This window comes from Xiphophorus hellerii, chromosome 11 (genome assembly GCF_003331165.1).
Source record: "Xiphophorus hellerii strain 12219 chromosome 11, Xiphophorus_hellerii-4.1, whole genome shotgun sequence".
Taxonomy (NCBI): domain Eukaryota; kingdom Metazoa; phylum Chordata; class Actinopteri; order Cyprinodontiformes; family Poeciliidae; genus Xiphophorus; species Xiphophorus hellerii.
The window spans coordinates 12,732,488-12,875,568 of NC_045682.1; the positions used below are offsets into that span (position 1 = coordinate 12,732,488).

Sequence of the window (143,081 nt, forward strand, 5' to 3'; positions counted from 1 at the left end):
AACGTATGGAAGCCCGTTTCCACCACTCTGTTAAAAAAATAAAATAAATTATCTCATTATTTTTGAGATTGACGCTTAAAATAATGAGATATGTCAAAATATCTCATTATTTTGAGATGGTATCTCAAAATAAGATACTATTTTGTATTTTATACAAAATAGTATTATATAGTATTATATCTACAAAATAGTAAAATATCTTATATTTTGTATCTTATTATACATTATTATTTAGTATCATTATTTTGAGATACTATCTCATTATAATGAGATAATTTATTTATTCATTCATTTTTTAACAGAGTGGCGGAAACGGGCTTCCATATTGTATTGACATTTTAATGCAATACAAAAAAGTTTTTAAAATAAAAAAAGGGTGCAGACCCTGAATTTGGACACAGCTAATATCAGTGTGGTTGTTGGAGGACTGAGCTACTTCCGCATTGGGACGTCATGTCAGTCCTGTGTGTTTCAGTTCAGTTAGAAAATAAAAAAAGCGACTTAAACAGCAACTCTGACAGATCATCAGTAGAGCGGTAGCTAATCTACCACATTGATCACTTATTAATAATCTTAAATAAACATCAAGCAATAAAAACATAAAACTGTAATGGACTGCATATTCTGTTTTTTTGTGTGGCGATATTAATATTACTCTTATTATTATTAAAAAACATCCATTTATTATCTAGTGTGAATAAAATCTTTTTGTACTGTGGGAGGAAGCCGGAGCACCCGGAGAGAACCCATTAATCAATCAATCAATCAATCAATCAAATTTTATTTGTATAGCACATTTCAGCAGCAAGGCATTTCAAAGTGCTTTACATCATATCAAACACAGAAACACAATGCAACATAGAATCAACAATCAAAATAGGACATTAAGTCTGGTTCCATCAATAAATTTGTAATTGATTACGTTTCAAATACAATCCTAAACAGGTGGGTTTTTAGTCGAGTTTGCATCCATAGGTTTACCTGTTACACTCCTACTGTGTTATATGGAACAAAATACCTATTGCTATTTTTATTCCCACTCACAATCACACAGTTTAAAACGATGTAGACAGCATTTTAATGGGCTTCTGGCCCAAGGCTCCGTACTCCTAGTTCACAGAATTTCGAGCAGGGACTCCGCCGTCCCTCACGGATTTTTGTGCAATTCTTTTTGTAATTATTTTTTTATTTAGAAAGAGAGATTTCCATCACATTCGTTAATTACAGCTTTACCCATCTAAGATTGTACATGAGTATACAACCGGAGAATCCAAGTGATTTTGTCCATACTGCCTTTCTGGTATTTTCTTTTACAGACTATTACTAAATTTTGTTGTGAATAATAACAAAAATGAACAGAATTGAACAATAACGGGGATTGCACCATCTCGAGCAATAAAAAAAACACAAGAACATACAAGGGCAGGGCACATAGTTCTCAAGAACAATCAAATGAAGTCAGATCTAATTGGTTTTACATACTCAGTCCAATTGGTCCAGATCTTATAAAACTGTCCTTTTTCAACTTGGAGGGAAAAAGAAATCTTTTCCATAACATAAATCTGATCAACAATTTCAATCCATTCGTCGATAGTGGGTGGGTCTGGTTTTAGCCATTTCCTTGTGATGGCTTTCTTACTGGCTGCCAGTAGTATAGCCAGAAGTTTTTTGTCTTGGTTGGTCCATGTGTCCAACTGTAAGTTGCCCAAGTACAACGTTTCACATTTGAATGAAATTTTTACATTGAATATATTTTCAATATGTTTGTGGAACTCTTCCCAATATGGTTTTATTACTTGGCAGTCTCAAAAAACATGGAAGTGGTTGGCTCCTTTAGACTGGCAAAGTCTCCAGCAGGCGTCCCCGTTGTTTTGATATCGTCTCTGAAAGGGTGTAACAAAAAATCGTGCAATGTTTTTCCAACAAAACTCCCGCCATGTGTTTGATCCAGTCGAGACCCACTGCAGTTGACATATTTTTTCCCATCATCTTGTGAGATTATTACCTTAATTTCCTTTCCCCATTTCCTCTTTATGTATTCTGTATTCTCATGTTTAGATAGCTGTATGGCATTGTATAACTTAGAGATAATTCTGCTGTCTGATCTGGGTTTAATTAGTGTTAGAAATACCTCCATGAAACTGGAATCATTTTTTCTCAACACCTCTTTAAAATTTCTATTAAAATAATGTCTCACCTGCAGGTACCTAAAAAAATCATCTTTTTCCAGTCCATGATCCTTCTGTAAGGTTTCAAAACTCTGAAATATCCCTTTGTGGACAAATGAATAATAGGTAGTTAAGCCTTTTGAGATCCATAACTTGAATCTGTTATCATTTCTATTTGGTGTAAAATCCGAATCATAGGCTCACCACCTCATAATTTTAGATGCGTCTCAGAGGCATTCAAAATGTGATGCAGCACTGTTTTTTTGTTTCACGTCCGAGCGAACGTTTCTTCCTTTCTTCACGACGTCTTCGTTCTTCGTTGCAGACGTCGCAGCCAGGTAGGATGGGTTCTCGTCTCATGGGAGCTTTGGGAAGTTTGGGGTATTTGTCCAATACGATAGATTTCTTTTCCTGGGTCTCTTTGTTTAATGTCGCTGACAGATCTGAGGTTGGGCCAGAGGTTGGGTCAGAGGTTGGGTCAGAGGTTGGGTCAGAGGTTGGGTCTACGGACTCAACTTCTAAGGGCAAGTGAGAAGTTGAGTCTTTGGTGTCTTTGGACTCAACCTCTGAAGTTATTTTTGCTTCACAGCAAACTTCCCCAGCCGGGGAAGTCTCTTCTTCAGTATCATCATCTGAAGACTCATCGTGCTGCGAGTCTTCTCTATCCAGTGACGTTTGCTTCCGAGTCCCAAAAGTGTTGAAAAGATAGTCGGCGTAATCCACGTTCTCGTCTTGAGAGCTGCTACAATCAACTGTGACACCAGGAAATAGTGTGGTCACAAGTTTTCTCACGCCAGTCGTTATTAAATACCCAGCACCAAAAGACACTGGAAAAAAGACGGCGGCTGTTAAAAGTTTCTCCATATTAAAATCTTTGCAAAAGAGAGCGAGGGGTTGAAATGCTATCTGTCAAAGTGCAATTTGTAAAATACCTGATGTTTTGAGATGGACGCATTCATAACCTCAGATATTCTTTGATCTATGACATAGATCTATGTCATAGATGTCGTCATAGCTACAATGAGCTCACTGTAGTTCTGGGGGAATGTCTTGCTTCTGAACGTTGCTCTGGAAACGGTCAGATCAGTTCTGCATGATTCAAACTATTAACCCTTTGCAAGTGTATATTTCAGGAGGCTGGGGATTAAAACAGGGATTTTAATAGTTAAATATTAAGTTTAGTTTGACAATAGTATATTAAAACCATTAATTGAAGTAGGTTTTTTTTTTATCATTCTATCAGATTTAAATTTTGAATCATACTTGACTTAAGAATATCTTGAAAGTAAAATTAAATGTAACTTACAGACATTTGCTAATGCTGTTGTTGTAAAATGTGACAAGAAATTTTGCCCGCTTGAAGAAGAGCTACAAAGAAATAATTTTGGTTTAATCATTTTACACGTTAGCATAAATATAGAATAAAGAACGATCCCAAAGAAATGATGCTGCCGCTCCATATTTGATGGGTTGTAAACAACCCACTCCAACACATTTGTTCTGTATGGTGCGGAAATGTAAGTAATAGACAGAATGTAATGTCTTCCAGCTTTTTCTGTGTAATTGAGAGCTTGACACCAACAGCAGCCCACATTGCTGATAGCCGGGAAGGAGATAAATGAGTCCATTTCTATGCTCTCCTGTAAACTGGTTATGAGTCTGTTGGTTTTTTGTGTATTTTAACTATTAAAACTGGTAAACAAATGTTTATATCTGTTTTTTAAAAGAATAGCAGCTTCTCTCTTATGTCTCCATCAGATGACCAGCATTAGCAGCTTTTGGTGACATTATTATTAATAATAATTAGATTGTTTTTGAATACGATGCAGGATTTAAAATGAACTGATGAAGATGGTCTATGTGTCAAGTCTGGCCTGGGAGGGACGTCTGTGGTTCCTTTCTGGACCTGTTACCCCTTCAACCCGATGTGATAGACTAGCTGTGCAAATGCCTTTCCATGCAATTCAGCTTGATTCTCATCTCCCCTCAGTACTCTGTCTGAGATTTCTCCCACTGACCTCGGTTTCTCCAGTAGGATTTCAACCAGGCCAATCGGCGAACAGAAGGAGAAGTTATGAACGATGATATCGCTTTTCTGGGCTCCTTTAGTGTTATAATCTGCTTGTAGTTTTGTTCACTGACTCCGCAGTAAACAAAATCTTTCAGTCTGTGTTGGCCACTTCTCCTAGCATTGAGAAATTAACGTCGGACCAAGAAGAATGTTCAAGACATTTTATTCCTGGTAAAGATGCCATTTGGCTTGGCATTTCTATTTTGGATGGTTTGCATTTACCATTAAGCTTCATGATTGAGCTGGCACATTTTATACGTCATGGCCAAAAGCTAGCAACTTGGTATTGTAATCTAATTCTTTGAAACTTGAAGTTCACACCTCTATTAGACAATCATTTCTCAGTAGCCCAGGGTCTAGACCCGGTGTATGAAGGAAAGCGTGAATCAAGGAGCTGGGTTTTTCCAGGCTAGTGGGACACAACAGATAGAAATTGATCTTAAGTATGTGTGCATAGATGCGTCTTTGTCAGTGACCCTCGGGACAACCTGTGAACAACAAAAACATTCAGCAACCATGGTAACTGCGGCCGTCAGACAGTAGAAACCGATGTCAGAGAACGCTGGTGTGGTTTGTTTTGAGTTTTAGCTGAAATTGTGATTTGTGGAATTTCTAACCGTATCAGAAAAACATTTGTTCTGCTTCTGGTGTGACGTATAAAAGAAAAAAAGACAAGCAACACAAAGCTTACTTCAAGATATTTATTGTTGTATCACTGTCATCACTGATTTATATAAAATGTAAATTAAATCATCACATTTGCAGAAAAATGTTAAATATTTTATGTGATTGATTTTGTCATTTAGATGATTCTGGATTCTAGTTCAATAAAATTATTGACATTACAATTTAACGTTCAACCAATAAATGTTAAATAGATTAAATATCCATCCATGTGTTTCTGTTTGCAGTTTATTTTGTCACCAAAATGATTTTTTATTAAAAATTTACAACCAAATGTTTGAATCGATTCTTTAAAGGAAATAAACTCATTAGGCATTTTATTTATTTCTACCTCAACTTTATTAAAAATACGATCAATGAAGCAGCAGAAAACACACACACACACACACCCACACACGCACACACACCGACAGCAGAGTCCATCCGTGTAACCATGGCAATCACAGACACGGTCGTTAAATGGCAACAAATGTAAATAAAGAAGCTCGGTTCTTTAACACAGAGTTCTGGTGTTTTCTGGTCGGTTCTGACAGCGGCGTATCGGATCAGAACCATGAGGGGAAACGTTTAGAGCTTCTACAGGAAAACCTAAAAAAAAAATAAAATAGAACCTCTGATCGGGTCAGGCGGCGCCGTTTCATAATTGATCCGTTTCATTCACACATCCGGATCCGACAGAACCAATAATCCATTCAGGGTTTAAACCTGACTTTAAATTCCAACTGGTTCTGATCCACTTGGGTCTCTTCTGATGTGTCAAGGTGTTGGATCAGCAGCCGGTGGCACTGGTTCCAGTGTCCGCCGGCCCGGTACAGGTGCAGGGCCTGGCGATCTCGGCATAACACCGGCCCTGGGGGACCGACTTTGGGCACCTCTGCCCTAAAGATATGACATGTGGAAGACACTTTTTAGACTAATAATAAATTCTTCCTTTGTTTACAACTTTTTATAGTTGTAAATAGCTATAAAGAGTTATTATATTATATTATATTATATCATAGTCCGTTTTATATATTATATTATATTATATTATATTATATTATATTATATTATATTATATTATATTATATTATATTATATTATATTATATTATATTATATCATAGTCCGTTTTATATATTATATTATATTATATTATATTATATTATATTATATTATATTATATTATATTATATTATATCATAGTCCGTTTTATATATTATATTATATTATATTATAGTCCGTTTTATATATATTATTATATATAATATATTATTATATTATATTATATTATAGTCCGTTTTATATATATTATTATATATATTATATTACATTATATTATTGTTTGTTTCTAAGTGCCTGCTTTTATTTTGAAGTTCTTCCCTTGCGTAGCTTGTTTTGGTTCATCCTTTCCTCCTCCACGGCGCCCCCTGGCGGTCACTGCTCTTCTCTGTCAGGTCGTCATAATACACTGGTATCAGCGGCAGGGCTGTACATTCAGCACAGGTTTTAAACCTCTCCCAGGCTGTAATGTCCTGACAGAGAGCAGAAGGTTTGCTTTGGGATCCGTAGAGGACAGCGGGGAGACCGCGGCGGACAGATCCCTGAAGGGACGGAGATGGGACTCATCTTAGCCGCTGGGTTCGCTCCGTGTCGCCGTGAAGAAAGCTTCATTCGCTTTCGCTTACCTGGAGGCTGCAGCTCGGAACCTTTAAATTGAACTTCAGGTTGGTGCGAAGCTGCTGTCGATTGATTGTCTTTTCTCCGTTGGTCTGCGCGGCGTAGACCTCTTGTTTAGTCTGCACGAGTCGTTTTTTTATTTGCAGTGGAAGATATACGCAGTTTTCATTACATCGGCTTCTGCAGTGCCTCGGAAACATGCTGGGTGACCCAAAAATAACCACATCAAAGTTGGGGAGGGTGCAGGGGGGGTTGCACGTTGAATCCCTCTGTTGTAACCTGTAAATACACAAATAACAACGTTGCGTTTGTGTGTTTTCATCTCCAGGCTAAAAGTGAGTCGACCTGCTCTCAGTTCTGATCTTTCCAGCTGGACCAGAGGATATGAGAGGCTGCAGGAGGCGCTGATGGAGCTCCAGGAGTTGAGCTGGCTCTGTCTGGTGACTCTCTTCCTCGCCTCCTTGCTCATAGTGCTGGGATGGCTGCTCCAGTACTCGCTGACTGTACTGCGGCTCTGGAAATCCAGGAAGGCAGCCAAGCAAGGTGGCCGAGAGACAGCATGGCTGCAGCGGCAGCAGCATGTCTTCTCCACTCAGCCCCAACAGATACAGGCTGGAGGCGTATGGGGCTTTCTGCTGATGAAGCTGCGCTCTGGCAAGGATGGAGCTGCTGCCTCTGAGGCTGGGGTCAAAGGCCTGCTGACCTCTCTGTTCTCCTTCAGGTCCTTCAGGGAGCACTGGCAAAGAACCTGGGTGAAGGCTCTGAACGAGCAAGCGTGCAGGCATGGGGTGAGTTAAGAGCTTAAGCAGGTAAAGGTGTTTCATACACTGATGCACCTGGGATTGGTCGATTAAATAGAGGCGTGAATAGTTAAGCTGGAGTTCATGAGCCCGTGGGAGGGAGGTGTAGGAGGTTTTTTGTTTGAGTGTTTCTAATCGGTGAGAGGATGGATGGTTAGAGGCTTGCGTAACCGCTCTCAATCAATGCACAAAAGAGTAAAGAGGCGAGACTAGTCAGCGTAGCCACAGCAACACCCACACATAGTAAAAATAGTGTGAGATGGATGTGTGCTGCACAGACAGAAAATCACATCTCACCTTTTTTCCAGATGCTTGTGTCAAAACAAGCTGCATAAGTGAAAGATTCGTGGTGGTCAGTGTTTCGGGCAGCTGCCAGACTGAAAACTGTTAGAGGCTTATCATGCGTTTCTAAAGGTCCTTTTCCTTAAATAGTTCCTTTGATCTGTGTGAATCAAAAGTCTGGACTTCACAGTCAGGTGTTTCCACTGGGGACTTGCAGGGGCAAAGAAAGGCTCCCCCTTGCCCTCCTGTCACTCGCCCCACTTATAAAAAAAATGCTACAAAGCGAACGTGTGTGGGAGTTTAAAGGGGGTCAGATCAATCCGCCCGGTGAACCTGCAGCCCAAATACTGCGACTCCATCCTCACCGCTGCCAAATATAACCGTCGGCCCTGGATGAGCAGGTAAACACCGGGCGACCTGTCAATCAGACATGATGAGTTTAGCACTCAAGTCTAATTTAGGCAGAGTTTGCCTTTTTCTTTCTTTCTTTTTTTAGTATTAGCACCTTTGTTCTTTTTAATGGGATTCCGAAGTACACCTTTCCCTAAAGTATTCGTCCCTGTGAACTTATCCACATTTTGTCACGTTACAACTGCAAACCTCACGTGATAGACCAACACAAAGTAGCACAAACTGTGAAGTGGAAAGAAAAAAACGTGTGAGATTCAAAATTATTTGCAAATGAAGAATCTAAGAAGTCTGGTATGTAGGCTTTTTAGAGCAACTTTTCCTCAAAATTTGGTGGCAAATCTTTTGGCTATTTTTCTACCGGTACAGACACTGAAACATCCAGCTTTTCGTCCTTTCAAAATAGCTGAAGCTTAGTTATAAAATCTGCCCAGCTTACCTGAAGCCGCTGAAGAAAGGTCTCCCCACAGCATGATGCTTCTACCACCATGTTTCACCACGGGGATTGTTTGTTTGGGATTATGCGCTGTTAGTTGTTTACCCACGAATAGCATTTTAATGACTGCTGTGTCTTCTCGCCACTCTTCCACTAATTCCAGATTTTTGATTGCGTGGGATTGTATGTACAGGGATCAGCGCAAAAGAGGCTGAATACAGATGCACAGGATACTTTTCTGATTTTTATTAGTAACATTTAGGAACACCATTTTCTATTTTAGTTTCACTCGCCAATTGCTTTGTGCCATCACCAAAAAAATTGCAATAAAAAAAACAATAGTTTGTGGTGGTAAGGTGACAAAAAGGGGAAACGGTGAAAGGGTGTGAACCCTTTTACAGAATAATTTTGCATAATTTGTCTGAGTAAAATGGTTTTTCCTAGAAAAAGTCTCATTTTCAGTCCACTGCAGAAAGTGATAGTCGTTCCAGTGCCAGCTCAGTTATCTTTCAAGGCCCTAATTAGTTGATCCGTTTTGCCCTTTGAAGCTGTTGGTCACGAGTAACTCAGCCAGCCTCCACTGAACCTTGGCTGCACTTTGGACACTTTAATGACTGTTTTCTCCTTCCAGATGCTAGCTGCACTTTACTGTACATTCATTCATAAGACGGCCATGCAGTCATAAAATAAACCACCACTCGGCCAACATGTGGTCACTGATAGCACAATCGCCTTTTAGCAAGGCAGTTATAGGGATTGTGCTCAGATTGAGCTGTTTTCACCTTTAACCTTTAGAAATGATTAAAAAGAGGGAGACATTTTTCATTTTTTTTGGATTTGGCCGACGTGGTGAGGTGGAGAAAAGCTGCCTGGGTCTTGTTTGTCTTTGTGAGAGCCAAAGTGTGCTGAGCTCAGTCATAGCAATAAAATATCTGCGCAATCTGTCTGTAAATGTGTCTGGGTTGCATGCAAATCAGCGGATTGTTGTCGAACCCTTAAGAGCCACAGATTTCACTTGGACCCTTTCTAGCCGAGATAATCCTTGCTTCCAGGTATAAAGGTCAGATGATGTACAGTTAAAACCAGATACATACATTGCAAAGCTATTTTTTCTGACTGTTGGTCAATAAATAAGACTAAACATTTCTAGTTTTAGATCAGTAGGATTACTTAAAAGTATTTCTAGTTCTTTTGCTGGAATTTAGGCCCGTTCCTCCTGACAGAATTGTGTAACATCTGTGTAGGCCGTCTTCCTCCCGCACACCTTTTTAGCTGTTCTCGCAGATTTTCTTTGAGACTGAGCTCAAGGCTTTGTGATGAATACTCCAAATCATTGCTCTTAAGCTACTTTGTAACCAATTTAGCATTATAATTAGGTTCAATGTCCATTTGGAAGTCCCATTTTTGGCAATTTTTAACTTCTTGGCTGATGTTTTAACGTCCTGCTTTGGAAGATCCACGTAAAGTTCTTTCCTTTCAATGCTTTCCAGTTTGCGAAGCGCACCAGTTCTTCACCTGACATGATGCTGCCACCACTGTATTGCTATTTTTAAGCTTTCAAGCATCCTTCTTTTCAGACCACAGGACAAGTATCCAAAAACACTTGTACTCGACTGTCGACTTTTTTGGTTGCTTTTGAAGAGATGACTTCTTTCTTGCTGAGTGACCTTTTAGCCCAGATATTATAGCATCCAGTTCATTGTGGATAATGTCACTCTCACTTCCAGTCAACATTTTTACAAGGTCATTTGCTCTTGCTATGGTGTGTTGATTCATAACAGAGTGTTGAGCTATGTGTTTCTCTTCTTTCCAACATTTGCTTGAACAGATTAAAGTGATTTTAACCTTCAGGGAGTTTGTTATCGTTTTCCATCGAGCTGCAGCAGCCGTCTGACTTCATCTCAGCTGTGATGCTCTCGTTTTTGACTTGGTGACCAAAAACCGGACAGGAAAAACCTGCTTTAGGATTTTGTCTGGTTGCAAGAAGCAGCCTTACTGCATTCTTTGCCTCTCTTAAACATCCAGCGTCCGCCTCTTGCCTGACAGGTTCCTCCAGCAGAGGCGAAAACAGACACGAGAGCGGCGATCTGCTCCAAGGTCCCTCAAGAGTCACATTCTGCTCTGAGTCGCGCTTCACCACTCTGTTTCTGCGTGAGACAAAACAATTGTCTAAGAAACCTAATCAGATGTGTGAGCAGGGTGTGGTGTAAATAACAAAGCTGAGTGTTTGTCTTACTGAAAATGAAAGTCAGGAAAGTTCAGAGGATAAAATACTGATTAAACAGTGGGCACCTTTTTCAGTTTTTCTTTTAAACGCACAACTCAAAGAGTGTCTCTTGATTATGGAAACAAAATCAGAATCATTTTTTTTTTTTCTGTTCTGAAATCACAGACTCTGTTACTCATAGAGCTGGAAAAGTACAATGCATGAACTTCATTTGAAGGACAAAAAAAGAAATATTCATTATGTTAATCACTCTGTTTTTGTAGTTTATTAAAATTTAATTTGAGACCAGGCTTTCGATCCAGAGAAGGGGAGAGTGGCTTCCTCGGGTGGAGGAGTTCAAGTATCTCAGGGTCGCGTTCACGAAAGTTTTGTGCATGTTTTGTTTGCAACAACTCTTTATGGAGCCTCCACTCATCTCCTGTGCCAGTTTCATTTATGAAAGATCACGTGTGTGTGTGTGTGTGCGCGTGCGAGGGGGTGTGTGCGTGCGCATGTTTAAAACATCACAGACAGTTTATGATTTCTGAACAATGAGAGGGAACTCAGAAAGGAGGTCGTCTTTGTCAATTTATGTTAAAACCGTTTTGCGAGAAAGGCTATTGTTAGAAGATGGTGAAACCATCACTGACTGCATGTTTATGTACACGTTTTCAATTAATCCTAATTTTTTTCTATTCAGCCATATTGATCCATTAGACTTATGAAAAATGAATGAATGCAAAAATCCACGGCCGGCAGCTACATCATTGTTTGAGCAATCGGGAACAAAATAGAGTATTATTATTTTTGAATGTTTGTGTAATGACTCTCGGAAATTGCTATACATTTACTTAAGCTTATAATTCTATAATAACATATAGCAACTCATCCCTGCAGTAGATGAGAAGAGGCAGACAATGAATCTGATGGACAAGAAAGAGAGAAAAAAAAATTATTTATTGTTTTTACCACAAGACAAACATGTCAGAAACTGTGTAATGTGACGAGGCTGACAAAATAACCTGACAGAGCAACACCGATTTCTGACAAAACAAAACAATTTATGACCCATAGATGTCAACAACACAATAGGCTTCAACACGACGTCTCATCTGGACCTGTTAAAAAGAGGACAAAGACGTTATGATTTACAATATATGAAAATGGAGAATAAAGTATTGCTTTTGACCCAGTGAGACAAATGTCACAGATATATTTTAATTGCTTTAATTGCTTAAGGTCAAAATGACATATTTTAGTTCTCAGACTGCTCATAAAACACAAGCTGCTGTATTTCCCTGAGTGAGTGTAGCTGCTCGTTGTAGAAAAAGATGGGCCTCCTGATTATATTTACAGAAATAAAACCTTTTTTTTTTTTTTTGCAAATAAACTTAATAACTTACTAAAAAATCAAGCTTGTTTTGGGTTTATTCATTAATATTTTCCTGACATCAACGAGGAATCCTCATTCTGTCTCTGTAATGTTGACTCAGAATTGTTTTCCTCAGGGAAGACCTGACCTTGACACCCAGAGGCCACAACAATGGGATGAGAGTAATAAAGGCTTCAGAGGGCCTGAGACTCACTTTCAGCAGAGCTTCCTGTGTGTCCTATCAATGCTGCATGGAAGGGGTTCAGACAAGCTTGCTGTTGTTTTTCTCTAGTCTTTGGCTTTGGCTCTTTTTGAATGATAGTTTTATCGTAGCATGTGTTGTTGGTTCTTTCAGTCCTTGTGGTCATAAACTCAGGGCTGGATGTTATTTGACCAGGGAGGGAAGTGGTGGTCCCTTGTGTAGAGGAAAACACATTTACGTCACCCTGGCCTGGCAGATGAGCAGATGGTCGAGTGCATAGACTGTGGACAAACGCCCAGTTTGTCCACATTACTTTTCCAAACAGCGTTGTAAAGTGACCACCTGTTAGTGCAGTTGCGTCATACATACTCCTTTGATATTCTTAAAGTAATAAGACAGATTCTAGATTCCTACCAAAGAGAATTGAATCAATTCAATGTGGTCAAAACGTTCTTCATCAAAGTTTCAGTTTCAGGGTGTTCACACTTGTGCAACTGAGTTACAAGAAAGTTTCTCTTTGTTTGAGTTTTACTGAGTTAATATCACACTAAATGTGAAAATGCTTTGAAGCGATGTATCATGGTCTCATTTTTTGCATCCTACTTGACATTTTAATAGGAGTGGTTATACTTTTGAGAGCCACTGTACAAATCAGCCAGGTATAATTTTACTGAGGTCACATCACTCCTGTCCTCCTGTTGTCCTCCTACACCTTCAAGACATCAGAATGTCTGGTTTTTGACTCGGTTCTTTATCCATCTGCATGCTGAAGTATTTCCTGTGCAAGCTGTTATATTTATGACTTTGGAGATGTGATTTGACTGGGTTACTTTGCACAGAAGGCTTGACAGACTGGCCACCCTCGATACGCAGAATATAAAGCAGCAGCATCCATGGCTGACACAGGATGTGGAGCAGTCATCACAGGGTGATGGAGAAGCACATAACGGGGTGCATCTGCTTGAAAGGAAGCTCCCCGTTCTCTCACAATCTGCAATTATAAAGAGGCTTGTGATTAGCTTGGTGATGCAGTTAATTTCAATGGCTGCCAGTTGCTGGAAGATTAATGCCCTGTGATTATGCTCAAGCACTGTAGATTCCTTCCTAACGACAGGGGGCATTAGGCACTCAGAGCTCATTTAATATGAAAGTGCAGGAAACAACCCGTTTTATCCTTCAGTCACAGCTGTGGGCGAGATTAATCTTCAGCAGCCGGATTTACTTTAATATCCAACTTTTACTAAAATTGTCAGTTCCCTGAGGTTGATTGAACAAAACTGGTTAGACTACAAAAAGATAATGCATGGTCTTAATTTGACTCGAACCTTTTGCGTGACACGTCAAAGCACCGTTGTAATCGTGATACCAACATGTGCAGATGCACAGTTTGGATGTAATGTTTACAAGGCTTATGTTACTCAAGTATCATACATTCACATTCTGTAAACCAGTATTGTTTGTAATAGGACTTAGTGACTGTATCAGTAAACCCTCATTCAGTGCTGATGGACATTGTGATGGTGGAAACAAAAGAGAACAATGATAAAAATGTGGTCAAACAACAGCTGATTGTCATCGCAGTTTAAAAATATCATAATTGTGTCATTTAATAATAATCATTTTGCCTAATTTAATAATAATGCCTAATAATTTGCCTAATAATTTTGATAATTTTGCCTGCCTTAATGTTATGTTTATTCAATTTCTTGTCATTTACAATTCATTACAGTTCAATTTACCAATTGTTACAAGAAGTTGCATTGAAGGGTAATGACTTAATTTGAAGAATTAATTACTCAAAGTATAGGTCATACCACCACGCCGCGGCAGCCACTTGGAGCATTTGACTGAACTGTTTGCAGGTTATAGGACCCCAGGGCAGAGACTGACTGTGGAAAGAGCAGTTCTAGTAATAAATATCTGAAGAACTTACAAGAGGAATCATATAGAACAGGACGTGGATGGGATGGGAAATGACAAAGGAATTAGATAAGCTAGTCAGCTGAGGTGGAGCGGCTAATGGCAGAATGAAAGAGAAACTGAGGGACGGAGACTAGTTATGAGAAAAGGAGCTGAAATAAGACTCAAAAAGAGCTACAACCCAAAAGGGAGGAAATCAATGATACTACTAAAAACAAATGCGACAGACTGGCGACCTGTCCAGGTTGACCCTCCCTCCCGCCCGGAACGTTAGCTGGAGATAGACACTAGCACCGCCCAACTCCACTAGGGACAAGGGTGTTAGAAGATGGATGGATGGATGGATGGATGGATGGATGGATGGATGGATGGATGGATGGATGGATGGATGGATGGATGGATGGATGGATGGATACTACAAACAAAGGAATTTACTGATGGGGAAAAATCAAAATGGCAAAAATAAATAACTGATAGTAGCAAGTCCTCCTCCAACAATAATATACTCAGAAGCAATTAGAAAGGAACACAAACCACAACGTCAACATACCTAACTTGATTGAATCTTCATCGGTACAGACAGAGCGTCGACATTGCATAGCATGAGATTAAATCATGTGATAGTTGGTTCATTGACATTATGGTGTCACAGTAGTTTTGTTTGAGCAGTAGCACAGATGTGTGCTGTATAAACTGTGTCTCTAGGCTGTTGGGGTCAAGCCACATCATATTTTTACATATCCAAATAATCTGTGGCAGACTGTCCTAGCTAAAGGTCCTACTAGGTATGTCACAAGATTACATGAAAATAAAAAGCATGCTGGTACATTCATTGTATCTTTGTACAACATAGGAGTGCAAGGCAAATACATATTTGTGCAACGGGAATATTAATTGCCACTGAGTCATCACTTGTCTGTGTAGTCAAGGCTCATTAAAACATGACTGGTCAGTAGATTAAATGAATCCCTGAGTATTTTAGTATCAATCAGTCTAACCTGTGGAGTTTGTATGCTCATGGTTATAATGCACAGAAAGGCAGACATGATAACTTCTCACATTTTGTTGCTGTAGATTTAGACAGAGTAACTCTTTGCTCTGTAGTTTTCCTATTATACTTTGGACTATAATTTAAAAACAAATGGCATGCTGGACCTGTCAATGAACAACAGCTTCAAGAAATTTGATGCATCTAATCTGGAGAACCCAGAACTCAGTACTAAAACTTTCATACAGCCGTCAGAGTGAGGCTTATCAACATTTATGTTTGAGGAAGTAAGTGTACAAAAATATCAAACACTCAAAGCCAAAACTCATCAGTCAGACTTAAGTTCAATCATCAGAATGAGACAAGTTTATATATATTTATGCTAGAGGAAGTTGGTGTGCAAAAATATTTAAAACTAAAAGTCTGCTCAGTCATTACATGTAGATTAAAGCTGTTCAACTAAAGCTCTTGTTTTCCAAGGTGAACATTTTTTGTTTCAATATGTTGCAGTTTTCATTACAACTACAGTGTATCATGGAAGCCATGTTCCTTAAGTATGTCTTTTTCTTTTAGTGTGTCTTTGTGCAAATGTTCAGATTAGTGGCGTTGTTTTTTATTCGTCACGTGCGGTTATAAACCTTATCAATTTAAACGTGATCAGAATGCCCCAGAAGGAGCACCACATGTGTCTGCACTCCTATGCAAACAGTTTTTACTTGTTATAGTCTTGGCCTCAGATTTGCAAAGTAAACAGAAAGCACACAAAAGGAATCATCCAAAAGGGTCATCAGAAGCCAGAGGGCCAGGGTATTTCTGGCTGACCCACATGCTTTACAGAACCAGCTGGACCCAGAGGGAGTGATGCTGACAAACCTGAAATGACACCATGGATGTCCTTAGGAGGCTGTCTGCACACTTGTCCTTCTCATGGACAAGCAAAAATTCAATTCTGCGATTAAACAGAAACATTTTGCATAGTACTTCTCACAAAACACGAAAATTGTAAATAAGTATTATACGTTCTATAATTCATTACACTAAATTAAAAGCTTCGCTTGTTGTTACTCCAAAATACAACTCTGTAAAAAATGAAGAGCCCACTGAACTGAACCCCATTGAAAATCTCCTGGTTATTTCATCAAATATTGATTTGTGAACCGAGTTAAAACATTAGTGTTGTTGTTTCTAAATTAAAATTAACTTTGCACTATTTGAGGTCTGAAAGCACTGCATCTTTTTTCTTATTTTGACCATTTCTCATTTCCTGCAAATAAATGCAAAATTTTTACTTTGAATTTCAGAGACGTGTTGTCAGTAGTTCATAGAAAAAAGGAGCAATGTTAATTTTACTCAAACATTTACCTATAAAGAGTAAAATCAGAAAAACTGGTCATTTTAAGTGGTCTCTTAATTTTTTCCTGCGCTGTATATGCTAAGATCCTAAGAAATTACACATGAATAAGATGCATAAATTATAAATATTTTCAATACATAAATTCTTAATAGAAATTTTCAAGATTCCATTCCTCAGTCTTTCAATGCGAGTGTTTCTGACTTTTATTCAGTTGTTAGAGTAAAATTAGAAAATTTGTTTCAAATTCAAAATCACGTTCACAAACAGCCTGATAGAAGATGTGCCAGAGCGGTACAGTCTGCTACGTTGCTGCTACGTTGCTTCTTATCAATAGTTGCACTGTTTTACTACAACATCCTCTGGACTTGTGTAGTCAGAGTTCCCCAGCTAACCTTGAGTTCAGTTTTTATCAGGCCTTCTGAAAGTTTATATGTCATCGAACCAGTGGTGCACATAGCACTCTGGCACGTCTATTAATAAACATGACTCGAATGCATAAAATGGACACAAACACAGTGTTATCCACTTCTATTGCTAAGAGTTAGCATTGCAACAATGAGCAAATCCCACTCCAATCACACCTAATGAATATTATTCTCATTAGCAATAAGTGAAAAACTAAGTTTTTTTGAATATTTTTTAGAGACACTGCTGGAGTTACATGAATTCAGAATGTTCTCATCGATAATGTTCAAAAATACTTTATTGATTCAAAAGAGAAATGGTATCTGTGTCCAAATCCTAGTTTTTGTTAGAAGTAACATATGACTCCTTCATTTTTGTTTTTCTGAATGAGCCTTGTAAAGGACTGGCAACCTCTCCAGGGTAGACTTCCTGTTGGCCTAATGAGAGCAGATATAAAAAGAAGTGGGTATGTAGACAGTAGACAGATACACTGATGGGTTAATGAAGCTGGAAGAGTAAAACGTTCAGCCCAGATAATTAGCAGACAATGAGATGAGCTCAGATAGAACACACAGAGAATACAATTCTGGTGACCCAACGTTCCCTCGGGCTGTATTGTAATGTGATCCATGTTGGCAGCGTGGCTGTAGTGTTTCCTGAAGACATTTACGAGAATAGAAACTTGTCCCTGCTTTTTATCAATTGGTTACTGTGTCTGAGGCTCCAAAGAGCCACAAATCTGTGCTGGAAACGCTGATTCTGATTTGTGTTGTATTTCTGCTGTGTTTGTTTTTCTGATGATTCAGTGGCTCAGGCTCTGTGAAGCTTCCCAGACTCCCTCACTCTCGCCTTTTTGTCTTTTCCTGCATCTTTGCCGACGATTCACCTATCAGTCTCTTTTGTTCCGATCATATTTTTATGGTTCACCAATCTCTTATTTAACAGCAGCCACATAAACCTAACAATCTGTAGCTCATCACATATTTTCTGCAGTTTTGGATGTACAAAATGATTGGACATCTGTGCAGGTTTTCTAGCCAGCCAACTGAAGTAAACACAGCCAGTTGTACAGACCAGTCATGTGACTGCAGTGCTAGTCTACTTGGACCTATGTAAGCTTGCAGTGTTGCATTTGGCCTCCTGCCTGTCCGCCTGCAACACTGACACACACAGACACACACACACATCGTAAACTTCATTATATCCCCCTCAGCTCTTCTGCCCCGCCTCTACTGTTGTGTTTGACATAAATTGGACTCGGACCCAGCGGAACATATGCTCTGACAATAGGAGATTTGTTTTACCACATTTGCATCATCTGTGCCAGTTAAAACCGTCCAATCGAACCAACGTTTTGGTTCATATGCACAGAACCGGACCACTGGTGTTTCCATGATTTTCTTGGACTTCTTCTCAGTAATGAGACACCAGTTTGTGTTGTACGGGTTATCCTCCGAGCCAGACTCTCAGGCAGGAAATGTAGTCAGTGCTTAGTTTGCATGACTAAGCACTGACTGATGCCGTTTTTATAATGGACGTTGCTGGAACAACTGACTCGTAGGATTGGCTGAGCAGCTCCAATCAGTAGACGTTTATTAGGGGTCTGTATAGATTTCTATCAATTTGTGCTTACTACCAGAAAAATATGTTTTATTCATAGTTTTTATTTTTGCAAGTATGCATAGATCCAGATTACCATTAGTCCACTTATCCAGAAAGCTACATTTGCTTTTATTCAGTTAAGTGCAGGCATTCAAATGCAGAACACAGGTTTCTCCAATATCTTAAAAATTATTATCTTAGTGGCAGTTTGGAAAGGCACACTTTTGAGAACATTTAACTTTGGAAAGCACTAAAAATGACTTTCTCTCTCTCTTAGATCAGGAAGAAGCATTGATTGCACGTTTTCTGCTTTAGACACCACAACTGGAATCAAATATGCTTTAAATTTAAATGTCTGACCTGATAAACGAGAAATACGAGAAGTGTATTTTACTGTTAGTGAAAGGCAAAATACAGCAGAATCTTTCCTGCCATACGCCATGTGCGTGTCCTATTTTTCCTATTGTATACTTATTACAATTTTCTCCTTCTCTTCCTCCACCAGAGTTCCCTCCAGATAACTTTTGACAGCAGTCTCCAGTTAACCGCTGGCTCTGCAATAGATAGCGTGACCTGCACTGACCAGTCAGCGAACAAAATGGTAAGAAATACATTTAGACTTAATACTGCCCTCTTCTTTTCCTCACCTCAGTTCTTGTGTGAATACGTTTGACAGTGATAAATCTGCGAGTAATCTGTGTGATAACGAGTGATACTTGCTCCAGGCAGAGTTTCTCTTTCTGACAGTGAAACCTGTCTTATCTCCTCTGTCCCGTCATGCCGGACGCCACGTTTTGCAGAGGCAAACCCAAGATAGGTTTCTGTGACACGTCTTGTCCTGTCTTCCTTCTGTAGGTGTTACACTGTAAATGCTGGGTAGACACGCTGACGTTTCCTGTGACTGTGACCCAGCAGTCACCCGCTGCTGTTTCCATGGATACGTATCAGATCACTACTGCACCTATGATGGCTAAGGTATGAAAGCACAAGGCCAGAGCTGTTTTTCTGCCATTTAAAAAAAAAATGGCAGAAAATTATTAAAATGTTTTAGTCAAAATTGCTACTACAGACACATAGGTTGTATTACAGATGGAGTGCACTGACTATTATTGTTATTATTTTTGCTTTTATCTTGCTTTTTGTCCCTCTATCGGATGGGTTACCTGATTGTCCGTCTCCGACAGGTGGACGTGTCCCTGGAGGAAGTGGAGGACGAGGGCTTGCTGATATCTTGGACTTTTTCCAAGCAGCCGTCATTTTCTCTCACCGTGTCCCCGTGTAAACTGCAGAGACAGGTAAGAACATTCGATAACCGACACCATGCTCATCTGATATAGCTGTGAAGGTCTTATTTCTATCACAGCTCTGTCTCTTCCAACCAAGAGCGTCCACGCATTCAAATTTTAAAAATCAAGCGTACGCCATGCAAATGTTTTTCTTGTTTTTTCTGCTCCCAGATTCTTTTAATAAATCTGAAGCAACCTCTTAGGAATTTGCATGTGAGTCACATTTTAGCCCGTTTAACTCATCGTGAGTCACGGAGGAAATGCCACTCTTAATGCTGCAGCATGAGCATGCATGCCCCCGCTCATTTGTGGCAACCAAATATTTATCGTCAGTAATTAATTTCACAAATGACGACGGTCGGAATTAGAAAACAGGGATGTAGGACAAACTGTGAATGGAGAAGAATTTAGAATATGATTTGAAATAATAGGAAATGAACATTAAAGCAGGGATTTTAACTGGTTCTGTTTAACTCCATGATGCTCAGCATCATTAGAGGAGGACTGGATGTTGCTGTTTCTACTTTCTCAGGGCTCGGAGGCTGCAGCAGACCTGGACATGATCAAAGGAATGGTTGAAGACACGCTGTTCAGCGCCCACCCGGCCATGGTCCTCAACCTCAAGGCCTCCGTGTTTTCTAGTGTGGTGAGAAAAGCGCTCTGCTTGTGACTCAGAGGACAAATTAATTATCATCTATTCTTTGGCGTGAATGAATGCCAGGGGCTGAATTCTGCTGGTAGGTTATGGGTTTAAGTGGATTAAAACTCCGTTCTGCACTTTTATCCCTGCACACTCCCAGTCCCCAATGGACCATCTCTCAGTGGGAGACAGCGCCACATCCCACGGGTTCTTAGTGAGGCGGCTCCTTCTCCAGCAGCTCAGGGTGACCTTAAGTAAAGGTCAGATATTCTCTCCCTGCATCAAATCGTTTCCGCTTAGCTTTTTTTAAAAAAAATTTTATTCTGCTGAGAGTCGAGCTCTCACTTCCTCGCTGTGTTGTCTGACCACACAGGCCTGTGGTCCAGATCAGGGGAGCTGTGCTGCGTCCTGAGTCTGGACCAGCCGTCGGCAGAGAGGAGGACCTGCTTCCTGTCTGTGCCGAGAAACCCCGACACTGCCCTGGAGTGGAGCGAAGAAATGACTCTGTAAGCTTCCACATGTTCTTCATGGCTCTGCAAGATAAACTTTTTTTATTTTATGTAAAACATAAGTAAAGGTTTATCAGCATAAGAGTCACAAGATAACAGCAAATTAAATCAGTGTAAAAGACTCTCACAAAGTAAAGTATTTGACAGTGTTTTACATTTTGACTCTTCCACACATGTTCTCCTTCGGGTTCTGAGAAGTTCTTTTTTTGTGCGTTTAAGGGAGCTTGGCCCGGAAACCAAAGAGCTCAGGTTCAGGCTTTTGGAGCGGAGCGGCACAAGAGAGCGTAAGGAAAAGCTCAATAGCAGTTTGTTGCTGGCAGCAGTCCACGAACCTGATCAGCAACATCGTTTAGACTGCTCAAGCAAAATCATCAGCGTCTGAAACTGCACCGCTGGCAGACTCACTGCAATAGATTATTTCTAGGAAATGCTCACTATTTAGTACCTTGGAAAAGTATTTGTACCTCATGAACTTTTTCAGTGTTGTTGCCATGTTAAAACTAAAAATGCCACTTGGAAATATTTAATAGACCAACACAATGTAGCACGACATAAATTGTTTTAACTATTTTGGAAAGGGCAGACTTGCTTTTGTATTCAACCTCCTTTACTCTGCTACTCCAGAATAAAATGTTGTGCTTTGGTAAGTTAATTTTTAAATGCAGCTCTGTTGTGTGTAATTTTAATCCAGCTGTTCTGTGAAGGCCTCAGAGGTTTCTTAGAGAAAATTCATGAACAAACAGCACAATAAAAACCAAGAAACACTGCAGACATGTTAGAACTCAGTTCAGTTTCAAAATGTAACTTTTTTCCAATATGCAGAACACTTTTGTGTGTGGTGGGGAAACTATCACTACCCATTTCCCTGAATACATTATCCACATTCTGAAACACGGTGGTGGAAGTGTCATCCTGTGGGAAGCGTTTCACTAGCAGGAACCTGAAAATTGATGTTTCGGGAAGCTCTCCATCTAATCTGAATGTGCATGAGTTGTTTCATAAAGAAGAATGGGGAAAAATCTTAAGAGTCCAAGATGATAAAAATGTGCAGCTTCAATTTAAAACAGAAAAAAATAAATAAAACACTTCCACTTTACAACCATGTGACATTTGTGTTGGTTTATTACAGAAAGTTCTAACAAATTGCTCTGGGATTTGAGGGTATAGAGAGATAAAACTTTGAAAAGTCTCTCAACTACAGTAAAGGATCACATTCTGTATGTGTTGTAAAAATTAAAAAAGTGTGTTGGAAGTATTTGTAGTGACATTTCTTTATGCTCAACCCTGACAGAATTTCTTCCTGGTCACGCCGCCATCGCCATGAACCTTCAGTCTAAAACCCCGACTGGGCAACATGTTGTGTGTCTCAGCTCTGGCCCTGGCTCAGCACCAGATGCTACCATCAGCACCGAGGTGAGAACAAGATGCCTTTACAATTTTTTAAAAAACTTTTATAAAGCTACTTTCATCCATTAGAAGCTTCTTTTTAATCTGTCACAAATTCAACTTAAACATTTTCCCATTAATGGAGTGTTTGAATTTTTTAAGTTACCATGTTCTTCTGATCTTTACAGTTTTATTTTTTCTGTTGAATGTTACATCTTTACCTATTGCTTGTATTTTTCTAGCTGCTGTATGTAGAAACCGTAGACCCTCGCAGTTCCCAGAACGCTTTCCCTATTCGCTCCTCGTTGACCCCTACGAAGAAGGTCGACGTGGATCGAACAATCACGCCAGATGGCACCATAGTCACTACCGTCACCACCGTGCAGTCGCGAATGAAGCTTGATCGCAGTCCAGGTTTGTCTGTAGAGCCGAGAATTTTATGGCGCCTAGCTGCCGTAGATTAGTAACTGTACAGTCACTTTGCCTTTCAGGTGATTCCCCGCTGCGTTCACCATCCAAAGTCGAGGTGAGCGAAAAGAAAGCAGCCGTGTTGGTGGACGAAAGAGGCAGCAGCAGCAGCAGCCCCAACCCGAGCAGTGAGTCCCACACTGAAAACCAGACATTGTTTTGCAAAACAGATGCAAAGTAGGATACGCTGCAAGCAGGGATGTAACACAAGTAAAGAAGAATGCACTTCTTTTACACTTTATGCACTCTGTCGGTCTGGACGCTTCTCTTCAAAAACCTCTTGTAGCTGTTTTGTAGCACTCGCATCTCAAATGTCATGCTTAGACACAAACGTTGTTTCCGGTTTATTAGTGTAGCGCTGACATAGATGTGTGTGTTTGTGTTGCTCAGAGAGCAGTCGCCTGTCTAATGGCCTGGATCCTGTTGCAGAGACAGCCATTCGGCAGCTGATAGAGTCTGCATCCAAATCAGCCCGGAAGACGCCAACAAAGAGGAGCACACTGATCATCTCTGGCGTGTCAAAGGTCAGAGAGCGGACACAGTGTCCTAAGGAATCCAACTAAATATCAAAATCATTTTTTTCTGCCTCTTAGTAAAGTGAAAATATTGATATTTCAAACTTTGGACCTATTATTAAGAAAATATGACATTGAGCCTGACAATGTGTGCGATCTATGTTTAGTCTTCAATTACATCCCCTCCACTGTACCAGAAAATAGTAGAATGGAAATCTTCTGACCTCATTTTTGCATGGACATCAGTAGAAAGTGTCAAGTGTGTTTAAATCAAAGATGCCACATATTGTTAGAGTGTAGACACAGATTTCTGATTTTATATATAGAAATATATACAGAAAAAGTGCAAAAATATTGATACACGTTGAACTTGTTCCTGTTTTTCTGTAGAATCACAGTCTGGTCTGTTCTACATTACTTGCTTCATACAAAGGGTCTGGACTCTTGTAAATTGAGAAATGATTGCTTCCTGGAGACTTTGTGGACTGTGTCGAAGTTTTAAACTCTACCCAGTCGCTAACGTTTGGCTGTCTCGTTTGTAATGCCCCAGTTCGACTTTATGAAGCTTCCTGGAAATTGCCTACGTTGTAAACAACCGTCTTTCACTACGAAGAAACAAATACTGAGCCCGACGAGGGAGCTGTTTCTGTTGATTTAATATTTGGAAGTGTGGCCAACAGACTGAACCACATTGTTTACTTCCTCCGCTACCGTTGCTAAAGCTACAGGCAAACTACAATTCTAAAACAGCGTAGAAAATTGACGTCATCGTTCACAACTTCTCTGTCTGTTCACTGACTGACCCAGTTAAAATCCAACGTGAGAAATTGAGCTCAATGGGAGAAATCACACGCAGAGTACCAAGGGGAAATGAGAATCAAACTGAACTGCGTAGGAAAGCAATGACCCCCAGGATGGTACAATTAGTTTATTTAATTATAATTATATTAACCTCTTCTGAAGATTAGCATCCCCACAATATGATCACTTGGGGGTACCGGGGCCCAAAATTTTACATTTTTTGAGAGGATGACTAGTTATTGATTCTTCCACCTGTTGTGTGATCCTCTGCAGCTCCTCCAAAGTGACCATAGGCTTCGACCTTGGTGTTCAGCTCTGCCTTAATAGGCTTACAAATACATTTGGAATCGCTGTAATAGAAAAACCAACAGCTCTGTTCAGTGTCACCAACCTCTCTCTCTGATAATCACTCATGAACGTCTCCATATTTCGATCAGGTTCCTCTCACCGAGGACAACTGTGCACTATCAACCGGCTACGCGGCCGCTATGGATGCGGCCATGCACGGCAACCACTTCAGGTCGGGGCATCACCAGGACCCTGATGAAACCACTCCCTCTGACGTGTCGGAGCGCCCCTCTGTGGATGACGTGGAGTCTGATACCGGGTCCGCTGGCGCCTTGGAGACGCGCAGCTTGAAGGACCATAAAGGTAACGTCAGAGGAAGAGGTATTAAAATGTTCGTTTTGCAGTATGAGAGCTTACTTGTTCTTATTTGCTTTAAAATATGATTTATATTATAGATTAATTTATTTTTTAATGATTTTTTACTATTTTGTTTACAATGCAAGTACATATTGTATTCTTACATAACTCTAAAATTGGGAAGTAACTAGTTACATTTACTCATTTACAGTTTATTGAGTAACTTTCTTGAAAAAAATTTACTTTTAGGAAATTTTTTGGAGTAATTTTATTATAAAGTATCGCTACTCTGTTTGAGTAAAATTTCTGGATTCTCTACCTGCTGAGTAACTTCACTGAATGAAAAACAAACATATTTTAAACAAAAATTCACCTGAGTTTTTGTTAAAGTTTCATTAGTTTTATATTGAAAGAAACTGATTTGGAAAACCATATATTTTGCCTAATTTTTTCATTTTTTGTTATTTGTATGAATTGTTGTCATTTTGGTCCTTAAAATACCAACATTTCCACGTAACTTTACATTTTGGTTCATCTGATTATGTTATTTTTAAATATTAAATGATTGATAGTTTGATCAATTACTCAGTACTTGAGTAGATGTTTTACCAAATACTTTATTACTCTTAAGTAATTTCTTGGATGGCTACTTTTTACTTTTAATAAAGTAAAAATATGTCCAAGTAGTTTTACTCTTGCGTGAGTATAATTTTTGGGTACCTCTACATAACGTTGACTTCATCTAACCAATCGTAGTTTACAGAAGTCTGGTTGAGCAAATACTGCCCTCTAGAGGCTGTAGTGCAACATGTGCAGAATCCAGATTAAATTGCCTGTTCAGCAAGCATAATTAGTGCTAATAAATTAAATCAACGAAGGGTTTATGTCAGGAATCAGCTGGTTATTATGTAGCTCTGTGGGTGAGTGATGTGTTTTCCTCCGCTTTCTGCAGTGGGCTTCCTCCAGAGCGGCTCCAAGCTGCTGTTCCGCAGAAGACACAGAGAAAAGGAGCCCTGTCTCAGCCAGTCCCACGAGGACATCTCCAACATGGGCAATAACTTTGCAGCCCCGGCCACGGGCCCCACCCGCAAAAAGTCTGGCAGCTTCTCCCGGCGCATCATCAAGCGCTTCTCCTTCCGCTCGTCCGGCAAATCGAAAGGCAAGGCTGCTGCTACCAACGGAGGAGCGAGCTCTGCGGATAATTGATTATAATCATGAAAGGGAATATCAAAGGCTCTGTGATCAGCCCTTAACAAGCTGACAATCCCAGTGGGTTACAACCTGCACTTCCTGAAGGAAGGGTGTTTCTGGAAGGAAAACTCTCTGAAATGATTCTTGTACTCCTTCAGTACAAAAAAAAAAAAAAAAAATCATGAGATTAATCTAAAATGGGTTGGTGAACTCGGTTTTCTTTGACGAGAGGTCTGCTGCTCAGTGAAAACAGTCGCTGTAGGGGATTTTTTTCTTATCCCTATTTAAACACAAACTGCTGTGTTTGATTAAGACGGGTGATGGAAATACTCTAAAACTATATAATTATGTAAAATCGCCAGTGTGACGTTGCTGGATGCACTTTGGACTGAGGTTCTCTGCTTTTTTTTTAATGGCACATGTCAAATTTTGAAAGTTGTAAAAATATAATTTATTATTATGTGTGTCTCTTAAATGCTATTTATTTTCTTCTGCCAAAACCAAGTCATTCTAGTTGCATTACTCTGTAAATTAATAACAGGTGTGCTTTCTATGCAAATTTCTTTTTAAATTCATTTAGGTAACATAAATGCACAGCACAGTTCAGCTGAGATAGATTTCTGGTATATCTGCTTAAAAAAAAAAATCTTGTTTCATGTTTTATCTTATACCCTAAATCAAAAAAGATATAGCATTTATAATAATTTTGTTTTTATGTAGTTGTTTTCTGTGGGATATCATATGTTAGGTTTGTCTTTGAAGGTTCAGACAGACTTTTTATGCTGGGCAATAATTTTATTCATTCTGAATTTAGTTTTAAATGGTCAGGTACTCAAAGGGATTTCATTGCTGTAAATACTTTCATTATTGTGCAACAACACTACTTGCTCTGTGTTAAATAGCTCTACGTACAATAATTCTCTACAGAAAATCCAGACTATTTTATTATCACATTGTGGCCAGTCAGAAGTTTTGATTTTCTTATTGGCATTAAATATCATTATAATGATTTTTGAGCAATTGAACCATTATTTTTTAGGGTGGGATAATAATCATAATTAAAGCAATTTTACTGAATGAAATTGTTTAAAAACTTTGGATTTGATGCTGTAATCCACAGAATATCAAGTGTATGTATGTATATATATATATATATATATATATATATATATATATATATATATATATATATATATATATATATCCACCTCCAGTCTTCAATAGCTCTCTATTGAGTTAGTTGGATTCTTTCTGCAGACTTGCCTCTTAAACATGGCGGTCCATTAATGTTGGGACTCCATCAGAACTTACTTCCTCTATTCCACAACCAACTTCTGCATCTAAACCATCTACCAGCTGATTTCAGGTACAAGCACCACTAGCCACTAAACAACCAGTTTTGTCTTTAATTGTGAAACTTTTATCAAGCATGTGATTAGCTTGTTCATATAGACAGAAGCTAATTTCAGTGGAGTTTGAAGCTGCCCACTTTCAGCAGATGCTTCTTTTTTTCTGATTCATGTTCTTGTAAATAATTACATTACTGTTGCCTGTTTATGAAAAACCTGCACCGGATTGTGCTTGAACAATGTAAACTTTTATAATTTTTTTTATTTGAGGTAATATTTTTGGTTGGATTGCTCAGTCTAGGGTACAGTTTGGAGTTCCAACAAGACAATAGTCCCAAACACTCATTAAAACTAGTTGGTAGTGGAAATTCCCAACTTTAACCTCATAGAAAATTATTTAGCTTGATTAAAAGCCAAGAATGTGACAAGAAACCAACCAATTTTTGTAAAGAGTGGTCACAAACTCAGCCAGAATTACACCAGAAGCTTTTTAGTAACTAAAAAATTGGATGGTGTCATTTAATCAAATGTCAGTGAAGGTGTATGATATATGAGACTGAATATCTAATGTCGTCCCTGTGTGGATTAGACAAAATCCTGCACAAATTCAAGGTTGTTTTAAAATATTATTGAATCTGATTGTTACATCATTCCACCCAGACAAAAAGCAAAAATCAAAATCACTGTTAAAAAGATTCAGATAATTTTTATTAATGATGAGTATTTGCAAGACTGTCAAGAGCGTTTGGAAAGCGTTCAAGGTGGCTCAGCTCAGGCAAAGTGAACATGGAATGTGATTTTGTGTGGAAGCAGAGGGACTGCACTCAGGGCTGGAAATTCAATTATTAGTAACTGTACATTAGGAGGAAAACTGCTGCACCAAACTGTACAGGATTTCAGCTGTTTTTCAGAAAACCTTTGAAGTGACTGCAATAATTTTGCGACATCAGAAAAAAACAAATTAAATAATTAAATATCCAGATTTTTTTTTTTTTCCTCATCCACCAGAAGCGACGTTAAAGGATCCCAAAGCTGGAGCCACTGCTCTCTGAGAAACATGCTGTAAAAAATAAGTACAATTAAATTAAAATGTGTAACAACGTAAGAAAAGCCACTTCATTCTCTCAAGGTAACTCTGCAAGACTAAATAAAAATGTGACGTTTATGTAAATCAGTGGCTTTAAATTTTAGGATACATATGAACTCTATTGTACTTTAAAAATCTAATTTATTGCAAATAAATTATTTTTCAAACATCAAGTTGTTTTTGCATTTTGTTCCAGAAGTTTGTTTGGGGTTTTTTTTCGTTGAAAGAATTTGTATTTTATTTTATTTTTAACAGTAAATGCTGTTTATTGGGACATATAGTGCTTTGTAAAGGTATTAATAACCCTAGAATTTTTTACATTTTCTCAATTTACTGCAGCAGTTTTGCAAAACTGGATTTCCAGTTCTATTTTAAAAGTCAGTTAGAAACACATTTAAATCTGCTTTTCTTTTCTTTACTATTATTACTATTTGTCTTTTTTATGCATTACTGACTGTTGTGAAGCACTTTCTGATTTTGTGTCTTGAGAGATGATATATAAATAAGGTTTCACTTACTTGGAAACCTAAGTGCATTTCTAGGATTTAACATGATTTTATATGTGCATAATCGTGAAACGTAGAGAAAATTACATGTAGATTTGCAACTTTTTAGCTACAAAATTATGTGAACGATTGCCAGCATTTGTATTCAGCCCCCATTACTCTAATAAACCTAAATAAAAGTCCAAAATACCTTAAATGTAATAAGAGCCAATAATGTAACTTTCTGACCTTTATGAAGGAAAACTAACACAGCACATCACCCTGAACACACCGCACTAAGAGCAAAACATGGTGGTGGCAGCATCATGCATTGGACTTGCTTTTCGTTAACCTGGTTATGGAAGTGGGTCAGAGTTGATGGGAAAAATTATAGAGTTTAAAACGAGCAGTACTAGAAGAGCAAATTTGATCTAAGCTGGCAACAAATGTAAGACAACGACCCTAAACGCACAGCCAGAGCTAAGAAACAGAAGTTTCTGTATCTACGTCTTCATAGAAGGGAACCTCCAGCCGCATCTGCCACACAAGCTCCATCAGGTGTCTGACATAGTCTGGAATGACAGGACAATAGAAGCATTATGGATAAAAGTCAAAATCATATTCCCAAAAATAAAAAAAATATTGACTACCATATGTGGCAGACACACAAATAAGCTCCAAATAATGATTCATGCAAGATTTTCCTTTGGATATCTTGTTGCAAATTAAAGAATTAAACTCACCGTATGTGTCAGACTCCTTCACAGGCCGAACCACAGCGCCACCTTTCTTAAACTTTGGATAGGACACCTTCCACCGCTGAGCCCTGTCCTGTTTCCAGGCCTGCTCCTTTGCCATGTTCTCGTTAAAGTGAAGAGCTGCCAAAATCAGTCTGCAAGCAAAACATACAGGTACATCTCACAAAAGTTAGGATACAATAAAGAAGTTGAATCAGATATTAATTTTTTTTTTATTTCAAAGCAAAAATCATCTAAATTACAAGAATTAGTTTCCATTTTTTCATAATATTCTAATATTTGTAGATGCATTTGTATATAAAATTACTTTTTCTCAAGCAACATATTCACAAAATGACCATCTGCTCTTATTTACCCATCTACTTATCTATTCATTTGTCCGAACAAACAGTGAGCATACTTTGCTTCCAGTGAGGGACGAAGGAAATGCCCCTGTTTACTTCCGAAGAAGCAGACGACGTTATGAAAAGACTGCAAGTACGACGTCTGCTCTGGAGGGGACAGCTGACGGACGTCTGCCAGCAGCCTGGAGCTCAGGATAACCGCCTGGATTTCTTTCTGTGCTCTGCTGCCTGTCGACACACAACATGCAGACATTAGGGATCTTATACAAGCTCATAGTAAGAATTTAATGGAAATCCATTCAATGTAAGGCTGCAACTAAAGATCGGTGTAGTAATTTATTATTGGGATCATTAATCGGCTAAAACACTTGGCACATTCTGCAGATTTTTCATTTGAGCCATTAATCTTATTTTATACAATATTGGAAATAAATGAAGATGCAAATAAACAAGTAATTGAATTCCTTTTTCAAATAAGAAAATAAACATTTTACTGCCTACAATGCAGTAACAGAGCATTCCTATAGTGAACACTTGATCATTTGTAGATTAATAGACTAATTGTTGCACTAACCGATTAATAATTGGATAGCAAAAGATGCATAATAGGAGCTTTTCATTTTTACAGAATTTCAATCAGATGAAGCTAAAACTACTTAGGAGTTCTGGGTAGAACACATTTACAAAAAGCTTTATTTATGCATATAGTTTTTATACAGTTTTGGCTTAATTACTGCTTTCAGTATGTTTTTCTTTCAGCAAAATGGCTTCGTTTGAGTCTGTATACTCCAATTAACAATTAATTACAACTTTTTCAGACAATTATTAATAATAATTACCACGATTATTCTGATTAACCATTTCAGCCATGCATATCTATCTTTTATATGCTACTCTTTAAGCACTTAAGCACCTGCTGTGGTATTTTTTTCTGATAATATGAAAGTTGCATTATTTGCCTGCAATACCCACCGTTCTCCACCCACTGTCTGTTCATCTGTCCGTGCTCGCACCGCGGGAACATGTCGCCATGGCCCTCGTGGACGTTGCAGACGTGACGAGCCACAGAAGTCCATTTCTGCACAGCCATGTCTGCGTCTCCACCGCTGGTGGCTGCTGTCCAACACAAATGGTTGGAGATAGACTGAGCCCACAGCCCCACTGAAGCACAGCCTGGCTTTTTGGCCACTGCCACGAGTTTTTTGAAGATGCCTGCAAAAAATAGCCAATGTGATGTTTCCATCAGAACAGAGATCGGCCATCAGGACATTAATGGTTTGCCGTTACGCTGATGGTCCACCTTTTGCATGTGAGCAACTAGTTTTGGGTGTCAATAGCAACTGGTTGAATCACATCAATGTTGTCTCAGTATTCAGGACAAAGCATTTGCTTATCAAATTTGTTTTGAACCACAGAACTCACCCTTGGAAACGTGCCATACGTCAAACCGCTGTCTGATGTCGGGCTTTTCCGTTCTGACCCATTTGCAGACCTGCATATGTCTGTCTGTGATGAGTTCAGCTACAGTGAGGCCATGTTGCTCCAGGAAGCGGATCCCCTGTTTCAGGCCCTCCAACTCCACTGCTGCGCTGCTCTGCACTTCATTGCACTGAAAGACACGAAGAAGATTGGAAATAATCCATAATAAAGGTAAAGGTAATGTTATTTATATAGGACATTTTCTGCAGCAAGGCAATACAAAGTGTTTTACAGGAATTAAAATGAAATACAAACAAAATAAAAAACCAAAGGAAAGAGCAAAAGAAGAAAAAGAATCTAATGTTGATTTAAAGTATGTAAACTAGGCACTCCTGTTCAGGGTTGGTAGATAAGTATAAGTAAGTATCCTCTGGTCTAATTTCTTTTCTGGGCTGGAAGAACAGGAGTCTAAAAAGTAATTGCTAAGGTAGTTTTTCTGGATTCTAAGTTTGTTCTAATCCCTGTCCTGGGTTGCTAAATAAGTGTAAGTAAGTAAGTATACTCTGGACTTCTGGGTTGCTAGATAAGTATAAGTAAGTATATTCTCTGGACTTGTGCTCTAAATTTGTAAAAGTAATGAGTACTCCACAGTTTATAAGTAATAATAAAAACTAAATGTTGCTGTTCTGGTAGATTTCTTTCTGGATTCTAAGTTCGTTCTATTTCCTTTTCTGGGTTGCAGTAATAGGCGTCTTTCTGCATAATAATAGATATAGTTTTTGATGATGTCTCCTCTACATAGGCATTGTCATTTTGAATAAAAAAAAAGAATATACCTCCACTAGACGGGTGGTGAGCACCACACCAGTATTCATATCCATTAAGGAATAGCTGCCATACTTGGTTGTATGCCCTGATGAGCAGCAGCGAGCATCTCCGCCCAGTCTTAGTGGCGTTCCCTTTCTCTTCATAATCATGGCCTGCTGCTTGGTGATCCAAACCCTTTGAATAGCAGGGACCAAATAGCAGCGCTGCAGACTGAAAAACGTCTTCAAACTGTAGATTCCAACGCTCATGTGTCGGAAAAGGTTCAGGGCAATTGTTGGTGAACACCCACTGAATAAGGTGGCTGCCGCCATCATCAAATTGCCCACCGGCATGCTGTTGTGGGCCGGCTGGCTGTACCACACCCGGGTGTGTCCGTCTGTCCTCTTGCAGACACTGCTCACGGCCACCATGGTGCCCATGATCTGCTTCATCGTCACTGTGCAGGCCCCGGAGCAGACGACACACACAGCGAACAGCGTCCTCAAACAACTTTCAAAGACAATGAATTTACGCTCCGCCGATGGGCAGGTTTCGGCCACGTCTTCGAGGTCGCTGCAACATTAAAAAAATACAAAATAAATCTGTTTAAAATTGATTGTAGGTAGTGCTGGGACAACATTGAATATGTATATTAGTCACGCTAATCATGCAAGTTTGTCTTCCCAAAACCTTTTTCAAGGCAGAATTGTATTTCTTAAGCAATAAGTTTTTGTGTCTGTTCAACATTGCTCATTAGTAAGAACAGATGCAACAATATTACATTAGTAGTATTGATGATAAATTAATAATAGAAATGTCATTTTACTTGAAAAGTGTCTATGAAACCAACATACAAGTCCTCATCCTCAGACTCTTCTGCACCAGGTGCCCAGTCCGGGTCCTCCTCATCAGTCTCAGGTTCCTCATCACTTTCAGGGCCGTTGCTGTCCTGGTCATCTAGGGTGGGAGTCAGAAGCATACACTGAATACCAATTTCTGCAGTCTGTGGTGTTGTGGATGTTCCTTGGGACTTCATCTCTACTACACAGGAAGTCCCAACCGATCTGGAGACAGGTGTGCCCTGTGTACAGGGGAGAAACAGGTGGTGGGCCTATGCACCAATTACTGAAAACAGAATCAAACGAAACATCTTACCAAATAAGAAAAACAATACCAACGACAACAGTAATCATAGCTAAACAATATATTGATGACGCAATACATTGGAAAGAGAAGGAGGCTCTTAAAGAGACAGGGAACAATTTCAAGTTGTCATACATTTTTCTTCAACCACGCCGTATTTGATGAAGCTGAAGTTGGCTTCCGGTTGCAGCTTCTGATTCAAGAAATGGTTGAAGAGCAATCATCCCACGTAACTGTTCACTACAACCACTATGCACTTCAAACCTGGACTAGATTATTGTGCACTGATTGCAGAATATTTAAAACCAAGCTTGTGATTAGTGAAATCTTTATTTGATTTGTGAAACTTCACGAAAGGATGGTATTAGGGCAATTTAAGCACTTTTTAAGCATCTGAAACACACTACAATTGAATTCTTTGAAATTTGCATTATTTGTTGTTATTTCAACTTTTAACTTTCTGCTTTCTCTTTTTTTCTTCATCACAGTAGTGTCATCCAGATTCATAAGAAGTGCTGAATCACCCTTTATTCCAGTAAAGGTTTCATAAATCACAAACTTGGTTTCTTGCAATCCGTGCAGAATGGTGTCTAGGTGTTGTACTTTTATAGAGCAGATTAAAAACGATCAAAGGTAGTGAAAATTAAGTGGAATCGCTCTTTAGCCATTTCCCAAATCGGAAGCCAACTTTAGCCTCGTCAAATAAGGGCAGTTGAAGGAAAATATCTAACGCCTTGAAATTGTCCACTGTCTCTTTAAGAACCTCCTACCGTTTCTAATCCCCCCCACTTCCCTCCCCCCTTCTTCACGTCATCACAACAAAGCCTCTTCATGCAGTTGCCATTCTTCGCTACGCTGTATTTTGTCCTACAAAGAAGCAGCATGGTATAATATCGTTTTTATTTTATATAAAATGGCAACTATCTGGATATAGCTGAACTTTATGCGCATGATCCCATGTAAAGACCCAAACCGGAGCGAGTACAAGACGTTTCAGCCTGGTAGTAAGACAGCTCCAGGATACACATTGTAATCTTAGTTACAACTAAGATTACGTTCAAAAATAATAGCAAAACAATGGGAGTTGTTGTTTCGCTTACCTGTCCCCACTCAAACGGTTTAAGCCTGGTTGGTATTGCATGGTCTAATAGTGACAATCTTCCTATCAGTCCTTTATCAAACAGGCCTTTGTTTAGAAAGCTGTCATCAGTAAAGTGTCTCGCACAAATATACCAGTTCTTTTTCGGAGGAGGGAAGTCTCCAAAAATAAAGTCCAACCATTTCTGACGAATCGTGGCATCCTTGGGAAGCGTAAAAAGAGGGTAGTCTCCCTCGCATCCAAGAACGCATTTCCTCCAATGAGGCATTTTCTAATCCGCAAAGGACTGGACTGGGAAGTGGTTTGAATGTTGAGCACCGCAGATGCGCAGTTCCACCGGGTGTTTGCTCATTGCTGTTGCAGCTAGTTTGGTGGAGCCACGTGGGGGAGCCGTGGGGGAGGGGAGCTTCGTGGGGGAGAAAGCTCGGCTTGGAGACTGAAAGCTCCGAGGCGGAGCTTTGGGGGAAAAGGCGGCGTTAGGGCACCCCCGAATGGCTGCCACTGGGAGATGCAAGGAATCCTCACACAGCATAACTGAATCAAAGCAACTCTCTAGACATTATGACATGATATAAAGCTAAAAAAGATTTATTTTTGCTCGATCCTCCACTGAAAAATAATACATATATAGAATTTTACAAGAATTTATGATCTCTCATCTGATGTTAGCTTAAAATAACTTTTCAGTTCGTTAAAGTGGCAGTACTGTGTAAAATTGACATTTTTGAGCTTTGCATCACATTATATTATTACCTCATCAAAAACATACCTGGAGTGTTGCTTTGATTCTTTCATGAGTTGAGAAATCCTTTAATCTCCCGTGGCAACCAGTCAGATGTGCAAAACAATACTTTGTTAAAGAGACAGAGGCCCAATTTTAAGCCGTTACAAAGTCAATATTTTTTCATTCATATAACAACGGTAGGTAACATTGTTATATGATTGTGTGGAATTATTCAATTCCAGCCAACAATTATTCAATTATTCAAAACACATAATAATGTCCCTTTCAAGGTTTAGAAGAAAACGTTTCTGTGTTAGAATGGGCTAGTCAAAGTCCATTTGTAAAGAATATGTGGCAGGACATGAAAACTGATGTTCACTCATGCTCTCCATCCAATCTGACCAAGCCTAAACTGCAAAGAAGGATATCCAAAAAAGTCAAAGTAAAAAGCTGCTAACCTGTAGTTAAAATGCTGTTCAACAAAATATTGATTCTGAAGGGCTGAATACAAATGTTTGTCTCAATTTGGACATTTTTACTTGTGAAAAAGAAAGCACTACTTTTTGCTTCTATCACATGATTTAAGTAAAATATGCTGGATGTTGCAACATATTTCATGCGTTTTATTTTTACAGGTCATTAAGATACAGAAGACATGCACATTAAAATACTGTATCTTTACGTTTAGTGACCAAGTAGCTCATGTTGACAAAAGTGAGTTAGTTTGGGATTTTGATTTCACTTTTCTTTTTTTACTGACAAACAGCTTATTGAAAACAAAGTTCATCCAGTAATAAAGAACAATGTTTATTTCATCAGATGTAAATTCTCACTGGAGCCAGTTACCGGCCATTTCTATTATCAGAAGATGACAGGAAGGAGGTGTTGCTGCAAGGCTAGAGTGGGTGAGGGGTACAGATCTCTGTTTCAAACCTGCTGTGAATGACGTTTCTTTGTTTGCCTCAGCAGAGGTTGATGCTTTTCGTTGAGAAGGTCTCTTTACATGTGTGAGATCGTTGGCTGTTGCACCTCTGCAGAGTTGTTTCAGACCTCTTGTCATTCTGATTCTGACCTGGCCTCACAGTGTTCTGCTCTTCATGCATTTGTCACAACCCTGTGGTGAACATTCAAAGTCCTTATAAAAACACTATTCTACAAAACACAGTTCATCTGTTTCTTGTAAGAAAACAAGTGATTCTGGATTTTGCTGAACCACACTTTACTATAAATAGTGGTTTTAATTACATGAGAATAATGGGATGTGCTTTTTATTTTCCTTCCAATCCCTTCATCCTAAATTATTGTATTGTGAAAATAGAAACGTTAAGTTTCACACAAAGGCTAAAAGAGCAAATAGGCTATACAATTTTTTAAATTTGTTTGGAAACCCCAATATTTGCTGGATTCCCCAAAATGTTTCGTACATTACCCTGAAAAAGTAAAATTTCAAAGGTAATTACAGAACAGTAACGCATATTTCTCTCTTTATAGGAACATGAGTAACACAGTTTCTTGCACAAATGTGCAAACCCCACACACCCTTTTATAACCCACATTTGTTATTTGGATTTTATGTAAATGTAATAACTTACAGTAATGTTTACAAGTGTTGTGTAAGGAAAATGTCTCAAAGACATTTGTGCTCAAAACAATGCATACTCCAGCACCTAAAAAAGCCTAGTATTTACTGAAGAGAGCTCAGATTAAATCATGAGGCGTCATGTTTAAAGCCTTTCCATCAGCTATGGGGCCATAAAGGACAATATATGAAAAAATTATAAAATAAAGTATCATTTTTATACCACATCACAGATATGTACTACTCTGTGTAGATCTACAACATAGAAGGATCATCCCACTAAAATACATTACTGCAATATGTTAACATGTGGGGAAAGGGAACCGATGAAGGATTGTAATCAAAATATTTTTTCTTAATGCAAAACATATATATACACAGGTGTGTGGATTTATTTATGATTATTCGTCAGAATTACTTCTAAAAAATATTTTATTACTTAGTATTGTGAACAAGAGTTCAGTGACAAATTGGACTTTAATGGAAACAGAAATGAAACAAAAAGGCCGTATTTTTTCCAGCTGAACATAATTTATTTTAAAAATTACTATAAGTTTTTGAGTTGCCCTCAAAGTGAATTTATTTCCACGCGGAATTTTACAATAGCGCCAAAAGTTTAAAGCTGGAGGGAAGTCACTTGATTGGTTTTTTGTGTCCACCCCAAACAGTTCATCCATTGACAATAAGGAGGGAAACAACTAACCAATCGCTTTTGATCATCCATCAACACTCATCTCCATTGGTCTAATGTAAGAAGTGATAGGCCAATTGTTATTGATTTTCTATTGCGGTTGACCTTTCAGATCCAATGAACTAAGACTATCTGCCCATAGCAACCAATCACAGTAAGGGGCGGGATCAAAGTGAGGTTTATATCCAGGTCATCGCTACCTTTTTTTTTCTTATCGTTTGAACTACCTTTACAGTTCTGCTACTTGAAGAAGCAGTAAGAAGATGTCTGGAAGAGGAAAAACCGGAGCCAAGGCCCGCGCTAAGGCTAAGACCCGCAGCTCCCGTGCCGGTCTCCAGTTCCCCGTGGGCCGTGTCCACCGTCTCCTCCGCAAGGGAAACTACGCCGAGAGAGTGGGTGCCGGAGCCCCGGTCTACCTTGCCGCCGTTCTCGAGTACCTAACTGCCGAGATCTTGGAGCTGGCTGGCAACGCGGCTAGAGACAACAAGAAGACCCGCATCATCCCCCGGCACCTCCAGCTGGCCGTCCGCAACGACGAGGAACTTAACAAGCTGCTCGGCGGCGTGACCATCGCTCAGGGCGGGGTCCTGCCTAACATCCAGGCCGTGCTGCTGCCAAAGAAGACCGGTCAGTCCGCTCCGAGCTCCGGGAAAGCGGGAAAGAAGGCCTCCTCTCAGTCTCAAGAGTACTAGCCAGCTGGTTAATGACTGCAAAACCAAAGGCCCTTTTAAGGGCCACCCATCCCCTCATAAGAGCGACTTTTCCGTTTAACTACTGTCTTGCCTCGCACGATTTGCCTTGTCTATTTAATAAAGACGATTTTTTTTCAATTTGGTTTATATAGTACTTGTTGCCCTCAAAGTAGCTGATGCTACTTGCTAGTCCTAGCAATAAAAATGCCGGGGGAAGCTAATCAGTTAGCCTGGTTAGCACTGTGGTCCTTTCTAATGTAAACAGTTGGGAATTGAATTGCTGACGGTACAGCTTTGGAAGGTAAATATTGAAATCTTACTGTGATACTTTCTGGTGTCTGTCCTAGCTGAAATTTATTTTAAAGGGATGAAATTTACTTCAGTCTCGTTAGTAGGGAGTTGTTTTTGAGGCCAGCAGGAATTCTATGGCACCAAGTGTTTAGGTTTGTTTTCAAAGCCCTTTGGAAATCTGGAGTCTGACTAAGCTAAAATAAAAGATCTTTTCTTTAAATTTTAAGATAAGGTTTGGTTCAGAACTATTTAATGTGGAACCTGGTTTTGCAATTAGATAGCATAATGAAACAAGCTAACATTGTTATGACTGCATAAATCAAAAGTATGGTTTAATCTAATCATACTTTTTTCTAACCAAGGGTATCAACTTAAATACCCTTTTAATCATAATTGAAAAATGTTATTGCAATTTTTTGGCTTAAGTTTTTGGTGTCTGGATATTTCGTTTAATTTGATGTCTTCTGATTATGCAAACTTAAGGTTTAAGCGCACGGGGGCCCAAAGTCGGTCCTCGAGGGCCAGCATCCTGCACATTTTAGTTTCCTCCCTGGTGGTACCAACAACCTTTTCAGCATGTTAATGCTCTTCATAGGCCTTCTAACAAGCCATCATTTGATACAGGTGCGTTAAACCAGGGAGAGAACTAAAACATACAGGATGCTGGCCCTCAAGGACAGACTCTGGACACCCTTGGAAGGAAACCTAAGTCAAAACCGGGTTAATTGGGTTCAATACATGTTTAAATTTTACATTCCACATGCTATCTGAATTGAATGTCTCTTTCTGACTTTGCGGTTAAAGCCAACAAAACATGTTTTAACGGATCTGTACGCATCTCCAGGTGTTTCCTTGTTGCATGCGAAGAACACAAACATCTGCAGCTTGTTTACCACCACAAACATAAAAACCGGTTACGTGTCAGTTCAGTTCTTTTAGATCATGCTATCAGTTCACAAGAAGACAAATGGGTCCAGTATTCAATTCTAATACAAGCAATTTAACCTAGAAAAAACTGAGGTTGGTAGAGAACCCAAGATTTGTACCTCAGTAAGAGTGGCATTTCTTTGAAGTAAAAAAGTATTTTGCAAAAGGTCTACTCAAGTACTGAATACTTCATCACAACAGCTGATCAAATATTTAAAAATGATATCCTCAGAGTAACAAAAATATAAAGTTGTATGTATAGTTTTTGTATTTTAAAGACTAAAACAAAAAGAATATTTATATGCAAAAAACATAATTACAAAATAACAAATTCAGGCAGAAGAAAACCTTTTCCAAATAAGTTTTTTCAGTGTAAAATTTATAAAACTAATAAACAGTTGGTAACGTATATATTAAAAGAGGGTAAACATCCAGTGACAATACGAAGCATCCAAGAAGTTATTAAATATAACTAGTTACTGCCACCTTTTGTGGATTTTAGTTAGCACAGTGGTTCTAAAACATGGAGTTTGCACCTAATTTGAGTTGTGCAACATGAACTGCAGGTTTTTCAGAGGATCTCTCATAATCTAAAGATTTTTATGTGAATCACATAATTATGCTGTCATTGTTGCATGACACAATAACTCAATAACCACCTGTGCATTTTTTTCTCTTTTCACCGAATACAAATGAAATATTCCCTAGTTTACGTCAATTAGAATGATCAAATTTGTTTCAATTTGATAAGTCCAAGAAGAATGAGAGATTTTTTTTAGATAATTTAAGCAATTAGGTGAAGAACTGATAAACATGCAATTGCTTAAGCTGACATGCTAAAAAATACAGTCTTTATTTTGAAAAAAATCTAATGAAATCATTGAAGAGATCAGGAGGATAAGACCCCCACAAGTCTAGTTCATCCTTGGGTACAATTTCCAGATGTTTTAAGGTGTCACATTCATCTGTTCAAATAATTATATGCCAGAATAAGGTGTTTATTTGTATTGATAGGGAGAAAATGTGTTGATAGTGAAATGCAGATCACATGGTCTGCCACTAGGGGCTGACTGTTTCCTATGAGATGAGCAGCTGAAGAACGTTTACTGTCCAACAATCAAATGTCTCAAAGAACCTTTATTTAAAATTAAACAATAAAAATAAAAACCACCCATTGGATCAAACTATTTTTTAAGCTGACGCCACTATTTTGCAAGGAACCTTAAAATATGAGATTATGTCACAGATGTTTCTACTACAACTCAGAGATTCATCCACCTCTTTCTCCCCTTTGTCTGGTTTTGTCACTGGCTGGCAAAAATAAGCAGCATGACGCAACAAGTCTGAACTGAACCCAGACAGGCTGAACCAATTACCCCGACCCTTGACAACGTGTCCAACACCAACATCTAGGCTAAAAAAAAAAAAAGCCTGCCTGTGAACCAAGGCTTCGCTCACTGTGGTGGCTCTTAAATTTAACCGTCTTGTTTTTTCTTCCCAGCAGTTTGTGGCTGAAGGAAATGTTGGTAATTTCATGCTATTTCTGTCACATCACAAGGGATACGTTAGGCACATATTTTATGTCTGAGGATGAAAAACTAAACAAACTATAGAAGGAAAAATCAAATTTGATGTTTTTTGTCTTTTCCCATTCTGCTCTCTACATGGAAGAAAAGTTCATCCCTTTAAATCAAGATGGTTTCATAAAATATATGTTCAATTCAACCTTTTAAGTACTATAGGTAGCTACAGTATACGTAAATTAAATAGAGAAGGTAACAATAACCCGGGAGAGAAAGAAGGATGGAAGGAGGGATGGACCTCGGATGTGTGGAGGCGCACCAAAACATTCACTTTGAAAGCAAGTGAGGAGCAGCGAAGAGAGAACAGCATGTTTCCGTCCCTCAGACGACTGGGAGACTTTTCACATGACGTTTTGGAAAGATGCCCCACTTCACGTCTTTAATCTTTGGGTCGAATCTCTCTTCAGGAAAGAAAACTTTCTTTCCCAACTCGGGTAATTAAAGTTTAAAAAAAGAAATGTGCTTTTGTGCTGTGCGAGTGCGTACGATGCAAAGTGCTAAAGTCATAATTACTGTTTATCCTCACTACTTGTATATTATGTGGCGTTTAGATTCATCTTTGTCACTTCCAGGGTTTCAGTTTTCCATCACTGTCTTTCCTAGCAAACATTTTGTCCAGTAATTTTTCAGGAGAGTGGGCACAGGTGGGAGTCATGTGGCTTAGAACAGATTAGAAGTCAAACCCAGCTGGCTTTGTGAATGGGAACTTTTCGTTGCGTGAGAGATCTGGCTGGCTTTGGGGCTTAGGAAACTAGTAATGCGATTTGGTGAGTGCGGTGAAGTATTTCTCTGAAGGGAATGCGAGGTGCACATGTGGCAGAGGCGGTCAATTTAACACATAAATATGCTTTGATCTAAGCCATTTGATTGCAGCTTTGGCTGCATTTTTAGAGTTGTTGTCCTACTGGAAAGTGAAACTCCAACACAAGCTGAAGGTTATCACCCAGAATCGTTTTGTACTTACCTCCACAGCATAATCCCTTTCTGGTTATGATGTGGCAACATGTGATAAAAGTTTGGAGCGGTATGAATGCTTCTATTATTTACTTTAGATGTGACTGACTCTTAAGCTTTGAAGGACATGTACAGACGTCTATTTGGGTTGTCTATTTCAATATTTGATTTGTTTCTGCACAGCGTAAGAATTGTTTTATACTTTCTGACGTGTAAAATTGGTCACATTGAAATAAAGTAATGCTCTAGAACGACTCACAAACATCTGTGACCCATCTGTAAATCCTGTCCTTCACCCAGATGGTCTGTCTTGTCCTTAGCATTCATTAAAAGCTTAAACTGGTGACTTTTAAGTTTAGGGTTAAGGATCTAGAAAAGGCTGTGTTTGCATTTGTTAAGGCTGGTACATGGAGCACAATTTGAGCTAAGTGTGGAGGGAAGTGCTTCAATTAAGGGCTAGGAAGTCCCCGTTTTTATAGGAGAACAGATACTCTGTAACTTCAGTGTAAATCATTTTCTTTGACTAAAATAATTATTTTCACCTGCTGATCTTCCACACCTCTTCCCAAACTGACCCCTTTTAGAGGCAATTTCCAACCTGAAATTGTGATATCTTTGCTTTTAAGCAATGTTTGTACAAGTTACTCAAAATGACTGATCCAAACCATCGTCCAACTGTGACTTGTAACCCAGACAGAGGGCAAGTCAAAGCCTTCAAGAGAGTCTGTAATGATCTCACCACTACACACAGTTTCAACCAAAGTCAGGAATGAGAAAATGATATAAAAAAATTATGTGCAGGCTTCATTACTTCTTTGGGAACTTTTCCATATTTCATTGTTGTTGACCTTGCAACTCCACCCTTCTGAGAAACATATACTTAAATAGAGCCTTTTCCTTCTGTCTGAGTAACATGTATGTTAAAGGCATTAATCAACAACAAAGCCTGACCTTTGGCACTTTTGTCGGCTTTTGCTTTGTTGAAACTTGAAAGATGCTTGTGTTAAAAAGTCAGACTTTAAGCTATTCTCCAAATCTACAAGGACAGGCGTAATCTGTATCAAATGAGATACTCGTTATCAGATCTTAGTATAGCTGAATCACAAACAAAACCCCAAACTCTAGCGTTTGATCAGCTCGATGGCCACCCAGGACGAAAACATTGATGGTAAACAATCCTCCCTGTAAAAACAGGGAAGTCAGGAGAAATGAGAGCAATAATTTGGAGACCTAACAAAATGGCAGCCTTTTCGTGGATTACAAAGCTCTCTGCAGTAATTTAACAGTCTTGATTGATCATTTGTGACCAAAATTCAAAGTCCTCATATTCTCACTGCATCCAGGTAAACATAATACCTGCTGCTTTTCTAGCATTTTCAGAGAAGAAACAGGAACAAAATATCTGCTGATGTTCATGATCAAAAAACAAAAAATAAACTTTTTATATGATCCGATGTGCACAGACAACAGCACTCCCATTTCTCTTAATATCACCAGAATACTTTGTAATGGAGAGCCATGTAGAGATTGTAGAAACCAGCAACAGTAAACGGAAGCAGCTAAAAGTCTGAGTTTAGTATTCCTAATCAATCTTTATTTGTGACGGTTTAACAGCAAGAGAGAAATGTAGTTATCAAAACATTATTTAGAGGACTGTATCTGACAATCCACTAATACTTAGCAAATCTATCTACTGCCATTTTTCTGACAACTACTTTTTGTTTTGACTCTAAAAAGTTGCTTTAATCCAATAAATATGTAGTGGATAGTTTAAACACAGAAATAAAGCACTACTACTGCTAACATTTAGGAGGAACACTCCAAAAGAGTTGCTATTGATGTAATTTAATAAAATAATCATGGACATCAGTAGATGTTTTGATCCGATTGAAGCCACTTAACTACTAAGGTAAAACAAGGCATTTGTTTACTTGAGAAACCTTATGCTCACAAACAACTTCTGCCATTGCCTGGATGATCTGATTCCTATATCTGCTAGGGCTGTCATGGTCATAACATGAACTGTGCTGTATTTAGGTTATTGCTTCCTTTGAAGGAAAAGTCTTATTGGTTCCTGGGGCAAATAGTTTTGAACAATAAAACGTTTTTTATCAGGTGAGCAGAGATCTGTCTACTTCTTTTCACCTTCATGAATCTTGTATATATATATATACTATAGATGTGTGTGAAAAACTAATCTTAAGAATGCTGAGAACTAAAGACAGTCACAGTAGTTGTGATATATGAGCAAACATCCCAGTGTCATCCAGGAAGTGATTACCCGACATACTGTGGTTGTTGAGATCACAAAGGACTGTGGCCGTAGCGTAAAGTCATTCTGTTTGATCTACTTCTGTATTCTGGATTTGATCAAGGGGAATTTCTGATCTTGAATTTTATGACAGGAATGGTTGAAAAAAACAACAACTCAAGATTTATTGCCATCTGGTGTTTTGTTCATTATCTTTTTCCGCCATAACTCTCCAGGGCTTCTCTGGCCTCGCTGTTATACTTTAAATGTTACAGCCAAATATTTCTGTTTTCTTCTGTTTTAACAGTGATGTCCAAGGTCAGGGGAACTGATGTCACAACAATAAGTACTAAGCAGACAGGGGTGGAAATTAAAAATTTTCTCCACCAGCCACTGTGGCTGGTAGAGAAAATTTTTTACCGGCCACTCAGACATTTCACCAACCACTGTTTTTTTTCCCCTTTCGATTACAAACCCCACAAGTACAAGCAAATTATAGAAAATCTATGATTTATTCTTAACTCTATGAAAACCAATTTACTGACAATAAGTTTACCATACAGATGTACATATACAGAATAATTTAACATAAAGCATGGACACCTTAACAGGGTTGTAGGGCAATAAGTTAATTTGAAGTAATTACTAACGGCAAACTTTAACTACACAATAATAACATTCTTGAAATCATATGTTGAACATTTCCAAAGTTTGGCAACAACTCTCCCTGATAGTATTTATTAAAGATGTGTCTAGATTCATTGGATAAGCCCAATGTCCGTCAATAAAATCAACCAATGGGCTTTCGCAGTCAATAAAAATTAGATTTAATATAAATTTTGTTAAATTATGACATCGTAGGGCCGCCTGACATGGACATTATGTACATCAGTCGGGACTCCAGACGGTCAGTCTTCCCCTGGACAGAAGTTCAAACTGAGCGCAGTTTTCCCCCCCTTTTCTTCTGTTCAAATTGCCAACCCGCCACAGTGGCGGGTGCGTTGCTCTAATTTAAACGCCACTTCATACTTTTACCCGCATTTGGCCAGTGGCAGGTGCTAATTTCCACCCCTGCATACAGATACAAATCTCTGTATTTTACACTGACATACAGCATCTCACTTGTTGTGCGCTCTGTCCAGAACAGAATCGTAAGGCTGACATGTTTATAAATTAGAAATGTAGTTGAGAAAGTTACTGTGGAGTAAGAAATGGGTTTTTTTTTCAAGCAATTTAGCATGCAAGTAGTTTGACAACATCGTCCTACAGAGCAACTGACTCACATTTTCGGTCGTCTCTGCAGACTTTATGAGTCTACAGTCCAACTTGTTACTTAGCTGCTGGTGTTTGTTTGTTTTCATTTTCCTCAGTGAGTCATCATCTGCTTCATTTCCTCCTTCTCCTTCCTCTCCCTGGCCCCCGACCATGGGAAAAGCCTTCTGAGATCAATAGAGGACTCTTTCTCCTACTCCCATCCACTTTCTCTGACTTTGTCAGTGGGCCAAACAATGCTCCACAGGGACATCTGAAAAGACGTGTTTGCTCACTTCCTGTGGGACAGGGTATTTCTCTACTCCATCATCACAGATGTTTTAAGAAGAAAGGTTTCGTTTTGTCCCATTGTAGCTCACTTAGTTGGTTCATCACACACTGTTGCTCAACAACTTCCTAGCATTAAAATTCTCTTGTTACATTAGATGTAGGGGTCTCACAGGAGGAACTCAGACAAGGCTCTGGTCTTGCTGTTAACACCTGCCCAACATAATCTGGACAATAAGAGGCCTTGTAGCGGTGAAATGCATTTTAAAGACCCTGTGAGACAAGACGTTATGTAATTTATTTAACGGGTTCTTCTGCTGGATACAGAAAGGGAATCAATAAACAGGAAATCTGAGAATGTTTTCGGAGGGCATGGCGATAAACGGTGTCCCCCTCTGCTGCGTGTAACTCTGATAGGATGTAATTCTGCACCGGGATGGGGAGGAGAACAAGCTGGGAGGAGGGAATGAGTGGAGAAACTCACAGAGTGAATGAAAGAAAAAAAAAAGAAACAGCAAGGGGCAAGACATACAGAATAATGAGGGGAGTGCTTTGGGAATTAATTTTCTTCAAACTGACCTATGGATCCTACTGCTGTCTGGACTCTGCTACAGTAAAGAAATGGTAAGAACTGCATGTCTTTTTGAAATAACTACTTTTCAGCTTTCTTTGTAATGGTTACATGCGGAATATTTAAAAAATACTCCCTTTTATTTTACTGATTTTAAAATGCGGTAGCTTCCTCTGTTTTGTCGTCGTTTGCTCCTAGCAGAGGACTTTAAAAGTAGCAGTCCAGACTGTGTAGCTGGCAGTATCTATTTTCAGAAGCTTGTGGCAGCTCTGAAGGGCATTACTGCCCCCATAATGACAGGTTACAGCACAAGACCCGGCATTTTCAAGCATTAAAACAGCTCCCAGGCCTGGGTGTGTACGCTGTATCTCTGAGGTTTGTGGCAGCAACTGTGTGTTGGTGTGTGTGTGAGTCAGGCAGACAGGGGACACATTACCCTGCCCACTTTCTGGTCCTGTGTCTGCGTCTCAAACAGGGCCGGCGTTGACAGGCATTGGGCTGACAGCAGAGGCGTCAGGGCTCCAGTGTCAGGACGGTACAGAGGGAACGGTTTGTTCTCCGGGTTCCTGGGGTCCTCTGGGACTCACACACTGAACATGATTGTAAGATGCATGCGGTTTCAGCCGACAGCTTTGTCTGGGGGTGACATCAGACGCCAGCTGAACGGCGTGTTGTCTCATGTGGACTAAAGTTGGAGTGCGGAAGTTGTGGAGGGTTTCTGGCTATTTTTGTAGTTATTCTAATTGATAAGTGATGACAACTCACTTGTTTTTGATACGCCAGTTCTGTGATAATCACAGAAAGTCGCAGAGTAACCTAATGATTTATTTGACATGTCTTGCAAACAAACAGAATGTTTATTGTTTTAGAATGTGGATTTCTTTTATAAAAGACACTCTATAAGGCAATGTAAAAAACAATGGCAGAACTTTTTTCTTAAATATTTAAAGGTCTTAATAGCTCTTAGACTTCTTCCCATTTTGTCACATTACAATCACAAAACATCAATTCCTTTTTTTTGCGATTTTCTTAAATTATAGACCATTAAATTCATGCATATGTATCAAAAGGAATTAGGTTAGCTTTCAGGATTTTTTTGTATTTACTATTACACTCTTCCTGTCAATTATCACCATTTTTCTGTCCCTACTAAAGGACAACATAATGCTGCCACCACCGTGTTTCACTGTGGGGATAGTAGTATGTTTTGGCCAAGCCACAGTATCCTACAGACATGCAATCTTTTTTATGTAAACGAAAAGTTAAATTTTAGTAGCATCTGGCCAGAGCACCTTTTTCAGTGCCTCCTCTACCTGTAAACATTTGTCCTGTCAGCAGATTCTGCCAACTGAGTTGTGAATCTCTGCAGCTCCTCCAGAGTTAACATCTGCTCACGATTTTTTTTTTCATACCCCCCTCCCCCCCTCCCCCCCCAAAAGAAACAAAAAAAATCTTTGAATAATGTCTGACCCCGGGGTCTAAAACCTGCAGCTCTGGAGCTCCAAGTAGCTCCTAAAATCTTTGAATAAAAATTGAAAGGCACCACTTAATGTTTTTAACTACCAATTTTAACTTCAAATTTTTCCTGCAATATTTGCAAAGAATGACACTAAAATAACAATAATTTTTTTTAAATATTCATTGTCTTTTTTGTTTATTGTAAAGCCTAAAAAAATAGAAAAATAAATTAAAAATTGAAATAAAAACTGGTTCTGTAATGACAAGATATTGGTGTAGCCATGTGGGGGTAGTAGATATTTATCAAAGAAGTTTTCTTTTTTCAGCTTTAAGCAGGTATTATTTGGCTGTTCTGAGAGCAAAAAGGCTCTTATGGTTGTAAAGTTTCTAACATTTTCTCTCCACAATTATGCTTCACTTTTTTTTGCTCATCAAAATAAACTAGACTAAACAAAGACAAGGCTGTAGGCGGTTGTGTCTACTCCGTGCTTCTTGGGATGCAGAGATGTTAGTGATAGTGGAAGACAGGGATGAAAGCGTGTATAAAAAACACATTTGTCATCTGGGTTGCTTATGTGCGCTTCTGGGATTGTGCAGGCATGGCTGTTCCTGGCGGGTGTGTGTTTTCTTTCTGTCTGAAGAGCAGACAGCTGAATCTAATCTTCTGCATCTGGCTGCGTGTTGCCAGATCTGAGTCACTAACTGAGCGACTAAACACAAGCAGAGAAGAAGCACTGATATGAACACCGAAGTGTGTTTGAGCCTGCAGAGCTACTTCCCTCCACCACGAATGAAACATACATCGCTTCATCAATAAAAGTATGAATCTTTTTGGACTTAGGCCTTCATGGATGAGGGAATGAATGTCGTTTTGTCCATGGTTCTGGAGAAACAATTCTTCAGTGTAGTGGTTTGGTCACATGGGTGTATAACTGGGGCAGAAGGGTTTCTAAGGAAAGCACTGTTCCCATTGTAGTTCAGCAGTATTCCCAGCGCTCCCATTCATGGCCTGAAACATTGTGTGTGTGGGTGTGTGTGTGTGTGCTTTAGGATCTACACGTGTCAGACTCTTCTGACAGTACGGCCAACATGGATCGCATGAGGAGGAATAAAGTAGAGCATGAGCGTCAGACCCATCAGGTCTTACAGGTGAGTTATTTCTTCAGATTTGATCAAACAACATGTGATGTGTTCAGGGGCTTTTGCTGCCCTGATCCTACTAATCTTAGTCATGTATGTGTATTTAGTCCTGAGTTGCTTTGACTTTTACTTTAACAACTACAATATCTATTGCGGTGAGGCTGTAGTGAGGCTGTGGTGGCGTATCGGTACCCAAACTGTCCTGAGAAAAACACCACCACAACACAACACAAACCAGAACTAGATTGAGCCATTAATCTGAGTCAGAGAGATTCAGGCTTTTATTCTGTTTGAGTCAAATTCTGATGTTGTAATCTGAATGTTGCAGCTGAAATGCAGACATATTGAACCAATTTTTCCAGCGAATTCTAGCTTCAGCTTCTTGTTCTCAGCTGACAGCACCGGGTGAGTGAGGTCCACTGCTGGTTCAGGTGTTGTGCATTCAGACATGGCGGTCAGCACACCTGGGGTGTAACATCTGGTTAATCTAGCTAGCTAGTGTTGACCTCCTGCCCTCTCAATTCAGTGTGATCATTTACCTTTGACCTCTGATGTCAACATGGTGTTTTTTCCATAAGAAGCCATTAAACAAGTGTGCCTAACAATTCGACAGGTGATAGAGACACCTGTCAAATTGTGTGTTTTATATATACAGGTCTGGAAAAAATTAAGAGACCGCTGCACTGGACTCCACTGAAAACCTCCTGGTTATTCCACCAAGTATTTATTTGTGAACTCTTCCTGAGTATAAACACTAGTTTTGTTGTATCTAAATGAATATGAACTTGTTTTCTTTGCATTATTTGAGGTCTGAAAGCACTGCATCTTTTTCATTGTTTTGACCATTTCTCATTTTCTGCAAATAAATACTATATTTTTGCTTTGAATTTTATAGACATGTTGTCAGTCATTCAGAAAACAATATTCATTTTACTCAAACATATACCTATTAAAAGTAAAATCAGAGAAAAGGATAATTTATAGAAATCTCTTAATTTTTTTATCTATATGTATGCATGTCTTATATCTTTATATCTATATGTATGCATGTATATGTGTATTTAAACTAGCTATAAATATATTATATATGAACCAGACTGTAGAAAGGACCCCAAAGATTTGGAAAAATCTCTGGGGTCCCATAAACCCTTTGTGGGGCTTAAAGGACCCCACAAAGGGTTCTTTAAATTTGACCCTCTGTGGATGAAATGTACCCGCAGTATTATTTTTGTGTCTGTTATTTTGCTTTTCTTATTATATTTTAACAGTCCTGCACTATCAGATTAGAAGTGTGTATATACTGTGCATGAGGCTATTTTAGACATGTTTCCAGTGTTTCAAAAATGCCTGAAAAACCATAGGCAAACTCAAAATACCGCATCTTGATTATGTCTTTACCATTATGAGAACTTTCATAATAATTATGCTGCATTTCCGTCTGATTGCCCTCATGTTTTCTTTTTTCTAACCCAGACTTGAAAAGATTAAAACTGCCACAGTGCAGAGTGGTGAGCGATGGCTACTGCAGCTGCTGCTCACACACGTGAAGCAGGCATCTGTGGTTTCAGTAACAAAACATCAGTGATAGCTGTGTTTCCTCTTCACAGAGTTACTTTCTATGGTATTCTACTTCATCCACCTGTGGACAGGTTTTTTTTTTTTTTAACTTAAGCCACTTCTCATGTCTCCATGTTGTTTTCCCACTTACCATCCCCAACAACTTTAAGAAACTCTCTCCTCTTAAATTTCCACTTTTAGAAATTAACTGCGGTTAAAATGTGGAACATTAGCTCAATCTGTGGTAAAAGAGTTTAACAAGCTTGTGGCCAAATATAAACCTATACTGCATGTACTCAGTGAGGCATGATGAGAAATCAGTCACTTAAAAAAAACAACTAAAGTTTAAAGAACTTTAATTAAAGAAATAACACTTCACCTCATTGCTAGGGTAAGAACAACTTTGTATCCAAAATCCATCTGTTATATTTACAGGTATCCTGACAGAGTAGATATTAAATAATGTTGATTTTCTTGTGTTTTTCTAACAGAATACTCCTTTAGATTTGATTGAAACGGGCAAGTCCTTGAAAGTTCAGGCAGAGCGCCCCCATCTGGTTAGCCTGGGAAGTGGACGCCTGAGCACAGCCATCACTCTACTGCCACTGCTAGAAGGTAAAAATGCTCATGTTGTTGTCTGAGTCACAGTTTTTTAAAACGTAATACACATTTATAAATATAGTGCAAAGTAAAAATTACACAAAAGTTTAATTTTTAAACTTTTTGAACTTTTTAAACTTTTTGAATACGTTAATGAGTTTTTATATGTTTTCTTTTATTTGTTGCTCTTCTACAGTGCATTTAAAAAGTATTTTACAATGTGGTACATAATTAAGAAGAGGTAATTAATTTATAGTTTTGTTTCTTTAGTTTTTTCAGTTTAATAAAAATCTGAAAACGTGGTGTAAATATGAAGTCTAATTCTGTACCAACTGTTCAAACTTAGTCAGTTTGAATGAGGGTATATTTGAACATTGGTTATGCAACACTTGACTAGTTCCAAATTTTTAGTTGGATTTAAGTCTGAACTTTAGCTAGGCCATTTAAACACATTAATGTGCTTTGATCCAAACCATTCAAGTGTAGCTTCAGCTGTATCCATCCATCCATCTATTTTCTGTACACCCTTGTCCCTAGTGGGGACGGGACGGGTGCTGGTGCCTTTCTCCAGCTAACGTTCAGGCGAGAGGCGGGGTGCTTCAGCTGTATGTTTATGGTTATCTACTGTGGGAAGATAAAGAACCTAGAATATGCTTCATCCATGAGTGCTAGTTGACTGATTCCCCATCATGAACTTTTTGTCAGACTAATGCGACTTTCCAGAGTTTTCCACCTGTTGATAACATATTTACAAATAGCGCCTGTGACTCCGCCCATGTGGACTTGACCTCTGACCCTCGGTTGGCCTTGGCTTTCCTGACTTTGACCTACGAAACCTTACAATATTTCTCAGAAGTATCCGGTTTTATAGCTCTCCAGGAAGTCACTCGATGTTTTCTTTTTCTGGTTACAGGGAGAACCACGCTGGGCAGCGATGGGACAGATATCCCCCTGCAGGGCCCAGGCATTGCAGCTCAGCACTGCTACATTGAAAACCAAGGAGGGAACATTACCCTGTACCCATGTGGAAACCAGTGCTCTGTGGATGGACTTCCCGTCACCAAACCCTATCGCCTCACACAAGGTAGGAGAGCGACAGGCATAAAAAGGTAGATACATATTACATATAAAGTAAAAACAACATACAGCAAAAATGTCCTTTCTTGTCCCCCTGCTTACAACGCTTGTCAGAAGTTTCATTGTAGGCATCGCATTATATTACATTTGTCCTCTAATGATGCCTTTGAGGAAAAACTCAACAACAAAAAAGTTGAATTCATTTTAAAAACAAGACTAGAGGGTAAGTCTGAAATTCATTTTCTCTAAACCAAACTGGTTGAAAGTACTACATACAACCTCAAATCTGCAACCCCAAGATATCTTAGCTAACCCCAAGATATCTTAACTAACCCCAAGATATCTTAGCTAACCCCAAGATAGTGTTAGCTAAGTGTTAGGGAACACTTAGCCCAATGAAGTGTTAGGGAACACTTAGCCCAATGAAGTGTTAGGGAACACTTAGCTAAACACTGTTTAGCTAACACTAAGTAATATTTAGTGTTAGCTAATACTGTATTTAATGTTAGCAATAGTGTTAGTAGGTCACATATAAACCAAACTGTATATTTGGCTGTCTGAAATGTCAAATAAATTCAATTTAAACATTTTAGGGTCAGATGAAAAGATTGAAATGTTTGGGCACAGTGATTTAGCATGTTTGGAGTAGTGAAAGAAAAATATTTCAAACCATAAAACACTCCAACACACTCCTGCAACAGACTGAATGTTCTGTTCTTCGTGTGGGAAGTATTTCAGTGTTTTTTGGTGTTGAACATAAAGTGGCGTTGTTGTCTGTTGCTATGCCAACGAGTCTGCGTGTAGCTTGGCTGATGCAGAGAGCGAGAAAGAAGTGGCTTTGAGTTGTACTTCAACGGGGTTTCCCTTCCCTTTGCTGTGGAGCATAGGAATAAATTAATAATACCTACATTTCCAAGTTTCATTGAGTTAACGGAATTGTTCTTCCGCGGCTATGGATGACATGTAAAGGAATAGCCTTGTTGCCCTCCAGCGTTGTCCGCATGTGCGAAATTTCCATATGTAAACAATAACATGCAGGGGGTCTATATTTGTAAATCTGATTATGATTCAGTCAGTGCCTCATCAGCTATGAATCTCACCGCATGTCACTGGTACCAACTATCAAGTACGGTGGTGGCGGCGTCATGAAAAGTGGGACTGCTTTCCTGACACTACACAAAGTGAAAAAAATTAATAAAAAATGTATTTTTTCCTTAAATTGATCAACTCAGCAGCTAGATCTTGACACATTTAGTTGTTTAAACACATGAACCCACATAAAGCACTTTGAAATGCCTTGCTGCTGAAATGTGCTATACAAATAAAATTTGATTGATTGATTGATTGATGAACCCATTTCAGAAGCAGGCTATATTAGATAATATTAAACCTAGTGATTTAAAATTAGCCAAATGTATGAACAATGCCTAAAAGTTGTGCCTGTGGAATGAAACCAGTTTAAATGAACTATACTATTTGTGATGGGAGATGTCAACAATTCAGTCAGAAGCTTGTTGAAGGCTACCAGAGGTGCAGAATGTTACTTGACATTAATCCAAATATAGGTTGGGGTGTATGAGCCTATATGAATACTTTGTAACCGGTGTGGTTAATATCGACCATATGTTAAAGTATACGCCCCTAGTTATTGTTTTCTTGTTTAATCATAAGAAAGGCTGCATCCAATGATGCATTTGAAGTGTGAATGTAAACGTCTGAGTGGCACTGTACCATAAAAGAACCACAAACAGTCCCTCCCCCTTCGCCCTCTCTCCATTAAGCCCGGTCCAGAACAGAACAGAATGTCATTCGAAGCCGGCATGTGTGTGTGGAGGCAGCAGCTGCTCAACAAGAATATTTCAAACTTGTTACTCTAATTTAAAGGACAATCGTCAGATTTCAAATAAGAAATTGTGACTGGGAGGCATTTCAACCTGGAAACAACGCAGCAGCTTTCGGGACTCTAAAAGATAAATGTTAAACTTTCCCTGGAACAAATGCAACTGGAACTGGAGCTTCTGAATGTGACTTTCAGGATACAAAGAGGGTAAAAATGCAGTGAAGTTGTAAGGAGGTAATTTGACCAACTGTTGTTGTTGAATTTACCAGTTTATTTAGATAAATACATAATTAATTACTGAAAGCTGAGCTAACTGTTCTGTATATTTGTAGACTGTCTGGTTTACACTCTAAGCAAACTAAAGCAAATCATCTCAACTTTAAGATAAGATCTGCATACAAATCAGCAAAAATATATTGTAGAATACAAGTTAAAATAAAAAAGTATAACATGTTAGACATCCAATTTAGTTAAATTGATAACATTTTGCAAAAATAAACCATTTAGAATTAAAAATATTCAAATAAGCAAATGTTTTTGTAAAGTTCTGTTGTTGTGAAAGTCATGACCAGACATCTTTACTTATAAACTCATAAAATTCAGATATTACATCTTTGTACGTATGCCTGTGTTTCCTGGCAGGGTGCATGCTGTGTTTTGGTCAGTCTGCCTTCTTCCGCTTCAACCATCCCGAAGAGGCTCAGAGGATGAAGAGTATGCTGCCTGCAGGGAGCCTCAGAGTGAACACAGTCAAACCGCTCCCCTCTGGTAAAAAAACAAGCAAACAAAAAACATAAATTCCCCATAAAATTCAGATCCAGCATCATTCTGAGCTGTTCCTGCAATCCAGAAATAACCATCCTTTAACAACTGTTTATACAAATGTAAAAGTAAATCTTTTTTTCTCTGTCCAGAATGGAAAAGAAAAGATCTTCTTAGTAGTAGAAGTAGTATTTTTATTCTGACTGTGACTTTAAATATTATTAAATTCGATCGGGTAAAGAAAAATCTAATTATCTTCGGCCTACATTGTGATCTATTTAGTCTACATGTTCTCTCAGTGTGGTGACCTCATTGCAATCTTTGTGTCCTGCCATTTGTACGCTTTCTCTGTGAATGCAAGATCCTTCTGGCCCACTGCCCACCTGTGATATTTAGAACCCATTCTCCTGTGACCTTATTAGTTTGGCTGTCGGCGCCTGAACAGTAATGGCCACCACACCCTGTCCGTAGCGCATAGTCCAGACTTTCCTGGCGAAGCCCTGAATTTGTCAGCTTTGAATGAGTTGAAAGGCTCAGTTTTAAATTTAGCTGCTTTATTTCCCTGCAGGGTTACAATACCTCTAAGGAGCATCCAAAGCAACTAACTGGGTTTGACCCAGGTTGTACAGGAGATTCTCATACTGCAGAGGACTTTTAAAGACTCATTTTAAGCATTTTGTAGCCAGGAACAAAGCCTAGTATTTAAAATTTTCCATATATTTGATGTGGTCACTCCAGAAGCTGATGGTTGGTGGATGAAACATTCAGTTTCATCCAGAATTCAATCCTCTAGATTTTAAATTGAGCAGATGTGAAGCATTTGGAGTAGTCCTCTTTTTATGTCCATCTAGTTTATGCACTGCACTTCTATCTCTGAAAGAAAAACAGCTTCAAAGCATTATGCTGTCACCACCATGCTTGGCAGTTGTCTAAGTCTTCTTACGCTTGAAAGCCTCATCTTATTTCCTTCTAAGAAACTTGTGGCCAAACATTTTTTTTGTCCAAAAAACTTTTCTGCAAAGCTGGAATTTAAGTCATGTTTAAATGTGTTGAATTTTAAGAAAAAAAAGTCTTTCTTGGTCGGTCCCCTGTAATTGGCTTTACTTATATCGTGTGGATGATGACACTGGTGTGCCAACCTTTTCCATCTTATGATGGGATTGAACATCCGTGGTTCCTGGTTGATGAAACTGAACAATATTTGTGGAGTATGATGTAAAGCCATCCATACCGGCATCCTACCCGTATAAATTAACTCTATAAATTTTATTTTATCCCCAATAGCAGTTAAAAGTACAGACAGAGTTATACCAAAACATACTTCTCAAGGCAACAATATGTTTGTGTTCTCATTTTAGTTTTTTGAAAAAAAGAAATTTCTCCAAATACTGTCAAAAGTGCCCTGCCATTCATGCCCCTAATAAGAGTCTCTTAACTTCTCACCAACAATGTGGGTGTGAATAAGCGTAGCCAGAAAAATGGCCTCCTCTCTTTGTCTTACAGATGACCTGGGGTGTGTTGTGGGTAAATAGGACAGAGGACAGTTGCCCCATATTGTGTGTTTATTTGTGTGTGTTTTTGCAACTGTCCTCTAGCTCTTTATAACAGGAATGCTCACGGACAAATGTTTCTGTCTCCCCCGGTGCAGACCCCCGCAACATCTCAAATGGAAACCACAAGTCTTTTTCAGACAACAATGACGCTAAATTCAACGGCATGGCAGAAACTCTTCAGGACTCCCTGAAACTGAAACCATCCTCATCCTCTGGGTTTGGTAAACAGCCTTCTCAACAAACTATTTTGGACATGCCAAATGGAAAAGCTGCCACTCCGCCTGGCAGTTCCAATCAAGAAAACAGCAGCAGCATCTCTTTCACTCAAAATGTCACCAATAAACCCCTGGCGGTACCGGTTCCTTATCCACGGACCTCGCGCTCAGTGGCTTGGAATGGTGCTGGTGGGACTCAGAGAACTCAGGAGAGTCCAAAGCCACTTAGAAATTCTGGCAAAGAGACAATGTCAAGCCCCAAGCTCCATGTTAAGGGATTAGAAAACTCAAGCATTAGTCAAAAACCCTCCTCTATAAAAATTTCCCGCACTGCTCCATCCAGTCCTCAACTGAGAAGTTCCTCCCTTCAGACGAGATCCCCCAGCCCAATGCGAGAACTGGGTCAGCCTGTCTCTGATGTTGATGTCCCTCATAGGATGACCAGCTCCTCCAACCTAAGGGAGCTTCCCCGGGTCAGTCCCTTTGTGTCCTACAGGGGGACTGCAGGATCCCAAGCAGTTCCTCAGAGTCCGCAGGGCCAGCGCAAACTCTTAACAACACCAAAAGCAGAAGCCATGAGGGCTCCATATCCACAGAGCCCATCGTCTCTCTTTGGGATGGAGAAGCAGTCAGAGGGCAGACCTTCATGGCCTGGACCAGCAACTGGCATTACCTCGGGCCTGGGTTCAGTGTTTGGGTTGTCTCCTCTGGCAAGTCCGAGCAACGAGCGAAAGACTGCCTCTAGCAAAGAAGGGAATCCTACAAAACCATATACCAGGGAGCGCAAAAACAGTATCTCTGAGATCAGCGATAATGAGGACGAGTTGCTGGAGTACCATCGGTGGCAGAGAAAAGAGAGGCTGAAGGAGCAGGAAATGGAGAAAATGGTAAGTGAGTACTGCATGTGATTAGATGTGACTGAATTTAAACTCTGGTCTACTCTTGAACTGCATCTAAAAATATCGCTTTTGAAATCTGTGTGTGATTGATCTTTAGCTTGAAAACCTTATTGTATGAAAATTAAAACCCAAAACAAAATGCTAAAGAGATGAAACTTCCCAATGAAAGAGTTGTCGCACACTGTATAAGCAGCTATCTTGTCTTTTTGGTTGGAGTTTATTCTTTCATTTCTCTCCATGAGTAATGGTACTAGTTTTATTGGTACTATTGGTACTATTTATTGGTAAGTACTACTACTTTTATTGGTACTAGAATAAAATTTCTGACAGAGAGAGGCTTGAAGAGATATAAAATATTGCTTTTGATAAAACACTTTGAGTATTTCATTTAGCTCATTGGTTGGTTCATAGCACTACAGGACACATTTACAAATGAACAAGACTGTAAATGAGATAAACAGTTCAGAGAAGAGATTTAGTGACTCCTGCCATGGCAAACTGCTTTCATATCTTCTCCAAATTCTCTGGCACTCAGCCAGTAATTAATCTCTCCTCCGAACGTTGCTGGCATCGGCAGCCCGTGTGGCCTTGGTGACAGCGGATCCGGGGGGCATTCTTACAGACGTCTCAGGGTTCGGTGCAGAGGGTGTGGCTGGTTGTTGCCCAACACTATATTTACCGGAAAGATGAGCAGCATCTACTTTCAAAGCTGCCTCCCCTTCACGCGGGACTCTTTCTTCTTTATTCCCACACTAGATCATAGATTCCGTGTGTGTTATTTATCTTCAGTCAAGCACTCACAGTCTTTTCTCATCACCCTTCAACATTCAGTTCGGCTCCCACCCGGACCTGCCCACTGGCAGCTGACATGATCAGAGAGGTGGGTGGTCGCTGCCGGGACTTATGTGTCCAGAGACTGTTTCAGGGACCAAATGGTCTCTGGTAACCAAATAAAGAGACAACACTGCGGATTAAATAATTTGTGGACAAACATTGATCCTTCCAGAGCCTGAAATGGACAAAACTTGATATCTCTTTAGCTTCTGGTATATATTTTTTAAACCAATTAATAAAATTCTTTCACAGTTTTATGAACTTTTCAGACAGAATAAGGCACCACTTCCATGCTATCGTATTATGTTTCAGATATGAAAATGAATTGGACAACACCAGTAGTGTTGTCTTCAATAGTGACCTGGTTTGGCTTTTGATGTAATTTGGGACTTTGTAAATAAAACTGAACTGTGTCTAGTAAAGATATGCAATTGTAATTGCCTGCACAACAAGCTAAGCTGACTATTTCCAGAATAAAAACCAGGATCCATCCTGTAATGGATCACTTTCTGCATGTCAACATGGTATCCCGGCTGCACAGCTGCAGACATGAAGACTTTGAATTAAGTAATTAAGGAAGCACATGACATCATTAATGACTTATAATCTGGAAATCACTACAGAGCTGTCAGCACACAGGTGTTCTCACTCAGGAACACTTTTTGCCCGACTGCAATCAGCGCAATAAACAAACTAAAACTTGTTGCCTTGTGTTTTTCATGTTTTTTGCACTTACAAAAACTGAAATGACACAAATTATACAAGCCTGAATCCAAAGACTTAACTTAGCAAGGAGACAAAGCAAGACCAAAAGTTATGAATTATAAGCTGTAATATAAACTATGTGATAATGGGATATTGGACATGTTTTCTCTTCTATTTGTTGCTAACGTAATTGTTTTCAAATGGAAGTGAGAATGCTTCAGTTATTATAAAAAAGGACGCCCATTGTTAATTCTCTGTGTTTAATATAACATAGATATCTCAAATTCAAACAAAATAAGAAAATACTTGGAATTTGAAGAGAATGTGCATTATTTTACTATGCCTGTTCATTTAATAACAAAGCATTTGTCAAAGGGCAAACAATAAATTTTTGTATTTTTAAGCATTTTTAAAGTTTTAAACACCCAAAGCGCACAGGCTCTTGATCTCCAGAAAGAGACAAAGAAAAGGCTTCCTTTCATCAAGATAAATTCCCAATATCTGACCTTCTGACTGCTTTACTGTTTTTCATCCAACTTGGCTCTTGTGGTTGACTCTGCACTCTAAAAATCAATACCAAGCAATTATCTCATCGTAAGAGTGAAACAGAATAACCAGAAGAAGAGAAGAAGTGGCTTTTTAATTTCAGCTTTATTTTCTCAGAAACTTTTTGAATTAAAACATCAAACACAACATAGAAGGTGTGATGATTCAATGTATTAAAGTTTATGTGTGTTGCCTAGTTCTCTCCTAGAACTTTTAAAACATTTTTAAATCACTGTTATCATATCTGCTTGTTTTAAAGCTAAAGCACCAAACAGTGTTTGTGTGTGTTTTGTTACTCTCGGACTAATTTATAGGACAAATTAACACGAGCTATAAAAATAGGCAGACTTGTATTCTTAAACCAGGCCTCTAATTAATGTCAGGTTGGAGTGATGACTACATCTCTCACCATGTTTTAGTAAATTAAAGTAGGAGTCCCATTGTTTAGCACAATGAGAGACAAGCAGAAGAGAATAATATAGTATATGTGGTGAATAGCAAAAGAAAAATAAGAATGTTAATTTAAAGACTGTTGTTTTTTCTTTGTTACAATTTCCTGCAAAACTCAACCAGTAAGGTTTTACTTGGAGGCCCCTCCTGAGAGAGGACCTACTATCAGGTTACACACGTCCCCCCCATGCCTGTGGTTAAGTGACAGGTGCCTAAATGGGACAATGTCACCCAAGGACAAACACGTTTAATCCTCTGTGTGATCTGGAATATTGCTCAGCGTTGCTCACGACTCCCATCTCTCCTACAGGAGCGACAGAGGCTGGAGACCATTTTGAATCTGTGTGCGGAGTTTAATCAGGAAGACGGCGCCGCGGAGCTGGTGAGGAGCGGGCTGCGTGGTTCTGGAGGAGTGGACCCAGACTCTGAAGGGGGGACGTCTCTAATGGGAGCACACCGAGCCCAGAGAGCGGGGGAGAACGATGAGGAAATCCAGAGGGAGGAGTCCAGTAGCACAGAGAGCACACATCAAGAGGTGAAACACATGCACACGTTGTGTTCAGGATAATGTGAATATCTGGATATTTGATTTTTTTTTTCTCTTTTTTTAACATAAAAATCTACACTCAGTGTGAGGAGCTGTTTGCTGGACAGGAGCAGGTCTACCTGGAGGAGGAGAGGAAAAGGGTCTTGGTTCGGGTTGATGACTTGAAGTACAGAGTTGGTGAACTGGAACAGCAGCTACAAGAGACCAAACAGGAGGTCAGCACACACACACTTACTGACCTTCATGTAAATGCACAGCTTAGGTCAGAAGTGCTCCTTATTGCCACAACGGCCACATTTATTTGGAGCTTTTAATAATCAGTCTCAACAGTTTTTTTTCCCCTATGTGGAGTTAAAAATTGGGAGCTCAAGATTAAATGCTCAGTGGATTCTCTGTAATCCAAGCAAATGAAATTTATTCTCTACCATTTCTGTTAGGAAGAGTTGTTAGCTTGCTAGGTGACATTTCACCAAATATTAGTGCAGATGCATGTATAATTTTGAGGATAAGAGCACAATTGTGCACCTAATTTAATTTTTATTTAGTTATGTTGTATGTTTGGTCTTCAATGAGACTCTGCTACTGTGTTTGTCTGTAGGTGGAGATGGAGCAGGCCCTGCTGCAGGCCGAGCGACGGGCGGAGCAGGAGCAGGTGGAGGCTGAAAATGAAATCATCGCTCAGCTGCAGCTCAAACTCAGCCAGCTGGACAAGGCCACTCAGAAAGAGAAGGACAAGGTGAGAGTGTGATCCACTAAGCATGTCAGGTTACCAACAAACGCTGGTTAAATGCATGTAAATGACATGCTATTTCTTTCACTGGGTCGAATACATGAAACATTTCTTTATGGACAAATTTTGAGCTCTCGGCAGACATAAACTGCTCAGCAGTGCCTTGCAAAAGCATTCGTGATCTTTAAACACTAACATATTTCGTCACAACAACAAACTTTTGAGTATTTTATTGGGAATGTGTGCGATAAATGAACTCAAAGTATTGATCTGCCTGGATTTTAATTAATAAATAGAGCCAACTGGTGTAATCTAATCTCAGTATGAATCCAGATACGTTGTGAAGGCATCAGAGGTTTTTTGGAGAACATTATGGAAGAAATATGATGAAAAAAAAAACCCCACTGCAAAATCTAAGATTTAGTGTCTGTGTGGGAAAACTGTACACATCATACAGAGGTTCACCTTCCAACAAAACATTAACCTTAAACATAAACACACAATCTCAGAGAGGCAATTAGATGCAACCATTTTTGTGTGTTGCAAAGAAAATCAAAATCCAGGGAAAATCTGTCGCATGACTCAAAAATATATGATCACAGATCCTCTCCATCGAATGCAGAGCAGATTTCTCAGATATTTACCTCATGTTAAGTCTCAATAAAACATTTCAAAGTTTGCGGTTGTGCCATGACACAAATGTAGGAAGTTCACAAGGTAAAATTAATTTTACAAGGCACAGTTATTGTCCGCTGACTGCCCAGTAAACCGCGAAGCACAGCAAACAAACGGCAGAAATTCTGCCACTCATCTCAAAGTGCTGTGCTGGTTTACAGAAGATGCTTCACCCGTCTCCCAGTTTAACAGAGCTACATGTTTACAACCTCTAACTACTGTACCAGCCTAACTCCTGCCTCCTTTAATTAAAAAACACAAGCAAACTGCCTTATACTAATCTGCTTTAGAGCGTGACTGCATGGATTTTTAGTTGCCCCTGATTTTTTTTTTCTCCCTGGTATGTGGGCACGGTTGTGTGTGAACGTGCGTGTGGGTGTATGGGTGTGTCTGTCTTTGTGTGTTTTTAGGGCAGAGCTAATGTGTCGGCTGAGCGGAAGGCCCTGGAAAAGCAGAGGAATGAGTACAATGAGCTGAAGAGGCAGTTTGATATGTGCCCCTTGTCTCTAAGGGAACAGTTGCAGGAGCCGCTCAGCAGGGTCAGTGTTCTCGTGGCTGGGAACAGTGAGTTATGCTCTCCTGAACGCTACAGCACCGTTTTACCTGCACAGAAATAATGTAACACTGTATCGCCCTCGGAGCACTCAGAACTACTTGGACAAAAGGGCAATTTAATTTTAGATTTTCTGCCCTTCTGCTTTGCTACATGAACATGTAGGGTTTGTCAAAGAAGGTCATTTTTTATTATCATTTAAAACAGCCACCATTGTGTTTGCAGCTGAAGCTTTGGTCTCCTATTTACTGCAGATTCCCATTTTATGGTTGTTCAGTGGCATCTGTAGTATTTTTAACAAGCACTAATGTTATTAACAGCTTTGCTTTAAAAGCAAAAATGTGTGCATGCATTTACTGACAATAACTTGAATCAACAACCTTTTTAAAACAACTCGTCACATTTATTGGTTTCAAGCCTGCAAACATATGGAATCACTTCTTTTAGAAAGCTCTCTTTTATTTATTGCCAGGGTATTAAATAAAAAAAGCTATTTTCTTTAACAGTTGAACAGTCTGACACTATGAACTATAATTGAAACATTTTATTGGTGTAATTATTGGATTTTTTCAAGAAAATTTAAATAGTAAGAATTTATGGGATTGTGGTGAGCACTTTCTCGTCACGGCAACAACGTTATAGTCTTATTTCTTTATACAGAGTTTGATTCAGTCTTGTAAAAAATAACAATTTGACAGTCCATTCAGTATTGAATTTTTTACCTAGAAATGTTTAAATATTGATGTCCAGTCCTATTTTTTCTATTTAAATCTGGAAATGAAAGTTTCTACTAAAAAGATTAAATTTTTTACCCGATTTTTTATCTGTTTTCTCTTTAAGAAAAGTAGCATCTTATTCCCCAATACTTATTCTTAATAACTTGAGACAATGTATACCAATCTGATAGTCTGAGGAGGTTTGCACCCATTTAAATAAATACTGAAATGTATTTTTTTTATGTGAACATCCTGTAGCAGAGCTGATTCCATCGTTTAATAGGGTTTTCACAAATTACCGCATACACAGACAAGGCTAGTTACTGTTTTTAATCTTTTACTTCATTTTACTTTCGTTTTCTCTTCATGCCTGCTTGGTTTTAAACAGCATGCTTCATTTTGACTGCTATGTGTATGTGGACAGAAAGTCGAGGCTCTAGAGTGTGGGACCAAGCAGTTTGAGGAGCTGGAGTTTTGCCAGCTGGAGGAGGAGAGCCGCCTAGAGGAGAGGAAGGAAGCCCGCTGCTCGCAGCTAATCCAGGAGCGAGCCGAGTATCACAGCAGTGTCGCCAACAGGAAGGTGGGGCACATGCAGCGATGTCGCAGGGAAAAAACAAATATAAGTTTACACACACTCTTCAAAATATGTGTTATAATTTTTTATTTCTTTGTGATGCAGTTCAACGGTTATTATTTTCAGCAACATAAAACTTTGGTTAATTTTCATTGCAGGAAATGAAAGTTTCTACTAATAAACTTTAGTAGACATAAGTTTGAATGTCAGCTGGAAGAAAGACTGAGCTATTTAGGCAAAGCTATGACGTGTGTTTGAAGGAGTAAAGGTGAAGCTTTCAAACCTAAGAAAGCTGAACTAACTGCCCAGCATGGCAGAGGTGGCATCATGCTGAGTGGCTTGGTTATTGTATCAAGTGAAGGAAATTTAACTCAAACTTTGACCTCAAATCAACAGCAGGGTTGCTGGAAGACGTCATGGTTTTGGAGCGTTCAGAAAAGTAGATAAAGCAAAGCTTCAGGAACAAATCTAACATTAAAAATGTTTATGGAATATGCTCAAAAATTCAGTCTGAGACAGGTAACTAACCAAGTTAAACAAGCTCTTCAGTTTCTTATAAGAAATATCAAAAATCAAGTAAAAAATTAGGCCTTAAACTTGTTGATGGCAGCTTGCTAAGCGACAAAATACTAGTGAGTTGTTTAAATATTTGAGTCAGTATGTCTAATTTAAATGCTGGGTCTTCAAGTTTGTGCATCCACTTCTTGTTTTGTAAAACCACTGAAGTTGTATCTTGTGTAATCAGCCGTTTATATATGTAAAGAATAATGGTTAAAAATATGCGTATGTAAACCTTTGACTGGTAGAATCTTCTCACAAAGTGAAGAAACATCTGAATCAACAGGAGCGGATGGCTGCTCTGGAAGCTCAGGTGAAGCAGCTGGGGATGCAGGCTACCCAAGACTGCGAGAAAATCGCAAAAGACCGGACAGCAATGCTGCAGCTTCTACACAAGGTGGGGATTAAGGGAAACTACTCTGATTGATACAAATTCTTAATTCTGCATCAGAAATTAGTAGCTAATTAATAGTCTAAAGGAAATGCATTGGGCTGGCATGGTAAGAGCTTATTGGATCCCCCTCTCAGGAGCAAGACACACTGTGCAACCTTGAGAGGCAATACCACACCCTGACAGGAGGAAGAAACTTCCCAAAGTCCTCCGGCAGCATGAAAGAGGTGAGCAGGTACATGTGAGACACCAGACCACCGAACCACAGCTCAGCTGGACAACAATTACCTACCGCACAAGTGGATTGTTTTGTTGACTCAGGTAAACTTTTTGAACAGGAATCGCTTCACATCAGCGAGCCTGACCTTGTTTCTGTGGACGGTCCTCCTCATAGCCCCTGTCCCTCCTCTTCTCACAACCCCTCCCCTGAGCTCTGTCCTGTCAGGCTGCAAGAGGTAACTCTGAGGACGTCCCAGTAACTCCAAGCATGTTGTGCGTTAGCATAATGCTAAAAACAGTAACTGGCTTGCAGTGTGTGCTGGAAGGTTTGAGTTTAAAGTTGGATTTAAAACATCTAAGATGTTTTAAAAAATTTGTGTATTTTTAGGATTTCAGTCCCTTGCAAAAGTATTCATACCCCTTAAACATTTTTCTCATTTTCAAATAAGTCTTTGGCAAATGAAAATTTGAAAAGTGTGGCTTGCATTTGTATTAGCTCCGTGGTACCCCTAAATAAAGTTCACCTCAAACAGCTGGCTGCAGAAGTTAAAATTACAGCAGACAAATAAGGGATAAAGCTCTGGAGAATAAACCAGATTTAGGTTAAAATCCCAAACTTTGAGCACCATTCAGTTTGTCATCTGAAATCTGTTGTATCACAACTCCAGACTGAGTGAGAAAGATCTGAAAATTAACCGAAGAAGCAGCAAAAAGACACAAGGTGGCTGAAGGGGTATTATTGATGATGATGAGTATTATTGATTATTTGAGTTATTGGTGGACGACTTCCTCTTGGACCAAAGAGTGTTTGGTTTGTTGTCTGTATGGAAGAATGGCATTTCTTTCAACGCTATTGTTGAAAGAAATGCGTAAGACATCAGGATTACAGTTTTCCACAAGGCATGTAGTGGATCAAAATTATATATGAATCAAAATGATACTTTTTGCTGAATTTAAATGCTATGTTCAGAACTAATGCTGCACATCTCCCTGAATTCTCAATCTCCACAGTGAAATGCTGGGGTGGCAGTATCATGCTGTGGGAAGTTGGTCAGAGCTGTGTGCATAGAAAATGGATGTAGATAAATACTGAGCAATCCTTTAATTGCTGGAAAACACATGGAACAACCCCAAACATAAAGTCAAAGCCGTAATGGAACAGCTTTGATCAAACTATTTTCCTGCTTTCTGATTGGTCCGCTTTCTAGATTGGATGCTTAAAGGCTCTTAAAGGGCTCTCCATGCAGTCTGACTGAGAACGACCTATTTTGCAAAGCAATGTCAGAAACACAGATACCTCATTGCTGTAAAATATAGTACAACAGCACCAGAAGAGCTGAATGCAAACGCACATGCCACACTGCTTTTTGATCTCATATAGAGGAAATTCCATGTTTTGTTTAATTTTTACAATTTTGCTCTATTTTGTGTTGATCTATCACTACAATCCCAATAAAATAAGTTGATATTTGAGGCTTAAAAGTTATAAAAAAAGTTTAAGGGACATGAGTTTTGTCTGACGGTGTAATTTCAAATATAAAGGCGGGTTGCATCGTTATCATGTTTGTGAAATCTCTGAGCGCCTGTAAGTGCGGGTGTGTCCTCAGCCCTGTTGTTCCTGTGCTGTGGCTGTTCGTGCAGGAGTATCTCAGGCTGTCTGATGTCTATCGGATGTATGGAGATCCTTATTCCTCCTCCCCTGCTGCTCTTCACTGCCTTTCTCTAACTGTATCTCCAGCTCTGCCATGCGAGGTATTCTGCATTTCTGCACTTTTCTATGAATTGCCCAATAACGAAAGACCTAAATGTTTGAATAGATGCACCTTCTAACACTTTTTTCCCCACACTCTGCTCCCTCTTTTTGTTATGCAAATATATGCTGTGTTTCTCTGCATCTGCAAAGGACTACATCACAGTGAGTCAGCTAAGCCAGATCTTTGGGATGCAGAGATCTAAGCCTTCCTCTTCCACCTCTACTCCATCATTCCAACTTGCCTCGTCTGAATCCTCCTTCTCGTGCCACTCAGCTGCATGTGGTCCTTCCTCCTTTCTTTCTGCACAGGTTTGTCCCTTCTAGAAGCGTATTTGTCACCGCTCTCCATTCTTTCTCACAACTTAATGTTGTCTAAATATCTTTTTTTTTTTGAGCTCTTGCACTGTGGTTTGCTTTTCTTAATCTTTGGCTGGATGCTTGTGATTACCTCAGAGCCATGCTGAGCTGAGCAGGAATGCAATGACTCCCATTAATCTTGAGCGCTGGTACCAGGACATCATGGCTGCTGGAGACTCCCAGTCATGTCCTCCACCGCTGCCTGCAAAGTCTTTTTCCTCACGCAGACATGGGCAGGTAAATTCACTTATTCACTAAACAGGACAAGCTCCTCATTTGCTCCTACAAATGTGGTTCTTAATAAAAAACACAGCTTGGATTTACAGCAGGTTATCTTTTTAGACATAGTGGCATGATTGTTTGAGAGATAAACAAGAAGTAAAATTATACATTCATGCACAATCAATGTTTGCCACTGGAAAATAAAGTGCAGTGTTGAAGCTAAGTGTAGAAATTGAAGCCAATCAGGATCAAGTTATTGTGCCTTTTTCCACCGTCTTCTATTGAGTTTCAAAGTCAGAATTTGGATTTTCGACACTAGGCCAGTATCAGATTTATACTTATTTACTGTAAGATATTAAAGCCAATTTAAAACATTTTGAGCAATCCCTTCAAAAAGGTTAGCCAACTATAGCGACACAAACTAAAACAATGTATCTCACTGCATCAAAAGGAGATAGTCTTGTGTGGGAGCTTTATAGAATAAAAGTCGTCCAAAATGCCTTTTTCCATGTGGTTGTAAATAAGCTTTGCATTAAAGGAAGCCATGTTGGATTTCCGTAAATTCTTCCAACTTGAAACGTTTTCAAATACAAATTACACCAATAATGCAAGGTAAATGAATAAGAATGTTTTCCTTTCATGTTTTCCTTGTTATATCACAACAATATGGGAATGCATAAGTCTTATTGCATCACTGTTTTACAATCTGTGTCGGTATGACGACCGACTCAATATTCACCAAAGCTGCACTTGTTGAAAAGGTTAAAGGACCACCGATGTGGGAAGCCCTCTGGTGGTTAGAACTGTAATTACACAATCACTTTTGGTGCTGCTTGTCATTTAAGAGTAAGTTTACATCTCTGGAAAAGATTGAGATCACTTAAAATGATCAGTTTCTCTGCTTTTACTCTTTATAGGTTTATGTTTGAGTAAAATGAATATTGTTCTTTTATTCTATGAACTACTGACATGTGTCAGAAATTCCAAGCAAAAATTTAGCATTTAAACGAGAAATGGTCAAAATAATAAAAAGGATTCAGTGCTTTCAGAACTCAAATAATGCAAAGAAGACAAGTTTATATTCATTCACAACAATAGTAATGTTTTAACTCAAGAAGAGTTCAGAAATCACTGTTTGGTGGAATAACAATGAGGTTTTCAATGGGGTTCAGTGCAGTGGGCTATTCATTTTGCCCAGAGTTGTATTTCTCCACCTGTAAACCAAAAGTGGGATGTGCAAACAAAACAATAACAATTAGCACCCATCACAACAAAATTTTTTGTTTTGTTTTTCTCCTAAGATGTTAAAGTCTAAGTCAGATGGTGAGGTTGGACAGGGACCATCGCCTGCTCAAATCTGCAGCACTGCACTCCTCTCTCTCTCCAGCGGCGTCATGCATGACAGACATGCCGCCACGACGGTCAGTTTCATGCTTCTAAACTCTCATCAGGCCTTAACAGCTGTTCACAGCATGATGCTGTCTTCTGTCTTTCATGGGGCTTACAGTTGATGCTGAGAGAGAAAAACCTGTTAGACATGGACTCCAGGAAGCAAACAGCTCTGCAGTGCAAAGGTACGTGACTCCCTCTTTCAATTGCCAGCCTGAACCACACAGTTTGTGCCTAAAAAGAAATGCACATGAAAAAGAAGTATAGATTCATTACAACCACCCGCAGTGCAAAGCTATGTGGCTGCATCGGCTTTATTGCTTTCATACGTCACACTGCTGGTGTAGAAAGTGGGTTGAAAAAGTACAGATTTATCAGCAAGAACATTACAACCAACTGCTTAATTTAGTGAAGGCCCTCTTTATGCTGCTATAAAAGCTGTGAAATGTCAGAGTTTACATGGCAGCTCTGTTGGTGACTGAACCACAGCACCTTAAATACATTCGAGCTAAGAAGAACGTAAAGAGATAAAGGCTTTTACTCACTTTATCTGTCAGGCGATTTAAGGTTTTGGCTGAAAAGTGTATCATCACACTCACTACTATTTAAATAACAATCAGTTTTTATTTTGGGAATATTTTTCTTATATAAAGAAGGGAGCAAACAAGGCAAGAAAGAATAAAGAGATGGAAAAACAGAACTGAAAAGCACAGAAACTGATCGTTAAAAGAAATGAGGAAACAAAATAGTATTAAGACAAGAATCTAAATGTAACTGAGATCAAAAATAAAAAGAATAAATAAAAGTAAATTAGCTATCCTTCTGTATTTTCATCGGTTCATCCATAAAGGTAATTGAACTTAACGGTCTTGTGTATGGTCTGCAGGAGGAAGCAGGAGTACCCAGAGAGAACCTGCATGCACATGGGAAGGGGAGGGAGGCGGGCACCAAGAGAATATGACAACATATTTAACTAAAAATGTGTGAAGCGCGTTAATAGATATAGGAAATACATAACAATTACGGAAAATGCCAGAACATTTTTAATCCAGGACTTTCTTGCTCCAAGACAACGGTGTTAAAAATGGCAGCAATACAAATAAATAAATGCATAAGTTTAATCATTTTCTATAAAGAAAATATCTCAAATCACAACAAATAAACAAAAAAAATGAGCATGAGAAGTAAAATGACTTAAAATCAATATTTCGTCAAACTAAAACTGAAGTGTACTGACACGTTTCCCTTTCATGCCACCAGAGGGCGCTGTAGGCTGTAATAAGTAACTCTATTCCCCCATGTGTCCCCACAGATCCATCTCTGACGGTCCATCACTCAATCCTGCACCACCAGCCGCCACCGAGCGGCACCCAGGCGTACGACACCCTGAGCCTGGAGAGCTCCGACAGCTTGGAGACCAGCGTCTCCACTGGCAACTCCGCCTGTACTCCGGAAAGGTGAGAGACTGCCCTGTTTCCATGGGAACATCCAAGTCTGCCCTCTCTGTTTGAAGAAAAGGTCACTAGGCTTTGTTCCTGTCACAGCGGGCTTTGTTACACGCCTTTTTGCTCACGTGACGGCGCTTGCTGTTGCCATGCCAAACCCATTCAAGTTTCTGAAGTTAGGTTTCCACCGCGGTGTTAATGAAGAGTCCGCGCCTTGCTCTCGCTCTCCTGCTGTTCTGATTCCAGGCGTGTTTGTTTACCTTTTTTCGCCTCCCCCTCCGGCCCCCTCTTCTCATCCGAAGCCTTGTCATATCCGTGTAATCAATGCAAACTTCCCCTGTGTGACTTGTAGCGCCTGTGGGTTGGAGGCCCAGAGGATAGAGGAGATGGAGAAGATGTTGAAGGAGGCGCAGCAGGAGAAAGCCAGGCTGATTGAGAACAGAGTGAGTTCCCCACGCTACAGCTGGAGGGCTTTCACATAAAATCCACACAATGCATGTCAGTCTGCCATCACTTCATCTTCTTGGGAAACAAGCACACAAACATGAAAACACAATAATTTGTCATCAGTATTTAGTCATTTTTAGAAGTTTATTTGAAGCAGTGTTCAATTTATAACTGATGTTTCATGATAGAGATATTATTATATGAGCAAAAGAAAATTTGTAAATTTTCACAATATTTTAAATCATTAAATAATAATAGTAACCAAACTGAAGTAATGGTAAAAACTATTTGATAAAAATCACAAAGTATTTCAGCGTAGTCGAAATGTGACTCGGAGATGTTTAAGGAAAATCTCCTGTTTTACTTCTTCAATAGATTAAATCTACCTGAGACGTCAAAGCAAACAGAAGACTTTCTGAAATAAAGTTATAAAATATTTTGTTTTTATCAGTTTTTTTTTATGCTGAAATAAAGCAGACCTGTGAGTAAGTATCTGAAAGCTGCAAAGGATCATTTTACGTCAGCAAAGCTTCCCCTTTTCCACTCGCAGACTAAAGGGATAGATTTTACAAAACCCTGGATTGGGACTTGAATTCTCAGGTGCATCCTCTGACAGTTGTCTGCTTTGTATCGCAATATTTGCCTGCCATTAACATATATTCCCGTCTCGCTCTTATTGTCTCTCCCCCTCGGTCTGCTCTCTGCGCTCTCTTCTGTCCCGACGCTCCCAGGAGAGGGAGGTGCAGGCTCGGCGGCAGATGTTGGAGGAGGAGCGGAGGAGGCGAGAGGAGGCCGAGAGGAGGCTTCAGGACGAGTCGGCCCACAGGCGGAGGCTGGTGGAGGAGGAGGTGAAGATGAGAGAGAAGCACTTCTCCCAGGTCAGTGGAGCGGTGGGGAGAGAAGAGGGAGGCGACGGAGGGGTAGGAGAGGCTTGAGGGGGACAAGGATGAGAGGCGAGGCAATAAAGGGAGGAAGATCAAAGATTGTCAAAGAAAGGAGAAGGACCGAGGGGAGGGGAGAGAGAAAGAGGGAAAGACAAAAAGAAATGAGGAGGGGTAGGGTGGAAAATAATAGATACAAATAACATACACTAGGCTTTAATCACAACTGTGTTTACCAGCAGTAATTATGGAAAAATGAAACTTAAATATGCCAACATCAGCGTTTCAATGTAGATGTTGGCATCCCCTTATGAAAGTGAAAAAAAAGCCTTAAGACTAACAAATATAAATATATCTCGGTAGCATAATTCAGTTTATTTGTCATAGTAGAAATACTTTCACTTCTACAGTGAAAAGCTGACTTTGCTGCCTGCAAGGATGCCACTTGAAAAGGTTAAAGATAAAGTATGCAAGTTGTTATAGAACCGCAGCATTTTGTTTGTCAAACAATCACCAGAAGCTGCGGTGTCTGCATTCGAAAGTGACAACTAGGCCTGTTACAATAAATAAATCAATTAATCGCATGATAGATTAAAAGAAACTCAATAATTTTCATTTGCCTGATTTGTTGTTTTTCTCTTTTTTGTATCGTTTTACCAAAAACTGAATGATAAAAGTCTTCAGTCTGGTGTTTTGGTTTCAATTACCCCTTTTTTATATTATTTTTATTATCCTGTATTTGCACCCTACAACTTTATCCAAAGACATGCGGTCCCTCAGCGGGCTTTCACGAAAGTCCACAGTTATTCCTCTGCTGGCGTTGCATTTCCACAAAACACAACTCCAATAGTGCTGGAGATTGATCTGGCTGATCTTCCTTAACCCTAGGATGGGGAAACACACATTGATTTGTTGTTTTAATTATGAGATCGCTGTTTCCTGCAGCAAAAGAGAGGTTTACAAAAGCAGAGAGAGAGGAGGCGTAAAACCGATCCAGAGTACAACTTCATCTAGCAAACATCCAAGAGGAGAACCTTGTTTAGTATTTAAAAAACTGTTTTTTTTTTTACATTTGTATCTGTTACTGAAATTTATTTAAATGAATGACAATATAAAATTAAACCTGCAGCCAACATTAACCTGATATGTTTGAAGTCAGAAATATTCTCTCAGTGAGACAGCTTTCTGCTTAATCACTACTAAAACATTTAGTATCTTTTCACAGTTTAGTAAGAAACAACATGGGATGTTTTCCTGTCGCAGGCCCGTCCAATGACTCGCTACCTGCCAAACCGCAAGGAGGAGTTTGACCTGCGCGCCCATGTAGAGTCGTGTGGCCACTGCATAGACACCTGCCCCTTCGTCATCCTCACTGAGAAAATGTGCAAAGGCCACCTGGTGAAGATGGGAGGCAAGATCAAATCATGGAAGAAACGCTGGTTCGTTTTTGACCGACTGAAGAGGAACTTCTGCTATTACATCGGTGAGGACGAATTGGTCTGGATTGGCTCATTATAATTATAATGAGCCAATTTTCATTGGCTCGTTATAATTGGATCATGTCAAACACCATCAATTGAGAAGATCTGGCAGCAAATGTTCTTAGTTTGATGTGCATAAATCGCCTCATTTGTAATAAAAAAGTGTTGTTTACAAAGTTTTTAAATTACACATGTCTTTAGGTAACGCTGCTTTCCAAAATCCTTAAAACTCCTTCTGCTTTCAAGGCCTAAACATTCCAGCTTCAATTGAATCCAGTATTTTGCTTTCTGCATTAACAGAACTCACTAAATTATTGATGTTGGATTTTATTTTGCACACCGTTTCACTTTGTTCCTGATCATTTGCGTTGATTTAACCTGTTAACTTTTAAAGATCCCCACTTACGGCTTAGGGCTTATCCCATTCTGTTCACCACAAAACAGCACCGCTTCTCCTCTAACGATTCTGCACTTTGCTCTGACGATAGACATTTTCCCAATTAAAAAGTGGAGTTTTATTCTCCGCCGCCCTTTATTGTTTAAAACGAAGTCAGACTGTTGCTTTTTGTTCTTCACGTCCATCAGAATCTGGCACAAAAGGGGTTTTCTGAATAATTCACAAACATGTTTTGAAGCATTATTTTACAATCAATTTCAAAATAGAATCCAAGCACATTTCCATCCCTGACTCCTCTGCTCCTTTTGCTCCTCTCTCCATTCACTCGCCTAGCCTTTTCACCCGCTCACTCCTGACGAAGATGATGGTGATGACGGTGATGAAACAAGATGCAATAGTTTCTCTGGATGTGTTTTTCTCAGGGTGGAGGCTAGCTCCTGGCTTGTTCGTGACTAATAAAACGAAACTCACATTTCAAAAACATTTATCTCATTACTAAGCAGATTTGACTTATGAAGAAGGGAAAGTGGGAACAAAGTGTGGAAGGCAACTCAAAAGGCCGCCGCTAATTGTTGGAGGATGTTTCCATCTCCGCTCTTTGAGGAGAGTCAAAGGGACGACTCCTGATTGTTTGGACGAGACAATTCAGAGAATCTGAAGGTTGGATTTCTCTGAAGAAAATTCGCTTTAGGTTTAAAAGCCCAGAAACCAGAGAAACCCTTCAGCTCAGTGACAACAAGTAACGAACTTCAACGTCAGGTTTCACTGCAACACGACTCCCCAAACTCTTTGGCGTGGAGCGAGTGAGTGTGAAACCTGAGGGACAAAAGAACTGAGACCGGACATCTGACAGAACCTCTGACCTGCTCTAAGCTCATTCTTTTCAACAAGAAAACATGAAATGTGATACAAAAAAGTTGAGTTTCTTCTTAACACTTAAACCAATTTTCACCCTCGCCATCAGCAAAAAGGCACAAACAGAGAGAGAGAGAGGCAGACGATCCAGAAAGTACAACTGAAGAAAACAAGTCAGATTAATAGGATGGCAAAGACTTGAGGCATAGCTGGAAATAGACTCACACGTCTAATTAACTTTTGCTCTGATACACTTCTGCTCATACCTATTCATGGATCAGACGCTGCTGGGGAAAAGACTTTTATCCCTTAGTTCTGTTTTTGTGTCCATTCTTGCCGTTTTAATTTGAGTTTCAGCTCCTCTTTCTGCTTATTCGCAGCAAAGCCTGAAATTACTCAAACCCCTGGCAGATTCAGATTTCAAATTATTTTCATTCAAACCAGAAGCAACATCTATCTGATTAAAAAGTGTTCAAATTATTATTTTAAAAATGCACAAACAAATAAAAAACAAGTAAAAGCAACAGAAAAAAAGAATATTCTGTTCTTCTGTCCACTTACACTTAAATTTAAGCCTTATTGGTTTTCTTACCCTTCATTTATATTTCTGTTACATTTCTATTTGTGTTATTTTTCATAAAGCCGTATGTTTTTTAAAGTAAAGATTAAGGTATTTGTAATATTTTCCACCGTTCTCAGCAGGTAAAAAGAAACACTTTCCTGCCCTCCTTTTATTATAACACGGTTTCCTCTCTTCGCCCGCTGATTCTCCTGTTTGGAGTTCGGTCTGGCAGAGGTCTTGCATCAGTGCAACAAGATGTAATGTAATGTAACTTAATATATTTATTTTTCTTTTTCTCATCTCAGACAAGCATGAGACCAAACTGAAAGGGCTCATTTACTTCCAGGCGATTGAAGAGGTTTACTACGATCACCTGCGCAGCGCCGCCAAGGTAAACGCTCCTCTATCATAAATACTTTTCTAAATTCAGATGTTTAGCGTGAATTTTATTTCTTTACAAATTCAACAGTTTGTGAGAAATGGGATTGATAAAAAAAAACATGTTGGTGTCCTTTTTAAGCAGATAAAATTAAATGTCTTTGATAAGCTTCAAATTTGTGTTTGATTTTAACAAATTCCTTTTGAGTCAAATTGTACAGATAATTAGACAGAGAAAAATTTTTAGGACAGAAATGTCGTAAAAGGTTCATCTTTTGTTTGTTTTAACAAAATTGCTGGTTGAACAAATATCGCCATCCTTAACCGTACTATAAAAACAAATGTTAATCTGGACTTTTACTGGATCCGGTTCGATGAGATCCAGGCTGATGAGATTTTCAGCAACAAACGCTGCAACTGGTGGGAAAACAGAGGCTGAATACCGAGCAGGATCTGTGATGCTGCGGGCCGGTTTAGACTTGTTAAATTGCATTTCACCAGAAACTCTTCAAAATTACAAAACCTTGTTTTTTTTATTTACAAATATTTGGTGGCCAGGTTGATCTTTTAGGAGATTAATGATTCACCAGAGACAAAATCACTCTTCTTCCATTTCAGTCCCCAGACATAAATCCTAAATCAGAACGAATTCAGGACTTAATTAGTGGTCAAATATCTATCTTAAACAATGTAGGAAATTTCTCACTGTTGGATTTTTTTTAACTTCTACTGAATAGATTCACGCAGCATAAAGGTTGGAATTTAAAAAAGAAAAAATCAGGCTGAGAAGAATTATTTGCAGATCTTCACCAGGGATGCCAATGAACGTTCTGGATATTAATGAAAACAGTCGGTATAGTTTCTGCGTTTTAGTAAAATAAAATCTCCTCTTGTTGTGACCCAGAGTCCCAATCCAGCTCTGACCTTCTGTGTGAAAACTCACGACCGGCTTTACTACATGGTGGCCCCGTCTGCGGAGGCCATGAGGATCTGGATGGACGTCATAGTTACGGGCGCGGAGGGCTACACACAGTTTATGAGCTGAGAGACGGACGCTAGGAGGAGGAGGAGGATGATGATGATCATGAGAGGAGAAAAGGAGGCAAGTGGACATCGGCGCGCTGACCTGCTTCCTGCTGGAGCTGACATGAATGGAGTGAATGTTTGAAGCGCAGGAACGTCTGAGGAGAGGAAATAACTTCACGACACCGTAAACTGAACGAGGGCTCAGTCCTGACACAGGCGCGTTTTAAAGAAATGAAGCCGAGTCATTTTTGAATGTGCAAAAAATGTTCAAGATTTCTTAATTTTTTTTTTGTTAACATCAAATTGTTTACACCTCTAAAAATAATATAAGCATGCAGTGTTATCCCTGTAACCTTTTTATATATTTTAACATTTTATCCAGATGCAGAAAATATTTAATATTCGCAACACTAAACTCACTAGAAACATTTCAGCAGAACAATGTATGTTACAAAGTAAAATGTAACTTTGCTTGGTGCCAAATACAAATATACAGTGAATGACTTTTACATGATTTTTTGTTAATATCTGTATTTATATATTGTCCCAAAAGCTATTCATCCAGGTACATAACAGAGCGATACATTTGTACTTTATATGAAAATCTCAAATACTTCTCGTATAATTTCTATAAAAAGCAACATTTACAGTGCTATTAAGATATTCTAAAATACACATTAAATATAAATAAAAATGTATAAAGCAGACACTCTTGTTTTGTGTTTTTAATGATAACATGTTAGTGCTTTTTTTCCTCTTTTTTTTTTTTAATTTAGCGTTTTATCTTGGCAGCTTAGGAAATTGGTCACCTTAGTGTCAAGGCAGAAAATATCTTATTCCCCCGATTAACTTTATTAAATTGATGGCACAAAAACTGATTACATTTACAGATACCGTCAGGATAGCCTTAATCCCTTCATACATAAAATTATCACTTGTGAAAGGATTTATTTTTATTGACTAAGATTATATTTTATTGTTGTTGTTTGCAGTTATTTGATGATCTGAATCGTTTAAAATTGACAAAAGCAAAATCACTTTTTACATTTCAGGTTTCCACTTAGAGTGGAGGATTGACAGAGGGCACGGAAATGAAAGCAATAATAATAAAAAAAACAAGGCGTAGCAATAAAATAATAACAATAATTTAAATAAAAGCAAAGCGTCTCTGTCCCCCCGGCCATACCAGCAGCAAACGGGACATTTTAGTTAAACTGAACAAAGTCACAACCCTGTTCTTCCTCTCTTAATTAGAAGCTACACAAACAAGTCATTAATTACGAGCTTTCTGTAAATATCCTCACACACTCTAACGAGCTGCTAACTTTCACGAAGGTGTTCTCTTTAAATCCTCGCTCCTTATCTGTTTACATAACATTCAGGTGGTGTGTTGTATTAATTGGCTCATTAACTTTTTTATTTTATTTAAATACATTTATACTAGTTGGACCAGATCAACTCAAATCAGACCAACATGTTTGCGTTTTTTTTTTTTTTTTCGGTAGCCTAATTAATTACATGACTTGTCTGCAGTAGGTGAGCTACATAAAAATAATGAAAAGAGAAAATGAAATTACATGCAACATGCATGATTCAACATGGAGAAATCTGAACCCCACACATGCAGCACAACATACTTCTTATCTCCTCATGAAGTGAGCCTCCTTCTCCTGCACCTATTTCACATCACATCCACCATAGATTAGAAAAAAGAAAAGTGAATGAGGAGCTTTGATAATGATAACATTTGACTGGACTGCATGATTAATTCACCTGCAGTAATCGGAGGAATATTTAGCAGATGTGTAGTTAATCATGAAAACACACCTTGCTCCTGACAGATAGCAATTAGATTCAGCACTTGAAATGTTAATCCCCTATTCCCTTAGTTGAAGTGAAAACATGTTGTGTAATATTTATGAAAATGAGCCGCTGTCCTTTTTGAGATCCGTGCAGGTGAGAAGAGAGACAGTCTGCGACCTTATGAAGATTTGCATTCCTCTGACCTTGGGAGAGATTTCCACACATCAGTGTATCTCTGAGCCTCCAGAGCACCCGGCCGCATAGTAAACAGATCTTTTAAGAGGGCAATGTGAGCTCATTACCGCGGCGACGAGCATGAGTGACACCTCGCCTTATTGCTGGCGAAATATTAATGAGCCCAGGATGATCTCTACTTTCTTTCATAGGAGTAGACCAGGCCTTTGCCGCCCAGGCCTTCCAGTTCAAATAAGATGGGCTGCAAATCAGCGCAGCTCTCATTTGAGTTTCCCAGCATTAATGGGAGAAATTAGGCTTGTCTAAAAACAACCCTTACAAATTCCCGATGAAACAGAGACGTCCTGCCAGCTCAGGCAGAAAGTTTACAGCGGTTCCCTGTCAAAGGCTCTGCTTCCACCGCCTTCACAGCGTGCGCCCCCGATTCATACGCTTCCATATCCACATGTGAGTTCAGATTAATTTAGGAGATTAAAGAGGGAAGATTTCCGATGCCCATCCCTAAACACGCCTTCTGCTTACTGAGACACACACGCAGGCGTCACGGATCAAAGCAGGTTTCATTTGAAACGTCAGAACTTACCTCCTGATGTTTACTGCGTTACATAGATCACTCATTGTAATGAATGGAAACAGACGAGATTATAATACAGTTCTTGGTCATTTAATCAGTGTTTTTTGGTGTTATGGCAACCGCTACAATACTTGGTCAAAAATATTTGGTAACGCTTTATTTGAAGGGGTGTGCATAAGACTGACATGACACTGTCATAAACACAACACCTGTTATAAACATGAAGGAGTCTTTATGTTTATGACTGTTGTCATGAAATGTCATTCGGTAAATAAGGACACTTTTAATGCAAAGTTGTACTAAAACTTGCATTAAAAGGGCATTAAGGGGCGTGCCGTGGTGGCACGCCCCTTAATGCCAGGCCTCCAAATATGGGGCCTCCAAATATGGGTCGTGCTATCGCACGACCCATATTTGGAGGCCTTCAGTCCTCGACGCGGTCGGCGCGAGTTCGACTCCCGGACCCGGCGACATTTGCTGCATGTCTTCCCCCCTTTCCTTCCCCCTTCCTGTCAGCCTACTTTCATATAAGGGACACTAGAGCCCACAAAAAGACCCCCTGGAGGGGTAAAAAAAATAAAATAAAAAAAGGGCATTAAATTGTCAACTTTGCACTAAACGTGTCATTATTTACCGACTGACATTTCATGACAACAGTCATAAACATTCATAAAGACTTCTTCATGTTTATAACAGGTGTTGTGTTTATGACGGTGTCATGCCTTCAAATAAAGTGTTACCAAGTATTCTAACAGGGCGAAAGAAATAACAAGAATAAAGACAGCAAAGGCATGAACAGCATACATGTAATCACCTGCTGGACATTATCATTTTTGTATGTCGCAATAAAAAAATTAGCTGAATAACTCTACTTTGGGTAAGTTTTCGTGAACTTTTGTCATTTTAAAACGGAAAACTTCAATGTTTTTTATTGACATTTTGTGTGACAGACAAACACAATGTGGTGCCTAATAGAGAAGCTGATATTTAAGATCAATCCTTGAGAGATACTATTCTACAGATTTTAGACTCCTCCCGGCTCCAAGGCACCTAAATTAAATAAATGATTAATCTGGAGCTGAATTACATGAGGAAGTTCATCCATTTCATAGATGTTGCAAAACTAACACAACAAGAACAATGTTGCTTCTCTTGAATTGTGGAATTAAATAAATAATAACACAAAGTTATATTTAAAAAGGTTTAATAATATAAAGAGAAAGCTCTTAAAAGCAGAACAGCTTCACTAGTCTAAGATCTCACAAAGGATAAAAAAAGAAGCAAGTAGGTTCTTCTAACCTAACTTCAAATCATATCATTTTTGCATAATAATTATATATTATATTTTATTTACTAGGAAAAAGGACAAAAGTGACTGCATTGAAAATGTTGCTGACCCTTTAGAAGAAGTAGGAAAAATATTGCATGTTGCACTTGTTAAACCTCATGTACCGTTTATCCATTTGCAGCACAGCAGAGCAGCCTGTGTTTGATGAAAAACTCTCCCTGAAAGCATCCAGTAACAGTACATAAAAACTGTAAAAACACAAACCAAAGCTGCAACACAAACCTGAAGTGTAATAAATAACTCAAAGTACACAGATTTTCATCATTGAAATTATTTTTTTGTTTTTTCTCAAGCGGCCATGAAACTATCTTGCTGTAAAGCTCAAAGGTGACAGACGATGAGCCTCTGGGGTTTTGTACCACTGAATCACACTCTGAGTGCTGTAAATAACCTGGATGGATCTTCTGGGACTTAACGCCACACTAACTTTATTTTTTGAACTGTTGTACTTTTCTTTTTTCATCTTATTTGCCATTTTCCACAACATAAAAAAAATCAAAATTTGTATCTAACTGCTGACACATGATATCAACCGTCACTTTCAGGAGTTTACTTTATTGTGCCAGATCAACAAATCTTGCGCTTTGGAGTTTGAGTTGACAAAAGCAAGTGATATCCTGTGGGATCTCAAAGAAGGACTTCATAGTATTTTTGTTTTTTCTTTACATCATACACCTCTAATTTACCATCAAGTCCTCGAGGACCAGTACATAAACACAACCCCGCGAGTCACCGCTTTCGTCATGGTTCGAAACCAAAGCAGGTTAGTCTTGTTTTAAAATTCATGAAGGAAATTAAATTGTTACCTTGTCGAGAATTGATTACCTGTTTTTATGCCAAACGCACAAACATACAAGCAGTCACTCGACTGAACACAAGCAGGGACATCCGCAAATCCCCTCTGAGGGGGCTTCCATTCACAAGTGGTAACTGCACTGCATGTTTTCCTCATGTGTTCAAAGAGGGGCAAAAGTTGAGGACAATAAATTCTGAGAGAGATGATGATGAAATGATGCTGTAACCCTCACTAACGTGCCATATATGCACTTGGCATGCAAGCGTAGACTTTTCCAACTTCTCGGCTCATGCACAATATTCAATTAGCCTGGGCATCAGTTATGGAAGAGTTATGTTCAAATATCTTAAACACATTCGAGGATCAGTTTGATCTAATGTCGTTCGCTCTGTCGAAGCGGGTTTGTTAACTTCAGTTGGGAAGTTTGTGTGACTTGAAAAATCTGTCTTCCATCCTGTAAGCCCTACAGATGTTCTAAGCAGGTGTCTTCCTGAATATAAAACAAAAAATAAACAAATTGTTCTTCTTCACGGAGAAAAGCAGCGATCCTGTCATGAGCAGCACCTCAGCTATCTCTTATCATGACACATAAACAGGAAGCTCTCAGTGGGCCAATTAATACGAACAGAGAGAGCAGTCAGCGGTTTCCTGTGAGACCTGCCAACTTCACCAGCTACTACTATCTCAATCTGGTTTCCATTACGACCACATTTATCTTGATTGCATCAGGTTGCCTTTCTACAAATGTCTCCAATTGCTTCTTATACAGCAGATACAACATGTTAGGCTCAATAGAGAAATCATCGAGACATAGAAGAACAAATACAGAGTTGAGAAAAGTATTTGTCCTCTCGCAGATTTTCTTCTGTTTTCATGACATTTCAATGTTTTAATGTTTCAATGTCTGACAAAGATGATATTACAATATTTCATTTATTTAAGGAAAGACTCAACCCAGACCAGCATACCCTTTTGTGAAAAAGTTATTGGCGTCTAACCATAATAAATGATCTGGCCAAGATTTACCTTTAAGTGTTTGCAATAACTGACTATGAGATTGTTAAGATGTTTTTGGACTACTCTCATTTAGATTTAAGTGTTCTTGAGCACAAAAACCCCCTCACACTTTTTAGTTTACACAACAGCATCACAATGAATTTAGGCCCAATCACTAAAAACTTGTGTTTTCTTTTTTCATCTATTGAGTGACGGACTTGCTGATGTGATTTGGATCATTGTTTTGTTGCATAACTCAAGTGCAACTGAGCTTAAAGTCAAAAACTGTTGGCCAGACATTCTTCATTTCATGATGATTTGTTTTGGCAAAGAAGAGAAAGATCTATGTATAATTATTTGAGTTTTGTTTGACCTACTGTCCATTGTATACCATTTTTGTCCAGCCTCTTTATAATTGTAAAATCATAACCCTAAGCAAAGACATCAAAGTCCTGGGTGGTTTGGATAACTTGTAATTTTAATGAAATCATTCTTTGGTCAATGTGTTTATTATTTACTCAGACTATCTTAGTATTAAACATTCCTTTTACAGTTTGAAACCTGCAAGTGTGACAAAAAAGCAAAAACACAAGAAGTATTTTACAACAATGTGCGTTTCAACTTTCCACTTTGAGCACAGACAGCTCCACTGTCGAGACGATGTCATTATCTGAGCTGGAAGCTTCCCAGTGGACAAACTGTTTACTGGCCTATCAATCTGTCACTTGAGCAGAACTGTAAATAAACCTATTGATTCTGGCAAACAGATAACGTCGAAGAAAAGCAACTCAGCAAATGAGACGGAGGAATGGTCGGACGGAGACGTCTGGTGATATAGAGGTAATCTGAGCGAAGAACAGTAGGTAAGGAGGGGAGAGAGAGAGAGATGCAAATCCCATGGCAACAGCAACCAGAAAACAAGTCTAAAATAAGGGCAGTGTCCGCTATTGCTATAGCAACAGAAGAACAGCATACACTCAGCTTTGGGATTTGCTGAGAGGAGAAAAACAAAGCTTTAATTCTAACAAAATTATTATTGATAGGCCTTGTCAGTCACTATGTGGGCTGTATATCACCGAATTAGCAAGAGAAAAAATGCTACTCAGCCTGCATTTGGATAACAATGTATTATCTTGAACAATTAATGTCTTATTCATTGACTTTCTGACATTTCCATCAACAAATTGCTTGTGGAACGATGAGCTAGTTGGTATAAACGTACTATCAACACACATTAAAAGTAAAACCATTTAAGTCAAAATTAGAATTATAATACTAAAAGCTATTTTAAAAACTATATAATCAGAAAATGTAACTCAATATTTAATCAATAAAAGCAATTTAGGTTTTCAAAAATAAGAACTAATTATTATTATAATATTTATAATTATAATATTTAAAACTGAAACCTAAAGTGCAGCTTTTTGTTAGTGTGGAAAAGTGCTGTACGTGTCACCACACCCGGTTTGTTTACATGAAACATGTGCACCGTCTGCACTGCAGGGAAAAAAAAGACAACGTTGTTCCTTCGCCTTGCCTACCACTATCCAATCATATTTCGCAGCGACAATATTCCAGCCAATGAGAGCGCGGCAGTAGGAGGTTGAACAGCCAATCACAGTGAGCGAGGACCACTGATGCAACTGACCTGCAACAGCCTCCTACTGAACACGAAGAGTAAAATAGTACGTCTACAACAATATACCGTGGTCTATGGTAAACTGAGTTCTATGTACACTACGGAGATACACTGTTTAAGTTGCTGGATATGAACAGTACTGCCCCGCTGAGTTTAGAAACGGACGTTGCTGGCTTGTCTCTGTTACATCTCATCAAAACCCTGCAGTAACTGACTTATTAAAACTACTTTCTGTCTTACTAAACGTTCTGTGTTTTCACGGCAAGAGCATGACCTGGAATTGACACAACTAAACTATGATTGCGTCTAAAATGACTTAATTGAGATGTTGGAATCGCAACTTTTGAAACAAGTCGTCAATAACAGCTGGGAGAAGGAGTGGGCCGTCCTTCGGTGGTCCTCCGCGGAGGGAGGGAGTGGGCGGAGTGATCTACACAGAACAACAACAACACGTTCTACGCCGGTGACGCAGTCGGTTGCTAGGTGTGAATGAACTGATGCTTTGTCTCGGCCAGGCGGCTCCTCAGTTTACAGGTCGACCACAACAAAGCAGCATCTTTCCCTCTCTGTTTTTGTGCGTCGTTCCGGGGTTATTCGGAGCTAAACATGACTCTTTGAGTTCTTGTTGACGTCGCTGGACCAGAAACGAAGTCGTGCTTTGCTTTAGCAACGCACCCCCAAGTGCTCTACAGTTTCCCCGCAAGAATGGAGTAAGTCAAACTCTTCTACTTCTTCCTTTTTTTGTTGTTGTTATGGCTGACCGTTGGAGGTCATTGACTTGTTTACTTCCCACTTTGTTTGCAGTTTCCTGTTTAATTTTAAACGTATTGTTTGCCCAGTTGTCACCGTTTTTTGTGGTTACTTCAATAAGAGTTTATATATATATTTTTGCTAAACCGTACTTTTGTGTAAACACGTGCATTCAACCTTTTAGATGCATCATAAATTCAGGCATATATTGTCACTTTTCAGTTGTGTGTCCCAATAGTTTTAAATTATTTTACTTACTTACTTACTACCCAGTTGTTGTGTAAGATTATGAAAATTAAACGACTCCCTGGTAACAGCCTATAAATTGTCATTGTTGTAATCTGAACCGTTTAAGTGATCAAGCAGAGGATTAATTTAAAAGGAACCTGGATTGGAGGTAGTTGATCTTCATTAATCCCATTTAACCACCAGGGTGCTTCTCACTTGAGACACATGGTTACTGTGGAGTTTCTACATCAACATTGGAGCCCATGACAGCAACTACTGAAAGGTCCCACGTGTTTTCAGATGTGAAGTGCACTTTTTGCACTTTTGCTTTGAGGGCCAGTTAAATATCCAAAGGAGACAGTCGTGTCTTCTGGATCACTTTTTGCTACAATAGTTTTTTATTTGAGATAGTCCATTTTGGTTCTTTAATTAAGGGCATTTGCATGTAACTTCATCTGATTTGTAGCTATTTTCTTTCCTGCTACATCTCATCAAAACATATGATTGTGTGGACATTACTTGCAGAAGGAAGCACTGTCTATCACTGGTTATTTCATGATTTGATTGAATAATCCGGATGTTTTCAAAGTTGCACAGCGTTCTGATCCCTGCCTCCTCTTGCCCCTGCAGGTTTCATTATGCTCGCCCTGCCCTGCTCTCTGTGGCCCATCTGTCAGACCCCGCTCGCTCTCAGCGTGTGCTCGGACTTGGACTAAATCAAGGCGTCAACAGGCAAAATGATGGCAACATCAGCTCATGTTTGGAGGACTCTTCGTGTCTGCCCGGCAGACCCCCTCGCTCTCTCTCACCCACAGGCTAACCACAGCCAATCACAGGGGTGCAGGGGGGAGGTGTCAGAGAAGAGCCCGCATTTAATTGGTGAGTCGCAGCGAGTGCGTTTTTTTTATATTTTTCCCCATTTCAGGTGGGCTCGGCACTGCAGCACATTCGTCCTTCTTGAACAGTAAGTAAAAAACTAGCTACGATTGTTTTGTCGATATTGTCGGGCGACTTCAGAAAAAATGTTCTGCATTTACGATTGTCGATCAAATTGTGCCTGCACTGCTAGCTTGATATTTTAAACTTTTGTTTTTCCTCCTAGCACTAACATTTTGTGCATCTAACAGATTGTTCCAAACATTTTTCCTCCTCCTGTGTAGGTGATGGTCTCACTGACTGGATGACGGAAGAAGTGGATTTCTCCTCGTACCTCCCAAATCCTCCTTCCCCTCCCTCCTCCACCAATGCCTCCCTTCCCCCTTCACCCCTTCAGAATGATATCCAGGTGCCCTCTGACTTGGAGGTCATGACCTCTTTGCTGCAAGAGGAACTCGCCCAGCTTGAGGACTACTTCCTGTCTGAGCCACTGCCAGAGAAAGGGCAGAGGCTGGGAAAATGCGACAGGGGTCCACTGCCGGCGGGTCCTCAGCCATTCAGTCAACTGCCATACGCCTCGTACTCTGCGTCCACCCAATCGGAGTCCAACCCACTTCTTGTTACCCTGGCAACCGGGGAGCTGGACCTGCTGAGCATCTGTGGTGGGCCCATAGGGCGATCCAAAATTCCTAGACATGCCCCGTACAGCTGCAGCCGCCCCAGTGGGTGTGGTAGGAAAAGAGTTCTGGAGAGCATGAGGTTTGGCGAAGGCTACGAAAGCAACGTGTTGGGTTCCAAAGGAAGTAACTCAGGTAACTCTGCTGTGGCCCTGGCGAGTAATTACGGCTCCGTTGAGGACGAGCAGCTGGTAGGGAAAAGCTACTGCCTGGGTAATGCAATCGAGCTTAGACGATGTGCTGGCTTATCCAAAGACGAGAAAAATTGCTGCTTTACCCAAGATGTGATGAGTGGCGCCAAGGTTGTTGGCGGCGGGTTTGGCTTTGGTGGAACACTGGACCCTCCTCAGAAGAAAGAGGATGTGATGATGTACAGCATGAGGGAGGTCAGCGGAAGCACCGCGAACAGCGAGGTGCTGAGCAGCATCAAGGCCAGCGTGGAGGTGACCAAGGCCACCGTGTCTTGGAAAACCGACAGCGGTGAAAGCTGTTACATTCCAGCGACGCCTCAGTCCGAGGCCTTCAGCAGCTTCTTGGGGAACATCAACGAGCAGGTGAAAACAGAGAGTCTGCAGATGCTACAGCCTGATTTACACTGCAATTACCTTGACGAGCAGGCCCCAGAATGCTTTCTGATGGCGAGGGAGAGTCTGAATCTGGACAGCTCAGGGCACAGGCAGGCATGCAGGCTAAGAGAAGACCACTGCGCTGTGAAATACGAAGAAGACATCATTCCACACGAAGGCGGCGAGCGAAAGCAAAAGAAAAGGGATCAGAACAAAACCGCCGCCCATAGGTAAAATCTTCGCTCCTACTGAATTTCTTTAAAAGCAGCAACAGTTTTCATATGACTTGCGATTAAAAAAAAAAACCAAACAAACAAAACTCAACATCTTTTGCTTGACTTAGGTATCGCCAGCGAAAAAGGGCGGAGCTAGATTCTTTGGAGGAGCAGCTGCACTGCCTGGAGGGGAGGAACCGCGAGCTGCGAGACAAGGCAGAGTCCGTGGAACGTGAAATCCAGTACGTTAAAGACCTGCTGATCGAAGTTTACAAGGCACGCAGCCAAAGGCTCAAGCAGGACACAACACCGTAACGCCACACGACTGCAAGTACACTCAGACCGGGCAAAGCCGAGAAAATGCGCAACTTTTATTTGTTTTCTCGTGAACTGAATGTTTCATGTTTTTTTTTTTTTCTTTTTCCATTGGTGTTGTTTTTATGATGGGGGGGCCACTGCATGCTTTGCTGATGTGAATTGTTTTCTGAATTTTTAAATCAATTCGTTCTCATTTGTTTTTGGCACTGAAATCACCTGAGCCTTCACTGTGGCGCTGCAATGCTCTACCTGACAATCATCTTTAACAGATCTTCCTCTTTCTCTGAATCTACTGAATAACTTTCTTTTTTGGGGGGAGGGGGAGGGGGGAGATATAATGTCATTTAAACAGCAGGTTACGTATTTATTTTTAGCCTTACATTGAAATTGATGTCAGCAATAGAATCTAAAGAGTCTCCTTTTATTCCTATTTAATTATTTCTTTTGAAATAAAGTTGCTGTATGGAAGTAGACGGATTAGTACTTGTGTTTTGGTGAAACATTTCAGCTTTAACAAACTTTTCCTTATAATGAGGTTCCGACATTTCTTCTTTAACAAACATTCCTTGTGATTGTAGACTAATCAGAACTGTTAAGTTTTAAAATTAAAGAAAGTTCTGTGAAACAACCTGATATGTTTCTCCTATTTAAATATGACTTCAGATATTTTTAAACAACTTGAGTTGCTCTCACAATCATACTGGGACTGTCTAATTCCTCTGCTGTTTCATAACTTAATATAAAAGATCAAATCGCTGCAATATTTTTGCAGCAACTGCTGCAAGAAATGTTCAATTAATTCTGTGCAAACAAGTGTAATCCTAAATGCTTTAAAATAAACTGAGATGTTGGAAAAAGAACTTTTATATTTGGGTGCTTATATTGTAATTAGTGGTGTTTTAGCAGCCTTTCTCTGCATGCTCTTCCATTAATGTATTTTTTTCTTCTCTGAAACAGAATATTTAGAGATTCAGAAATGAGGATTGTCTCCTTAAACTGCTTAAGGCAATAAGTTTTATAGGTCTCCAGCTGAGCTGCACTAATTTGTAACTTTTTATATGTTCAGGGAGTAGTGTGTTGATTTTTTTTTTTTTTTTCTAAAAAAATGTTGAAAAAAGAAACAAATTCATCAGATTGTTTATTTTTAGGCCGTGTGAAATATTTTACAAGTCATTTATTTAACTAATAGAAACTCTTTTGCACATTACTTTACAAAGCTTTTCCTTTTTTCTTTGCACATTTATTTTTTTAGACAATCGTTATTTTTTGCACTTTGTGTTTCTATTTGTTTTTTTTGGCATGGGATTCATGATGTTTAACCCCCTGCGGTGTACTATCAACAAAACATGTTTAAACCAAAAAATACGGGCCGACAACTCATTGTATCTCTTTGTAATTTTAAAGCGATTTATCCACTATGTGTGTTTCTTTCTGTGTGGTGTAAACTTTCCATTAAAAAAAAAAAAAAAACATAAATAAAAGCGTCATTAACTTGAACCCGTGTGTTTTTTTCCTCAACCTTCCGGAATTGAAATGGCTTTAAACCTGCAGGATCTGAATTAAAAACGACTGACCTGAATGTGTTTTCTTCTTTTCTTTTAGTTGGATAATTTCGGTTTCTGTAGATTAAAGCAAGATTCCGCGGGACGCCGGACAAGAACAAGAAAACCAAAAGCATTTAGTTTTCACCCAACCTTATTGATCTGATCGTCTTTGTGTATTTAGTTTCCTGTTAAATTGAAGCAAATGCAAAGAGATGAAACGAGCATTTTCTGTATTAATCATTTAAACTTGGCGGTGAGTTGTTGAATTGTTCTCCGTGCGTTCATCCTTTGGGCCCTTTTATTTATGCAAAGGGATCTAAGGCCAGCGCTTTAAATCTATTTAGAATAAACAAAAAAGTGAATAAAAAATTATTTACGATCCAATCCGTTCACATAAAAAAAAGTCACTAAAACTCCGCGTAGGCAGCCCGATCCGACGGTTTTATTTCAAAACTGAAAACAACTCCGCTGTGACAGCAAACATCACATCTCCGCGACGTAAAATATGTTTCTTTCTGCGGTTTAAAATATTTATTAGATACTTTTTTTTACCCCGCCTTTTTTTTTTTTTTGCAATAAACGACCCTTAATTCATTTAGAAGAACGGAGACATTAACATGCTGTTATGCACTCAAAGCCTGTATAAAATAAATGACAATGATTTAAATATAGTGTGTTTTGCCGTATTAATTTCTAAACATTATTGACTCTAAGAAAAAAAATGTATGTTTGAAATGTATAAATGAACGTCATCGCTAAACGGATTCCCATTTTGAGCCAGCGCTCAAAAATAAATGCTTCACCTTTAATGCCTCATTTGATATTTTAACGCGAGAAAAAACTTCATCAGACAATAGTTGTTAAACATAAACAACAAATTAAGAGCAATCTGAATTCGTTTTACTTTTAGATAATTGATCTCGGTGGCATTTGTCGCTGTTGCTGAAGTTTAGGTGTTTGTGTTTAAGCGCCTGTAAAAGTTTTAAGGAGTGATAAAACCGAGAAACGCATCTTAAGGTGGGACAAATATATAAAAAGTCTACACCTGCTTGTTAAAATACAGATACATCAGCACGTTTCATGATGTAAAAAAAATTGTGCAATGATAAATCCCTTAAATATTTTATTTTAATGAGATATTTTTCACGTACAGCTAAACTGGAAACAAACAAATGAGTGACAAGGTTCAAATAAAGAAGAATACAAAAGCTGCAGTAACCTGGTTGTTGCCTGTTTACATCCTAAGCTACTTAGTTAAACCACTCAGTTTCGGTATGGAGTCTTCTTTGGTACACACCTGCCATTAACCAAAGTGAAGTTATTTAACATTAAATACAGGTCAGCAGTTCTGGGACGTTTTTCTTGACATTTACATCCTTTAGCTAAAGAGTTTGTTTGTAGAGATGTTGCAAATGACCAAGGATCAACAGTAAAGAACCAACAGGAAGTTCTGGTCTACATGTTTCTTCTACTCCAGGTGTCTTAAACCTTTTCTTCCAAAAAAAAAAAAAGGGGGGGATTTTGACCAGACAAAAATCACCTAAACCCTTGAGGAAGAATGTGCTGCTACATTATGTAGAAACCCAACTTGAACTTTAGGCTAACTTGGGAACAAACACAAAAACCGCACATCAGTTACAAGAATACAAAATCCACTGTGAAATGTGGTGGTGGCAGCATCATGAACTGGTAATGTTTTGTTCAGATGGAAAAAGATTTTCTCCAGGTGGATAAAAATCAGAAACATTTGTAAAGTACTAAAATCTTTAGGTATTTGCTAGAAAGCTGAACATGAATTCACCTAACTTTACAGAATAAGATTGAACAATAAAATTGGAGAAAAAGGTGAAGGAGCAAGCAGGTCGCTGCAGCTTCTAAATGTTGGAAAAATGCTTTTTTTTTTTAACCCAGGTTTGTGGAGTTTTTATTCCCACTGCATATTTAAAGCAGTCAGAAGTGTGATTTCGTTATTGCTCCAGTCGTCCAACCATTGCGCAGCACACTTCTAAGGGATATGGTGTAGTGCTGACGTCCCTCTTCTCGTTAGCTTCCCCGCTGCACCGCATCCTGCTGGCTGCAGAGGTTTAGAGATGCGATCGCAGCTTCTCTCACGTCGTTGTTTGGATCATTGCACGCGACTCTGAGAAGAGAGCTGTACACGTCTTCATCCAACACCGACACGACACCGTCAACATTTACCAGGTTTCCCAGAGCCGCACAGCAGTGACGCCGCGTGACGGCGTCGCGGTCCGAGAGCAGACAGGTCAGCGAGGTCGCTGACCTCTGAGCTTCGTCTGTCCATCGTCTCTGCTCATCTGCATCAAACATCTGCTCCGTCACCGCGTCGCCAGCTGCTTCGACAGGTGAATGCGCTTGTTTACTGAGATTGTTCTCTTTGCCCCACCCTGAAGAGTCACTGCAGCTTCCTCCCATTTTAAACTTTGCTGCAATGTATCCCAGCCAGTTCCCCACCGCCCTGCAAGCCATCCGCCGCACCTGTGCGCAGGAGTCATTAAGAGCGTCTATCATCTGTCTGAAAATGTCAGCCTGCAGGTTATGTGCTTGATTAGCTCTGAATGGTTCCAAATTCCCCACAAACCTACATGTGGCAGCTCTGATCTGGTCGCACGGATGAGTCAGCGCCTGCTGCAGCGCTGCGGCCTCGACAGCTATCCGAGGGGAAGCGGGCTGAGAGGAGCAGCGGGCCACTTGGGACAAAAGATTCAGGAGCTCCACAGCACAGTCCCACAGCTCATCCTGCCGCAGCAAGTCAGAGAGCAGAGAGCTGGCAGTTCTGGTCACAGCAGTCGGATTTTTGGAGGGAAAGAGCTGGTTGCTCTGAGTTGACGAAAAAAAGCCAGAAGCACCTCCTCCGACGTGGGACACAGAGCGCTCAGAATCACACAACAGCAAACGGCTCAGCAGGGAGAGAGGCAGCTCCAGCTGAGAAGGAGGGAATGTCTGAATTACCTGCAAAGCCACAAAAAAAAAAAATCAGAGCGCTTGTCACACATCCAACATTTGACAGCTCTGCCTTGCAAAGTACAAAGATGTTAAATTGTAAAGTATTGCTTCTCAGAGATGAGCACGGTGCAATAGCCATTGTGTGTTGCATCAGACTTTTGTTTGACATTGAGGTCTTTATAGGAGCATGGGAAGGCCACTGACCTGCAGGAGGCTGGAAGCAACACGACAGCTGTCATACACCTGCAGGACGGCGGCCATGGTGTGTGGCGGCAGGTCCAGAGCAAACGGAAAGCAGAGCAGGTGGCAGCTCAACGTGGACAGGGTGTCGCAGCTCAGCTCCATGCCGGCGCTCCCACAGGGAGGCTTGGCTGATAAATGAGGACTGCAGGGTATAAATGATGCTGCTGTTAGCTCACAGTGCTGGAGCTCTGTGGATTTATGACTTCTAATGCAAAATGGTTAAATTAGGACAACACACTTCAGAAATTTTTACTGGGATTCAAAGTGACAAGCAAACACAACATAGTGCATTACTGTGAAGTGGAAGGAATTTAAAAAAATGAAACCGTGGAAAAGTTTGTTATGTAAAACCAACATTTTTGAGCTTTATATCATGTTACAATGTTATTCCCTCATCAAAAACACACCTGGAGTGTTGCTTTGATTCTTTCTTACATGTTGGGAAATCCTTCAATCTCCCATGTCAACCGTTCAGGTGTGCCTAAATGCTTGCTCATACAATACACCGCCTATTTGCCTTAAAGTCTGTGCCACACAGTTCCTCCAGACTAGCGGCAGCAGCAATTATGAAACACGTGGTAGAACTGCATGTCTGCCGAGCTTGACACAGGAACTACTTCTCAGTCTGACACTCCTAAGAATGGCAGTAAAACAGCATAATGTCATGAAGACATGCTGAAGGCAGTGTCAGAAAGAGCATAAGCTTCTTAGCGCGGCGCTCTGGAAGAGCGCAGCAAATGTCATGGTCAGACAGCAGGGAAGCGGGGGAGTGTTGTCCAGTCAGATCGTCAATTCCCGAAACCACATATGCACAAAACAAACTGGTAATAGCGCACATGAGGTTAGTGTGACCCCACCGGATTGTGTACAGAGTAAAAAAACACTTGTGGAGTTCAAATGATCCCATTACTTAAAACTGCAGGAGAGTTAAAGAGATAGACTCCCAATTTAACATTTATTTTTAATTATTTTTAACATATGCATCGTTTTCATAACAACTGAAGGCAACATAGTTAGTTGATTGTGCCATTTTATAGCACAATCTGCCTAGAAACTGGAGGCACTTTTCATCCAAACGGAGCAAGAGACATTTTGTAAAGAAGAATGGGCAGAAATGACGGTTCTAAAAAGTTTTTGGCTCAGAGAAATAAACTCTACATCTTAATGTGAAAAAAAAATTTTTTTTAAAAATGATGCATCATTTTCTTTCCACATCACGTTAATGCACTACTTGGTATTGGTCTATTATAAAAAGAAAATCTTGAAAAGTTGTAAGTACTTTACACGGCGTTGTAAAACACTAACCAGTCGTTGCTCAGCAACCAGCAGAGCGTGTATACACATTGAGATGTTTTGTCAGAAAAAAGACGAATGCATGAGTGCAGGTCCTTTGTGAAGATAAGCAGCGCAATAGACAGAAAGGAGTAAACTCCTGAAAAACGAAAGAAAAAAAAAAAAAGTCATTTTTAACATTTTCAATACTAAATGGAAAAAAAAAAAGTTTTGAGATTTGGGTTTTACCACTTGCTGAAAAGAAGTCCAGGTTCGGCGTTGGGCTTGCGAGCGAAGAACCAACTTTTTTCCACAAATCCAAGAACACAAGTGGATTTAACTTAGATGAGGCTGATGCATTGTCATCCTGAGGAAAATAATAAATGAAACTCACAATGAGTAGAGATTTATTCCTGAAAATGTAGTATGTTTTGTCCAGCGCCTCACCTCAGACAACGCGTGTAGGAGTAAAGACAGGAGGCCATCATACAGTCCCCAACCAGGAGGCAGCAACACCAGAGGCTTAGAGTGCACAGAAACAAACATGTTATAAACAAGTGCAGGAAAGAATAGACTGTAATGAATGACGCATTGCTCGGTACCGAGGGATGCATTTTCAGCAGGGAAGTCAAATTCTCCAGGTCAACAAAAACATCAACGCCATGTAGAGTGAAGAGAGATAAAACAGAAGCAGCAAGCGGCTAAAAAAAACAACAACAGAGAAGAAGCATCAAAATCTAATCTGATTTAAGAGGGGCAGCTTGATCTCATAAAATATTGTCAGGAACACAAAAACACAAGTCATGGTCAAATCAATACAGATGAAGAAGACGTCGTACTTCCAAAGAACAAAAATGTGCTTATTGGACTGATTTAAGTGAATACTTACTGCCAGAGCAGTAAGATTTGGCTGATTGATAATCGTCTCGAGCGGCTTAGTGTACTCTTCCAGGCTGCAGGGTGAAACCAGAGGAAGGTATGTAATAAATAGTCAGCCTGTAGTTGTGCTGTACAGTATTCAACAAAAAAGAAAGGAAGAAAACCTGGGCTCCTCTTCCACCCAACCACAATGCCTTTCCCAGTAGAACAGAATAAATTTAATAATTTCTCCAAGAGTAAGCACATTCCTCTGCTCCTGAAGAGAAAATACAAAAAAGTCAGGAGGTTTCTAGTAAACAAGAGTTATTTTAGGTGTGCTTGTATTACAGAAAAGTGACCTTGATAAAATCAGAGTTTGAAACAGAATCTCTGATCAGCTCAAAGAAGGATTGTGGTAGTTTAAGTTCATGGCTGATGTGGTGAGACTTCTCGAGGTCAGGGGTCAGGATCAAGTTACGTAGGACCTTTAGCACATGCTCAATATGCTGCACATTTATAACACCAACACCTATCAGCTGAACAGAACAAGAGTAAACTTTAAGTTATTTTAGGACAGAATCATTAATTAATTGTGGAAACAAAATGAAATCACTTACCTGAACCTGAAATGCTGTAATGCTAGATTTAATTTGACATATGATGTCATTGTAGTTTATAGGCTTCTTCTGCTGCCTGCTTAGGTCTGTTTCCTGGACAAGATTCTCCTGGTGCCTTTCGGTAGCAACATCCTGAAGGAAGAAGAAATTATTTTCTCAGGACAGTTGTCTCAATACTTTCTAAATCGCAGCAAAAGTATTTACATCCCTTGAACAGACATTGGCTTGGCTCAGTGGTTCACTTTCTATGATAACCTATTACATTAAATCCAAACCAAAATATAAATATATTGAAGTTTGTAGCTCACGTGTGACAAAATGTGAAAAGCTTAAAAAGTACAAATACTTTTGCAAAGGCAGAGTGAAAGCTGAAAGTTGCTGACCTGCCTATGAAGTGCGGCTGGTCTGTCATTCCCTCTGCGCACGAGTCGCGGCCCGACCTCAACAGAGGGAAACTCCTGTTCATAGTCTCTGCTGATCTGACCCCTGATGAGGAAATGAGCAGAGTAACAGTATAATTCAGGTGTACAGGTTTCATTACTTTCTATGCTTCCTGAAACAAACCTTTGTTTTGATGTGGCGCGTGTTTTACTCTTCAGGTTCATGCTTTGATTGGCTGTCATGGCCAACTGGCCAGAAGCTGCAGGAACATCAATGCAGAGGGCTTTAGGCGACGCCATTACTGTAGCAGAATTCATCCTTTCACATCCTTCCTTCTTTTTCTGTTACGCGACACCAAACAGCTTAAATGAGCATCTGAAAATGACCTCAAAAACTCTCAAATTTACCGCTAGCTAACTTTAGCACCGTTACTGCTAACCTCTCTCTTTTTGAGCTCCATCTCCTCCCTGGCCTTTCTCATTAACATGCTCTCTCCTGACGTCGGCACAGATTTTTCTGCCACTTGCTTCATCTTCATGGCCACCACGTCTGGGCTAGGTGTGACCGTCAGGGGGCTGAAGAGGTTTGTGTCTGACATCACTGCTATCGCCACAAAAACAAAGTTATTCAATTTAGAAATGTAAGCAATCTGAAATAACAGAGTCCTACAGACAACTATTTAAAGCTTTGGAAAATCTATTAAACTCATGGTCCAAAATATAAAGCTTGTTATCAACAAAAAGAAGTCGCAGTCAGTTTTTCTATTTGTTTTGGCAATATCTGTTGTAAGTATTTAACGAAGATAAAATCTACTCTTCCAAAACAAGCTTCTGCCTGCACAGTGAGAAAACACAGGGCAAAATATCAGTGGTGTTTCAAATATCTCTACAGTTGCCTCCTTCAAACTTTATGAATGAGATTGTGTAACATTTCAGACATATATGTGAATACTGCACGGATTTGAAAACAATTTAGCTTAATTTTTGTACCTCTTGTGATGACATCAATACAAAAAGACAAAGCAGAAATGTTATTCTTTGCTGTGTTTTTCAAGAATGTTGTATTGTCTAACAAAAACCTGAGTTGGAAATTCTTACTTCATTAGTCAGGTGTGTTTTAATGACTTGAATACATTTTTCTTGTAGAAGAGAAATCATCAGATATCATCTATAATGATACAAAAAACGTTTAAGGATTACCTAAAACACCATCAGCAACAAAGGAATGGTGCAGGAGGTCTGGCCATGACAAACGTTTCTGTGGGTCTTTAGTCAACAAACCTTTCAGGAAACTCTGTGAAAGGCACAAAAACGTATGTTTTTCTTTATGGCTGATCAGATTGTATTGGTTGGGATGTGTGACGACGAATCTGAAACTTAACATGCTGATTAAAATCTCTTTCCTCTGCTTGTCACACAGAACAGTTCGTTCAATCTACTTGACTTGACTGGAAACTTTAGGATGCTAAAGGGCTGTACTGTACCATGCAGCTGTCGCTCATCGTGTCCGGCCATTTGACCGGATCTTTCACAATGAGCTGCACCAAGTGGAAGATGGAGTTGGTGTAGAATGGTGGCACCCCCGTGTGGAGCTCATACAAAATGCAGCCCAGCGCCCACAGATCAGCGGTGTGGTCGTACGGCTTCTCCTCTACGATCTCAGGCGACATGTACAGCGGTGTTCCCTTGATGGAAGTCAGGACCAGGGTGGAGACGCTCATCGCTCTGGCAAACCTGTGGCAAGATTTTTGGGTAAATAAGAAGTTTGGAAATAGCTGCATTTAAACACTAAAAGACGAAACCTCACCCAAAGTCGCAGAGCTTCACCACACCGCTTTTTCCAAGCAGGATATTTTGTGGTTTCATGTCACGGTGAAGGATGCGATGGGAGTGTAAATAATACAGAGCAGAGACCAGCTGGCAGGCAATCTCCCGCACCTTGGAAAATGTTGAGGAGTCAAATATGCATTTTGTACAATCAAGTGGAGAAAGTCACAGGCAAAACTAAAGTTTATGATCTGCATTATTATGGTTTTAATAATAGTTTTTATCAGATTACGACAGCATATTCTGTAGAAAGAATGTGCGTTCAGAATACAAAACTAGAAACAGGGAAGCCTAAAAAAGAAGTCACACCGGACAGACTTGAATCGTCCTTCAGGTAATCATGTGCTTTGTATGTTTTATATCTCATTATTTCATACGTCAGAGTTAGGTAACAAAACAACCAAAAATAATAGTACAAGTAAGTATTCTATATAAATACAGCAAACAAACATTTTACTTTAAAGTATTCTGTAGTAGTCTATAAAAAGTCTAAAGTGAATAGGTGTGGTTGGTTCTGCTGTTATTAGGACAGTTAAACATTTTCTGGTCTGGGATAAGCCCCCACTGTGTGTGGGCCCTACCACTGCCTCTGGATCTCACACACGCCATGACTTTGAGCAATGAATACCTGGCTTTCTGGCAAGTTTCCATCATCCTCCAAAATCTGGAACAACTGGCCTTCTGCATACTCAGTTACAACCACAACCTATTACAACGAAACATTAGATTTTTGACAAGGCAAACGTTCCGGAAACTGCAAATTCTTACAAAGGGTGTACTTTTTGATTCATTTTGCGTGTCTGCGTGCAAACAGCAGTAATGAGCAGAGAGTTAAAAGTACCTCGGTTTCAGTCTCAAAGCTGTCAAAGAGCTGGACTATATTTGGGTGCCGAAGATCTCTCATAATTTCTATTTCTCTCTTCAAACTTCGCAGCTCCTTTTCAGTCCGACCCACTTTCGGCATGAACTTTAGAGCTACGACCTAATGATATAAACCAACAAAATGAATGAGACGGAGAGTCAAACAAACATGGGAATAAAAAGTTCGGATAAAGGAAAATTTACCTTGCCTGTGAACTTTTTTCTCCCCTTGTAAACTCGGCCGAATGAGCCCTCTCCCACCAGGTTCAGTACGTGATAAGAATCCATCTGAAGCACCGCGGGCTTAACGGTCGAACCGAAACAAACGCTGTGATGATAATGTAGCTCTTATGTGAAAACACAAGTGGCAGTCAGCGTTATGAGCAAAACGTACAACTTACATAAAACAAGTTATTAAGACTAACGGCGCTGCTTTTTGTCACGTCTGGAGACTGACAAAGCCTAAAGTTAATGTTAAGTTGTGTTTCGAGTAACTGAAGAAACGGTTGTGTGGACCTACTTAACTGCCTAGCAATAAAAGTTATTATTAACTCCTTTAATTTGGCTTTTCATGCGTAAACCTTTAGAAGTTATCATAGCTTGGACAAATTACGGCACTATATCAACAATAAATATATATTTTAAAATAATTTTACGACATAGTGAATAATTCAAATCCGGCATTTCTGTGGACAAAGAAATGGACGGGGGCCCTAAGCCTAGCTACAGCGGTTGCGTTCCTAGCAACAGGCTTCTTCATGAGGAAAACAAAGCGCTCTGTGGCTTTGTTACAACGAAATCTGCAACCATCAGAGGGCGCTGTTGGTTGTGAATGTGATAATCACCACTTTCACTGTCGTCAGAACGAAACAGAACAAAATCTCTCAACACACTTGACTCAAATAATCAGATCATTAGCGGGACTCTGGAGAACTTGACTGGATACTGAATAGGTAATTAAATAAAATGAAGATAATAAAATAATAGTAAACCTATAAAACCCTCAAGGGGAATTAGAAAAAGCTAAATTAGATTTTTTTTTTTAGAAAAGTTATATAGAAAATCAAATCTAGCCTCCATCTGCATTTTTTCTAATAAGAAATTATATATTGAAATTCTCCATTGTCTTATGATTAAGTTTTTCTTAGTTTTTAATTTAGTTTTACTATTTCTAATGTAAGGGTCTGCTTTAACCACAGTCAAACACTCTGGAATGGACTGAATAAAAAATATTATACATAAAGTGATTGAATGACTGATAACAGTTTTATTATTCTGTAATGGTCATATTATTAATTGCTTTAAAATTGCAGCAGGCCTGCTCGTGTACCTATCTTCTTTCGCCCAGCCTCCCTTTGTGCCAACTGCAACGTGGATTTAGCAAAAACGGAAGAGCATCTATTTACTCCGCTATTCGCTAGAGGGCGCAAGTGTTTTATCCGAACAACAAGCGCGTCTTGGCTTTTGCTGTTAGTGATACGTACCATATTCATTTCCCTATAATTTATGCTGCCAACTGACAAATTCTCAAAGAATCAAGTTACAACAGTAGATTTGTGATGCTTTGCATGTTTAGACAAGATCTTTTTAAATATGTCTCTTTTCCCACCCGGAACAAATGTGTCACACCCCTTCTAGATAAGTATATAGAATCAGTTCTGTTTATTTACGTAGCATCAATTCACCGCAATTGTCATTTCAAGGTAGGTCTATGTAATTTCCAGTTATATATATTCAATTCAGTTTAAAGGATATCCAAATCGGTCCAGAACATTTAAGTATAATCTAACTTTAGTCGACAAAAGAAGGTCGTTACACAGTTGTGAGGAACTGCAGATGAAGTCCTCATCTGAACTGTGCATCCAATGAGCGCCTCCAGAGACTGCCCCCGGTAAAGGAGAGATTGTGTGTCCATATTTTAACATATGACAGAACTGCTCCGTCCTCAGAAAGCAGCGGTCGCCTCAGCGCTTACAGGTGGAACATGAAAATGGACCATGACCGGGAGGAGTTTACTCTGAGTGAACTTGTACGACCGGTGGCATTGTGTTAAGAGCCCTGCGCTTTGGATAATGCTCTTCACCCTTATCTGTGCACTTTTCCGCTTCCGCTGAGATCTTACATTCAGCTTAGTTTTCTTTGCTCTGTTGGTCATAGCGTTCCTCACTTGATGCAAACATCGACATGTTTGTCAGGACAGTTTTTCTCCTCCACTTTGTCAAATTTATTCGATGCATGGAAAGTGAGATTTGCTTTCCGATTAGGCTGGATGACGACAGAGACGATCTTAACAACGACTTGGATATCAGTGTTAGAAAGCATGTCATGAAGATACAAGCTTTCCAGCAAGAATTAGTGATCGATTTACAGCAAGATTCAGATTTCATTTCTCCCTCCATCTCCATCCAAGACGGGTTTTGGTTCTCCAACACTGATGTCAGCACTGACTTGAGAGGGTGTTTTTACTCTGGATATGTGAACGGCGACAGAGGTTCATATGCTGCTTTAAGCCTCTGCAAGGGTTTGAATGGCGCCTTTGGCTTCCAGGGTTGGGAATATTTCATCCGCCCGGTGCGCAATGACACCCGGAGCGCACAAGACGCGCACATCGTCCGACGCAGACCCAGCAACGACCTCAAGCAGAACTCCACTTCCAGGTGCGCAGTGGAGAGCGATCTGAGCCCCTTAGACGCGCAATCCCTGCAGAAATATAAGCAGATGACGGACCTCAATAATGTGACCGAAACGATGCTGAAGAAGATGGGCAGAGCTAAAAGGTTCGCGTCTGTCCCCCGGTACGTGGAGACGCTGGTGGCTGCGGACGAGTCCATGCTGAGCTTCCATGGGGATGACCTGAAGCACTACCTCTTGACGCTGATGTCGGTCGCAGCGAGGCTGTACAGGCACCCCAGCATCCTCAACTCCATCAGCGTCACAGTGGTGAAGATCGTGATTATATCCGAGGAGGACAAAGGTCCCAAAGTCTCCGGGAACGCAGCCATGACGCTGCGTAACTTTTGCACTTGGCAAAAGAAGATGAACAAACACAACGACAAGCACCCGGACTACTGGGATACAGCGATTCTCTTTACTAGACAGGTAAGATAACATAGTTCACAATAAGGCGAGAAAAAGTATTTACACCTTAGAGCCTTTCTTCAACATATATACAACCACAAGCTTATATTGTTTTGGAATCTAATACGTTAGACCAAAACAAGATGTTTATTTGTAGATTAAAATGATATAAAGTAAGAAAAACACATTATTGGAAAGAAACTATTTTAAAAAAACTATCGAAACTATTACATGAAAGTATTTATGCCTCTTTAGTCTGTTATCCCTAAATAAAATGCAATGTATTACCAAGAAACACAGCAGCAAAGTGATATGCACACACTGCACATTGCCCTGAACACACAATCACCATGGTAACACTTGGTGGTAGCAGCATGATCCTGTGGAGATGTTTCCTTTAAGCAGGAGCAGAAAATCTTGTCAGAGTTGATGGGAAGATGGACTGACCTAGATTCAGATGAATTCAGAAAAAAAAATATGCCAGAGGCTGCAAAAGTCCTTCAGAAAGAGGAGGAGATTAATCTTCCTGCACTTCAAAGATCCTAAACAACCAGAACTACAATGAAGAGCTCTTAGATGGACTCATATTCATGTGTTATGTGGCCTAATCAAAACCCAGGCCAAAATCCATTTGTAAATCTGTAGCAGCACTTGGAAAATTTATGTACACGGACGTCCTACGTCTAATTTGCCTACGCTCAAGTTATTTTGTGAAGAAGAAAGGACAGACAAGTAAAGACATACACCAACAGACCTGAAGCTGCAAGATGCCAAATGGTGGCTCTATGAAGTATCGACTCTAAATGGCTAAAAACAAAAACGCATACCTAATTTTTCAGATTTAAATGAAAACAAAAGAATGTATGCACACAGGCATATTTCACATACATGGTGGTCTTCCTGTCAAAATCAGTCTTGTCGGTTTTTTGGTCAGCTCTGAAACACAATTCCCATCTTTGTGGAAAACCTCAACACAACTAGTGTTACAACACTGATGTAAACCTCATAGAACAAACACTATGTAGGTATAAATTTTAAACCATATATAACAAGCTTTCTAGACTGAGACATCATCTTTAGGACATGAGAGACACTTTGCCATGCTTTCATCTAAAGCAGGGGTCTCAAACTCCAGTCCTCGAGGGCCGCTGTCCTGCAACGTTTAGATGTGCCTCTGCTGCACCACCTGTACAGAATAATTAGGTCATTAAGGCTCTGGAAAACTGATCTACACAAGGAGGAGGTAATTAAGCCATTTCATTCCAGTGTTTTGTACCTGTGGCACATCTAAAAACTGCAGGACAGCGACCCTCGAGGACTGGAGTTTGAGACCCCTGATCTAAAGTAAAACAGGATCCATCCAAAAGCAGGTCCACCCAGAATAAAAAGAAAAATGCAATATAAGGTGTTGAATTACTTTTGGCCACTTCTACTGTGAGCTTTGGTATAGTTCTGACTTTTGCCAAACATTAAACGTCAGTGTCCTCTGGGATGCACTTGTTGGAAGCATCTTGCTTCTTTTGGCCCTTCCCATTCTCCTCCAGCCCTCCTCCAGCTGGGGTTTTTCCAGCCCTGCCCACCATCCTGCCTGCACCTCATTAAACCGGCCCCTGAAGGGAGGACTGAATCGGTTAGGGAACTGATCAGAGTCGCATCCTTCAGCGTATTTGCCCCAGCTGCTTGCTCCGAGCCAGGAACAAGCAACTCTGCACAGCTGCAGACAGCTCACACAGTTGGATCTTTACAACACACCATTGCGTCTGACATAAACTTCCTCTCGCATTCATTATCTGTGCTGTGTTGATTCTGCACCACATTCCCTCAGTCTCCAGAGCACGGAACTCAAAAAGGTTGCTCCGGTTCCGCACTTAGGTATTTCATAAAATCCGGATTGTTTTGGCTCCGCAGCTGACATTACAAACTACAGAGCCAGTTCAGATGACCCTAATAAACTGCACAGGGCCGGCCCACGATGAGTAATGTGGATACAATTTGCTATATAAAGCAGGAAGGCAGGCGACAAGGGATTCCAGCTCTGTTGCAGCAAGCATGTCTTTCAGTGACCTCATCTGCTTTAATCAAGGACTGTTACAAGCACAAAAAACAGCATTTACAAGAAATTTCTTATACAAACCATTAACAGCAACTTAAATGTTCAGAAATTGAACACAATTGTTACAGCATGCATGGCCAAGACCTACAGTATGCACAAAACCTGCTTAAAATGATTCAGCTCAAACAAAACTTTAGGTTTTGATAAAAAAAATAGATCAATATTCTTGTACATTTTGTGTATAGTTATGACCAAAAGAAAGCAATATAAGTTTATCAATTTGGTTAGCTTTTATACAATCAAATCAATCAGAAGGACAGTTTTAAAAAGTCTTACCAAATATGATCAGGAATTGGTTGTAACTTAACATGTTTTACCATTTAAGGCATGGAAGCAGGACATTTCTAATTCAGTTTTAGCTTCTCTGCCACATTCCAACCACGAACTTGAATGTATTTCATTGGGATTTTATTTTACAGAGCAACAAAAAAAAGCAGCAAACATTTGCAAAGAGGAAAGAAAATATTTTGTTCTTTTGCACTTTGAGTAACTCGAATTGTTTCCATGGTTCTCTACAAAATAACTCAAAGGACTGTCAGATTAGATGGAGAACATCTGTGCACATCAGTTCTTAGCTTAAAAACTGAAGTCAGAATTACCTTGGGAAAAGTCAGAGGTTTCTAATGGAAAATCCAATATAATTGCATGCAGTTATATTGGAAAAGTTGATATACTTTTCAGTCATCTTGTATCTTGTCAGATCTTTCACATACTTCTTTATTTAACATTTTGTCACAATGTTTGAAAGTAGAAAATGCTGAAGAATACATTGTAAATGCTTTGTTCCAGTAATGTGAGTCAGACTGGTGACCAAATCTCATGTTTAAGCAAATCATCTTTCTGTCTATTAGGGCTTATTAACTGACAATTATGCACAACTTTTCTATTTTTCCTGCAAATAATTTGGTCTCCCCCGAGTAACAGGAAAGACTGCCCCAAAGGGTGTATCACAGTTTGACATCTGTGGGTCAAACTATTTCATTGTAGCTTCCTTCCAGAATTCCCCTGTATTTAACTTCATCCTTCTTCCCACCACCAGCTTCCCTCTCCTGCTGGAAAAGAGCTTCCCCACAGCATGGCTTTTGTCAGTCAAATCTGAAAACATTTTGCATCTCATGTGGTACCTGGTTTTGTTTTGTCACCTACAATCCCAACAAAACATACTCATGTTTGAGGCATGAATATTTTTTTCAAGATACTGAACAGAATTTGGGAAATTTGCTACTTCCCCTCCCAAGAGACTAAGAAAATTTGGAGGTTTAGCTTTAGATACCCTACAATTGAGTTTTTCCACGTATCTTCTTTCACAAGGGGAACATTTGGAGCATCTTCTGTTGATCCATGTCAGTGTTGACCGTAAGGTTTAGTCAGTGTGTTTTTTATTGTTTACCGTAACATTTATTTGGTATTAAAGTCTCTTCCATTGTGTGCTGTTAACTAACCGACAGAGTAATTTTGTAGGTTTTATGAAGACCAACTTGATGTTGTCCAGAGGCAACTGTGGTTTGGGCTTAAACCCTGCTAATGGCCTGATTACCGTTAAAAGAATGTTGCAAAATTACTCATGTCATTATACTACACTGTCTGATTACTGCACAAAAGCAGCCAAGAGGTCAAATCAAACCATACATTTGTGGTTTTTCCCCTGGGAGAGGTATTGCATTATAGCTAATAGCTTATGGTATTTTATTTTATTGCCTCTTAGAATGGCTGAGGGAGAAAGGACCCCAACAAAGTCCAAATCTATCTGTCCATCTCCCATCACTTCAGAACAAGAAAGCATTGAAGTGCATTACCTAAAAATGCCAACAGAGCCACATAATCTGCAAAAACAAACCAGATTATCTCCTCTACGGAAATTATGTCTAAAGATCCAGCATATGACCTACACAAACAGGACTGAAGACAAGGAATAGCCCTGACATAATCCAACCCGCACATTTGGAATAATCCCAACTTTTTGTAGAGAATGTGAATACAGCTTCTGCTTTGGTTATATGAGGACCAGTTAGCTTTTTTAAAACATTTAAGAAGTCCTGAAACAGCCCCACAAAAACATAACCCCTCTCCAAATTCACAAAACTTACATAGACTGGACAATCAAACTTTCTTGATCCTGTCAGCGGCTCCACATGTTTATTTCCTAATATGGCACAAAAAAGGAAGAAACTGTGATCATTAAGAGAGGAATCAAAAGCTTTAGCATATTTCTAGTTTGAGGTGTTTGTTTCTGAATACAAAAAAAAGAAAAGATCTACACCAGTGGGGCGAATTAAGTCATTGCAAAGAACTAACTCCCTAATATGGCAATTTCTTCTCTCCTGCTATGTTATTTCTTATTCTTCTACTTAGCCTGCCCAAATTTTCACATGTCAACAATACACATTAGCACATCTGGACTAGATTTTTACAGGCCAACAACTGTGGTTTCTGCGGTTTACTTTTGGAAATATTTGTCATAGCACTCAATGTCTTCACTTGGCACCGGGTTTTATGCTTGCATTTAGCTCACCCCAGGATTTTCAGGGCTGGACGTGGTCAGATAGTGAGTATGCCGGCTGCCATAGGAGTTTAGTGTTTGTGAGAAGTGCACAGGGTTAAAGGCCTCTTTCAGCTCCAGGCAGATGGGCAGTTGTTTGTGGCAACCAGTGCTGAAAAAAAGTCCTGTGATTACGGGGTTCAGGTTGAAACGGACACAAAGTCAAGTATTGGGTTTTAAAACTTCGGCAATGGAGAAATGGGTCAACTGGAAACAGCTCTGGCATGGAAATATTATAGGTTGGGACAGTTACCTCATAGAAGACGGTGTGCTCTAAACACTGTTTCTCACTAGGAAGATTTAAAGACTGGGTGGTGAAAGGCAATACTGAGCATTACTGGGTCTTTTCCAAGTCTCCAGAGCACAGCTCCTAACACAGAGACCATTAAAAAAAAACTAAATCATATTTAATATTCCCACTTTTTGAATAACATCATTCTTCTTTAAGTGTAATGGCATTATACTCAGTCATGACATTTCTTTAGGTCTGTCAGTCGTGTGGTATCACTGCAAAGTCAGGCGTAGCTGCAAATTTAGAGCCTTCAGCCAAGAAGTCTGCTTCTGATATGAAATTAAACAGAAATCTCTGAAAAGATACTCACATTTCGATTTAAAACACGTGTTTCTATAATCAGAGGAATCATCTTCAATGAAATTACAGCAACGTATCTTATAATGGCTGAGATTATGTTTTTTTCTGACAATTTATCTTAAGTGATAAAGGTTGGAAGGCCTCCTTGCCATCATCCTAATCTCTCTATAGGGTTCAAGTTAATGTTAATATTAACTCCAGGCAGAAGAAACATGGTGCCAAAATTAAGAGATTACTGCAGTATGAATAATTTTGATCTCAACAGTACTTGCTGATATAAAGTTTTGACTTTGGCTCTTCAGTCCTGCGTGGGGTTCCACATTTTATATTCAGTTTCTTCCACTTCACAGCAAATTGTTCCAGGGTTTAAATAAACTGACAGTAATCCAACATGGCACTGGACATTGTGGTGGATTGTTGTCCCAAAATGATTTTGAAATTCTATCGCCTATATTTTTCTGGTATGTAATGTCCTTTTCATAATTTTGGCTCAAACATTTTGTTCTAGTTGTTTTCAAACATGGACTGATGATTGGCAACAGCGCCATAAGATGTATCATCTGATAATCTGTAGCCATGTTTTCATACCAATTTTGCTTCTTCAAACTGAATTTATGCCTTAATGTTCCAAGAAATATTATTTAAAGTGCGACAGGCGCAGCCTTTTTAAAATCCAATGTTTATACCTTAATTACACAGTAACCATCTGGCAAGCCATGCTGCTATTCCTTTGGAAGCATATTTCCTACAACTGAGCCAAGCATCGTATTTCCTTCTCATTTCAGCTTTGCTTCTCATGCTGCATTTTTGGTACAGCATTAGAAGGAAAATAATAATAACTCATGGGGTTCCACTTCTGACATTATTCCTTAGCTCCTGATTGTTTACAACAGGTTTCCAGTGTGTCTACGTGGCCGAAAAATCTGCTAATGCAAGCGATTCTCTCGCTTGGCTTGTGTTCGCCCCCTGCCCTGCTCAGATGTGTTGCTGTTTTAATGCAGGATCTTTGTGGAGCCTCCACCTGCGACACTCTGGGCATGGCAGACGTTGGCACCATGTGCGACCCGAAGAGGAGCTGCTCTGTCATCGAAGACGACGGCCTACCCTCGGCCTTCACCACCGCTCATGAGCTCGGTAATACCCAGTTCTGACATGGCTTCATCCAAAACACACATTTGTTGTTGTGCATGTATATTCAGAAGATTTTGTCCTCCAGAAATGATTGATATCCGTTGAAGTTAATCACAATTTGTCACATTACAGCCACATATTTGATTGGGGCTTTATCTGATAGACCAACACAAGCTGCTGTATAGTTATGAAATAAACAACATATTAGATAATACTTTGAAAATGTGGCATGCATTTCCATTCAGTCCCTTTACTCTGATACCCCTAAATCAAATGCACTGTGACTAATTTCCTTTTAATTAGAAAACCAGTCTACCTGTGTAGGATTTAGTTTTTAATTTATTAATCCAGCTGTTCTATAAAGGTATCAGAGAACATTAGTAAACAGGTTAGAGAGAAAGTTGTAGAAGAAGAAGTTGTTCTGAGTCAATGACAATTTTTTTTTTTTTTTACTTTTTAACCTATGAGCAAAAATAACACTGCAGATCAAACTAAAGACAACTTTCCCCAATGGGAAACGCGGCGGTGTCAGCATCATGTTGTGTGGATTTTTCTCAGCCGCTGGGATCGTGAAGCTAATCAGAGTAGATGGGAAGATAGATGGAGCTTCAGGGCAGTACTGGAAGAAAACCAGTTAGAAGCTGCATAAAACTTGAGACTGAAGTTTATATTCACCTCCCAGCAGGGCAGCAATCCTAAACATTCCAGCTCACAATTATGCATTGCTTTGTGCTGCTTTATGTCATAAAACTCTAATTAAATACACTGATGCATGTGGTTGTGACATGACAAAATGTAAAGACCTCTAATTGACCTGAATACTTTTGAAAGACACTTTATATAATAGAGATATCTGACATGTGTTCAACAGGCCATGTGTTCAACATGCCACATGACAACGTGAAGGCCTGTGAAGATGTGTTTGGAAAGCTGCAGGAAAACCACATGATGTCCCCTACGCTTATTCAGATCAACCGCACCAGTCCCTGGTCTCCTTGCAGTGCTGCCATCATCACCGAGTTTCTGGACAGTGGACATGGTGAGTTATTGATCGTATTTCTAATATCTTGAAATGTTAATGTGTTTGAATTGAACCACATTACGATTTGACCTTTAGGTATGCGAGTGAAAATAAAAGCTCTTGACTTTTTCTTGTGCTTTTCCTCGAGACAACAGGAGTTTTTATTAAACAAACATCAGACCTTGGGTTTCTAGTCTCGCATCAGCCAAACCTTTTCTATTACTGAGCTCAGAGGAAAATTGCAAAAAAAAAGGAGCAATTCATACATTTGGGATGCAGATTGTTTGCCAACCAGGCCAAACCACAGGACCCAGCCTTAGAGCAACGCAAAACTTATTTCAAAACTGCACCCACATGTGTCCCAAATTACAGGACTTGGCTTTGCGAGAGCCACCGCTGTGGTTTGGAGACGAGATGGCTCTGCCCAGTGCTTCCCATGCAGGTTCACTACAAATAGGCAAACATCTTTTGTTTTTCTTGTGTTTCTTTTTGAAATGAAAATACTACAATATAAATTTGCGAGAAAGGCTAACAATCATTCTTAACACAACCAAAAGCATTGTCTTTTATTTCAGGACATTGTTACAACCCGTTCTCCTAACACTGACTTTTAATAGCTGTTGCCACAAATGGCTGGATGTTTCCAGAATAATGCTACCTGCTCATCTCGCTACACAGACATTGTTTTCTTTGACTGCTCTTCAGAGGGAGATTAGGAAGGAAGAGGAGCGGTTCAGTTTATTGGGTGTAGAGTGAGTGTATATATAGCTGTTAGCCATCAGCTAATTTGTCTGGCTTCTCTGCCAAATTTGCTGTGAAATGGAATGAAACAAATATACCGCCAGCTGCTGCATATCCATTTAGCTTTATAGCAGGAATGCAACAGCAGTTCAGAGTCAGACACTGTTTTTTTCCCCCTCTGCACATAACTGCTTTTGGATGCAAAGACTGCCCACAAGGAGAAGTTGTGGACGATTGCAAGGAATCAAAACCACCTTCTTAAAGTACCCCATTACTTGGAAAGTTCTCGTGTGTCATCTGTATCTAGTGGTAACAGTGCTTTAATCTTTGCATAATTTACAAGCTGCCTTTAATTTTAAACCCGTATCACAAAAAAGTCTAACCATGTTTGGTCAAAATGTTTCTGCATGTTCAGCAACAAGGGTGGGCTGGTGGGTTTTTAGGGGAACTTATGGATGTGCTGGAGTCAGGATGGCTGTAGAGTGTGGGATATATGTGAATGATATATATCCCATTCACATGGGGGGAATGGCACAAGGTGCCCCCAACAAAGCAAAAAAACAAAACAAAACAAACACTGAGCAATTATTACAGGGATAATAAGTATGGATCACATTGTTTTCTACATTTTTTTTTGTTAAAAATTTACTGACATCTGCAAAGTTTTGTAGTAGAAGGTTCAGAAACCATTGATATTTGGCAGGAATTGAAAATTAAAGAGGCAAAATACTTTTACTACCTTAGCAGGACTTGATGTTATAACAATAAAGTTGTCCAAAGTTCAAAAGTAGATATTGAGCATGGCTAAAGCAGTGCTAGGCTCAAAATAAAACATTTTAGTGTGTATTTTATATGACTGTCATTACTCTTTCGTCACAATCAGTCACATCTCAGATTTGGAGTTTAATGGGAACAGGGTGAGGACAAATGAAAGAAAGATGTGGGAAGATAACATGCACAATGATTTCACTGTTTTGTTTTAGCAGAGATGGAGTGAGCATGTTTTAAGATGACCTCTATGTGACTGACTTTTGGAATGTGCTTTTAGGACTAATTTCTTTAATTTTTTCTTTGAAAAGTTTGTTTGTGTGTGAACTGGAGAGAAAGCAAATCATTTAGGCAAAAAACCTGCCAGTGATAAACCTCACTGAAAAAAGGATTGCATCAGTTAAATATAACAAGATTTGTACAGTAAGACCTCATTACACCTGTACTAAAACATACTGCTTTATGATAACAGCTGAGGAAACTTCAGTCCCATTATCTGTGAAAACAGCTTAAATTCATCAGCTTTTTTAAACTGGCCACACCAAATCCATTTTTATAAGTTAGGGACAAAAGACCATGACAATCCAAAGTATGCAAAGTTATTTAATTTGGATCCAATAATGCTTTCACTGTTTTATACTGTATTATTATTATGACCTAACATAGCAAGTCTGGCACAAACATGATACTCACTCTGCCATGCTTCATGATGAAGATAAAGTTCTGACCTTAACATGCAGTTTTTCAAAAAATGATCTTGTTTGTTTGTTTAGCAAAGCTAGTAAAATTTTGTCCTACGTCATAAGATGTTTCTAAAATTGTCTCACTTACTTACTCTTACTAACTACCGAAGCTTCTGTCTTGTAGGGGATTGTTTGCTCGACCAGCCTCAGAAAACACTAGTTCTTCCAGATGTGCTGCCTGGTTCCTCCTACGATCTCGACCGTCAGTGTGAGCTCGCCTTCGGAGAAGGCTCCAAGCCGTGCCCTTTCCTGCAGCCGCCATGCAGCCGACTGTGGTGCACAGGGAAGTCCAGCGGCCATCTGGTGTGCATGACTCGACACTTCCCCTGGGCAGACGGGACCCGCTGTGGTGACGGGCAGGTCTGCGATCGAGGCGTCTGCTCTGACAAACAGCTACAAACTGTGAAGGTATGACTGAAGGAAGGATTTACTAAGTCTCATCAGTAGACAACAGGGTGTGATTAATGGACATTATACTTTCAGTTGGATGGTCGTTGGGGTAAGTGGGGTCCATTCGGTTCCTGTTCCCGCACATGTGGAAGCGGGGTCCAGCTGTCTAAACGAGAATGTAACAACCCAGCCCCTTCAAACGGGGGCAAATACTGCCAAGGAGTACGGGTCAAATATCGCTCCTGCAGCCTCAACCGCTGCCCTGAGACAGGTGGGAGTCACTCAAAGAAAATTTTAACAATGAAAGTCTGAATTGAAAACCCAGTCCAATGTTAGCTACACCGAACAGCAGCTTCATCTCTTCTTTTCTGTCCTCATCCATCTCTTTGTGTAGATAAGACGTATCGAGAAGAGCAGTGTGAGACCTCTGGCCAGACTTTCAGCAGTAGCCGTGTTGCCCAGTCTGTGGTGTGGGTGCCAAAATACTCCGGAGTTTCACCAAAGGACAGATGCAAACTCATCTGCAGAGCTAACGGGACTGGCTATTTCTATGTACTGTCTCCCAAAGTAAGCAGATGTTGGATTTACTCTTGTACTTTATTTTATTATTTTATTTTTTTAGATTAGTTTTCCTGTTGAACTAAATTTAGAACAAACTGAGCCTGTAGATAAAGTAACTCATGGGACAAATAATACCTCAGGTTTTAATTTTAAAAAAATAAAATAAAAATATATATTTATTTTAAGGGTCAGGATAAGTGCATTGTCTTTCAAAACTATTTAAACTCTGAACTTTCTCTCATTTTGTCACGTTACCAGCATGTTTCACAATGGTGATCACAGTGATGTGCAATGTTGGTTTGGAGCCACTTAGTTTCCACATGGCTTTCCCTTCAACTCTTACAGAAAACTTGATTTCTGGAATAATATTTGTCCTATTAACAGATTCTCCAACCTGAGCTGTGAATTTCTGCAGCTCCTCCACAGTTACCATCTGCCACTTGGCTGCTTCTCCGATTAATGCTCTCTTTTCTCAGCTGGATTTTTGTCTGTAAAAAAAATAAAAATACATCACTGCCTTCCACTTCCCTACCTTTTATTGCCCTATCACATAAAATACAGTGTATAATTTTCAAGAAATCAGTTTTGACTTCGATAAAGTTTTGTTTGCAATTTTCTTTTGACAAAAAAAAATATATATATGGTCATGATTGACTTGTAAAAGCAGCAAAGAGGGTAAAACATCCAAATAGTGTTTATGTACACAGCCATCTTAATGTCGAGACAAGTAAGGCAATGGAGGGATAACAGCTTGTCTCCATCAGACAGCAGGGCGTCTGGTGAGCAGGAGCAGAAGTGGGTTCACTCCTCTCTCCAGCTCTGAGTCCTTGAAGGAATAAAGCTCTGAATTACCACTGGATATTTTACCCACAGAGACATGATATTAATGAAAACATACTCTTTTTTTTCCCCAACAGCTAATCCTAAAGCATAAATTGGTGTGTTGGAGTCAGTTCAAAAAGGATTAGAGTTCACACACAAAAAAAATTGGGATAGAAATGTACATCATCCTAACAGATTGTCTTTTGTGAATGTTTCCACTTCGGAGTCCAAAACAGATTCATTACATCAGCAGATGCTAAGCAGTGACTCCTCCTACTGCAGTTTTGTCAAGGTCTCCCTCAGTGGGTGAGAGTGGAAAAGAGGCTCCCAATGCAGAATTATAAGCTGAAATTTTCTGCAATAAAGCTATGACTCATAATTTTGTCACAGCAGTTGCACTTTATAACATACAGAGTTGTTACAAACTACGATAATTAGTAAAGGGGAGAGAAAAGAAGAATCAGCTCTGACCACTCACTCTATTTGCATGTTCTTCACAGTGTTCACGCTTTAAAACTGGATTATAATCACTTCAATGTTTGAGGAAGTTTGTAAGATTCACAGACATTTATATTAAATAAAACTTTGTGTCAAAGGGGCATAAATCTTCCACACAGATGAGCAGCATAATATATGAATAATTATGTAAAAAGCCTATAACTGAAGTTATGTAAACTTTCACTGCAGTTTACCAGATAAGCATTTAATTGGCAAATGATTAAACAAATTTGTCAGTGACCCACCAGACTGCTAGTTGTTTTTACTTGTAAACACATATCAGTGGTTTAAAATGTGTTGCAGCTAATGCTAGTAAAAGGTGAGAGATGTAAACTTGTATAACTGACTTACAAAGATGAAAAAAATCCACTTATATAAAAAGTTGGATTTTTAAATAATCCAACTTTTATTATTTAAAAAGTTAAATAATTTTCATTTTTAGTTTTAATTTCAAAACTCAAATGAAAGGTTCCTGCTAGATAAAAAAGTGCAACTTACGGCTTGGGGACTTTCTCTGGTTACATATGACATAGTTAATTTATCTGTAGACTGGTAAATGCTGTGGAAACATAGGGGTTAATAATCTACCTTAGGAATGGTTGAAGTAGTGGAAACGTGTCTTAAGACTATTGTTTTTTAATGGAATAGGTTTTCTTGCTCTTATTGACATAAGAGTTGCACTTAACGTAGCTTATTAAGTATGGAAATTTGACCTTGATTTCTATTTGTATAATACAGGTTGTTGATGGGACTCCATGCTCGCCAGACTCCACAGGCATTTGTGTCCAAGGAAAGTGCATCAAAGCTGGATGTGACAGAGTAATTGGCTCCACAAAGAAGTTTGATAAGTGTGGAATCTGTGGAGGCGACAACAAGAGCTGCAAGAAGGTGTCGGGACTCTTCACCAAGCCTGTGTGAGTAAAACCAGTGACATCCCACTAAGGGATTCTTGTGCCTGCTTTTTTCCCCACTCTCACTTCAGCAGAACTTCATTAGCTTCACCCTTGACAAAAGCACTCATTGACTATAAATGTTTTGGCATGCAGGCACGGCTACAACTTCGTTGTCGTGTTGCCAGTGGGTGCTGCCAATGTGGACATCCGTCAGCGAGGCTACAAGGGAATGATGGGTGATGACAACTACTTGGCAGTGAAGAACAGCAAGGGGCATTACCTTCTCAATGGGAATTATATTGTGTCCGCTGGCGAGAGAGACATCATTGTAAACAACAGCCTGTTGCGCTACAGCGGCACCACCGGCCTCTCCGAGACCCTGCATGCCGTGAATCCCCTAGGAGAGGCCTTGACTGTGGAAGTGCTGTGTGCAGGCAAGATAACACCTCCTCGAATACGCTACTCCTTTTACCTTCACCGTCAGACCAAGGAAGACAAAATGCTGAAGAAGGGGGAGCGTGCAAATTCGGAGAACAGCGTCCTGACAAAAGACGAAATGACGGAGGATGAGGAAGACAATCTTAAAAGCTCTTACAGCAAGATGAATGCTCTTGTCGGGAAATGGATATCTGCACCCTGGGAAGTGTGCTCGGTGTCCTGCGGCCGTGGTTTCCAGAGGAGGATGGTGCAGTGTCTAAAATCAGATGGCAAGCCAGGGCTGGACTGTGATTCTTCACAAAGACCCTCTGCCACCAGGGTTTGCGGAGGCCCTTGTGCTGATTGGTATATTGGGCAGTGGTCTCCCTGCTCCAGAACCTGTGGGAAGGGCTTCAAGAGACGACCTCTCCACTGCAAAGACCAGACTGGGCTTCTGCTCCCAAGGGATCTTTGCAAGGGCTTACGTAAACCTCAGGAGCTGGACTTCTGTAACCTAAGCACTTGTCAGTAACGTGAAACTATATATTAAAAAAATAATGTTAATAATAAATAAAATTCTGTGTTTCAAAGGAACCAAAACGAACCCTCTAGCTAGTATTACACCATATCTAGTGGTTTCAGCTGTTGCGTCCTGCATTGTTGGACTGCCGGAGGATATTAATGGAGAGTGCTCAGAAGAAAAATAAGAACATGAAAGAGCAGCAGCCAAGGACTGAGTTCTGGCAGATCAGTTTCAATGACATCAGTTTGGCTTTCAAAAAAAATCACCTCGCTGTAGCTTGATGAAAGCTACTCAATTTGAAAGTCAAATCAAACATAGATCCCCTGCACTGCTAGTTGATACAGAACCTTAAAGCAATCAGCCTATTTTAACAGAGTGAGTCTGCAATCCATTTTATGTCACAATAGTTAAATTGCACAGACGTCAGAGTTTTAGCTATATCTCACAAACATTGGTGAAGTCAGCTGGGTGTCAAAAAAATCTGCAAAGTTATCTAAACTGACAGCTGGCAAACTTTTGATGTTTCCTGACAGTGTCTTCATTTAATTATAAAAACATCATGAAATTCACAAAGTTATGCAGATACTGCTGTAGCAACAGTTATTTATTAGCAATATAATAATTATGTTTCCAGCTAAACAGAATCAGAAAAGGCGAATGACTGTCGACAGCATTGATAGGACACTTTATTTTTTCCACCAATTTAAAGGCAAATCTTCATTATGTGGTTAATTATGTTCCAATAATCTAAAATACTGGTTTGACATCAGTGCTCTGTTATTGCTCAATAAACCTTTAAGGCTAATGTACTTCCATATCAAGTCTGTATTCTTCATACATGATTTTTCAAAATTTGATGTCTTCACTAAGAGATGCTGGTGACTGGAATTGACTAATTTTGAGCTTGACATGTCCTGATTTTCAATCGACCAGTCAAAAACTGAAAAAATGTTATCTTTCTCCAACCAGCATAAGCACCATGATGAACTCTGTAATGGTGTTAATGCTGTTAATGAGTGAAGGAGAATTAGGTTAGTCATTTCCAGTATTACTGAGGTGCTTAAAATTTTGTCACAGAGATTTTGAGAAGCAAACCAAGACAAAACTAAGATGTTTGCAGTTTATTTAGGCTCTGAAAGACCAAGATTTAAAACAGGTAGCAGTAAGGCCCAACCGCATACACCGGAGTATTATATTTATTCTTTATATATTATATTTATCTGATAGAACATGCTGCATTCGAAAATGTTGGCAATCTTCTGGAAATCAGTTAGTCAAGCTAAAGATCTAAATTCTCTAGAATATGCACAATGAGACTAATGAGTCGGTTATTAATGCTAACCATGCTAATTATTAGCAAAAAATGCTAAACTGTGTAGTCATTTTGTCTTTGTTTTTAAATAGTCAAACTTGTTTTACAATGACTGCCCTTTTAGTGATGTGGTCCACTAATGTGAATGTTTAATAAAAGTCAGAGTAGAGTTGTAAAAAATATTTTTGCTGTTATTCTTCTAGGTTTTAAAGAGAAGTTGATTAAAAATCCATAACAGTATGCCATATCTCAAAAATCTCAAAACAAATTTTTAATTGTATCTCTTCAGATGATTTGTCTATTTGTGCATTGTTGTGACACTAGCTAAAATATTATTAAATATTGAAGAAACCTTTGGGTCATTTCACCCCTCCACCAAATTTTAAGCTCTTTTTCTCTACTTATTGTGTTTGTCAAATATCATTTTAGAAAATTGGATAATTAGAGCAACTCTTGAAAACATATCTTCCTGATACAAATTAATCAATAAAAATTAAACCTCTCAATTTCCCTGACAAAATACAAACTGGTCAACATTCACTCATGTATGAAAAATATGGACTTGTTGTGCAAAGCCTTTAATCTGCGACCCTCGTTTGACCTCCGCCTTTTGCCTTCGCTGTTCAATGTCATCACGTCCTAAAGCCTGTTACGTCAAGCCTGTCTGGAACAGATACCGCAAATAATTTAAGGTCAATAAAATAAAAAAACACAGAGGGAATGTTGTTATCCTTGTATATCTTTATTCCTGGCCCCAGAGTCTGAACTAACTTGTTCCTGAATGCTAGATGTAATCCTGCCATTTGATATGTACTTCTTTTTTTAAGAGGCCAGATTAAACAAGATAAGATCCATCTCGCAACCAACTACAAAATGGATGTTATATTAGTGTTAGTCGTTTATATTTTTCTATGTTCTTAATCAGCTTTTGCACTTTGTACAGCAAAAGAAAACAATGACTTACATGAGCTGTACTGTATACTATGTATACATTTTCTCAGCTCTGTGCAAAAAATTTTTTTTTCACATGTATTTGTAATTGTTATTGACTTCTGCATATTTATTCCAAAATAAAGCAATTAAATGAAAGATCTGGTATTTAAACTTTTCTCTCCTTTATTGATGCAAAAGGTGTAACATGCATTCTCTGACTGTAAAAACCCTGACAGACACTTTAGAGCAATGGCTACTAAACTCAGATTTGAGGCTCTCAGTAGGTTGTGATGAAACTTACATCTGAAAACAAAATTAATTTAAACTTGATTCCTTATGCAACAAATTTAGCAAAAGAAAAAAAAAGCACTAAAAGGAAGGATCAGAAACCACAGCTCTGTGTGTTGGAAGCTTTATGTTGGAAATTGAAATGAAACTGAAGTTTAAAATGTGAACCTCTTCTGTATCAGTCTGTAATAAATCCCTTCTCTTCCAGGGAATGGAAGAGAACATTTAAAAAGATCAAGGTTTAATTTATTTGTCAATGCTACATCTGATCTTTTTCCAAATCATAACTTATGTAGACGTGTAATATATATATATATCCATCCATCCATTTTCTGTTCACCCTTTGTCCCTAATGGGGTCGGGAGGGTTGCTGGTGTCTATCTCCAGCTACGTTCCAGGCGAGAGGCGGGGTTCATCCTGGACAGGTCGCCAGTCTGTCGCAGGGCAACACAGAGACATACAGGACAAACAACCATGCACACACACACTCACACCTAGGGAGAATTTAGAGAGAGAGACCAATTAACCTGACAGTCATGTTTTTGGCAGGAGAACTTTCTTGTTTTTCTTCCAAAGACAACAAAATCTAAGATCTGATGCCACTCCATTTTGGTTAACATTTTGTGAAGAAGCATCTTCCTGGGTTCTTGAAGCAGCCCCGCCACAGTCGATGGGGGTTGTTGCCTAACAAAAGTTGCAATTTTGGCCTGCAGTTGACCAGAGCCTGTTGGACTATCCATCTTTAATTAGACTTTCATAAAAGCTTGGATAAAAAGATCTCCAGATTTTTATCTGGTCTTACGGAAAAGGGCAAAGGTTAGGAAGAAGTCTTCTCTCTTACATTTATTCATATCTAGTTCCATAAAAGGAGAATGCCACCTTCTTGCTCTCTGGGTTTGAACTCCTCAGCTATCAGGCATGACATCATGTTCAGTGTCTTATCTCTTCCTCAGCCTGTAGCCCCTCAGACTGTCCTGGGTCTGTCATATCTACTGGGTTGAGTGCAGCAGTCCTGTGTGGGTCGGTTTCTTTCCTGAAAGGCTGACAGGTCTAACCATCTCCAGCTGCGGCTCATTAAGGCTTATCAGGAACTAATGTAAAGACTGGCTGGGTGAGGGGAGGGGAGAGTCACCAGAAGATGATTTTGTAGAGTTCAGCATGAATATTGCAGAAAGGAGAACGAAAAAAGGAAGAAGTAATTTCAAGATTTGGATCTAGACATACTGGAATAAACCAAACGTTATCCATCATAGGAAAATCTATTTCAAGGATTTGTAATACCTCTCCTTGGGCTGCCACCTTATCGTGGTGGAGGGGTTTGAGTGCCCAAATGATCCTAGGAGCTATGCTGTCTGGAGCTTTATGCCCCTGGTAGGATCACCAAGGCAGACAAGTCCTAGGTGAGGGACCAGAAAAGGCGCAGCCCGAAGACCCCAATGATGGACAAGAACTTAGGACTTAGTGTTCCCTCGCCAGGACGCGGGTCACCGCCTGGCTCCATCACTCTGGAGCCAGGCCTGGAGGGGGGGCACGATGGCGAGTGCCTGGTGGCCGGGCTTAACCCGAAGAGGAAACATGGGTCCCCCCTCCCATGTGAGATGGGTGGCGGTCGAGGGAGGGGACCCTGGCGGTCCGATTCTCGGTTGAAGAAGCTCGCACTTGGGATGTGGAATGTCACCTCTCTGGTGGGGAAGGAGCCAGAGCTAGTGTGTGAGGTTGAGAGGTTCCGGCTAGAAATAGTTGGTCTCACCTCGACGCATGGCTCTGGTTCTGGAACCAGTCTCCTTGAGAGGGGCTGGACATACTTCCACTCTGGAGTTGCCCATGGTGAGAGGCGTCAGGCAGGAGTGGGCATTCTTGTTGCACCCCATCTCGGGGTTTACCCCGGTGAAGGAGAGGGTAGCCTCCCTCCGCCTACGGGTTGGGGGACGGGTCCTGACTGTTGTTTGTGCTTACGAGCCGAACGACAGTTAAGATTACCCACCCTTCTTTGAGTCCTTAGAAGGGGTACTGGAGAGTGCTCCTCCTGGGGACTCCCTTGTTCTGCTGGGGGTCTTCAATGCTCGCGTGGGCAATGACAGTGAGACCTGGGGGGGCATGGTTGGGAGGAACGGCCCCCCCGATCTGAACTTGAGTGGTGTTCTGTTGTTGGACTTCTGTGCTCATCACAGATTGTCCATAACGAACACCATGTTCAGGCATAAGGGTGTCCATATGTGCACTTGGCACCAGAACACCCTAGGCCGCAGTTCGATGATCGACTTTGTCATCGTTTCATCGGATCTGCGGCCGTATGTCTTGGACACTCAGGTGAAGAGAGGTGCTGAGCGGAGCTGTCCACTGACCACTATCTGGTGGTGAGTCGGCTCCGGTGGTGGGGGAGAATGCCGGTCAGACCTCTGGTGGAATCCCCTGCAGCTCTCACTGGAGCGGTTTGCAGCTGAGTGTGAAGTGTGATGAGGATCAGTGCCTCCAAATCCGAGGCCATGGTCTGGAGCCGGAAAAGGGTAGAGTGCCTTCTCCGGGTCAGGGGGGGTGTCCTGCCCCAAGTGGAGGAGTTTAAGTATCTCGGGATCTTGTTCACAAATGAGGGAAGAAAGGAGCGGGAGATTGACAGGCGGATTGGCGAAGCGTCTGCTGGGAAGCGGGCGCTGTACCAATCCATCGTGGTGAAGAGAGAGCTGAGCCAAAAAGCGAAGCTCTCAATTTACCAGTCAATCTACGTTCCCACCCTCATCTATGGTCATGAGCTTTGGGTCATGACCGAAAGAACGAGATCGCGGATACTAGCAGCCGAAATGGGTTTTCTCCGTAGGGTGTCTGGGCTCTCCCTTAGAGATAGGGTGAGAAGCTCAGTCATCCGGGAGGGACTCAGAGTAGAGCCGCTGCTCCTTCACGTCGAGAGGAGCCAGTTGAGGTGGCTCGGGCATCTGGTCATGATGCCTCCTGGATGCCTCCCTGGTGAGGAGGCCCCGGGAAGACTCAAGACACGATGGAGGGACTATGTCTCTCGGCTGGCCTGGGAACGCCTTGCGATTCCCCTGGAGGAGCTGGAACAAGTGGCTGGGGAGAGGGAAGTCTGGGCCTCCCTTTTTAAGCTGCTACCCCCATGACCCAACCCTGGGTAAAGTGGAAGATGGATGGATGTATGGATGTATGGATGGATGTATGGATGGGTTTGTAATAACTCAAGGAATGAATGTTAAAAGTCTTTATTTCAACATCTAATAACCCCGGTAGTTGTAGTTGTCTTTTTAAGCAAACTAAAAAAAATTGTCATTTTGACCCACAATCCTTATCAATTCCTCTTGGCTTTGATTGGTTGTTTTTGACCGAGAGTGGTGTATTTCTGCAGGTGGTAGTAGGACCACAGGGATGCAGAGGAACTCGACTTCTTCACAGATTATCTGCCTCATATTATACTGTCACTACACAGTGATAGTTTTATCAAATATTTTAAAACAATCCCATTGTGAGACATCACATTAAAATTAACATAAAATCTTCCATTGCAACCACATCAACATTCCAACCATAAAATTAATAATCACTGTATATTTATTTAAGTGTGAACCAATATTTACTTAGAATTGAAACTACAAAATAAGCACTAAAGGATTGAAGTTATCCAGACTTCTGAGTTGGAAAAAACTGTGTTTTTATGGCCCTGAACACACTAAATGAAAGCAATAACACTCTCCTTCACACATTGATTGGTTAGTCAGTCGGTTCAACCTAAATTAAAAAGAAAAGGTTAAAAATGTCACATATTTGAGGGCCACACAAACTGCAGGTGCATCTGGAAAGCTTTTTGTAGATAGATGGAAAAGAGCCGGCATTTTATTTAGTGATCAATTAACTAAAACAAGAAAACAGCATTGATTACTGCAAGATTACTGCCATGCAACCTGCAGAATCAGACTGTTTTTGAAGGTTGAAGAGTGTTTCTCCATGATCAGCATAAGTCCTGCTCTTCCCTCCTCTTTCAAGAAGAAAACCTTCTCCAGCCCTGATGCCACCAGGAAGCAAAACAAGCGTGAGACTTTGAGAATACTAGTACTCATCTGTTAATTCCCCCATGAATTATCTGCTCCTGTTTGATTTCTACGTCAGTTACTTACACTATCATCTGCAAGAAAGTGTTGTAATAAAGCATGGGTGGCCAGCATACCTTGCAGCAATTCCCATGTAGCCCATAAAGTCTACTTTGCATTGCACAAGTTTCACAGTCAACATTTCAGTCATGCAACTGCAAGTATTTTCCACCGGTTGAGCAGCGATGTGAACTCATTCTCCCTGTCCATGTCTGTGACCAGTCCAAGAGTGCAGCTGTGAGCTGAAGTGGAAATGTTGAATTGTGCAATTTTCACATGACGTGTCTGACTGTCTGACTTTAAGAAATAGGTCTGTGAGTCTGCGGGCGGTCTCATTTCAGACATTTTTTTGAATTAGTGAAAGAAAGCAGCCTTTCAAAAACAAAGAAAAAGAAAAGACTCTCAGGGGTTTGACCTAGATAAGAGAAGATAAGGAAAGAAACTGGAGCAGAGCCTGTGAAGCATTTATTTGTCTGACCAGTTGCCTTTCACCTGGATTTACACCCATCTTGGTGCAAGTGTGATGTGTTTGATTAGGCCAGATTGCCTTATCAGAGGAATGTATAGTTGAAAAAGTTTCTTGAATTTAGCTTTTAAGATGGGAGAAGAAAAAATGTATTCATTTAAATGTGATGAAAAATGAGTGCATACCCTTACTTTAACACGTTTTTATTTCAATTCTGGCATTGAGCATTCTTGGGTATACATCTGCCAGTTATAGAAAATTTGATTAACTCCTGACATTTGTATACTTTTGTTAAACCTAAAACTAAACTATAACATGTCATGGAAAAAAGACAGATCTTTTCTTAAGGTTCGCAGAAAGAGGCAGTTCTGTGTCAGAAAATTTTTATCATCTTTGTTGCCTCTTCCTTCCACTCCTCACCCTTGAATATTTTATATATTCAATATATAAAATGGAAAGCATAGCTGCAAATATTATACAGAAGAACTGTCACAAATCCGACGTTTAACAAAAATTGCAAGAAGATATTCATAGATGGAAAAAGGTCATGAATGTGCTCTAGAAGAGCATATTTATGTGCTACAATAAATCCGGCCTTTTCCCACGGTTTCAGATTTTTATTTGTTACACCATGTTAAAGAAAAAAATTATAATTTCCATCCACTTCACAACTGTATGCTAATCAGTGTTGGCCTACCACATAATGTAGCAATAAAATGTGACAAAATGTGAAGAAGTTCAAGAGATACAGATATTTTTGCAGTGGACTGTGTAGAAAAAAAATCTTCCTCGGATGTGGAAGAAAGATATGTATATACTGAAAGTTTACAACTGAACAAGCAGACAAGGCTTTCAAGTAATTTATTTCATAAACAATACATCCCATTTTCTCATGTGTTATGCTCTCCACAGCTGTGAGGGCTTGGCATTTAATAACAAGCTTCATTTCATTTCCCGTTTAAATAAATATCCCGACACTCTAAATTCTTTTGCTTTTTCATGCTTCATCAATGACAATAAAGCAACCCACTGTGAAATATTGCAAACTTTTAAAAGGCTGAAAGAGTCTGCAAACGTTTAAAAGTGAAAAGCTCAGTTTTATTATTTTATTTGACTAATGATACATATTTTTTTCTGATCAGATGTAAGCATTTTATTTGTGGTTGAGTCGAACTGCCCACAAACCACAACAAATTTTAAAAACCATCAATAGCGTTTTGTATGTTGCTCTCATGATTAAAAACGGGTTCTTGTAAAGGCTCAACAAGCCCAGTTTTTCCAAATCTAAGTGGGAATGTGCTGAGCTCCGCAGGAACTGGATTGCCTGCAGAGTTGTGATGATAGACCTACAGCTGACCTCTGCTGAGGGAAAACTGCAACGCAGTGATTCAGCGCATCGCAGCCGAGCTGCCCTGTGTGACACTTCAGTGACACATTTGGGTTGCGAATGCCACGATGGCTTCATTAACCACAAAACATTGTGTCTAAACACATAATTCACGCCTCTGCTGCTGAGTTCTGGTCTGGAAATATGCTTACTCATGTGATTGAATCCATCTGGCCTTTTAGTTGATACATTTGTTGAGAAACATCCTTGAATAGGTCGCTTTTTAAGGAGTTGCAAACATGCAGATAGTTTGTCCTCGTTATTCTGCTGTACGTCAGGCAAGTTTACCGGATTCAAGGAAGTTCTGGGGCGGTGCCTTATCTATCTATTAGTCACACTCTAAAGACAGACATAAAGGCTGTGCTATGCCCAGTTTGGAAAATCTCTGACTTGAATTTCACCATTTGCAGATGATTCAGTGTTTTTCATTGTAACTGCATCTGCTGTTGTCTTTCTACTCCTGCAGTTCTGAGGTCATGTCAAGCTGCCCTCAGAGTCGCCAACTAAGTAAACGAGATACAGATGCTCACATAATATATTCTGGCCCTCATCTGTTTGTTCATGGGCTTCAAATGTCCAAACAGGACACAGGAGGTAGAATTAAAAGTCACAGTAGAATATATTTAACAAGAAGATCAGACGTGAGGAAAACGTCTATCTGGTCGGAGAAAATTGCACATATTCAGGCAACGATGGGGAAATTATTTGTCCTCTTTGGCGTTTAAAATTTCTGAAAAGAGACGGAGCAAATCATAGGAGATCGGCATATATTTCCATGTTACTTATACTTTCATTTTGGGACACTTATTGACAAAGTCGCTACAAACAAGTTGTTTAAGTTTAAGTCAGAGAAATTGGCCCCTGGTATGTTTTATGAAATTATATCCATGCGACATCAATGTTTTGAGATTTGATTTCCTTTAAAATGTCTTGGAAACAAAACACAAAATCAACTGCAACTCTAAACTTCCCCCCTCAGCAAGGTGATTTATTGACCTCTTTCTGAACCTTCACCTTTGGCTTTTAGATGATACATAAAGATTAAAAAGTAACATAGTAGGTTAAACATATCTGGATTTATTTTTACATCTTGCTTATATTGTGTAGAACATGCTCTTTAATCTGACTCACAATAACTTCATGGAAAAAAGCCGGCCGCCTTTCCATTTGGTGATATGAAAGGAGATAAACGCTCAACCTCGGGGTGAACTTTTCGTCTGGTATGTCAGTGTTTGGTAGGTTCACTGAGGACAGTCTTTTGGCCAGAGTTTAGTATGAGTCGAATTTGAGAAGAATAATTACCATTATCTTCCTTCTTAACTCAGCACTCAGGGTCAGTGACTGAATGAAAACCTTTATCAGCAGATTGCAAAATGCAGACATTATCTACAATTGCACTACACAGATACATACAGACAAAACAAATTAGACACTGCATTAACTCTACAATGGGCAACAATTAGGGGTTTAACTGTACACATAAATCATGATTCTGTAGGTAATTTAGTTTTGGAGTCACAATTTGACACAACGGTAAAAATAAATTGTTCCAACTGCTGTTTTTCACCCATTTTGAACAGAAAATATCCCTCACTCACACGCACACAAACAAACAAACAAGAAACCCTTGCCAGTCTGCTGTCTCTTAGGTAGCAGACTTCCTCCCGGTACTAAAGTTCAATTCACACAGATAAAAACTGAATTCAGTTCATCACTGAAACTCCTAATTTAAGTCTAGAGCTCTAAACAGTGCTAGTTCAGATTAACATGATCATTTTCATGAGATACCTTTTCAAAAACAAAAGTCAGGCACAAATACGTAGATGACATCTTACATCACTTACACATTAGTTGCATCAGCAAGTAAAACTTTCCAAATGGTGATCTGGTTTTATTTTCATTATCTTGTGCATTGAAGTGGAAATGGCAGTAACGTTTCTCACTGCTTGTGACTCAGGAGAGACAAGGTGCGAGTCGATACAAAAAGATTCAAGTTGTTTTCAGCTGGAAGACTTGATGGCCCGTTTCCTCCTGCTGCATTGAATGCGATCAGCATGGAAAAGTCAATGCAGCTAGCAAAACAGCTACAAAACCTAGAGGATACTGCATTGCAATAGCATTTCCTTTTCTATATTAACATTTAAAATAAAGAAGGACGAACTTTTGAGCAATAATCTATCTTCAGAAGCCAACAGTCTGACCACTCAGTGTCAGACAACCGGGTCTTCTCCTCTGGGACACGCACAGCACAGTACGCATGTAGTCACACATCATACAACCTATTCTAGAGGAAAACTGCCAGAAACGTGACTTAATAGGCAGGAAGGGCCATCATACAGCATGTACAGCTGCTTGCTTCTAGCTAATTTTAAATTTATAATGCAAACACTTTGATTATAAAATATATTTAGTATTTTGAAGTAAGAGAAGAAGGAACGTAGAATTCCCAAGTGTGTTTTACCCTCCAATGTGCTATTTTTACCTCTTTCAATGGGGTCAAAACCATAATTATGTGGGTTGGTGGGGGGAACCCCCCTTTATTTCTCAACATGGTTCAGTGTATGATAAGTTTAAGTTGGAGCAGCTGTCTGTGGTTGAGAGACACCTATGGATTTCTTCAATTATAACACTAAGTTTGAAGTTTACAGAAACTAGAATCCTTATAAGCATGATGTTTTATGCACAATACTGAATATGCACTTGTCACGTTTTGCAGCCAGCTGAGCTACTTCTGTTTGTCTGAACAAAACAAAACTATAACGTTTTATTTGAGTTGCTCATCAAAAGGTTCAACTCTTGGGTTTCCATTTACCTAAATGATGTGGCTTCTCAGGTCCGAGTTTAAAGAAAGAGGTTAAACAGAACCATGTGTGTCTTTGGGAGAGGGGAAGTACCGCGACTGTGTGGGAGTGGGGTTGTTGGAAGGTTCTGACATTTATTGTTCACACTGTAATTTGGATCAAAAAGACAAACGTGGGCAAGTGAAAATATGGCATTAATCAAGAGTCCATAACACTACGATGAAGGTGCAGGACGGAACCTGGCTTGGGCTGCCATAAACTAAGTGTTTTGGGTGGTCTGTTTGTGTTGGGTCTTTTTCTCAAACCATATCAAAGCAAGTTTGTTTTGCCTGTATTATGGGAATGAAAAGACAACAACAAGTTGGTTAAAAATGACATAGGCTAACCTTTCTTCCAAAATAACATTAAATCTGTGTTTTGTTTTTTTTCTCCAGGTTTCAGTCAGAAACCAGCATTTTCAGTGGTATCCGAAGGGAATGGTGATTATCTGAGGAGGCCTTTTCCAGCCAAGGCAATATGTTGCTGTTCAAGAAATCAAGTCGTTGTTAACCTATTATTTAACATCAGGTTTTGGCCAAGCTGGGATCAGTCATGATCCTGGTCCACCCATTCCCCAGGCATTAGAGTGTGTTGCTGATTTACCTCACTGAAAACAAGAACTCTGTTGAATGTCTTCTTATCTGCAAAATCTTGAAGGCGTGCTCACAGTGTTTACACAGCCCACATACTGATTAATTGACGCCATTAATACCATTTTATTGTAGCTCTGGCTATATGTTTATGGTCGGTGTCGGTGAAGGTAACATCTCACTCCAGTACGAAGTTTTGCAGCCTCTTACAGGTTTTCTTTTTCCAGGATTGCCCTGAAGTTAGCCCCATCCACCTTCACATCAACTCTGAATCACTTCATCTCTTCAGCAAAACGTCTGATCAGGATGATGTGTACTGTTAGCGTGTTTCACACCAGGAGTTTGAGGGACTAGAATCAAATCCACCCAGTATGAGCAGCAGGCAATAATTAACAGAAATAAATACTTGAAAACGTCCGTCTGTGAGTATTTACTCTGTACATTGTGTTTCAGTTGGTGTATTCAGTTACAGGAATAACAATAAACTAATTTATCAAACATGACTGTATACATAGGATATACTTTTATATTTTTACAGTGTCAGACTCTATCAAATGACACTAAAAATGTAAGAGTTGCACTTTTATTTGCAAATGGGTTTTCATTACGAAAATGTACTGCGACTGATGCTTATGTACGCACAATAATTGAATTATGACATCACCGTTTATATAATACTTAATTAGTATTTGAAAGTTAGTCTTCTCAAATTCTCAAAAGAACATTAATAATAAGTTTTAAGTAAAAAAGGTGTTACAAATATGTGAAAGAAATTAAGATAACGTGAAAAACCAGAAATGTTTTATTTACATTTTCTATGTATATAAAAAACATATGGTTCAAATTTTAATTAACCAAATCGGAACAAGGCTAATTTATTGTCATGGTGATATTTTTAAGTGCATCATAAAAACACAGCATGTCATTATAACATTTTCTGGTTCTGGCCTTAAAACCTAATCTTTTAAATGAGCAGCCGAGAGCTCTAATTATAACTAATGATTTATGAACAACAGCAATCAAGGACAGACGGCCGCAAATTAAAAACTTCTGCTGCAAAACAGCCTGAAATTCATAGAAAATGCATCAAATCCTTATTAGTGGAAAATAAGGAACTAGCCTTCAGGCTTACACATGCATCTTGTTCAGCAGGCATCAGTAATCATCTGGCAGTGAGGTTTGTGAGTTCAGTCCCATTTTCCACCACAAATGTTAAACGTTCCTAAGGAAGGCATCGAACCCCACTTTGCTTTTTGATCTGCAGATCTGGAAGAGAGTGGGCGAATGTTTATCAGCAAAAGTCGGATTTGAACAAATTTCTAATTTATTCACAGACTAATAATTCATTTCCAGAATTTATACATCTTTTTTCAAAAGGCGTATTTGTATGCCATCAAAAGGAACTTCAAAAACATCAGAAACATCAATGCCACAGTTGTTTTTTACAATTATTATTACCAAAAACAGAAAAATTCATGAGTAATCTAATCTGTAACAAAAAACTAGATTTCTTTACACAATTAATTTTCTGTTAATTGTGGGAGGAACCCAGAGGAACCTAACCTCTGAATATAGTCTTAACCTTCCCATAGATGTAGCGCAACGCTCAGGAGGATCGCGACAGATGTCACTATCAGTCAGGAAAAAAGTTTGTGGATCTGACCTGTCAAATCATCAGTTCCCAAAACCACACCAAAAAAAAAAAAAAAGGCAAAAACTTGTAATCACCCACGTGGAGTCAGTGCAACTCTGTCTCTTCAGACCGTGGAAGGGTTAAAAACTTGCAAGTGGAAACAAAGGATATTCAAATAATTAGTTCCAGCCTCTCACCCAGATCAACACCAGCCCCACACTAAAACTTTTATTAAATTTCCAACTTAACAGAGTCCTTCATCTTACATTATATGCTAGATCTCTGTATTTCTAGCATTAATTAAAAATAAAGAACAACAATAAAGAAATAATTTTATCTGGATCACCTCTGGCTTTTTTTTTTTGGAAAGGATAAAAAAAAAGCTTCTAAAGTTTTCTTCTAGTTTGTAAAATATAATACGAGAGCTCTCAATTGTAAGAGCATGAAGTTCTGGAGAAGCTTATCCAACACGATGCCCAAACATTAATGGCAGCTCTGATATCCCATATAAAATGGTGATACAACATCTGGAAGCACTTGCATCACAGTCACCGTCTCCAGACCTTCGATTAAGAATCAGTCCTGACGCATGCATCTTTATGTATTTAGAACAAAATTAAAAATGCGTTACTCTCATTGGACAGAGTTATGCTGCATAGTAGCCTTCACTTTCTCCTCTTTTCCAAGTCAAAGAAAATTGTTTTTTCTCTTGCTATATGACTTAGTTCCACTGTAACACACTTTACGTTGAGTGTAAGATATGAAGTATTTTCAAGTCAAGCTGCTTTGCAACTTTATCAAGTCGTGGTTAAAGTCTTTAAATTTGTTGCTCGAGTTTGATTTGATTAAAAGTCACAGAACCTGTGTCCAGAGCTCTGGAAATGAATGCATGTTATTTGCAACATCAAAAGGAGATGAGTGGGGAACAAGAAAATTATGAGTAAATTTAAATATTTTTGTTGTTAGGGAAATGATGGGCAATATATGCAGTATTCAAGGAAGTTTTTTTGTACTTTGACACAAAATTAAGGAATAGCTAACAGAGTTCATATGAGGGCAGTCATAAGTGAAGTCTTTGATTATGATAAACATTAAATGACAAATTTGATTGAGTCATAATTTGTGTACTCCATGCAACGTGTTGTTTCCAGTCTTTATTTTTCTTCCATTTTTGATCCCATTTCAGTAACAAAGTAAAGCTCCTTAAAATGTTTGCATAAAACCAGTCAGATGCAAACCAAACATCAGTACTGACAAATTACTTTCAGATGCCGAACGATTTTGGTGAGTCAGCCTGAGTTGTTGTTCTTGTGAGTCTGATTTATCAAATTTATAACACATCATTATTGTGCAGCTGTGAAATTGGTCATGAGCATTTACTGGGATTATGACAATGAATAACGACTTTGTTTTTCCAAAGAAGAGTCACACTGAAGTAGGGAGAACCAGCGACAACCTCATCTCTCGGAGGCTGGATATCACACTCAACTATATGCCAAATTAAAGTTGAGCTTATGATCAATTTCTCATGGGTGGTAAAAGAACGTCAGAGAAAGCTACCATGAAAACAAATCAAGCAGCTGAACAAAATTGTACGTTCTGGTCCTTCGCTATGAGCAAAAGACTGAAGGCCTACATAAATTCAAATTTTGAGGAAAACGTTGTTGTTTATGTATGTTAGCTAGTTTTTGTTTACTTGCGTTTTAATTTTCAGTAAATACTTGTGCCTTGTGGAGTAACGTAAATTCTCAATTTCAGTCTCTGCCTGTTTAATGTGTGTGACTTTGGTGATGGCACTCATCAAAATGTGATGTTTTGATGAGTGCCATCATACAGTCAACTGTTGACTGTATGGTGTTTCCATTAGACTTTGTAATTTTGTGTTTTTATTATGTAGAGCAACTTGCTGTTGAAATGTGCTATACAAATAAACTTGATCGATTAAATGATATGATCCTGTCACTACAGACTGTGATCAAAACAACTGATCTCCAAAGATAAAACTCCTCACACCTTATTAGCTTGTCAACTAATAAGCAATTTCCCCTTGGGGATCAATAAAGTATATTCTATTCTATTAAAATAAGGTATATCGCTACAGAAAACTGCAGAAGCCAATGAATGTAAATGCTTCCATCAATGCCACTGTAATCTTTATCAGTCCACAGCATCACGAATCCTCTACCGTACATAACTGGGAGTAAAATTTGCTTTTTTTCCTCCTTTCTCTCTCTTTTTACACTTTTAGGATGACTCAGGTCCAAAGGGCATTTGGTTGAATGCCAGATAATAACATGTATGTGCCATGATTTTCTGAAAAGATTTTAATCATCTTAAATTTGTGGACTTCCACAAATCCGCTGTGCAATTATGGGTGATTAAAGAAACACCAAAGTGCTGATGGAAGATGACTAGAACAAGTAATAAAACCAGGAGATAAAGTTTAAATACATATAAAACTGGTTTCTGCAACAGAGAAAACACTCTGCCTCACTACTTATGAAAGATGCAAAAATCTGATTAAAAAGATGCACAAACACTGAAGGTCAAGAGTGGGAATAGAGAGAAAAATTTATTATGACCTAAATCCCCTTCAGATGTACAGAAGACCATAACGGTCCCATTTCACTATTATTTCATGGTAATGACAACATTGAGCTATGTTCATTTGTCAGTCACTCCCACATTTAGATGAAGCTGTGTGGAGGAACGCCAACTGAACATGGGCCAGAGCTTAAATTATGAGCCCATTGCTCAAAGGGCTGTTATGAATAGAGGCCAGCCTGCCAAATGTAACGCCAAACAGAGCACAAAAGAATGAGACTACGTATTCCAGGTTTTAAAGCAGCTGCACTCCAAGAATCATTCGTGTGACCTGGAGAGCTTTTTGTGGTTTTCCACAGAAATAAGATGGCAAGAATCAATATGCATGGTGATGTCAGATGTGCTGAATATGTGATTAAGGATTTACATCTTCCTAAACAAAATCTAAAATGTCTCCAAGAATGACAGCTTGGGCTTTGAGGCAGTGCAAGCAAGGCAGCACCACTAGATTGTTTTAGTCGTAAAGGCCTTGAAAACAACATCACTGTAATTGTACATGACAGAAAAGAGCAGTACAAGCAAACATTAAGCAAGATAGTCACTGCCTTGAACACTTCAGCCAGAACTTGATCAGGTTATGAAAGACTCTGTGATGACGCATTTTCAGTTTGTTAGCAGGGGCCAATGCACTGGTATTTATGATCTCCTGCTATTTAATGCACCAGGTTCACAGGTACTTTGGAGGTAAAAGAGGCCCACAGTATCACAGATCCTCTATTATTTTCAGGACTCGGATTGGCTGTTTCTAGTTAGCACTGGGAGAGGAGCTTGATTTTTTTAATAGGTCATCTGTCTTACGCCATACTGTCACAACATAGTGACCGTTTCAACAAACATGTAAAAGAAATTACCAAAGTTACATACTGCAGCCTAAAGGGAGGCTTTTGTTCTAATGCTTTATGCTGGATGGATTGGTAAAGTGTTTCCAATTCTGATGATTCTGCGAAACAAACAAATGCAAAAAATGCTGTAAACCCTGTAAAACATGTTGATTGATAGTTTTATTATTGACCCCTGTCTTTGTTACAGGTCCTACAAATATAGATTCATGCAACTGAAAAAGTGTTTTCAGTTCCCAATGGCTGAAACAAAAACAAATATGTGAACACTAAGGTACACCAACCTATTGTTGTGGAGAACTCATTTTCTCTAATATGCATTTTCACGTGGCCTGTGGCTAGAAAACCTTCAGTACAAAACAATGATTGCCCTGTTTTTATCAAGCCACATTGTGTACTGTGCTGTCCTTGATTAAATAAACTTGAACTGAATTGAATAATACAGGTTTTTCTTTGGTTTGAAACAAGTCCCGTGTTCTCCTATTATCACCACTATTTACACTTTTTTATTCTTTCTGCCTCAAAGTTGATTTTGTGTGGCTCCCATTTGTTGTAGCCCTGGGATCAACATACAGAGATGTTTACATGATGAATAAAGGCTTGATTCCTTTTTCCCAGAAACTTTACTGGACAATAATCCCCTCAGAGTATGTGGTTCCACAAATCCTCTCTGGTGACTCATTTAGGAAAGAGTTCACACAGACATACAACTTAAATTTTTTTTTAAAAAGATAAACAGTACTGCAGTACTGGGGAAATGTATTTCCTCCCATACAGACAGAGATAACTAAAATAAATAAAATGTTTAGTGATAAATTAATTAAGAGGAAAAGGCTATCCAAAACAACCTGACCAAATGTGAAAAATGAATTGCCGCCTAAATTTAATAACTGGGTGTGCCACTCCCACTGCAGCAGCTTTGAAAGATTTTTTTTTTTTTTCACAGTCATGTACCTCACCTTTCACCCAATGACTGCTGGAGATAAGCACCAGCCGCCCTGCTACCCTCTAATAAAAGCGGCTATAGACAATGGATACATGGATGATCAAGCACTGGAAGCAAAAATAATCCATTGCAAACAAAAAAAAGTCCCGGGATAATAATTACTAAAGCAAGGAACAGTTGGCTGTGCAAACAGCTGTGTGGGTAGAATGACTGGAGAAGCTGAAGGAAAATGACTAATTAACACAAAACAAATACAGAAGAAACATTAGCATGATCAAACACCAAGAGTATAAAAATACCAAAACCGAGGAGTAAACAGAATCACATAATGAAGACAAAGCAAACCAATATAGCTGAGCTTGAAGTCCGAAGGATTGTGACAAATTTATTGGTATACTTGTAGGAAAAATAACTCAAGTTTCCATGTGACTCCACGAGAAAGTTAGTAATAAATCAATTTATTTGAGTTTTAGTTCAAACTTTGTTTTTCTATTTAATGTGTTTTTATACACTGAACCATCCGAAGTATTAATAACTTAACATATTAGTCCCTGAACCACCGTTGTGGTTCAAGTAATATTCCTCTTTAAAGCAAAGAGTAAAAACAAAGTCCAGCTTTGTGTCATGGGACAAGAAGATTTATGTCATATTTCTTTACTATTCCCCAGCGGTTCATAATAAAAAGACTGTGGAGAGAGCAGAAAAACCTAGAAACTATCTGCCTTGCTAGCGGTACAAATGCAAACTGAAGTAAGGTGACACCTCTAAATAAAATCCATTACTTATGTTCATTGCAAAGTTGTGAGCGAATTGATACGGTACTTCCCAGCCACACACTCAGAGCTACGGCATGGTTTGGAGCTTTGCCTTTGCTGGCAAGCTTCCCTGGGAGTTTTTACTTATTATTCAGGTTGATACATGTCCCAGGAGAAGCAGGTTTAGTGGTCAGAAAACCCACAATCGAAGCCAGAGTTCCTTCAGTCCATGTCACTTTCTTTTAAAAATTAAATTATGACTGATGTCCAGGTTCAGGCTGGGAATTTATGAATGGTCCCTGGAGTGAAGGTCATGACACAATGCATTGGGAAACAATTTTGTAGAACAAATTTTGCTTGTCTTCCACTGAACAACATTCCTGCCTCATGGTCTGGCTAGTCACTGTGACGATCTCGCTTATGAGAGCTCGTGGGATTATATTACACATACAATAAAACTGTTTCAGCATTGTTAAATATAAGTTAAGAAACTGAGAAACAATTTCTTTTTAAAATAAAAATGAACAAAAATGCACCTTCACACAAGGCTAAAAAAAACAAACAAATAAAACAAATGTAACAATTGACATACAAAGCAAATCTAATTCTAATATACGTACTTACTATTGAGGACTAAGTTAATGACCAGGAAGAAACACTTTGCAGAAAAGTTCAAAAGGCACCAGGAGATTATTAGGCTCTCAGAAAAATAGGAGAAAAAGGGTTTTATTGCTAAAATCTGAATAATAACTTTCACATCTCAGACCCTGCCTGATTCTCTGTGAATGTCTAACTCTGGACACTAACCTCTCAGCTTGGAAGATGGAGAAGTCTCTGCACAAACAGCTGAGGTCACTCAGGGACAGAACAGACTGTTCCTTATGGCCTAGGGTTTTGAATGTGTGGATGAACTTAACTTTGGATCACCAAAACATGGCTATGATGAAGAAAACGCTATTCATAATCACTTGCTGAATTACACTAACGTGTGTCTCCAAGGTAAATCAAGGACATGTGAACAATATTTCCACTCCTCAGTGTGAAGCATCCCAGTGACCAATCAGATCTGGACTAGGGGTCAGCTAAGGACTATTTTACAGCTTTGTGGATTTTTAAATAAATGAAAATCTTTCTCAAGAAGGTCTTGGACTTCTCATGCTCTCAAACTCCCATGCTATTACTCCTATTTACCCATAGGTCTAGCTCTTTTTATCACAAAGTGTAACGTATTTTTTTCAAAACCAAATGTATACACCAAGACATTTGGACACAACTCTTGCTTTGATTTGTTATTTTGAATAATAGATATAAAAAACACAAATTCTCTGGGTGAGAAATTATGAACAGACATAGTGTGCAAAGGAATGGTCTCCCCCTCTGTGTCTCAAGGCAAGCTTGCATGGGAGTGAACTTGATATGAGTGATTTATAACCCTGCCCCATTTCATGCTTGTTTGGTTGGAAGGCTGTGTATGCAAAATGATAAGTACATGCATCATTTTTTGAAGGTTCGAATGACAGACTAGGCATGCCTAAATGTGAAATGCACACATGTGAGTGATTTTCTTTCTCTTTTGGGGACTTCAGTCAGCACCTCTGATGCATATTGACCAATATGCCCTACTTGGTCAACTGCCAAAAACATCATTCAGCGACGAACTTAGCTTGAAAGGATATGCATGTCTTCATTATGGCTGTCACTGCATTACAGGGCTCTTTCAGCAAACCAAGCCTCTCATTTTTTATCCTAACACAGGTGTAAATTTGTGACTGGAGCTGGAATGATGTCATTGAACAGTATAATCCAACACAGGAAAGGGTTTGAAAGCTGTAAGACGTTATCTATTCATCCATTTGTTTTTACAGCCGGCAGAATTAAGGGGTGAAGGAAGCCACTCCACTCTGCTCTTAAAGCACCTTTCACACCAGACTCAGACCACCCTGCAGTATCCTGGAGCTCTAATTATTTATTTTTTTTAACACTCTGGTTGGCAACAAATCTGTAAAACCTAATTTCAGTGTGAAGGAAATCATGTTCCAACTGCTCTCTTATGGGACATGGGTTGATTACTGCTGGTTTTCTGCCCGTCCAACCACAATTCCAGTCCCACTGGCATTACTTTTGTACAAAGATGTTTCCTGACAATCTCGGGAAAATTGCTAGACTGAAAGTTTCTGTACCTTTTCTCACCAAAAGTGTTGTGGAAGAGTATAAGTATAATTTATGTTTGTATCAGCTTATCCGCAGAATGAGGGGATGCAGATGGGGCGGATTTTCTGTATAGCAATCTACACACCAACAGGAGTTTTCATTTCATGCAATAATTTTAATCTGAATATTTTGAAGAGTGCAAGATGAAAGAATAAATCAATTTACCAAACCTGTTTCTCAGTTTCACTGATCACTAAACACTGGTAACAAAGGTAGTAGTTTATTATGTTTTATTATTTTCTGTGTCTAGTTATTCCTTGCACTTTAATTATGTTGGTAATGTCTATTCACTCTTTAGTTTTAGATTTATTTCTTAATCCCCTGTGCACTCTTATTTCAGGTCTTTGTGTTTTTGTTCTGCTCTGGCTCCCTGATTTCTCCACGGTTTTCTATTGTAAGATTTTGTTTTTTCATTAAACCTTCAGCATCTACTCACCATCTCAGTCTGCTGCATTTGGGTCCACCATCCTTACACATCATGATATATAGTAAAGAATCAATATTCTACAAATTGATTCTTGACTATGAATTTGAATTTATGACTCTAACTTGATCTCTTTCAGTTTACACATTTTTGCTTGGCCAAGATAGTTTAAATGAAAACTAATGATGCATCATGGATTCTTTTCCAAAGGAGATCCACATCTGACTTCAGTATTGAAATAAGTTTCCTATCAACGAAATTATATGCCTGATTTGGAGTGGTGTGCACTTCTCCACAGGGAGTGGAGCATACACTGATCTCTTTTCAGGGAGAGGCTGAGTATGGTGCTTTTTTTTTCTTTTGGCATTGCAAAAAGAATAAAAGGATCAGCTTTTAGCCTTGGAATAAGGCCAGTGTAGAGGGGTTTTATGCTGTTATTTGCTTTAATGAATCCTCAATCTCACAACAGTTCTTTTGTATGTTTAAAACAGACAGAAAGCTTTCAAACTCCACCATGTATCATGGGGAGTGGTTTGTATTCTTAATCCACCCTCACAACGCTCTGCCAATTTGTAAGAAGTTGCAGACCAGCAACCTGAACCTCGAGTTAATCTTAATCAGTCATTACTTTGCCATAAATTACAATATTTACTGGGTAAGCAAACAAGTCTTGTGTGATGTATTGTCATTTTTCTATGACAATACATCACAAGTATTTCACTAAAAGTACTGCAGACACAAAGACCTAAATAGATTTATCTTATCTTTTGACAAATGAAATTAACTTCATGCACTCTTTTTCGTATGGATCCTTTTGATTTTTGGTATGATTCTTTTATTTAATCACAAAGTCTGCAAGTCATCCTCTCTAAAAATTATGAAGCACTACTTTAACAGAATGGTGGAAGCCTATTTCTACCCAATAATAGTGGTTGATTATTTTAACAAATGTTCCATTTTGAGAAGAAAACCTGATTGTCCTGATGAGGCAGTTGACCCTAAAATGCAGGCAGTGTTGAAGGCAGAGATGAGTTTGAATACATTTAATAAAAGTAATACACTTATAGGTATGAACAGAGTAACAGGCACAGAGAAACAAAGGGGTATAATGGAAAAATAACAAGGGGATTGAGCAAAGAGTGAGCAAAAGAGAGTTGGTAAAATACTGAGAGAGTGAATATTGGAACAATAGACCAGGGCTGATTGGCTAACAGGTTGCAGATGTGAGGGGAGCAAGCAGACGGCAGACTGAAAAAAAAAAAAGAGAGAGAGAATGGCAAAAGGTGGTGAGGGACAGTATACAAACAAGGGAAGTAGGAAAATGAATCTAATTGTAATGAAGAATAGCTAAACTAACAAATTTTTAGGTCTACATGGCAGTCAGTGAGTCACTTCCTCAAGTGACCCAGTTGTTCTACCTCTCTCAACCATTTTTTCCACTTGTAACCACTTGGCTTGTTTTATACTTGTCCTGTCCTTTCCATTCACTTACAGTGTTTCTTTTCTTTATCCTGGTAAAAACCAGCTCCTTGTGCTACACTCTTTGCTTCATCCACAGGGTTTGGACTCTTGGCTGTCAAGAAACGATCGTTTCCTGAAGGCGTGGACAGTGTTGACGTTTCAAATTTTGCCTAATCGCCAATGTTTGCGCATGATCTATGATGACAATTTAATATTTGTATATGGGTTCACAGTTATAATTAATTGTGCTTGCCTTAGTTATTATTACTTGCCTTGTTTTGTTTTACTTAGTTCAGTCTCTTACTTTAGTTATCCTCTGACTGTATAGTCAGTATTTTGGTTTAGTCATTGTTTATAAATACAGTTAAAGCCTTAAACTTCCGTTAGGTCCCTGAAATGCAACTTTTGTGTTTTGATAGTGACTAATGCTACGTTTGCATGTTCCCCCAAAGGAGTCAGGCATCCCAGTATTTCTAAAAGCTTTGAAAATTTATGCATTTTTAGTTTTGTTTGCCAGAGATTATGAAAAACATTCATTCTTATCCCTCCACTTCACAAGAGGGCAGCGCTTTCAGTGAAAAATGAGCACATATTAAAAGGGTTATGGATAATTATTATTAAAAAAAACCTTTTGTGTATATTTTAATCTTGAATGATGACTGAGCTGTTATTTATTTATACATCTAGTCAAGTTTTTCACAAATAAAAGTTCATTAACATTTGTATTTGTTAAGAAGTGTAAGTGTTAAGGATGGGCTGAGATGACAGATGTCTATCACAAGTTTTGTAGTCACCTCAGTTTTAAAAACTTGACTGAGCTGCCATTTTTATACTCTGCTGTGAAATAAAGGATATGTTTTTCTCCTATTAAACAGACAGCCCTGTGTCTGCTAAAATGAACATGAAAACACAGATGCGCACATGAAGTCTCTGCCAAAGCTATAATTTATCTGGCAACTTCCTGCACAGTTGAGTTAACCATCAAACATCTGGCAGAGATGTTTGATGGTTAGCCAGATTTGGGTCATCAAGGCTGACCCAAATCCGCACACAATTTTCATTTCAATATAGTCTGAACTGCAATATGCAGTAGTGATGAATGAGTTTATACAGTGAAGCCTTGATGTGGTTTGTTGTTACACATAACTTGGTAATGAGAAGCAAGACTTGTTGTTGTATATTATTGCCATTTATCACAAAATATGTGATTTGGAGGCTATTTCCAGTTTTGTAAAACTTAATTGTTTCACAGTTTAGAATGCTATATGAGCTATTAACATCATAAAGCTGTTTATCATTACTTGCATTAGCCTTTGCGTATTCCCTGTGATGAATCGTTTTCCTTAAGAGCAACAGTGTGAAGCTCAAAGGGATAAAACAACAAAGAACTAGCAAGAGCAACTTTGCAGTTATAGGTTGCAGCCTCTTGGTATGTGCGTAAGTCTTCCTTCTGGTTCATGTTAACAATCTGAATGATCAGACACACCTCTACAGACGGCACAGCTCCTTTTTCTAAGAAGGTTCAAAGGACTTTCTTGATTTCTCAAATTTCAAACTACAATGACAAGTCGCGTCAGTCTTAGAATACCGTATTTTCAAAATGTTTTGTGATAAAATGTTCACACCTGTCATAATTGTAAAAATATGATTGGGTTGTTTGCCCTATTCTTTGTAGAAATCTACAAACAGCTCAAGCTGCACAGTGACCCATAAACCCACAACTACACACCCACACATTGTCTATCTCTGATCTGTAAAGATTAGGTCAACTTCAGCCCAACCTGCACTCTGACTCATTGACAGAATATTCAATTTTTTTCCTTCTCATTTCTTCTCGTTTCTCCCCAAGGTTTTAGCCATCCATTTTTTTAGTGATGGCTTGAAACAGCTGTCAGCTAACCTAGTTTCTTGTTTTAACAGAAGCTTCATAGCAGCACTTCATCATTTCTTTACAGATATGAATCCAGTATCTTTCATCTTTGTGTCACAGATAGTGGCAGCAGCACTTTACAGATTCTCCAAGAAAGAACTAATGAGTAGTGGTAAAACAAAAGGATGAAGCTCAGCATGGTAACTGGTGTGTCTGGAGCTTTCATAATGCAGGCAATAGTTACCTCACCCAAACTGCTGGGTCTTCCCTCTCTTTCCAACTACAGTCAAGCACGTAACTCCAGCCACCTGCGAAACTCATTAGCTCACACCAGATTGAATCCATATGAAGAGATGCACTCCAACAAATGGTGTGTCACATAAAATGGAAATCTTGGCATGAAATTTTGAACAGGAAAAAAAACATGTTAAAAACTGTGAGAAACATAGCTGGGTGGCTACTCATTGAAAAGAGGAGTTTCAGTTTTTTTCATGGGAAAAATAAAAAGTTGTTGTTTTTTTTTAAGATAGGGTTGAGATCTGTTGAGATAAAGGCTGTAATACAGCAAGGAGATCTTATCTGTAGTCTTGAAAAATCTTAAGTGTTTCAGTAAGGCTGAATAAAGCTCTGCTAACATTTACTTTTCAGTTTGTGTTCAGATTATTCTGTTCATAATCACAGTGTTTATTTTAGTTGCAGACCATTTGAAGACAGTTTACTTTAGTAATGAATATCCGATTTGAATAAACCATGATGGTGGGTGTATCTAACCTTGTGCCTGGAATAATCAGACTATACCTGCAAAGCATAATGTTGCCAAATTAACATACACTGATATCAATTTAGTAGTTATATATATTTTTTTGTTTGTTTTGTTTGTTTGTAAAATTGAAATGCAGATTCAAGTAGTTGTGCAGTCGTGACCTGGGCCATTACCAATTTGACTGCAGACATTTGAGAAACACACCTAGTTTTCTCTGAAAATCTATTTTCAGCAAAAGCACAGTCAGTGTGAATCTATGCACTTAAATAGGAAATATGTACGGTTACATCCCTACTGGCCTCCCTCCTGCTGAAAGAGAGAATTTAATCTCTCGTCTTCTTCATTATGAAATATTTTAGTTTTTGCAAACATTTCACATGAAGCAAGTATTTAATTTTCTCCTAATGAAGATAAGGCTGAAGAACATTCTTTGCAGAAGATTCTAGAAATAACACCAGTATCTGGGATTCTGCTTTGGCTCAGGATGTGACACGCCTGCACAGACTGTGGTTGGAAAAGAGGCAGCTGACTGCAAAAGTAAAATCTTTTCACCCAAACATAATAGCTATCGGCTCAACTAACTATATCCTCAAATTACAATGAACAATAGGGACAAAAATTGTATGCAGTTAAATATGAATCTGCCCTTATGATTAGATTGTGTAAGAATGAAATTTAATGATTTGGTTATGTATTTTACATAATTAAATTTTAATGGGATAAAAACAAATTGAACTGAAGTTGATGTTTTAAACTGATTTATAGTTGCGGTACATAAACTACGTGTTGCATTACGCAACTTACAGTGTGAGGGTGGAGCCTTTACACCATATGGAAACACAGTTAACAGAAGAATTGGCTCCACTAACTTTAACACAGCAGGGCCTTTAACAGTTAACAATTAAAAATATATAAAATTTGTTTTAAAGAGCAAACATACTCGTATGGAAACAGTTTTGATTCTTTAAGACTTGAAATCCTGGCAGAAAATGATGAGCAAAAAGTGTATAATCCTCATCTGAAAATGCTTTCATTAACATATGTTCATGAGCTGGAAGCCTCTGTTTTTTTTTTTTACAAACTAAAAGATTAATTTACAAAGCTAAAAGACTAAACATTGTGCCTTTAAATTACCCCTACCTCATCAGATTTTGTCATATTATAGCCACAAACTTTCATGCAACCAACACAAAAAAGTCCATGATTGTAATGTATAAATAGAAAATGATGCAGTTTTTAATGTTTTTCATTTGTAAAGTGGGGAATGCATATACATTCAGACTTCCTTAGTCAATTCCTTTTTCTTTCTTTTTTTTTACAGCTCCAAGTTTTCTGGAGTGTGTCTCTACCAGCTTTCCACATGACTGACATCTTTGTCATTTCTTTGCAAAGTTGCTCGAGCAGATCCAGACTTGATAAATAACATCTGTGAACATCAATCTTCAAGGTCTGCCACATTTTTCAAATCTCAATGAGATTTAGGTCTGGACTTTGACCGGGCCGCACTGACACTTCAATAAGACTTTGTCTGAAGTGCCTTGTGCTTCAGCAGTAAGAGTAGAAAAGGTTGTAAGTTTGATTCCAGTTTCCCCCTCTACACGTCAACATGCCCTTTAGGGAAAGCACTTGACCCCAAGTTGCCTACTGACCTGTCCATTGGTGTAGAAATATGTGAGGACTGTGAGTCCAATTAGATGAATATAACTCATTCTACTGCACAATGCATGTCCTCTTCAGCATGACTAGAGAATTGCATAACAAGTTCATTGTCCATACTATTCCTTTAACTCTATCCTTCTTCCCACTAGTCCAGTTTCTGCTAAAGAAAAGTGCAGCATGATGACTCCATTTTACCATGGTGATGGATGGTTCTGGGTCATGTGCGGTCTTGGTTAGAATGAGAAGAAGCTAAATGGTGCAGAAAACATTACTGACTTGGCAATGGTAACTGAGAAAGAGACATGATTATTACTCTTAGTTTGGGGTCTCATCCAGAGAAGAGCTCAGATGATAACTTTGCTCCATTAATCCCAGCTCCCATCTTGAACACATCTGAATTGTGCTGACACTGACCACAGCTCTAATGAGAACAGCTGCACTCAATAGAGTGCTTTCTGGGAGACTTCTCCACTCACGAAAACCCACATCTAGACCTGATTTGCATATGAGAAGAAAATGTAATGTCAGATGTAAAGACGGCCTGAAATCATGAGCGGTCAATCAGAGCGCCCTACACTAATGCTTGTCTCTTTGCCTCTTCTTTTGTGGATGATGTGACACCACAAGCATAGCTCTGTTCTTGTATTATTCATGAACAAACAAATCCTTTTCTAATGAAATGCATAGTTTTTCCACTTTATTTTCCACTTCAGTTTTAAAGCGTTCTCTCACCAGTGGGTGCAGTTGCACGATTTATCAGCTCATAAAAAACAGGATAACACATTCAGTCTGCAGAGAAGGCAGAACTTATCGGAAGTGGAGCTCTTCCAAAAATATTTACTTTGATGTATCCCAGAGTAATGATTAAATTAGCAAACAGGATTTAAAGTTCGAATGATTCCTGCAGGGCACAATAAGGCCAAATGTTTGGAAAAAAGGAAGAGAAATAATTAACAAAGCCTCATTCTTCTGGCAATTTAAGACATTGTCTGTGCTTATAAGGTGCAGGAAACATTGGATGGATGAGTTAAATCAGTTTTTGCATATTTTTTGCATGTATTAAAAACAAATTTCTATCCTAATGCTTGTTATTTCTTCAGTTCTTAATACTTTTCAGGACAAACATAAGTTTTATTAAAGAGCCAATATCTGCAGAAAATTCTAATTCTTCAGTCTTTTATGGAAATTATACCTCAGTACAAACATTTTGATATATATTTTTGAATTGAGATCGGGAGTGTTTTAAAATGATTTGTGTAATTATAATGACGTGTATAGTTTGCTGTTGCTTCCCTGAAATCAGATATTTGGGGATTTTAAAGTAAACAGCTTGTTTTGGAGAAAACAATCAAACAACAGTTTGTTTATATTGTAGATTATGTGTTACAACACATACTGTGTGAACATACAATTAAGAGATCTCTGAATTTTTAGTTCTTTGCCCATCTCCAAAGAAACGTTTGAATCCACCTAGATGAACCCACAAAGCTGCCAGCCAACATTTGTGTGCCCACAAAACAAATCTGTTTAACTGCACTGCTTGTTGA

General features: G+C 39.3%; 7 protein-coding genes and 1 long non-coding RNA gene across 20 annotated transcripts; 5 read left to right on the forward strand and 3 right to left on the reverse strand.

Moving 5' to 3' along the window:
- Positions 1-6,346: 6,346 nt before the first annotated feature.
- Positions 6,347-28,602, forward strand: c2cd2l (c2cd2 like). 2 transcript variants are annotated; one of them, XM_032576303.1, is made up of 15 exons: positions 6,347-6,628; positions 6,910-7,369; positions 19,062-19,157; positions 19,412-19,531; positions 19,741-19,851; positions 20,375-20,488; positions 20,643-20,742; positions 20,856-20,988; positions 21,211-21,275; positions 22,283-22,404; positions 22,620-22,791; positions 22,869-22,973; positions 23,236-23,369; positions 24,599-24,812; positions 25,759-28,602. In XM_032576303.1, exons 2-15 carry the CDS (start codon positions 6,989-6,991, stop codon positions 26,010-26,012), a joined length of 2,121 nt encoding a protein of 706 aa, XP_032432194.1. In that variant the 5' UTR covers positions 6,347-6,628; positions 6,910-6,988; the 3' UTR covers positions 26,013-28,602. The 2 variants fall into 2 exon arrangements, with proteins under 2 accessions (XP_032432194.1, XP_032432195.1); XM_032576304.1 differs by having other exon boundaries at positions 23,275-23,369.
- On the reverse strand, positions 11,652-13,910 carry LOC116728306 (uncharacterized). Its single transcript, XR_004340976.1, has 2 exons — positions 12,300-13,910; positions 11,652-11,831 (listed from the first exon to the last, which is right to left on the reverse strand). It is a non-coding gene; the product is annotated as an uncharacterized LOC116728306 (long non-coding RNA).
- A 52-nt stretch (positions 28,603-28,654) lies between the features above and the next one.
- LOC116728304 (uncharacterized) lies at positions 28,655-34,885 on the reverse strand. Its single transcript, XM_032576305.1, has 8 exons — positions 34,490-34,885; positions 33,101-33,327; positions 32,276-32,819; positions 31,443-31,629; positions 30,993-31,232; positions 30,077-30,248; positions 29,662-29,810; positions 28,655-29,490 (listed from the first exon to the last, which is right to left on the reverse strand). Exons 1-8 carry the CDS (start codon positions 34,754-34,756, stop codon positions 29,399-29,401), a joined length of 1,878 nt encoding a protein of 625 aa, XP_032432196.1. The 5' UTR covers positions 34,757-34,885; the 3' UTR covers positions 28,655-29,398.
- h2ax (H2A.X variant histone) lies at positions 34,197-38,312 on the forward strand. Its single transcript, XM_032576306.1, has 2 exons — positions 34,197-34,274; positions 37,718-38,312. The coding sequence occupies exon 2, from the start codon at positions 37,746-37,748 to the stop codon at positions 38,172-38,174; it is 429 nt and encodes a 142-aa protein (XP_032432197.1). The 5' UTR covers positions 34,197-34,274; positions 37,718-37,745; the 3' UTR covers positions 38,175-38,312.
- A 2,765-nt stretch (positions 38,313-41,077) lies between these two features.
- phldb1a (pleckstrin homology-like domain, family B, member 1a) lies at positions 41,078-76,789 on the forward strand. Of its 8 annotated transcripts, none has more exons than XM_032576730.1 (25): positions 41,078-41,409; positions 48,799-48,897; positions 50,937-51,060; positions 51,959-52,129; positions 54,605-54,730; positions 56,373-57,379; positions 60,237-60,461; positions 60,557-60,688; positions 61,072-61,209; positions 62,289-62,417; positions 63,572-63,727; positions 64,566-64,676; positions 64,808-64,897; positions 65,009-65,125; positions 66,531-66,641; positions 66,793-66,951; positions 67,096-67,236; positions 68,523-68,642; positions 68,729-68,795; positions 69,923-70,067; positions 70,408-70,498; positions 71,234-71,380; positions 72,647-72,866; positions 74,984-75,069; positions 75,961-76,789. In XM_032576730.1, the coding sequence occupies exons 2-25, from the start codon at positions 48,838-48,840 to the stop codon at positions 76,099-76,101; spliced, it is 4,014 nt and encodes a 1,337-aa protein (XP_032432621.1). In that variant the 5' UTR covers positions 41,078-41,409; positions 48,799-48,837; the 3' UTR covers positions 76,102-76,789. The 8 variants fall into 8 exon arrangements, with proteins under 8 accessions (XP_032432621.1, XP_032432620.1, XP_032432624.1 ...); XM_032576729.1 differs by lacking the exon at positions 41,078-41,409 and adding an exon at positions 45,816-46,343; XM_032576733.1 differs by lacking the exons at positions 41,078-41,409; positions 62,289-62,417 and adding an exon at positions 45,820-46,343.
- Positions 76,790-83,469: 6,680 nt separating this feature from the next.
- atf5a (activating transcription factor 5a) lies at positions 83,470-88,560 on the forward strand. Of its 2 annotated transcripts, XM_032576743.1 has the most exons (4): positions 83,470-84,143; positions 85,042-85,290; positions 85,572-86,760; positions 86,874-88,560. In XM_032576743.1, the coding sequence occupies exons 2-4, from the start codon at positions 85,149-85,151 to the stop codon at positions 87,058-87,060; spliced, it is 1,518 nt and encodes a 505-aa protein (XP_032432634.1). In that variant the 5' UTR covers positions 83,470-84,143; positions 85,042-85,148; the 3' UTR covers positions 87,061-88,560. The 2 variants fall into 2 exon arrangements, with proteins under 2 accessions (XP_032432634.1, XP_032432635.1); XM_032576744.1 differs by lacking the exon at positions 83,470-84,143 and having other exon boundaries at positions 85,263-85,375.
- A 1,155-nt stretch (positions 88,561-89,715) lies between these two features.
- Positions 89,716-98,988, reverse strand: stk36 (serine/threonine kinase 36 (fused homolog, Drosophila)). Of its 4 annotated transcripts, none has more exons than XM_032576739.1 (20): positions 97,834-98,988; positions 97,610-97,750; positions 97,397-97,474; positions 96,749-96,879; positions 96,426-96,675; positions 96,142-96,235; positions 95,382-95,542; positions 95,126-95,283; positions 94,945-95,047; positions 94,766-94,816; positions 94,562-94,693; positions 94,304-94,480; positions 94,130-94,221; positions 93,976-94,039; positions 93,689-93,787; positions 93,534-93,608; positions 93,336-93,453; positions 93,120-93,246; positions 91,776-91,956; positions 89,716-91,577 (listed from the first exon to the last, which is right to left on the reverse strand). In XM_032576739.1, exons 1-20 carry the CDS (start codon positions 97,915-97,917, stop codon positions 90,651-90,653), a joined length of 3,243 nt encoding a protein of 1,080 aa, XP_032432630.1. In that variant the 5' UTR covers positions 97,918-98,988; the 3' UTR covers positions 89,716-90,650. The 4 variants fall into 4 exon arrangements, with proteins under 4 accessions (XP_032432630.1, XP_032432629.1, XP_032432632.1 ...); XM_032576738.1 differs by having other exon boundaries at positions 95,382-95,545; XM_032576741.1 differs by lacking the exon at positions 94,766-94,816.
- Positions 98,989-99,579: 591 nt separating this feature from the next.
- LOC116728541 (A disintegrin and metalloproteinase with thrombospondin motifs 15-like) lies at positions 99,580-116,860 on the forward strand. Its single transcript, XM_032576745.1, has 8 exons — positions 99,580-100,728; positions 106,953-107,085; positions 107,954-108,121; positions 110,480-110,763; positions 110,839-111,016; positions 111,140-111,312; positions 113,365-113,540; positions 113,673-116,860. Exons 1-8 carry the CDS (start codon positions 99,814-99,816, stop codon positions 114,466-114,468), a joined length of 2,823 nt encoding a protein of 940 aa, XP_032432636.1. The 5' UTR covers positions 99,580-99,813; the 3' UTR covers positions 114,469-116,860.
- The last annotated feature ends 26,221 nt before the right edge of the window (positions 116,861-143,081 follow it).

Coding starts and splice junctions, on each gene's coding strand:
- c2cd2l (XM_032576303.1), top strand. CDS start 6,989: ATGGAGCTCCAGGAGTTGAGCTGGCTCTGTCTGGTGACTCTCTTCCTC. Junction 20,489..20,642: donor CCTCCGTGTTTTCTAGTGTG/GTGAGAAAAGCG, acceptor GCACACTCCCAG/TCCCCAATGGACCATCTCTC. Junction 20,989..21,210: donor TGGAGCGAAGAAATGACTCT/GTAAGCTTCCAC, acceptor TGTGCGTTTAAG/GGAGCTTGGCCCGGAAACCA.
- LOC116728304 (XM_032576305.1), bottom strand. CDS start 34,756: ATGCCTCATTGGAGGAAATGCGTTCTTGGATGCGAGGGAGACTACCCT. Junction 33,328..34,489: donor AACCGTTTGAGTGGGGACAG/GTAAGCGAAACA, acceptor CCCTGTACACAG/GGCACACCTGTCTCCAGATC. Junction 29,811..30,076: donor CGTCCCTCACTGGAAGCAAA/GTATGCTCACTG, acceptor TTTTGCTTGCAG/ACTGATTTTGGCAGCTCTTC.
- h2ax (XM_032576306.1), top strand. CDS start 37,746: ATGTCTGGAAGAGGAAAAACCGGAGCCAAGGCCCGCGCTAAGGCTAAG.
- phldb1a (XM_032576729.1), top strand. Junction 65,126..66,530: donor GTCCTGTCAGGCTGCAAGAG/GTAACTCTGAGG, acceptor CTGTTCGTGCAG/GAGTATCTCAGGCTGTCTGA. Junction 66,952..67,095: donor CCTCCTTTCTTTCTGCACAG/GTTTGTCCCTTC, acceptor TGATTACCTCAG/AGCCATGCTGAGCTGAGCAG.
- atf5a (XM_032576743.1), top strand. CDS start 85,149: ATGATGGCAACATCAGCTCATGTTTGGAGGACTCTTCGTGTCTGCCCG. Junction 85,291..85,571: donor GAAGAGCCCGCATTTAATTG/GTGAGTCGCAGC, acceptor CCTCCTGTGTAG/GTGATGGTCTCACTGACTGG. Junction 86,761..86,873: donor AACAAAACCGCCGCCCATAG/GTAAAATCTTCG, acceptor TGCTTGACTTAG/GTATCGCCAGCGAAAAAGGG.
- stk36 (XM_032576738.1), bottom strand. CDS start 97,917: ATGGATTCTTATCACGTACTGAACCTGGTGGGAGAGGGCTCATTCGGC. Junction 94,694..94,765: donor CCAATGTCTGTTCAAGGGAT/GTAAATACTTTT, acceptor TTCTTCCTTCAG/GATGTTGCTACCGAAAGGCA. Junction 93,609..93,688: donor TGCTGAAAATGCATCCCTCG/GTACCGAGCAAT, acceptor GTGCACTCTAAG/CCTCTGGTGTTGCTGCCTCC.
- LOC116728541 (XM_032576745.1), top strand. CDS start 99,814: ATGTTTGTCAGGACAGTTTTTCTCCTCCACTTTGTCAAATTTATTCGA. Junction 110,764..110,838: donor AACAGCTACAAACTGTGAAG/GTATGACTGAAG, acceptor TTATACTTTCAG/TTGGATGGTCGTTGGGGTAA. Junction 111,313..113,364: donor TCTATGTACTGTCTCCCAAA/GTAAGCAGATGT, acceptor TGTATAATACAG/GTTGTTGATGGGACTCCATG.